General features: G+C 46.6%; 6 protein-coding genes across 9 annotated transcripts; 5 read left to right on the forward strand and 1 right to left on the reverse strand.

The window, feature by feature from the left end:
* Positions 1–1846: 1846 nt before the first annotated feature.
* TEX264 (testis expressed 264, ER-phagy receptor) lies at positions 1847–32038 on the forward strand. 2 transcript variants are annotated; one of them, XM_032411380.1, is made up of 6 exons: positions 1847–1945; positions 2883–2958; positions 5205–5496; positions 14584–14805; positions 27853–28021; positions 31449–32038. In XM_032411380.1, exons 3-6 carry the CDS (start codon positions 5239–5241, stop codon positions 31739–31741), a joined length of 942 nt encoding a protein of 313 aa, XP_032267271.1. In that variant the 5' UTR covers positions 1847–1945; positions 2883–2958; positions 5205–5238; the 3' UTR covers positions 31742–32038. The 2 variants fall into 2 exon arrangements, with proteins under 2 accessions (XP_032267271.1, XP_032267273.1); XM_032411382.1 differs by lacking the exon at positions 1847–1945 and adding an exon at positions 2320–2333.
* Positions 32039–34759: 2721 nt separating this feature from the next.
* Positions 34760–86571, forward strand: GRM2 (glutamate metabotropic receptor 2). 3 transcript variants are annotated; one of them, XR_004300372.1, is made up of 7 exons: positions 34760–34877; positions 36555–37137; positions 39565–40402; positions 42285–43360; positions 45153–45333; positions 45567–45962; positions 86379–86571. XR_004300372.1 is itself a non-coding variant. In XM_032411383.1 (6 exons), exons 2-6 carry the CDS (start codon positions 36691–36693, stop codon positions 45638–45640), a joined length of 2616 nt encoding a protein of 871 aa, XP_032267274.1. In that variant the 5' UTR covers positions 34760–34877; positions 36555–36690; the 3' UTR covers positions 45641–46082. The 3 variants fall into 3 exon arrangements, 2 of the variants coding, with proteins under 2 accessions (XP_032267274.1, XP_032267275.1); XM_032411383.1 differs by lacking the exon at positions 86379–86571 and having other exon boundaries at positions 45567–46082; XM_032411384.1 differs by lacking the exons at positions 45153–45333; positions 45567–45962; positions 86379–86571 and adding an exon at positions 44466–44811.
* IQCF6 (IQ motif containing F6) lies at positions 68264–68857 on the reverse strand. The gene is made up of 2 exons (XM_032411385.1): positions 68843–68857; positions 68264–68632 (listed from the first exon to the last, which is right to left on the reverse strand). Exons 1-2 carry the CDS (start codon positions 68855–68857, stop codon positions 68264–68266), a joined length of 384 nt encoding a protein of 127 aa, XP_032267276.1.
* Positions 86572–92593: 6022 nt separating the features above from the next.
* Positions 92594–95468, forward strand: LOC116636946 (IQ domain-containing protein F5-like). The gene is made up of 3 exons (XM_032412142.1): positions 92594–92653; positions 93872–94012; positions 95021–95468. The coding sequence occupies exons 1-3, from the start codon at positions 92594–92596 to the stop codon at positions 95453–95455; spliced, it is 636 nt and encodes a 211-aa protein (XP_032268033.1). The 3' UTR covers positions 95456–95468.
* Positions 95469–104843: 9375 nt separating this feature from the next.
* IQCF3 (IQ motif containing F3) lies at positions 104844–106318 on the forward strand. Its single transcript, XM_032412619.1, has 3 exons — positions 104844–104900; positions 105067–105111; positions 105869–106318. Exons 1-3 carry the CDS (start codon positions 104883–104885, stop codon positions 106262–106264), a joined length of 459 nt encoding a protein of 152 aa, XP_032268510.1. The 5' UTR covers positions 104844–104882; the 3' UTR covers positions 106265–106318.
* A 15761-nt stretch (positions 106319–122079) lies between these two features.
* LOC116636877 (IQ domain-containing protein F2-like) lies at positions 122080–123542 on the forward strand. Its single transcript, XM_032412091.1, has 3 exons — positions 122080–122097; positions 122274–122357; positions 123159–123542. The coding sequence occupies exons 1-3, from the start codon at positions 122080–122082 to the stop codon at positions 123540–123542; spliced, it is 486 nt and encodes a 161-aa protein (XP_032267982.1).
* Positions 123543–136250: the final 12708 nt, after the last annotated feature.

The raw sequence follows: 136250 nt of genomic DNA on the forward strand, positions 1-136250 counted from the left end.
TTGGGGGAGAGGACTGGGAGTGCAGTGTGTGTAGGGCAGATGGCTAGGTGAACAGGTCTGCTTACTCTCTTCAAGAGGGAAGAGGAACGCTGCCTTTTGGCCGCTTGTCTTGGCTGCTGCCTCCTGGTGGCTAGCAGAGGTCTTGCAGCGATCCCTGCCAAGGGTTGGGCTTGCTCTGTTGGGAGGCGAAAGAGATGAAGGTGAGGAGGGGGGCTTATGGCCAGAAGCCTCAGTCACAGGCTGACTCTCCATTCACAGCAGAGGTGGTGAAGCTCCTAAGGTACACCCTGAATTCTGACGTGGGCCTCTGGAATTCCCCAACCAGCCCGAAGGAAGTGAGCAGAGAGGATGAGATGAGGAAAGGACAGCTCCGTACAATGGTTTCCTGGGAGAAACTCATCAGATTCTGAGAAACAGGAAAAATGATCAGGCAAAAGAACTGTGGGCAAAAGCTCTCTTGTCTCTGAACCATGAACTGGCTCTTATCCCATAGGAAATGCTCCCAAGTGTATAGCCCACTTGCCTGGAGCACCTAAAGGGTTTGATCATGTATTTGATGTTCATAAGCAAAACAGAACTGCCATGACCCTGCCAACCCAGCCCTGAATGCCTGTGAGGGGCCAGCTGGCTCTTTCTGCCAGAGAAAGCTCTCTCCCAGACAGCTGAGGACAGGCTTGGCCCTGTGGGTGAGGGTCATCCTTTCCTGCCTGTGGAAGGAACTGTGTGAAGTAGTAGGAAAGGAAGACAGGATTACGAGGGCCTCTGTGTGCCCAGTCTGCCCTTTGCTAGTGCAGTAGTGGAATCCACGCTAAGATGATTCCCCATCCAAATATCGGTCCTCCCTGTCAGGAGCACCAAGGTAGCTCTTGGCCCAGCCTGTCTTGTAGCCAAGCTTAGGAGCATAGTTGTCCCCTCCCCTACTCCCTCCACTGCAAGACTGGGTCTCTCAGGAGGGCAAAGTTTGATCTTTGGGGCTCTAGGAGAGTACTTTGTAGGTCCTCAGAAATATGAGCGGAAGATTCAACCTATGTTCAAGGAGCTTACACTTGATCCGGGAGTTACCTAGAATACCTTAAGCTGGAAGGGCAGACCAGCCTCACCCAAGCACATCCTGGGCTCTGAGAGAGGAGCCTGGAGGGGGGCGGTTCCTGGTTAGCTCCAAGGGGGCGGGGCCTTGGTTTGTTCACTCAATTTCCCCAGCCCCTAGAACTATCTTGGCATCAGTTATCCCCAGCCTCTAGAACTATCCATCCTAGCCCCTAGAACTATTCAACTATCCTGGGTGGTTGAATGACCACTCCTGTACTCTGGTTGGGGTGGGGTGGGGTGGAGTGGAGTGTTGGAGACGTGACTGACATTTGCGCTGTTCCAGAGGTTGGATCCATTCGCTTCTTCCCTGCGTCCAAGTTGGGCGTCGGTTACCTCAGTTGTAAAAGGGGGACAAGTGGCCCTACCCTGCTGGGTTCACAGGTCTGTCGGGAAGCTTCAGGAAGAGAAAGTGGCAGGACGAAGGGTGGTACAAATAAATGCCAGAGGCTGATACTGCTGTGCTGAACTTCCCAAGCCTCTTCAAACGCTCCGCTCTGGTGAGGGCTTCCTTGGACCCTAGCCTGGCTCTCTACTGTGGGCCACCAGGCTGACTTCCGTCCGCCTCCCACGGCTGGGGCCGGGTAAGTTTGTGGGAGGCAGGAAGATGCTCAGTGGGCTCCGCCCCTGACGGCAGGGGTGTGGGGGGTGGGGAGGGAAATGGGCGCCTCTCGTTGCTATGGAGATCGGGCGGGGCAGGCCTCCGCCCTCCGGGTCCCGCGCGCACGCGCCCACGGCCACGGCCACGTCCCGCCGCGAGAGGGGGCGGAGCGAACGTGCGCGGCGGGCGCGCGTAGGCTCCGCGACCTAGCCTGTAGCCGCCTGCGCGGATCGGCGTCCGCGGCGGGCGGCCGCTGAGGTGAGGGCCGGGCCGGAGGAGAGGCGTCCCGCTGGGGCGGCCCCACGCGCGCTGAGGGCCTGGAACCTCCGACCGCCTGGGAGCGACCTCAGGGGCCCCCGCGTCCCCTCCGTGACCCCCGCGGCCCAGGCCGCACTTTGCATCTTGTCTCGCCCGCAGCTGGCCCCGACCTGGTCCAAGGGCCCGAACGCGACCTTGGACCAGTCTATCACGCTGGGTCGCCTGTGCTTCGGCCTCCGGTGCAGGGCACGCCCCGAGGCAGTGAAGCCCGAGCGGGGGGTGGGGGTGGGGAACTGAGGCAAGAACCGCACTTTAACTCCGCCCCGGCCCCTGGAGGCCGCGCCTCGCAGCGGTGGCTACAAACTTTAGCGTCTCTTAAGTTTCGGAGGTGTGTGAGGCCCGGTGAGGTTGTGGCTGAAAAGAAAGGGGCTGGGTAAATAAGCGAGGTGCGGGTAAGCAGGGCTGGAAGCCCAGAGTGGGAAGCGGCGCACCTCCTTCCCGCGCAGGCCCCTCAGCACCCGGGTCTTTCCGCTCCCCGCTGGCACCGAAGTTTAAGGGCCTGGCCGGCTGCCGCGGCGCAAGTGAGCAGCTCCAGGAAGCCGGCGCGGGACAGCCCGCCCAGACCCTCGCCGGCAGCGGGCCAGAGGGGGCAGCCTGCCAGATGTCAGCGGCAGGGGCTGTTTCAGAGCGAGGTGCGGTGACTGGAACCCTCCAGGAAGAGGGCTCTCCAAAAACAGGGGCATGAGCCTGGCCCCAGTAAGAGTTCACATTATGAGGCCGAGTTTGGCTTCTGATTTCCGGAAGGGGTGTGAGGACGAGGTAGAGGTGCAACCTTGTGAAGACAGAGTTATTGTAGAGGCCCTAGTGGGCTTTCCCTGAAAAGGGGACAGTCAAGGCAGGGTGCCCAGCTCAGTGGTGATTTTCTCTCTGCCCCCAGCACTGGAGCACTTGGAGCACTTGGTCCCTGCGGCGCTGGATGCCATGAGTTGCTAGAAGTGAGCCTGTCTTTTCAGGTGAGCTTCCCCAGCCCTTATCCTGCCTTTTCTCTTGAGTTTGGGGAAATTCACTTTGCCCTGCCTCCCTCCTGTGCAGACCCAAGCTCTGGGGTGCATTTTCCCTCTATTCTGGGTAGTTTAGGAGGTGAGAGAAAGAGGGAGGTGGGAACTAAGTTGCTTTGAGGAGGATGGGGAGTGTGCAGCTGAGAGGGTAGGTCAAAGTGAGGGATGGTCACTCTCAAGGCAACGTGGAGACCTAGCTGCTGAGTGAGAGCTTCCAGCTGAGAGCCTTGGGTTCAGAGATGTCCAAGCATGGATTAGAAAAAAGCTTGAGCTTTTCTGGAAACCCTGTCACCAGGAAGGAGAACGTGGAAATGGGGCCTGGAGTCAGACTACTTGAGTTCCCATTGCCTGCATTTTGGTCTAGGGTTCTATTTAGTACCTGTGTGACCTTGAGTAAGTCTCTTAACCTCCTGATTCACACCTACCTTGTCTTGAGGATTAATAAAGTAGCTGTGTTTCAGCATTTAGATAGTGCCTGGCATATAGTAAGTACTTGGTAAAAGAGTTATCATCATTATCACGAAAGAAAACAGGAATGAAACTAGAGGCAAGATGAGTAGGACAGCGAATGCATCCCAAAAAAAGTACAACTGTGGGGCAGGAACACGTATGGGTAAGAAGACCAGTGTGATGCATCTCAATTTTATGATATCAGAGATGTAGGAGTTTAGTTTGCCTCTTTGTGAGGCAAACACTATGTGTTCATTGACTCCAAAGACAATTTTTCAGTAAAAAAATTTGACACCCAGAACCCATAGGGAACAAATTATTCCATAGAGCTAAGTTTTCCATAGGGCTGAAGTGTTGACTTTCAGCTCCCAGTCTTTTAAATTTTAAATACTTGGGGTGAGACTGTTCCTCCAATGGGTCACATGTTTCCCTTCCTCTTTAAACAGTCTTTGTGCTATGATTTTTTCCGCCCCCCCGGGCGACTCAGGTTAAACCTTCTTATAAGAGGGTTAGATTTCTGGCCCCGTGCTTCATGGAGGTTGAACGGTCTGCCTTGAGTGGCTCACACACCAGCCTCTGTTGTGTGTCTGGGCCTGCTCTTGAATAGCTTCTCTGCTTTTTTTTTTTCCTACATTGAAATGAGTGTCTTTATTGCTTGTACCATACAGAAAGGAGGAATGAGGAAAGGCCAGTGAGGAGGAGGGACAATTGTCAGATAAACGACATAAACACAAAAAGGAAAAAAAAGACTCCCTCACCTCACCCCATGATGCCTTTCTGTGAACTACCTAGTGGAGGAGGTGGGGTGGCAGGATCAAAACCACAAAGAATAATTCTGAACACCTGGAGATGCTGGTGGAGGGGAGGAACAGGGCAGCAAGTAGACCCAGCTGTGACTCTCCCCAAGGCCAGCACCCGTTCCCCATGGGATGAACTGCTTGGGCCAGGGAATAATTGTTCTCCCTGGTGTGTTTCCATTTCTAGCAAACTTTTCTTCCTCCTCCTAGTTTTTAACCTATGAGCTGGAAAAGTGGGATGTAGCTTGTTGGCACCAGTGGTTCAAGTCTGGGAAGCACAGTGCTGGACTTTGTTCTGGCTGCTCAGGCTGATTTGATCTGATCTTTCCTTGGTTCTGGATGGGTGAGCTTGCTGGATACCAAGATTCCGAGGGCCAGATGTGTTTAGAGAAGGAGAGTTTCCTGTGAGAGTCTCTTCCTGTGGCACATTTTCCCCATGGGGTTTTTTTTCCTTATGGTTTACCTATTTGTTAATAAGTGATCGGACCCTGGCGCTTGCCCATCCTCCCCCTGGCAGTAGTCCATGAGGCTTGGGGAGGTCAGGCAGGCAGTGTGGCAGTGTGTGGAAAGGAAGAGGTAATGTAGGGAAAAGGCAGCCTGGCTGACGTCTTGCCCATCTTGGGGGAGGTTGGTCAGGGCTGGGAGTATGTCCCTGGCTGACTCACTCTTGTGCTCCTCTATGACTCAGTTTCCCCAGGTGTGACCAAGGGCTGCCAGCTGACAGGCAGAGCTGTTCTGGGAGCCTCAACAATTGTGATTAAGAAATAAAGAGGCTTGTGGCTTCAGTCATCCTTTGTAGCTCTCTTCTAGGTCACTCTGTGTGTAAACACCATGGCCCCTCCCCCTCCTGGGTCAGAGCACCCAAGGCAGGGCTGAGGTTGGGCCAGAAGTGGCTGGTGGGCAGGTGGGCACATTGGTCAGAGGAGCCTTCTCTCCCTCCTGTCTCTTTTGCAGCTGCCTGGGGGCACAGTGTTGGGGGCACAGAGCCATGTCTGACCTGCTCCTCCTAGGCCTGATTGGGGGCCTGACCCTGCTGCTGCTGCTGACACTGCTGGCCTTTGCCTGGTACTCAGGGCTGCTGGCTGGGGTGGCAGTGAGTGCTGGCTCACCCCCCATCCGCAATGTCACTGTGGCCTACAAGTTCCACATGGGGCCCTACAGCGAGACTGGGCGGCTGTTCACCGAGAGCTGCAGTGTCTCCCCCAAGCTCCGCTCCATCGCCGTCTACTACGACAATCCCCACATGGTAAGGAGCCTCCTGTGCCCTAGCTGGGGTTCCGCCCCATGGATGGACATGGGGCAGAGATGTTGTAGTTTCTGAGGAGGGGTGGGAAAACCTGTGAGCTGGTCCTACATACCACCTCCTCTCTGAGCTTGAAGCTCCTTCCAGATTTAACCTGGACTCCTGCTCCAGGCATCCTTTCTCCTTGCCCAGGTCTGGTTCTCGGCTCATGGCTACCCATGGACTTCTGACTGCAGGGGCCACACCATTGCGTGTCCCTAGTTTCTGCCAGGGATTTGGTCCCCTGCCTCTTCTTGCTGTGCCTCCTTCTTTCATCCCCATTTGAGGCCGTGCTCTAAGGCCGGGCTGTTCAGATTACACCCTCTCTCTGGAGTCATATCTTATTGTTTCTATGCCTTTCCTCTTTCAGCTTTCCTGCTATGGCTACAGCTCCTCAAGGGTTGAGAGAGCAGGTCCTGGGCATGGGGCTTAGAATCCTACCTCTTCAGCCATTCTGGTGGCCCCTGCCTCAGTGATATTGCATTTCTTTGGATGTTAAGCTGCCTGGTTTGGAGAGGATGGGGCGGGGATCAAGTGGAGCCAGGTGAGCTGCCCAGAATATCTAGGATGCTGGGGTCAGAGATGAGCCCAGCATTACTGGCACCCTGTGGGCGTCTGGCTGTACTTAACAGCCTGTAGTGAGTCAGGGCTCACCAATGTGGCCTCTTGCCATGCATGGGGTGGTACTGCACACAGCTGCATGGGCTGGCAGCTCTACCAAGAGTTCTTCAGCCTTCAGCTCTGAGCCTTGGCAAACAGACCATTGGGAATCCCCAGCTCTGGATTCCTTGCCTGTAGAGCTCAAGTAGGCAAGGCCTACAGCCTACCCACTGTCTCCTACCAAGCCTCAGTGGGACACTTATAGAAACAAATGTGTGCTGACTCTCTGTGCCAGGTTCTACTCGACACCTGCACTCCAGAGATGACAAACCTGGCCCTGCCCTCAAAAAAGCTTCACGTGGTTGGCAAGTCAGCACCATACAAATGAATCTCTAATAGGCCCTGTACTTGATGCCTATAGAGCTTTGAGCTGCAGGTTTGGGGAGCGTACTTTAAGTTTGCCTGAGAAGCTCACAGAGGAGGTGGACTTTAGCTGGGACTTCTCCCATGAGTAGAACTTTGCTCTGCCAGGAGGGGCCTTCTGACTGAGAGAAGTACGACAGTAAAGGCTTGCAGACATGGGACGATAGGGAAAGTGTAGCCAGTGGACATGTGGTGGGTGAAGAAAGCAGTAGAAACGTTCGTTGGGCCAGGCAGTGTGAGGAACAGCAGGTTGGGAGGCAAGGGGCAGCACAGTTTGCCCCCTGTGATTTAGGAAGCTAACTGGATGGCAGGTGGAGGAGGGGAGGAGATGAGGCAGGGAGGCCATTGAGGAGATTGGGCTAGGCCCAGGTGAGCGGTGACATTGGCCCGGTTGACGGATGAGTAGACAGGATTTGAGGTCACATGGTTGGGAGATGGCACTAAGTGGGAGTTGAGAGCGCTGGAGCCTAAGTGACCTGGGGCGGGAGCTGGGCTTTGGGAATCTCCTAGACCAGATGCTGGACCCCCACTCCTGTAGGGCTGTGTTCTGTAAACCCCTGCCCCTCCTTCCACACCTGGCCCAGTTGGAGCCCTCTACAAGCCCTCAGTGGGAAGGAGGAGAGTCCTTGCAGTTGCCTCTTTCCTCATCAGCATGTCCTGTTCCTAAAGCAGCACATTGCCTCTTGGGTTGGAAGTGCTAATTCCAGGATAGGAAAGGGCCAAGGCATCAGTGTACCTTGGGGTCAGTGCTAGAGGCTGATCCAGGGAACAGTGAGATAGAAGAATCTTGGCATGGTGTGCTCTCCCCATGGCCAGCCCAGCCACTGCCTCCAGGCAGCCCACCATATAGCTGTCTTGGGGTGGGGGTGGGGGGGCTGGTTGGTTGGGTGCAGCCTGACTTGGGTGCCAGTCTGAGAATACAGCCTCAAGGTTGGCAGTCCTGGGTTCTGATTCTGTTTCATCACTGTCATGCTGTACGATCTTGAGTATATCACATAATCTCTCTGAGCATCTGTTTCTTCATCTATAGAGCTATGTTAAGGTATCTGCTTCATATGTTGTCTGGCAAGAATTAAATTAGGTGGCATAGGTGAGGCATTCATCCTACCACCTGGCCCTCGATAGCTGTTTAACAAAAACAAAAAAGGGTGGACAAGACATTCATGCTAATTAGGTGCGCTTGGGCATTAGGCTGAGCACTCATGACCCAGGCCTAGACCCTTGGCCTGGTTGTGGACATCTGGCTGTCTCAGAGGATGAATGTATAGGTTAAAGTGGTCCCTCTGATCCTGTTCCTCTCAGTCATGGGTCACTCCAGAAGACACCCGTGTCCACATTCAGAGCTAGGTCATACCCTGACACCTGGGATAGCTCAGGGATGCTTAGTCTCCACCTATTCTGGGAGCTGGGTAGTATATTCTCTGCCTAGCAGGGATTCTCACAGAGGGTTTAGGGGACCATGGACCCCCCCAGACTTCAGGTGCTCATGGCTATCACAGACCATCTGGTCTATAAGGACCTGGGGCCTCAGGGTCCACACTGCTGATGTGATAGAGGAGGAGACTGAGGATCAGATAGCAAGAGTTGAGGTATTGATCTCACATAGTTCACTCATACTTTTTGCTTTTATTTAATAAATGTGCCACACTGCTGGGCACTGGGGCACTGTGAAGACCAAAGGGCCCAGCCCTCAGGACCTCTCAGTGTGGGTGTATCAGGGGAGCCTGGGTGAGAGACCCCATCCAGTCCTGGGGAAGGCTAAGAACCCAAGCCTTCTCCCTAGGCTGCCTCCCTAAGCAGTGTCCAGCATGGGGCCCTGCATATTTTGGTTCACAGACGGAGGGGACAGGATGTAGGCTGAGCTGTTGTGTGGCCCATCCCCACACTTTCTCCCTCCCCAGTGAGCACAGTGGGAGCCAGAACCTGCTTCTGTGTGAGAGTAGGGAGGAGTGAGGCTCTTTCAGGTCTGTGAGTGGGCAGGGAGTGACCAGGTGAGAGGTGGCCACCTACTATCTACCAATGCTGCCCTCCCCCCTTAAGGTGTGAACTGACAGCTCTTTAGCCACTCCCCTTCTAGGCCTCAGCTCCTGGCCTCAGCTGGTCAGGGGGAGGCTGATTTCTGAGAAAGGCCTGGGGGAGGCCTCACTTGGTCTGGCTGTGGGCGCAGGAGTGACACAGGAAAGGGCACCACCAAGGCAAGGTCATGGCGATCGCTGTGGACTCTTTCATGTCAGATGCTGTTTGAGCATATATATCTCGTCAGCTCTGTGTCTTGGAGGGTCAGCATATATATGTCAGTCAACTCCAGATCCTGGAGTTCTGTATGGAAGAAGTTGCAGGGTCTGGGCAGCTGGTTCTTGTTGGGCAAGAGAAAAGATTCCATTCTCCATCCCTGAGGGCCTTTGGAGAGGTAGGAGGAGGAATGAGGGAACATGTGACAGGAAGTGGACCGACCCTGGTAGTGGCTCATAGGTGTTCTTCTCCTCTCCAGGGCCCAGCATTCTTGGAGTGCGGCCATTTCCTCTTCTAAGTACCAAGGGAGGGGGTGAGTTCCAGAATCAGTCACTGATCTCTGCCTGCCCCCTCCCCAGTGTACATGCAAACACACATGCACACATACACGTACACATGTGCATGCACACACACACACACACACAGATCCAGTTATGTTCTTATAAAGCTGGAAAAGAGTCAAAATTGCTCTGCCCTCAGCCCTGCTTCTGAGGTGGGGTGTGGGGTCTGCGGCCTGGTCCCTCGGGGAGCCTGGGGTTTTGGAGGGGAGGGAAAGAGCCAGGAGGACCCTGAGTGGCTCACTTGATCCTGGCCAGCTCTGGCCTGCAGATAGGCCCTTCTGGGTCAGCTTCTATCACTGTGCCCATGGACCTGTCCTGTGTGCCATCCTGGCCCTCTACCCCCTGCTCCACCCTCTGCTGCTACCGCCTCCACTGCAATTTGGGCCTTAAGCAACCTGTCTGCCTGCCCTGTGGGGAGCCTGGCTGCGGCAGGTGGGGCGTGGCAGCCGGTTCAGTTTACCTGGCTGAGGCCCAGGTATGGAGCAGATGGGGGAACTGGTGGTGCTTGGGTTCTGCCTTTAGTAAACTAGGCTGTGTTGAAGCTCCCTTTTTCTCCTAGTCCACTGAGAGTCAGCCTGGGACCACCAAGTCTGCAGGGGCTAAGGCTGGTAAGAGTGTTGATTTAGGCCTATGCCACACTTCCCCTTTAGTGTGTGTGGGGATGGGGCCTCCCCTGCGATCCCTGGAGGCACTGAGACCACATGGAGCCTGGGAGGGAATGAGGGTGTAGGATTGCCCAGGGTTGACCCCTCAACAAGGGCAGTGGGAATGTGGGCTATCTGATGTTTCCAAGGGCCCAGGCCATTCCGTACCCCAATTATGTGTGATGGTTTTCATCCAGATGGAGTCCAGGCTTTTGCTCTGAAGCAGGTTAACTGTGGGGGGCAGCCCTGGAAAGCAGAGCTGCCTTTGGTAGGGAGGAGGGCTGGGGTGTAGGAGAAGAGGGCTTTGGACTCTTTCTGGGTTTGAATCAAGGCTCCACTGCTTACTAGAGTGTGATTCTGAGGGAGTCACCTGGTCTTTCTGAGAATCCCTAACTCAGGGGTTTTGTTTTTCTGGGGACTAAATAATGAGGATAAAGCCCAATACTTGGCCCCCGGTAGATGCTTAGTACTCTTGGTACCCCCTCCCCCGGGCCTCATGCCACTAGGACTTTGTACTTTTGGGAACCCTGCTTGCCTGCCTCTGGCCTAGCCTCTTGCAGGATGCCTGGGCCATGAGAGGAGGCTCAGCATAGGGATGCTCCATTATGCAGGCCGTTCCTAGCCAGGGCTTATTTCTTAGGCTCCCGGGTGGCTTTGCGTCCTGTGGTGCAGCTCTGGAGCCAGGTGCCTGGGTTTGAATCTGGACTCCAACACTGCCTTGCCGTGTGGCCCTTTCTGAATAGCTTTGCTGTCTGGGCCTCAGAAACAAAAGAGTTGATAATGGTACCTACTGCACAGTGTTGTTTGGATTGAATGAGCTTATATGTGGAAGGCAGCAACTGGGGCAGATGGTGAGCACCTTGTCAGGTACCAGCTGTTGTTAGGATTATGCTTGGGGGTGAAAAGAAGGCCTTGAAAGACTTCTAAGTGAGAGTTCCCAGAAAGCCCCCAGGCCCCCCTTTGGAGGTTGGCATCCTGCTTACTCACCTCCCCTCCAGCCTGAAATGCGGGTCCTGTTCTCTGGCCCTGCTGTCTGTGTCACCCATAGCCTGACTAGTGCCAGACCAGCTTTTGCCTTTGGATACCACCTGCTTGGGGAAGTTTGTGGGGCTTGGTGTGTTGACCTGCAGCACCCCAAAGGTTAAATGAACCCACTGTTCACCCTCCAGTAATGAACAGCTGCGGCTGCACTGTTCCCCCTTGGGGGTACCAGTGCCAGTGAAGGCACTGTCCCTACTTGTCCCCTTACCTTGGGCAGCTTTGGGCTGGGTATGCTGGCCAGGAGGAGTCGAGGCAGCTCGCTGGGCCTGGGATCAGCAGGCATTGCAGCTGTCTTCATCAGATGTTGCAGGTCCTAGACTGGCCGTTTTTACTGAACCCAACATCTGGGTTTGGTCTGGACCAACTGACACCATTTTTCCTTCCTGGATCCTGGAAGATACCAGTCTTGCCCAGTTTCTAGACTCAGTGAAGTCTTAGCCAGGCAGGGACTCTCTCTTCACTATGGCCTCACCAACAGGGTCAACCTGGCACTATGAGACCTCTCTGGTAGGAGCACTGGGGCCAGCTTGTACCCAGAAGCTTTAGGTTCCAAGCAGACTGCCTTCTTCTCACATGCCAGGACTCCAGAGGCCTCACAGCTCTTGTTCTGGGCACAGGTACCTAGAGAAATGACTGATATAGGGAGGAAAGAGAGCAAGCAGATGGAACTGGGAAGCCCAGGCTGACCTCCTAGGGTCAGGCCCAAATAGAGGCATTGCATTGAACTAAGGTGGATGGAGTTTGTAGCTATGAGGACACTCCTTTGTCTTCTAGGCCCTTGACCTCAGTGGGCCATTCTCCTGGAGGTGGGCATGGGCTCTCCAGGGAGCCCAGGGAAGCCTTCCCCTGCTCCTGACCAGCCTTGCCCCTCCCCAGCTGGTCTTCAGGCCTGTTCCATCTCCTTGCTGGTGCCTGGTTCACCTGCTGAACTCCAGCAGCTCCAGCTGGTACAGGGCTGCCTAGCAGGTGGTGGGCTTGCTGAGTAACTTCCTAGACTGCCCTTTAGCTACTGGCCAGGGCAGAATGGTGCAGGAGGTATCCTCACTCGTGGAATTGAGGGGTTGCTCAGGCAGAAAGGGAGGGCCTGAGGCTGATACACCTCCAGCATCTCAGGAGTCCTCTCCTTATTAGCTTCTTCCCTTCCCTGTGATGGGAGTTCCTCTTTTGAGATAGAGGAAGAAGAGGTTTGCTCATGTGCAGGGCCTATGTGTGCATGTACAGGCATTCATGTGCTGTTGCTAAGCATACCCCAAGAAGTTTATGTGTGCACAGGATCCTGGACCTTTCTGCCCAGAAGCCTGAAGTGGTGGGGAGAGATGGAGGGACCATCAGTTACTGTGCAGCACAAGGCCTGCTCCTTCGGGTCGGCATTTGGGGCCAGAGAGGAAGGGCTGCTTGGCAGGGACCATCAGAAGGCTTTGAGGAGGGTTGAGCTGAGTCTTGATGGATGGGCAGGAGTTTCCCAGGCAGAAGGGACTCTGGAGTAGGGTGAAGAGGGACATTCCAGGCAGAGGAAGTAGCTTACGCAAAGGCAGGAAGCATGGGAGCACGTGGCATGTTTGGGGAGCTGCAAATAGTTCCGTGTGGGTGTGTGCAGGGTTGTGGTGGGAGAGGAGGTTGGCAACGTGGGCTGGGCCCGAGCCTGGATCTGTCCCTCCCTCTGCCACTCAGATACTCAGTGGACACCTGCCCACCTGGGTTCTGGCCCTTGCTGGGGCCTGGGGATGCAAAAAAAGTGCTAGGCGAGTGTGTGGACAAATCCAGGCAGTATTGTACGGACCACTTAAGACAGTGTTGCATGCTGGGCTTGAGAGTTTCATTCTAGAGCAGAATTGGGAGCCACTGAAAAGTTATAAGCAGGGTCGTCACGGGTGTTGTGGTGCTTTTTACGGGTCAGTGAGGATGTTGAGCTTGGGAGCTCCATAAAGGCTGCTGAAGTGATCCCCGAAAAGACCCTGGGACCCAATCCTAGGTAGGCCAGAGATGATCAGTCAGGTGGCTTTCCATCCATTTCTCCATCTAAGCTATATTGAATGTTTCTTTTGTACATCCAAGTTGCTGGGGTCAGGATCACAGTGACTGGCATGGCCGCAGGCACGCTCCCTGCGTCTGTCAGCAGGAGGCCTTGGCAGTGCCTCCTGCCCCAAGCTTTGGGCGTGGATGGAGCAGCTGCACCATCTATAGACGGGAGATGGTACTGCACTTGGCTCCAGTGCCTCTGCCTGGGTGGGGGGCAGCTGTGTCAGGCCAGTGAAGTGACTGCTACCAGGTAGAGTTGATGGAGGCAAGAGTTTACAGCAAGATGTTGGGGGTGGGGGGGTGACACTGAGCTACCCTGAGAGGTTCCCCAGGAGGGTGCTTGAGCCTGAAGAACGGGCAGGGAGGAGCTACATGTTCAGAGGTTTGGGTGACTGGGCATTGCAGGCCAGGGGTCACTTACTGGGCCTGTGTCATAGCTGCTAATAACCAACAACATTTACAGCACTTGCTGAGTTCTGTACCACGCTGAGCTCTCATATGGAGTATCTCATTCAATACGTCAATTCTGTAAGAGACTTGGGCTCCAAGAAATGAAGGGACTTACCCAGAGTTACACGACTCACAATTCACACCCAGTCCTGCCTTTCTCCAGAAGTTGTGGTCCTGACCGCTGCACCATAGTGCCTGCCAGTAAAGCCCTGAGCTAGGCTTAATGACATAGGATTCAAGGGGGCAGCAAGGGGGCCCTAGCTGCAGAGAGCTGGGAGTGACCCCCAGGGACTGCACAGAAGTGAGAACCTGGAGTCGGGGCATGAGTCCCAGGCAAAGTGAGACTCTAAGGACAGAGCTGGGCTGGGCTGAGAAACCCCTAGGGGATTGTTGACAGAGCTTGGAAAGAGAGGACAGAAGCAAGAACAGGTAAAAATGACTCATGGTGCGGGAAGGTATGCCAAGAGAAGCAACTGGAGGTAGAGGGAGTTTGAATTTAAGGGTCAGTGGGCCCCAGGTAGTGGGAGAAAGGGACCTTCAAGTTGAGGGAAATCCAGGATTGATGGCACAAGGTCTGTGATGAGTGTCTTAGATTCAGGATCAGGTACCCCTGGGGGTATCAGGGGCTGGTGTAGATTCAGGTGGCAGGAGATGATACAACTTGGGGCCCCTTGATGCCAGAAGGAGAGGTGAGTGCTGGGCCTTGCAGGCCTGGGGCCAGGCCTAGGAAGTGTTAGAGACTCACATGGAGCCCCGCCTGCCTTGAGTTTATGGGATCCAGGAGGGTGAGGGCAGCTAGGGAGGGGATCAGAGTGCAGTTACATACAGGTACTGGGGGCCCAGGGAGACTTGGAGGGGAACCAGCAGTCTCCACCTGAGCCAGAAGGGACTTGGCAAGTGTGTCAGGGCTTGGGATGGGGCACGGGTTGGAGAGGAGGTCGGGAGGCTCTGGTGATTGTGGCTGGCCCAGCCTGAGGGATTGGGGAAGAGGATCTCAGTTTCATCAGCAATCCACAGTTCAGTGTGGTCCCGCTTCCTGCTCCCCCTCCACAGCACAGGGCCTGGCATATTTGTTGGAGGCATAAAGGAAGGGATGGATGAGTCCTGCAGCAGGATGCCAGAGGCTGGGGCCAAAGATCAGTTCCAGAAAGAAAATACTCTTCTCCATCGTGGTATCTGGGCTGTGGCCTATTGGAGCTGGTGGTTCTGCCAGGCCTGAGCTGGCACAGAACCCAGGTGGCAAGAGTTCTGAGAGCTCCCTTCCTTTGCCCAACCCTGACACCCCTGCTCTTCCTCCCCAGGTACCCCCTGAGAAGTGCCGCTGTGCGGTGGGCAGCATTCTGAGTGAGGGTGAGGAGTCACCCTCCCCTGAGCTCATCCAACTTTACCAGAAATTTGGCTTCAAGGTGTTCTCCTTCCCAGCACCCAGCCATGTGGTGACAACCACCTTCCCCTACACCTCCACCCTGTCCATCTGGCTGGCTACCCGCCGTGTCCATCCTGCCCTGGATGCCTACATCAAGGTGAGAGGCCTAGTGTATGTGTGTGTTGGAGGATAGCCAGTCCTTTGGGTGGGAGACAGGGAGGACTGCCTAGGCTGGGAGGAAAAGCTGCCTTTGGGAGGGCAACACCCTGGGGCCTTCATGGAGCAGGTGCCTATAGAGCTAGGAAGATGGGCAGAGGCTGCTGGCATCTATCGCAAATGCCCAAGACCTTGTGGGTGCCAGAGCATCTATTAGGAGCATAAGGAGCTTGTTCAGAAGCCTAGCCTGGTCAGTTCAACTCTGGCTTGGACCAGAGCCATTTTTAGTTCTCAGCCCCCACTCCAGGCTCAGATGGATGGACAGGTCCACCCTGACCCTTTCCTGCTGGAGGCCCACAAAGCAAGAGCGCTGAGGCTGTGGCTGCCAGGCCCCAGATGTTGATGTGTTGCCCCGGGCCTGGCCCCTGCATGGGCTTGTGCAGCAGCCCTATCTCCTTTAGTTCCTGACCTGGTCACTGGCAGTGCTGGCAGACTGGCCTACCTGGAGGAAGGAAGAGAGCCAACCACCAGGAGATCTGATCGGGGGTCTCTGTGTCCACATAGATTTTTTTTTTTAATTTTCCCTGTTGCACATCCTTCCTCCTCCAGAACATTTTGTAAACTTGGGTTCTAGGAAATGACCCAGTTGGGCTTGAAAGCAATTGTTTATTCATCCATTCAACTTGAATTTATTGAATGTCTATGTGCCACGTACTGTGCTGGACACAGTGTGAAATGTTGGTATATGAGATACACATTTACAGCAAATGGTAGAGACAGGTAGTAAATGTCAGACAAGGGGCACCTGGCTGGCTCAGTCAGTACAGCATGCACCTCTTGATCTCAGGCATGTGAGTTTGAGCCCCATATTGGGTGTAGAGATAACTTAAAAATAAAATCTTTAAAAAAAACGTCAGACAAAAATGGGATACGTGCTAGAAAAGAATGGTGAGGAAGGTCAGGGGACCAACTTGGATAGAGTGGTCAGGGACAGCCTCTTGGAGGAGGTAACCTCTCAGGTGGAATCCTGAAAGAGCCCTTGGAGAAGGGGGTAAGAAGAGTGGAGTGGGAGCATGGGTTTGACCTAAAGATGGTGGAAAGTCAGGTTCCTTTCCAGCCAGGAAAGGAACACGTGATCTGAGCCTCTTAGCCACACGTGTACAAGACAGGTGCTCTCATCCTGCGCAGGGTGGGACCAGATCCCAGATCCCTGGGGCCGGTGGAGGTGCTTAAGAGGCTGTCAGGATTTCTACAAGAATGGTGGTTGCTTGGACTGGGGCAGTGGCTGTAGAGATGCAGAAAAGGTGGAAATTTACAATGTTTTGGAGGCAGAACTGATGGACTGGTGCATGGATTGGATTGGATTGGATTGGGTTGGATGTTGTGGAGGGGCTGGGAGGGCAACCAGCTCTGTAGACTGTGTAGTGGGATGCTGCCTGAGAAACAAACAGGAGAAGAAAGCAGGAATTTGAATTTGGTGGATTCGAAGGAATCTGATGGCTCTCCAGAGCAGCCTGGGGGAAGGGACGAGGCCTTGGTGATAGAAATGGGAGCTCAGACAGGTGTTGGTTAAGGAGGTGAAAAGAGTCTGGTGTCAGGGCTGGGGAATGAATAACTGGGTCACCAGCTGTGGCCTTGGTGGTCAAGGACAGGAAGAGAAGAAACAGGACAGTTGTTGCTGTGGTAGGGCAGGGGCACGGGGAGAATAGAGGTGGAGTTCCTTTGTGAGCTGGACAGTGGCAGCCAGAAGGGTACTGAAGAGGAGGTGCTTGCCTGGGGGTGAGTTGGGCGGAGGCTGAGGGCGGGGTGAGGCAGGAGCTGGGGTAGCTGGCTGGCGGTAAGGGTAGGAAGGCAGACATTGGTGCCTGAGGCCCACTCAGTGTGCGTCCTAAGGGGGCCTCAACTGTTTCACCCAAGAAAGGCTGCTGGGCAGTGTCTCCAGTCCTGTTGGTGCCATCTTCAACCTCAGGATTAGAGGGGCACCCCTGGGAAGAGACTTTCTGGGTTCCAGACCTCAGAACAGGACATGTGGCATGTGGTGTGGTGGCAAGCAGCTCAGCCACCAAAGCCTTTTCCTGGCTTCAGGGGTTTATTTTTAGACACCTTTGTCCAAATTTCCCGGCCCCTGACAGCTTCACAAGTTGCCTGGTTTTGACGTCACTTCTTTGATGAAAGCCCTTCCTCCTTGCTCCTCCTCCCATGGGAGTCTGTCACCTGTGCTCTGGGCTTGATTCTACTGGGGTGGGGGCTGGAGCAGGGGGCTACCATTCTCTTTCCTGCCTTCGATGAGGAAGCCAGGGGTACAAGAGAGAGCAAGGGGCTTTCCAGGGATGTCTGTGAGGCACGCTGCTGTGGGCTCGGCCACCAGCTGGGAGAGTGAGGGAGATGCCAGGCTGCCCACGGTAGAGGCATGGCCCAAGGTGCTCTGAGGTCACCTCTGCCCCTGTGTTTAGCCTGATCTTATGTTCTGGGGAGCATACCACGTGAAACGAGGAAGGGGCTGAGCCTGCAGTGGACAGGGGGGTGTCCCTGTGCCTCTCTCAGCCTGGAAAACACAGAGAAGAGAACATAAAGCGCTCTCCCACACCTGCCCGCTTCCCCACTGCCCTGGGACCAGAGAAAAGGGGCTGCTAATGAGCCTGTGGGCTCTTCTGACTCTCCCAGCTCTGACAGCTGGCTGTGTGTGTGTGTGTGTGTGTGTGTGTGTGTGTGTGTGTGTTCATATGCGCGCCCTTCTTTTTCTCCACCTCTCTGCTTTCTCTCTGGATCTGAGGCTGGGTCTGCTGTGGAGGTGTTTCAGATGGAATGACGGCAACCATCGGCTTTCTGATTCAGGAGGGGTGAGGGGTAAGGGAGACCAGTAGCCCTGCGCCCTTCCTTTTCTCCACCTCTCTGCCTTCTCTCTGGATCTGAGGCTGGGTCTGCTGTGGAGGTGTTTCAGATGGAATGACGGCAACCATCGGCTTTCTGATTCAGGAGGGGTGAGGGGTAAGGGAGACCAGTAGCCCTGCTGCCAGAAGGATGGGAGGGAGGGCTTGGTAGGCTGGGGCAGGGGCCAGGGGTGAATAGTCTCAGAGCTTTGGGTGAGGGAGGTGGAGAGTAGCTGCTGTCCTGGAAGCTGCAAATGTGCCTGAGACTGGGGCAGGATTGACCTCATGGGACAGAAAGGTCCTGGGGGTCACTGTAAGGAACCCAAAGAGAAGCATTTGTCACGTTTCTGTGGGGATTCTAGAATGATGTATAGATCCCAGCTTTGTGATCTGGCCAGCCTTACCCAGCTTGGCAGCCTGGCAAGCTGAGCCATAAGGGCTAGAACTCTGCCTTTCTTCACATAAACCACCAGGGGGCTCCAGGCAGAGCAATCTGGGACAGTTTCTGTGTGAGGGGATGCCTGGGTACCATGTGGCTATCATTTTCTGTGGAAGATGCCCCAGCTTTGTCAGGCTGCTCCACCAGAGTCCAAGGAGGTGGAGTCCTTGGACAGGAGGAGATCACCCCCCTGAGCCCCAGGAAGGAGAGGTCTTCTGGCAGCTGCATTAGGGAACTGAGCTTTCTTCAGATTGTAGGGCCACAAAGGAGATGGGGCCCAGGCAGGTGTCAGCCCAGAGCAATAGGCAAGGGCCCCAGAATTCACTGCAGGATAGAACAGTCTTAATGAGTGTCCAGGGAAGGCTTGGGGCACCTAGAGCAGACTGGGACCGAGTGAGAGGTCTGGGGATCCCTTGTGTGTGAGAGGCCCCTGAGCTCAATTCCTGGCTCACAGCTATCTATAGCACTTGGTGGGGAGGTCATTGAGAGTGTTAGACTGCCCAGCCAAGCCCCCCTGTACCTGACTTCCTCTCAACAGGATCCCTAATCTTGACAAACCCTTTACCCCAGGGTCTCTGCTTTCCAGGAGTTTTCAGGGGAGGGTCCTTGTGATGGTTGGATATCTTCTCCTGAATTTAGGGAGACACAGGGCATTGTCCATGTGGAAGCTGGTTGGCTGGGAAGTGCAGGCAGGCCTTGGGGGTCAGATATTGGCTCTTCCTCCATAGAATTGTGGAGAAGCTGGGGGAAATGGGGGCAGGGTGGATATAGTGAGCTGCTTGATTGGGGCGGGGAGTCTTGGTGGTAAAGTTCTGGGACAGCTGGGTTGATGGGGTTGTCTTACTAGGGGGTTTAAAGTGGGCAAGAACCCCAGATCAAAGTTCTCAGACCTCTCTGGGGCAGGAGCCTAAGGCTATGCTGAGGTGCCCCCGTGGCTTGGCTGCCAGGGGTGAGGGGTTGCACTTGGACCCTTACTTGCTTCAACTGGACTAGCTCTGCCTCTGGGTTTTAGTAAACCAGATGACCTTGTGAGCTTTTGTTTGGAGGAGGACATCTGAGATTTATAGTGGTTTGAGACCTCTGTCCTCAGAGAAGTACACAGCTGGGCAGATGCCCCCTCCAGCCCTGGCCAACTGCATGTCTGTTGCAGATCTTGAGGACACTGTGTGTGGCAGCTGCAGTGTGAGTGGAGCTGGGAGGCACCAGGGCTCATCCCATGTGCAGGCAAGGGGCAGGGCCTGGGGGAGCATGACTAACTGGGAGTTGGACCTGAGGGGAGCCCTGCAGTTCTCCCTGGGGTGGTGGTGACTGAACTCTCGAGTGGTAGATGATCAGATGGTGGTGTCATAGGGCAGCCAGCTGGGGACTAAGGAGCAGGGGCCTCAACAAGGTTCCTCCGGGAGTGAATCAGCCTCTTGAGCTATGGGAGTCTGTTGCTTCCTCCCAGCAGCATGGTCAGAGCCTGGGGTCTTATCCAGTGGCTCAGAATCTTCTGTATGTGTTTCCCCTTAACCTGCCTGGATAACTTTGAGGGAGCCAGTGGGAGAGGGGATTTGAGCTCACTCTGGGTCTAGAACACCAGTGGGGAGCAACATGGTCCTGACAGTGGGATTCCAGGTGAGGACGCTCTGGTGGGATGTGAAATCTGGGGTCATCTCTCTCTCCGTGCCCATCACCTTTGCTGAGTAAACATGGGAGGGTTTGGAACTTTATTTTTCATAAGGAAGGCCCCCTGACAGTACCTCAGCTCAGTTGTTTACTCAGCAGTTATTTACTGAGCCCTCTTTTATGCAGCATTGTTCAGGGGATGGGGGAAGCAGTTAGAAGGCAATCATAGGGTCATAATCAAAGCCCACATTCCCATCATTTTACAAATCGGGAAACGGAGGCCTGGGGATGGGAGGTTACCCAAGGTCAGTGGATGAAGCTGTGGCTGAGTCCAGACTGGGTGCCCTGGGCTGAGGATCATTCTGATGACTATATGCTTTTTGCCACTTTGCACCATCCATGAGTGGGGCTGGGCCCAAGAGGTTCAGGACCTGTCATGAATTTGGAATACACTTGGGATGGTCCCCACGGTGGGCCTGGGATGGCAGCACAGTGGGCCAGCATCTAATTGACCCTCTGTCTATAGGCCTGATGGGCAGAGTCAGGGCTGAAGCTGCTGGTCTGGGATTCAGCTTGGGGAGCCAGAAGCAAAGGGCAGGAAGAGCCTGGCTGTCCCATTTGCTCAGCAGGTGCCCATTAAGGGAGACATTGGCAGTTGCTCTGGGCACAGAGAGCAGCTGCTGCAGGTTCCTTACTGGGGCTCCAGGGCCAGCTCACTTGCCAGTGCTGCCACCTGCCAATTGGCCTGTCCCAGCTCAGAGAGGAGAGCACTCTCAGCAGCGCCGGGACCTGGGGCTGAGTGACAGGCCACCAGAGTTCTTTCCTCACCCATTTCCCCCAGCCACAGGGTCTAGCCATGCCCAGGCAGAGTGGGGTGGGGGGGTGGGTAATGGATTCACCAGGGAAGGCAAAGCAACCTTTGGAAGGTGGTGGCATTTGGGCTTAGCCTTGAAGAAAGGATAGCATTCTCCAGGTGAAAAGGCAGGTCAGGCAGAGTCACTGATTTGGGAGTGGTTTTTATGTACATTGTGGCTCGAGTGCAGGGGAGGAGCAAGAGTTCGGACCCAGGAGATGAAGCCGGGTCCTGCATGCTCTAGGGAGCCACTGATGGCATCTGAGCAGATGAATGATTGCTTCAGGCTGGGCTTTGGAATAGGACTTTAGCACAGGGAGATGGGGAGGGAGAGCTGGAGGCCATGGAGCTGAGCTCTGAATGACTTTCTACTCCCAGATACCCTCAAGCCAAGAGAAGGCCCCCACCTTACCAGGGCTTGGCTTCCCTTACTCCCCTTAGGGAGCTGCCCCTGGATGCTGAGGTGTGGGGATACCCAAAGGAGGCCAGGTCTCTCCCCACTGCCAGCCTAGGCCCTGGAACGTGTTCCTCAGTCTCTCTGGCTTCACCTCTCCCCACTCTTCTACCTCAGGACTGGAAGCACAAAGCCAGCCTTTGCTGGGGCGGGCGTGGGAGCCACCACTCTGGAAATACCAGCTCACATGTGGTAGCTTGGCAGCCCTGCAGGACCCTGGGGGCTGAGGCTTGTCTGGATGGTACTGTGGGGTTGGGCCGTCACCAATCCAGAGGGAGCCTTCTTCCCCAGGCAGATGGGAATTACCGAGGAAGAATTCTGTTGCTCTTCTCTGGAAAGCTTGGGATTCCAGGAACGAGGGAAGGGGAGGGATTTTGAGGAGGGGGCTTTCCCTCCAGAGCAGAAAAACTCTGCCCTTTAGTGGAGCCCTCAGATAAGGAGAAGTTAGCTGTCTGGTTATACAGACCGGAAACCTAAGGCTCCGGGGGAAGGGCTTTCCTGGGCAGGGGGCTGCCTGGGGGGAGGGCAGAACTCAGAGGTACCAGTTGGAGATGAGAAATTCAGGGCCGCTGCCTCCTCACCTACCTCCTCTCCTTCCCCCTCTCCTCTTCCTCCTTACTTGCCCACCTGTCCTTCCCCTCTGGCACTTCCTGATGCCTCTGGCTCCCAGGTGCTAGGCTTCATGGTTCCATCTGCACTGAGCAGCCTTCCTGCTGCTGGATAATCAATCAGTAGCATTTTCATCAGCCTGTGAATGGGACGGGGCTCAAGGTCCTTGACTGCGCAGATGCTGCAGAGAATAGCTGGATGTTGGAGAGAGGTGGGCTGTGGAGCCTGCCATGGTAGCAGCAGCATCTGGGAGTCTGTGGCTCCCCTCCCAGATTTGGAAGGGAGAGTGGGGGATCCCAGGGCTGAGCCCCCAAGTCTCCCATAGGGCACTCACCCTCAGACTCCCCACCCCCTGGTCCTGCTCCACAAGGGCCCAAGAAGGCCAGAGTGGGACTGAGCCAGGGTTGGGCCCTAGCGAGGGGAAAGGCTGGGCTTGGCTGCAAGGTCAGGGGCTTCCTGGTCCAGATAGGTGCCAGGGTGCTTAAGGGCCTGGGTCCCCTGTGCCTGCTTAGAGGGAATCACCCTCCCTTGCTCCTCAGTGCCCCAACCCACCCTGGTCTGATGGCTGCTGAGGCCCCTTCTCGAGCTGCCCAGGAAGCCAGGGCCTGGGTGCACAGGAATATGAGCAGAGGTGTAAATTGCATGGCAAGCTGTCAGCTCTGAAGTGAAAATGAAAAGTCTTGAGGCAGTGGTGCCAGCAGGCACAGCAGGCTGGGGTGCCAGGCACGGCGCCCTGCTTCCCCACCCCCCTCTCCCTCACACCTTCCCCTTTTTGCAGTCTTCCCCAGCCTCCCGCCCAGGCCTGGCTCCTCTGCCATCCCCTCCCCTGCCGTTTGAGGGGCTTCCACATAGACCCGACCCCAAGAGAGCCTTCATCTGTTGCTTCGGTTATATTTCCTAACTGGCTTACTGGTGCACAGAAAACTGGGCTCTGCTTTTTTTGTTAAATTTGCGACTTAACATTCGTGGTAATTTCTCCAACTGATTCCTTTTAGGTTTTTCAAGTATATAATTATCTTTCAGTGATGGTGTTTTTATTCACCTTTTCCAGTTTCTCACTTCTTTTAGGATCATCTGTTCCAATCTCTTTATTTTATAGTTGGGGATATTGAAACCCAAGGAGAAGCTACCTAATTTGTCAACGGCGAGGCTCTGGGCTCCTGCCCGAGCTCTCTCTGCCACTTCTGTGCCCTCACTTCCCTCCGAGGCAGCCCCATCTCTCTTCTTATTTCCTTTGCCCCTCATTTTCATAGCTTTGGCCCTACTGCTACAAGGGGGAGGGTGCTCACCAGCCCTCGCAGGCTCTCCCTGCTGGCATGGCAAGGCCCCCAGAGCTGTCTCCTGCTGTCACCTCCCGCCCCACAGACAGGTTTAGGTTCTGGGCCAGAGGCTGTTGGGAGGCCCAGTGGGGATGAGAGGCAGCCAGGGAGAGGGAAGTTGACGGAAGTTCCTGGGCAGAATAATAACAATGTGCCACCTTCTAGCTGCGGCAGCGCCTGCTGCGCCCTCCCCCATCACTCTGCACGTGTGACGCAGACCAGTCGCCTAAAGGGCCTCCAGGGTCTGAGCCCCCACTTGCAGGGAGTGCTGTGTGCAGGCGGGTGCACGTTGGTGTCTGTGTAATTAAAAATGAGCACGCCTCACTTCACCCAGTGAGGAGACGCCACCACCTCGGGTGGGATGCAACAGCTGTTTGCTGGCTGTGTGGCTGCCCAGCTGTCCAGCCTGGCGTGGAGGGATGGGCAGGACTGGGCAGCCCCGGGTGAACAGGGAGGCCAGGGCCTCTCACGCCAGTAAGGGAGGAGGTTACGGGGCCGTGATTGGGTAGAGACAATAGAGCAGAACTCATCTTTTTCTGGGGCTCAAGTGGAGGTGGGGGATGTGCGACCCAACCCTTGGCCTGCACCCATTGCCTCATCCTTTTGGGGATTTGAGGCCACCTAGCACCAAGCAAACCCAGCCTCTGGGCAGCCTGGGAGTAGGATCCACCCTCAGTCTCCACCTGGACCTGACCTTTTCTGCCCCACAACCCCTCCCCACCCCTAGCCAAAGCCAGGGTATGGGTTGGTTGGTGCCCAAATGGGAGTAGTTCAGGTTTTCTCTCTCCCCCCTCCTCCCTTCCCCTGATGCAGTATGAACTCCCTGGGGAAGCCCTGTGGGTGCTGTGGGGAAACCTTGGCCATCTAAGCCTCTGCAGGAGTCCTGAGCTGTGTGGGCCAAATTTGTGCCCCTCACCCAGGAATGAGCTCAGCCTGAGGTGAGAAGAGAATCTGTGGTGTGTTCCCAAGGTAGCTGAGACAGTGGCCCCATGGTGGCCTGTGTATACCGCTCCTTCCCTGGTGTGCCAGCACTCCCAGTGGGGCGGGGGGAGCCCATGCCAGCACAGTAGGGGTATTGGGGGAAGTGCTGCTGAGGTCCCCTGGAAATCCCTGCATTGTGGGTGGTGTTCCAAGTCCCCTTCTTGTTTCTGCTGTGGAAAGCAAGCCTTGGAGATGTGTTTGAGGGACTAGAACTCCTGAATCCAGTTTCTAGCAGTTCCTGGTGGCACCTTAGCATGGTGACTTCTTCCTATTAAGTGGGGAGGATTGTGGATGTCTGCATTTCTCCTTTCTTGGAGAGAGACCTTGTGGTCCCCTTGATTCTGTGTGGGAGTGAGTTGCTCTGGGTTGTGGCTTCATCAGATGGCCAGTAGCTTCAGTGGCCAGAGTAGGCTCCCCTGTGCTGATGATGCTTCCTGGAGCCTCTGGGCTCTGGGAGGGGGTGTGCCCAGGGCTAGAAGGATGCCAGGCCCATTCAGGCCCCTTTTCCCAGCAGTACCAGCCCAGTGTGGCATTGACTTGGTGTCCTTGGCCCTTGGCAGTCTGTTCTGCCCAGGGCTCCCTGGGGCTAGCTGAGGGAGAAGCAGCTGGTGTTGCCTTCCTCCAATGATTTTCCAATATTTATCAGCTCACTGACATGCGGCCCAGGCCACAGCTCCTGCTGTGTGGTGAGGACCTGAGAGCTGGCCCATGGTTACCCTCTCTTCCGTCAGAGTCTGTACCTGGCTGGGAGGGAAAGGTCTTGTCCTCTGCCTGATCATTTAGGGACAGGGTTTATGGCTAGTCCTGTCCCTCCTCCCCTGCCCCAGTCCCTATTGGGCACATTATTGCTCTGGGGGCAGAACAGGGAAGGGGTCTTGAGGGGCCCCGGGGACAACTATAAACCCCTCTCTTGCCTATCAGCTTGAGTTGGAAGTTTGCGCCTTTGCCTTCTTCCTGCTCCTCTCCTTTGCCCCTGAGTCTGAATTTTGACAGGATCTGGCATGTGTTAAAATGATTTGAGGCTAAGCCATCAATGAGATTTTTAATTAGCTCCATGCTTCCACTGGGGAGAGCCAGGGGCCCGCAGGTGGTAGGGGTAGGACCAGGCTGGGCTTGGGTGGGAGGCTGCCCCTCCAGGGGCCTGGGGGCAGGCTTGGGCAGCTGGCACTCCCTGTGTGGGATGCTGCAAGGAGGGAGAGCTAGGCAGGGAAGGAAGGGCTGTGTAGCCAGGCCAGTTTTCTCTCTCTCCTCTGTCTCCCCTGTTTCTCTGTTCTCCCCGATAGCTTTGAGATGAAGGCGATGGCAAGGATGGAGGATGCAGTTTCCATGGCAACGGGGCTGTCCACAGCCAGGCAACTTCAGAGCCAGGCTCTCTGGAGGAGGCAGATGCGCAGAGCAGCCGCAGAGCTGCCTCCCGCCTGCCAATGAGGGGGCTGGCAGAGCAGGTGGTAAGGGTGGCTGCCTGGTACTGCCCACCCTGATGCCTGGCCTAGAGCAGAGAGTGAAAAGAGGACTACTCCCTCTTATCATCCCTATTACTTCCAGAAGGGAAGCTTCAGGCAGGTGGCTTGAGTGTTGACAAGGGTTGGGGTAGGGTTCCACTGTCCCTGGAATTTCTTGGTGGTCATAGGTTCTGGTTTCTGGGAGCATCCCCCAAAGCCAAATGTCTATAGCCCTTGAGAGATGGGCCACCAGGTTGATGGCCACTTAACAGATTTCCTCTGGACCTTTTGAATGCCCAGAGAGAACATGGGCGTGTTGGTGAAAACCATGCCCTGATTAAGTTTGGAGGCCTTTTTCTTCCCTCTAGCTACCAGGGAGGGACCTGGATCTTCTTCAGGGAGCCCCCTGACCCTGGGCTTGGTGACATGGCTCAGTTCACTGAGTGGGGCTCAGGTTTGGCAGATGCTTGTTCCCAAGAGCTGGCCATAGAGTAGCCCCAGAGCCTGGCAGCTCCTGTTCCCTGACACCGTGTTCTTGTTCCTGAGGACCAGGGCTGGGTGAGTGTGTGGGCAGCTGGAGAAGCAGAGGCAGCTGTCAGTGTGTGCAGAGATGGGAGGGGCTGGGCATGTGGACTCATGAGGTGGCACAAAGAACACCCAGGTTGGCAAAAAAATCCTGGACTCAAGCTATTAAAAATAATGACTTTACTTCACTGACCCTGGGGTGTCAGGGGTGGGGTGTCCTCTCTGTGTTTGAGCACATGAAGCCTTAGGGTGCAGGGCCTTGCTTGGGTTACCCATGCAGTCAGGCTAGCTGAGCTGCAGCTAGACTTTGGCCAGGCCAGCTACCTCCCCTGTGGGCTCCTAGACAAACCCTGTCCCTCAATGGCTGCTGAACACCCTGGCTCATAATACTTCCGGGCTCTCCTTTCTTCTTGTCTTTCCCTGGGCAGGGGGCGGGGGGGTTCATTTTTCACTCCTCTTCACTGCTTTAATTGGAAGGGGTTCCTCAATCCTAATGTTGGCCAGGCAGGTGGACAAGTGGAGTCCTAGAGTGGCTTCTCCCTACCAGGCGATAAGTCTTTCATTACTGCTAAGTGGAAGGCTCATTTCAGAGCTCGTGGTGAGAGCCGGGCGGGTGCTATAAATAGTCGTGTTGTGAAGGTTGGCGGGTGAGCAGTGACAGGGCAGGGGCCTCACAGTCATCTTAGTGGGTAATTGCGCTCCATTGCAGGAAAGGGGGGCAGGCTGGGGAGCAATATGCTCTTGACCCCTGTTCTGATTGTTCCTGCTTGCCTTGGTGCAGCTCTGGCATGCGTCTGTGCACCATTCCACACACACTGGGGGAGGGGAGCTTTGGGCTCTGGGTCCAGGCAGAGGGGAGTGCCTGTCTCAGAACTCGGGGCCCTATAAACTGGTACTTCGGCCCACTGGGGAGTCAGGATAATGTCCAGTGCTAGTTCTACTTGTCCTGCCTACCCCTCTAGCCTAGGGTCTGCCTCTTCCCCCTTGGCCGAAACTGGGCAGGTGCTAAAAGAGGTTGGAACCAACCACATCTGATAGTCCTGGAGGTTGGCATAGACCTGAACTAGGAGGGAATGGGAGTGGAAGAGGGGTTTTGCTGGCCTGGAGCCCCTGTCTAGGGTTTGTCAGTAACATGTCTGCAAGGGCAGGGGCTGGAGGCCTAAGGGTCAGGGGCCCTGGCCTTTCCTGAGATCTTGGGGTCAGTCAACATTGTCCAGGGTGGGAGGAAGTCACAGCCAGGGGATCCTGAGATGGGAAGTCTAGCAGGTCAGAATTTGGCTTGGCTTGGCTTGGCTTGGCTTGGGTGCCTGGGGCCGTAGTCCATGGGGTCCCTGTCCCTGGGGTAGTCGGGTGCTAAGCATCATGGCTCCTTGAGACTAGTGCTTTTTGGAACAGCCTTTTGGTTGCAGACGTATGGATAGGTTGGTTTACTGGTGCCAGGGGCAGTGCCAGTCCCCTGGATTCTTTTTTTTTTTTTAAGATTTTATTAATTAATTAATTAATTAATTAATTAGAGAGAGAGAGAAACAGCATGAGAGGGGAGAGGGTCAGAGGGAGAAGCAGGCTCCCCGCCGAGCCAGGAGCCCGATGTGGGACTCGATCCCAGGACTCCGGGATCATGACCTGAGCCGAAGGCAGTCACTCAACCAACTGAGCCACCCAGGCGCCCCCCCCCCCCGGATTCTTTTATCACCTGTCCTAGGGTGTTGTCTGAAGGACTGCTGTGTCCTTAGATCACTGCCTCCTGGAGTATGGGGCCCTGCCCTTAGGGTGCTCTGTGTGTGCCTCCCTCAGCAAGGGTTTGGTACTTGGGGGAGATTGAGGCAAAAGGTGGAGCCAGTCCTCTGGGAGGGGGTGAGTAATAGATAATAGTTCCTAGGGCCTCTTAGGGACAAGTGGGTCAGAAGCCCTGTAGGGCTCATTCTACCTTCTGCCACTTTCTGACAAGGAGCGGAAGCTGTGTGCCCACCCTCGGCTGGAGATCTACCAGCAAGACCAGATCTATTTCATGTGCCCACTGGCACGGCAGGGAGACTTCTATGTGCCTGAGGTGAAGGAGACAGAGCGGAAAAGCCGGGGGCCTGCGGAGGCCAGTGACACGCAGATGGATGGCACAGGTATGGAGGGTAGGGCCCTGTGTGGAGCCTATCCCTGGACATTGGGGGGCATGGTGGAGGAGGCTCCTCTCTGGCTGGGCTGGCACTGTGGGTATCCAGGCTAAGATTGGCAGAGGTGGAGGAAGGAGACCTGCCTACCCCAGGACCCACATGAGAATTGCCTGTTTCTAGATACGTGGATCCATGCAGATTGGGTTCACATATGTTAGCACTGGCAAAGATACAAAGACACAGATACAAAGACCCTGCCTGAATTCCCTCCAGATGCAACGGGGAGTACCCTTGGAAACAGATGCTCATGGGAGGGGAATGGGGCTGTTCAAGAAGGCATCACTTGGGTGGGGCTCAACAGGAAATAAGATTGGCACTGGATCTGGAAGGTAAAGAGGAGAACAGGGTGTTCCCAGGACGGAGCCCTACCCAGAGGCAGCTGCTTTCTCCCTGCTGAAGAACCAACCAGAGAGCATGCAGGGGGGGCCAGGAGATCAGTGCCCTGCCCCTTCCACCCCAGCCAGCCTTCATCCTCCAGGTCCAGGCCAGCTGGTAATTTGCCTGCTCTCAACCCACCTCCCTGCCGTCACCTCTTGTGACCCTGGGCTGTCCCCAGGAGCAAGGGGGCCTGCTGGTAACATCCCAGGGGGCCCAGCCCTAGTCCCTGCTGCTGGAGCCTTGTGTGACAGTGGCGGTCTATGACCTGTGGGAGTGGTCCACTCCCCCCAGTGGACAGCTGGGAGGAGAGCAGCTGTCCCTCCTTCTTTGGGAGACTTCCTCTGTCCAACCAATCTCCAATAGCCAAGGTCACCCTAGAGAGGCGTATGTTGTGGTGGGGGGTAGGGGTACTGAGAGGCAGTCTCTACTCCCTAGAGGCCGTGTCCAACACAGTTAACTTCATCTGCTGTTTAATTACTTCCATGGGGCACTGTTCCCACCCGCCTGGTAATGCCCGGCAGACATTCCTACTGTGAGCACAAGACATGGCACAAGGTCAGCAAGCCCAGGCAGTCTCCAGGGCAGGAAGGGAGAGTGTCTTGACCTTCCTTCGACCTCCCTCTGCAGCCTACACTCCAGTCCTTGGCCCACCCACCCAGCTTCTCTCCCAAACACCGCCTACCAGGGGTGTTGAAGGACTGCTTGGCACCCGCTACAGCTGGCTTCAGCGGGTGTCCCACGCCCCCAGTGCCTTGGCCTGTGTTCCCCACTAGCCTGCCCGCCCACTCCCTGGGGGGCGGCGGGGGGTTAGGGGTCTGCCCACCTCTGACAGGGTCTGCCCTGACACCCAGGAAGGACTCTGAGTGTGCCTGCCAGGTGCATGCCATTTGCACGGCAGTGTGTACTGGGCGCCTGGCTGCCCAGGGCTTGTCCTGCCCCTGACTGCCTCCCCACTGGGTCCCCCACTTGGGCTAAGAGGTGAAAGGGGGTGATTAGCTGCCTTATGCCTGTTATTACATTGATGTATTATTTAGCTCCAGAGAGGCAATGAATATTTGATCTTGCACTGGCTGTGGGCAGTGGAGGAGGGAGAGATTGGGGTGAAGGTGCCAGCTTCATTCTCTGCCCCAGCAGCTCTGGAGACTTAGGTGCTGCCCTTCCTTGCCTGGCCTTTTCTGCCCTGGGACACATGCCCAAGACTCTGGAACTTCCTCTGGTGCAGACCTTGGTGGGGCTGGAGGGATGCCATTTCCCTGCCTTGGACTCATTTGCCAGAAGTGTCCACATGTCCCCACAGGGGCTGGCCTCATATTAGCATACTGGGTGCCAGCCTGAAGGGGCATCCCTGGGCTCCATCCTCTGATTATTCCTAGCCTAGGAGCTGGGAGAGGAAGGAGTCAGCCTCCTGGCGAGCAGACAGGTTCCCATACCCAGGTCCCAAGAGAGCCATTGGGTAGGTGGGCTGGTGGAACATGACAGTTTAATGGGGCCTAGGAGCCCCATTTCATTTGTTCCTTTCAGGCCTGCAGCCCCTGGGGCACTGATTATCCCCATTTAAGGAGTGAATAAGGGGCTGGAGTCCTGCCCCAGAGTCAGAAGGAACCACCCATAACTCGGTAAAGCTCAGGCTCACTCTTGGCTGCCTCTATTCTGGGAGCCATGACTGGGGCCTCAGCAAGAAGAGGACCCTGGGCCAGTAGGCTGGCACTTCCAGAGCCCATCTCCCCTCTGCCAGTAGACCCAAGGGGCATCTTCTCGGGGCCGAGGGAACTGGAGGAGCAGATCCCAAATGCCCCCCACACTTATTTTAGTCCCCATCTGAGGTGCAGTGGAAGTTCCAGGCCAAGTCCAAATGCCAAGCAGTCCCCAGCTGCTCCTGGCTTGGGGCTGCATCACCATGGAGACAGGATCTGGGCAAATTGGCCCATCCCTCACCTCTGATGTTTGACAGCTGCCCCTCTCCCTCTCACACAGAAGGGAGGCATATCAGCCTTCTCTCAATCTGGATTCCTACACAGTGGGCCTGAGCTCTTTGTCCCTTCCTGTTCCCCCTCCCACCCCCCGCCAACTGTTGTCACTGCCTCTGATCTGGGGAGATGAATTGAGGGGTTGCTCCTGAACAGGGCAAATGAAGTGTCTACTTGCCTGGAGGACGTGTTAGGGTGGAAGGAACAGACTCGGAGGGATCTGGACCCTCAGCCCTGTCTCAGGGCTTTCCAGCTGCCAGCAGAGTGCTCTCATGGTCCCCTTCTGCTGCTTTGTGGCTCAGGAACCACCAGTAATGGTTGGGGATAATTAAGGGCTCCTCTGGGGTGACCCAGGCATAGGGGAAGAAAGCCCTTAAAATGCTTTATCCTAGTACCCTCCTTCCTTGCAACTGGTTTCTCCGGACTTCTCCATCCCACTTCTCCCTGCCCTAGCTGCCTCCTCAAATCAGGGCTCAACGGGGGCCAGAGGCTGAGGCCAGCTGCCTTCCTGGATATGGCTCTTCCTTGGGGAGCCCCACATGGGGGAGGGGACAAGAGAGTAGGCCTCCTGGTCCATTCTCCTGTCCTCATGCCTTATGGGCACTGTCTATAGCTGGCCTTGGACAAACCTCTCTCCAAGCCTGAAATGAGGTGTGGAGGAGGGGACATTACTTGAATCTCTTTGTTCTACCCTCAGCTCCTCACCTCAGGGCTGAGTGGTCCTTAATGGACTGTTGGGGGGTGGGGAGCAGCAGGCTTTGTGGGAGCGCAGGGAGTTGTGAGGCTAACTCAGGGGGAGGGAGAGGAGTGCACAGGCTGCCCTCCTCTCCCTCCCTCTCCCTTTGCCCTGTGCATGCAGCTCTGGTCAGGGCAGAGGGCAGCTAGAATGAGCCTCCTGAGCTAGGGCCCACTTTATTATTCACGAGCACACTGTACATGCTGGTTCCTGAGCAAGTGGTAGGGTGTCTGTCCTCTCCCTGGAAGAGGGGATGGGGGTCCTAGTTAACGTGTGTTCCCTCTTCCTGGCCCAGGAGCTGATACGATGAGTGACACAAGTTCTGTGAGCCTGGAGGTGGGTCCTGGCAGCCGGGAGACTTCAGCTACCACACTGTCCCCTGGGGTGAGCAGCCGTGGCTGGGACGATGGTGACACCCGCAGTGAGCACAGCTATAGCGAGTCAGGCGCCAGTGGCTCTTCCTTTGAGGAGCTGGACCTGGAAGGCGAGGGACCCCTGGGGGAGCCAAGGCTGAGCCCTGAGGCTGAGCCCCTTGGGGCTTCCAAGTGGCCCCGGGAACCTAGTACTCCTGAGAAGGGTGAGGAGTAGCCCTAGGCCCGCACCCTCCTGGGGTGCATTTGCTAAGGAACTGAGAAGACTCTCCAGTCCTCTTCCTCCTTCACCTCTCAGGCCCAGGCTGGGGCCAGGGGTCTCGGGGGGACCTGATTTCCACTGCCCCGGGCCCTAGCTAAGCCTTCTTACTGGCCTCTCGGCTCCCAGGGCCAAAGGAGCCAGGGACTGTATTCTGCACCCAGACCCCGGGGCTACCACCCCCCTGACATGTTTTTTCAGATTCACATTGGAGCTTCCAGGACTCAGAATAAAGCAAAAGATTTTCTCGTTTCACCTGGATTTGGGCTGTGCATTTGTGTGTGTATTTCACCTCAAGGAGCCCTGTGCAGATAGGCTGGGAGTGGGCAGGAGTACCCCCAGCCTGAGGGGAGGAGGAAATATGGCAAGGTACTCTGGGGTGAGAGGAGGAAAGCGGTATTGAAGGCCCTCCACTCCCGGCTTTGTGGCCCCAGGTGACGCCTGCTCGTCCATTGCAGCAGCCCCAGAGGCTCCCCCAGGCTGCTGGGCAACAGGCAGAGCAGGTCAAGGGGAGAGCGAGCCCAGCATGGGGTGCCCTTCAGGGCTCAGGAGTGGGGAGCTCACAGCCTGCCTTTGCTTCCAAGGGATGCCTCTGTGTCTGTGGTTTGAGTGTGGCTGGGCTTATGCTGGTATCTGCTCAGCAGGTGAGGCCGTCCCTGCTTGCCTGCCAGTGTCTGTGTACCTGTGTGTGTACATGCACATACATGCACACATGCGTTTGGTTCTGTGTGTGTAACCATGGATGCGTCTGCTCGTGGTGGCAGGCTGGGCCCAAGCAGGCAGTAGGATATGGTTGGGGCTGGGTACGGCTGTATTTGTGCAGATGGCTATGTGGTTATGTGCACGTGATGCTGTTAACTGTATGTGGCGGTACTAATAGGGGTGTGAGGCTGGCTAGCTAGGAGCATCACTCTGGGGGCTTTGTCCATATACAGCTGTCTGTGTGCGGCTATGTGTCTGTGTACAGCTGTATTGTGTATTCATGTGTAAAGCTGTGTACTTTTCTGTGTGTCCACATGTAAAGCTATAGGTCAGTTCAGCTGTGTCTGTGAGTTTAGCTGTGTGTAGACTCGTATGGCTCTATGTATGTGACTTTGTGTCGATGAATACAGTTGTGTGTCTGCATGCAAAGCTATGTGTTACTGCTGCATCTGTGTGTACAGCTGTGTGTGAGGTTGCACGTACGTCTCTGTGTGGCCATGTCCATATGTGCAGCTCTGTAGTGCTGGGTGGCTGTCTGTGTGTGCACAGCTGGGAGTGGTGGCCGCATAGCTGGGTGCATAACTGCAGCTCTGCGCGCTGCAACAGGACTGTGTAGCCCACTTGCTGGGCCGCATAATGGGCCTCGGGACTGGTGCTGTGTTAAAGCCCTAGGTGTTTTGTGAGGCTGTCTTAGTGAGTGGGCCGGGATTGCTATGCAGCTCCTCTTACCTCAGCACCCTGCTGCTATCAACCCTTCTGCTCCAAGGGCCCAGCTCATTGCTCACCTGCCCCAGGCAGCAGTTGCTTTGAACTAGCCAGAGCTGGAAGACGGTGTATCTGTCTCTCCAGCCTTGTCTGACAACTCTGAACCCTCATCCTGCTGTCACCTCACCTCCCATTAGCAGTGGAGTTTGGGTTTGTTTGGGTTTGATGTGTTTGTTTCACAGCTGTGCTTTTCCCAGCACAGTGGGGCATTGGGTTTCTGTGTCCAGAGAAAAAGCCTGTCCTTCCTTGGTGACACCCCTCCCCCTTAACTGCGACACGCACATGTAGGTGTATGTGCCAGAGGGACCTGGGCTTGGCATGTGCTCATTAGCATGTGTCTGAGCTAGCTTTGTACTGACACCTGTGGAAGAAAGGGCAGTGCCGGGGGAGCATGTGTAGGGATGCTGTGTGCCTTAGCACCTGGTGTGTGTGCAGGCTCTGAGGCTAAACCTGGGTGCGAGCCCCCTCTCCAAACCCTTCAGCACATTTGGGTGCTGCAGTTTATCCACCACCTTCTACCCAGGGGCATCCTCCATTCTGCTGCAGGAGGGAAGAAGAGTCAAGAGCATCTTCTCAGAGCTGTCCTCCCTCTGCTTGGGCTCCAGCTCCCATTCCCTCCTACGCAGCAGCCAGTTTCAGGAGCCTCATCTTCACCCCCCTGCCAGCCCCAGCATGTGCCTTAGGGTTGACCCTAGTCCCTGGCCCTGCAGCACCCCCCCCCCTCACATACACCCCAGGTTGATATCTCTTTGCCATAAATGCCCTTTGTACGTGAGGGTGGGGATCAGTGAGGTTGGTGGAGGAGGAGGTCAGGGCTGAGTGTGTGTGTGGGGTGGGGGGAGGTGGGTAGCAGCTTTAAAGGTCATCTGCAGGAAGAGGAGGCCCCGTCCTCCTCTGACCATCCACCCCCCATCTCTTCCTCCTAGTGACTCAGGCCCCAGCTCTCACATGGGGCCAAAGATACGTGCCCCTACCCCAAGCCTGGCATATGGACTGAGCTGCAGTCTGTGGATTAAGAGAACGGATGTGAGGATGGGGACAGACTTGTCCCAGCAGGCTAAGCTCTCTACCTATTTCCCACGTGCCCCCTTACCTATCTCCAAATGGCACCTTGCAACCCTCAAGCTAGCCCCTCCGCTCTCAAAGATGGGACCCCATAACACTGTGCGCACCTCCTGGGGCTCAGTGACCTTCCTGGCCCCGTGTCCCATGCCCGCTGCTCTGTGGGCTGCAATCTGACCGCGGGGTGGAGGGGGCCGATAGGCACCTGCTCCTGCGCAGAGCGGGAGCGCCCGAGGATTCAGCACCACGCGGTGGACAGCTCCGGGACGGAAGCCCCGCGAAGAACCCGAGCCAGAGGCGCAGGGCGAGGAGCTGTGTGCAGGAGTCTGGAGGGAGGCGGAGGCCGGGTTGGGAGCGGGAGATCCGGAGTGGGGAGGAACGGAGGAGGGGCTGGGGGCGGGCCAGGGCCAGGGGCGGGGCGGGCTGCGATTGAAAGCGGCCGGGCGAGCGGGCGGGCGGAGAGCGCAGAGCTGCTGAGCGAGGGAGCAAGCCTGCGAGCGCGAGCTGGAACCCTGCGCCCCCGGCTCCTCTCCGTTTCTCTCCGCGCCGGAGTCGGGCACGCCAGGTAGGGTAAGCCCGTGGTGCCGCGGCCTCCGCCGACCTTATCAATCCTGACCCCATGTCCCGGAGACCCGCGGGCCCTCGAGTTCTGGGGCTCCCGGCCGAGGCGTCCAGACAGTGCTCGCCAGGAGATCCGGGAAGCGGGAAGACAGCCCCAGGCATCCCGCCTTTCTTCCCCAGAGAACGCACACCCTGCATCACGCTCCTTCGTTCTTCCTCTCCTTCCATCCTTTGGTCTGTCTTTCTGTCTGTGCCTCTTTGTGTCAGCCTCTTGGGCTCAATCACTCCCTGCCCAGATTTCGTGGCCCAGGCCCCCTGGCTGCCCCCCTCTGGGGTTCTGTCTCCCTTCAGGGTATTGTCCCTGTCTGGATTTTGGTCCTGGCTGCCCCTGTGGGAGGCTTGTGGTCTTGACCAGTTTGGACCTCAGCCCCCATCTGGGTCCCTTCACCATCTGTCCTGGTCTTCATGCTTGCCTCTCTCTCCTGGTTGCCTGGTTGAGCTGCTTCTTTCCGAGTACCCACAGGATCCCAGTCCCCCTGCCCTGGCAGCAGGGGGAGATTAACCCTGAGGAGTTGAGGGACAAAGTGAAGAATCCCAATCTCTCTGACCAGGACATGGGGTCCTTGAACTAGTGGCTGTCCTTCTTCAGCCTCAGTTTCCTTCTCCTAGCATTCCCAAGCCTGTATGAATGTGAGAGCCTGTGTGGGGTGGGCATCTGGGAGGGTAGCTGGGGTACAAATGAAGCGCAGAGTGGAAGAGGGAAGGAGGAGTCCCCGAGGGCCAGGGCCAGGGCGGACAGGATGGGGAGAGGATGAGGATAGGGAGATTAGAGATGATGACTTTCTCTGCTTGGATCTGAGCTGAAGAAAAAACAGGGGCATAAAGTCTCAAACAGCATTCTATGCAGAGCTAAGGTGTCCAAAAGTCTCACCTTGAGCACTCTTTTAGAGATTCTGACCAGATGAACTGCCCCTGACCCTGGACACATGTATGTTCACATCTACTTTCCCTATTGATTTAAGACCTGTGGCCACCTCAGTGTCCCTCCCTGGGGCCAACCTCTCCACCTTGCTGTCAAACTCCCAGGGCCTAGAGTCTCTATTACTTCCTCAGTCAGGGGGCTCTGGGATGGATTTTTAAGAACTAGGGGCTAGGACCCTTGGGCGCTCACCTGGGCTCCAGTCTCTCTAGATGTTGGAAACTACCCTTTGGAGGCCTTTCCTTCCCTCTTCCCTGGTGGGTTTCAGTCACAATTGCCCATCTCTGGAAATGCAAGGCTCACGATAGGGACTAGACCCCCAAGTTTATACTCTAACCTGGCCCGTGCTGTAAAGGCATAGACTTTGGGGTCCTTCCTTTGGGGAAGTTAGTGCAAGGTCTTGTACACTCTGATTTACAGCAGGATTGGTGTTGGCTGGGGTCTCCTGACTTCTCTCTGCCTCCCTCCCTCTCTGCTGAGTATTCAATGGGCACAGAGCCCATCTACAGACCCAGATCAGGACAAAGCTGAGAAACAGGCCAAGGGGTGTCCGGGAGCTTCTCAGCCTAGTTTGTGATACTACCTCTCCCTGGCTCCCTAGAAAAGTCCCGAGGGAAGGGAATTGGGGAAGGCAGAGTCAGAGGAGTAGCCACTCTTGGGTTCCACTTCTCCCTGTTTGTCTGTCTGTCTCTTTCTCTGCAGGAGCTGGGCCCCTTCTTATCTTTCTTCCTGCCTGTCCGTTTCTGGTCCCTGTTTCCTCCTTTCTTTGCCTTTGCTGCTTCTACCCTCATTCCCTGGAGACCCAGGTCTGCTGGACCCATCCATCCCCTTTGGGACTATGGGATCACTGCTTGGGCTCCTGGCACTGCTGCTATGGGGCGCTGTGGCTGAGGGCCCTGCCAAGAAGATGCTGACCCTGGAGGGGGACCTGGTCCTGGGTGGGCTGTTCCCGGTACACCAGAAGGGTGGCCCAGCAGAGGAGTGTGGGCCTGTCAATGAGCATCGAGGCATCCAGCGCCTGGAGGCCATGCTTTTTGCACTGGACCGCATCAACCGTGACCCACGCCTGCTGCCGGGTGTGCGCCTGGGCGCGCACATACTCGACAGCTGCTCCAAGGACACACATGCCCTGGAGCAGGCGCTCGACTTCGTGCGTGCCTCGCTTAGCCGTGGCGCCGATGGCTCACGCCACATCTGCCCCGACGGCTCTTACGCCACCCACGGCGATGCTCCCACTGCCATCACTGGTGTCATTGGCGGCTCCTACAGCGATGTCTCCATCCAGGTATGTGGGGGCTGCCCAACTGCGGGCTGGGGAGGGAGTCTGGAGGCGGAGCCCAGAATTCCCTCTGAGCAGGGGCTCCAGGCTACCATGCATTGGAAAAGGGGCTAGGAGCTTCCTTTAAGTAGCTTTTTGTGGAATACTAAGAAAGTGCCCCTGTCACATAATGGGGGTTGATTTTTAGCAATTGTGTAAGGAAAACATCCCGCTTCCAACACACACACACACACACACACACACACACACACACACACACACACACTCCCTCCCTGAGGTTAAACAGCCCTGTGAAGCTTAGTAGCCAGGCCTCTTGAGTCAGAACTCCAGGTTTGAACCCTGGCTCCCCTGTGTACTATGTGACCCTGGGCATTATTTCTCCCTCTGTGCCTCTGTTTCCTCCTTAGAGAATAACAGGACTCAGAACACTTGCCACTCTTAGGGTTGTGTTGGAAATTCAATGGGATAATACATGCAAACCATGTATTGGAGGCATACTCAATATTAGCTGCTGTTATTAGTACCCCATTTTATAGATGGCGGGTGCTGGCAAAGTGAAGACATTCCCCTAGTGCCCTCGCCCAAGGGCCTCCAGCTCTGTCAGATCATCTCTCCATGGGCTGGAAAGAGGTGGAAGATAGAAGCCAAGAGCAGCCCAGAGAAGAGAAACAGGGTTGGGGACCCCAAAGGAAGAGAAGCAGAATGTGTGTGGCAGGGGGAGGGTCTCCTTGGGTCTTCAGGGTGTACAGGATTTGAAGGGATGGCAAGGTGAGGGAACAAGGCCCTCCCTCCTCCTGCTTTCTCACAAGAGCTAAGCAGAGGGTACTGGCCCAGCTGATAACCCTGGGCATGCCTGGCTGCTTTAGCCCAGGTGGGATCCTCCCCTTCCCAGACTGGGTCCCACCTCTTGCCTGGACCCTTACCTGCCTGGTGTCCAGAATAGGCTCCCAGATGAGGCCAGAACTGGGATCAGAGTCGGGATTTGCAAGGAAGGCCTTGGCTGGGGCTTTGGCTTCTTTTAGGAGGCCGGCTGAGGGCACTGGGCTGAGGGCACTGCAATCAGAGGCAGGGCCAGGACCCCTGACCTGGAATGCTTGCTTATTCAGGAGAAATGAAGCAGGAGTCTGAACCATGGAGGCAGCTTCTGGCCTGGGATCAGGCAGGCCTGCTCATCCCTCTACTGCAGGCAGTGAATTACCAGTTCTGCTAGTCCCAGCTACCGGACGTGGCCGGTAGCAGCTTAGGTGTGGCTGTGTAGGCACCTACATCTGCCGCCTCCCACCTGCTGTCGTCTTCAGGGGCCTCTGGGATGCCTTCCTAGCATCCACCCTCTCCACAATTCTCTTCGGGGCTCCATGCATTCACCTCCAGGAGCCCGGTTACCTTCCTCCCACCCCAAGCTGCCTGCCTCCTGTAGCAGGGCCCACACTTCAACATCGGTCTGTTTTTTCCTTGTCTGAGTCAAAACAAGGCCCAGCCCTTCATCCTTAGGCTGCACCTGCCTGTTCATCATTCCTCCTTATTCCTGCCCTTTCTCTCCTGCCCAAATCCCTCTAGTCTTCCATATGCCAGGCACTGTGGCCTCACAGGGATTCTCATTTTTATCTGCTCAGCAGCCTTGTCAGGCAGGAATGAGAAACTGAGGCTCAGGTTTGCTAACTTGCCCAGGGACACAGAGGCAGAAAGTACAAGACGAGAGGGCGTTGAGACTGTCAGAGTAAGAGCCTGTGTCCGAGGTGCAAAGACAGGACCTAGCTCCCTCCTGTGGAAACTGGGCTTTGTCCTGCTCTCACCTAACCATCCCACCAGGTCCTTATCTGGACCCCACTCTTGGGGTCAGGACCCAGGCAGTCAGTGGTAAGCAGGAAGCCATGTTTATTTCAAGCTCAGCCATCCAATGGAGACCAACTCTTGGGCTCTCAGGGCCATAGGTCCCACAGATCTGGGTCTTCTTTCCTGGGGAAGACTTTTCCTTCTTTCTCCATCATTCCATCAGGATGGACTCTGGGAAAAGGATACCTGCTCCACATAGGTAGAGAGCCTAAGAGCCCTGAGCATCCCAGATGCCAGTTAGTGCCCCTACCCCGCCCTGTGCAGCCAAGTACCAGCCTCTTCCCAGTCCTGGATTTGGGCCTTCCTACTTTTGCTACTGCTATGCATCTGAAGGGGGACAATAGAGGGGTTCTGGTGTGGCTCAGGAGCCTGGTGCCTCAGCCCTAGGTCCTCTCTCTCCCAGCCCTTGGGAAGGGGTGGAAAACTCCCTGCCCCCAGAGGCAAGACACATCAAGACAGAATATAGGTCTTTGGGGTGAGGAAGACCTCAAGGCTGACTACACAGACACTTGATCCCAAGGTCGAGTAGCTGTGAGAAACACATCTGTCTTTGGAGTGTGACCTGATCTCTGATCTTTGCCGGCTCCACCTCTCCCCCAGGTGGCCAACCTCCTGCGGCTATTCCAGATCCCACAGATCAGCTATGCCTCCACCAGTGCCAAGCTGAGCGACAAGTCCCGCTATGACTACTTTGCCCGCACAGTGCCCCCCGACTTCTTCCAAGCCAAGGCCATGGCTGAGATCCTCCGCTTCTTCAACTGGACTTACGTGTCCACTGTGGCATCCGAGGGTGACTATGGCGAGACAGGCATCGAAGCCTTTGAGCTAGAGGCCCGCGCCCGCAACATTTGCGTGGCCACCTCGGAGAAGGTGGGCCGTGCCATGAGCCACGCAGCATTTGAGGGGGTGGTGCGAGCCCTGCTGCAGAAGCCCAGTGCCCGTGTGGCTGTCCTGTTCACCCGTTCTGAGGATGCACGCGAGCTCCTCGCGGCCACCCAGCGCCTCAACGCTAGCTTCACCTGGGTGGCTAGCGATGGCTGGGGGGCCCTGGAGAGCGTGGTGGCAGGCAGCGAGGGGGCCGCTGAGGGCGCCATCACTATCGAGCTGGCCTCCTATCCCATCAGCGACTTCGCCTCCTACTTCCAGAGCCTGGACCCCTGGAACAACAGCCGGAACCCTTGGTTCCGCGAGTTCTGGGAGCAGAGGTTCCGCTGTAGCTTCCGTCGGCGAGATTGTGCAGCCCACTCGCTGCGGGCCGTGCCTTTTGAGCAAGAGTCCAAGATCATGTTTGTGGTCAATGCGGTGTATGCCATGGCCCATGCGCTGCACAACATGCACCGAGCCCTCTGCCCCAACACCACCCAACTCTGCGACGCAATGCGGCCTGTCAATGGGCGCCGGCTCTACAAGGACTTCGTGCTCAATGTCAAGTTTGATGGTAATGGGGCTGGCCAGAGGCCACCAGGCTGTTGGCCTTTGGAGGATGAGAGGGAGCGGTCCCCCACATTCCATTACTTGGCTAAGAGAATGTAGCCTACAGCAAGTAGGGGGGCCCCCAAGGGGCTGGCAGAGCCAGGATGAGGATGGCTAGACAGGGAGCACTCCCACTGGAGCCAGGACTGGGCTTCCTCTTTCTGGCCTGGTCCTACACTTTGAGGGTCTCTAGTTCCTGCTTAGGCCTTGCTCTCTCTCTCTCTCCTGCCTCTTTATCATGCAGGGAGTGGGAACTTGGGGCCCTTCAAGCAAAACAGTGAGAGTCAGAATAAGGATGGGTTGAAAGTGAGCATCAGGGGACACTCCATTTTCTGGGAAAATTCTATTCCTAGACCTGATTTTTCATTCAGGATGGCCACAGTCTCTTCATACCAAAATTTATTTTTATAGACATTTGTTTATTAATATTTTATTTATTAGAGAGAGCGCACGTGCATGAGTGGGGGAGGGGCAGAGGGAGAAGCAGCCTTCCCACTGAGCAGGGAGCCTATGATCCGGGGACCCCAGGACATGACCTAAGCCGAAGGCAGATGCTCAACTGACCTAGCCATCCAGGTGCCCCTATAGACTTTTAAAATATATATTTATTTATTTTAGAGAGAGAAAGTGCACATGAGTGGGGGCAGAAGGAGAAGGAGAGACGCAGACTCCCCGCTGAGCATGGAGCCTGATGCAGGGCTGGATCTCATAACCTGAGATCATGACCTGAGCCAAAATCAAGAGTCAGACGCTTAACTGAGCCACACTGGCGACCCCATACCAAAATTTATTTTAATCAGCATTCCAGCTTTACGAACAATGAATGCATCTGAATCATCACTGTGCTGCAGGAAGCATCACTGTAGGAGCAGTGGGAGAGGGCCAGGGCCCCCAAAGCCTAGTGGCCCAGGGTTAAGACGAATAATAATTCCAATGAGATTGACATTCAGAGTTGTGGGAAAATTGGGGGAGAGGTTAGGATTGGATTCAGGTGCATCAGGTTGCTGTTAGAGCAAGGCTCCATTCAGCCCGCTGGGCTGGGTGGGATTTATGGGAGAGCTTGAGTTGGATGCTGAGGACTTTGAGGCTGGCTGGAAGGAGCAGGGCCTGCGGGGGACCTGCAAGTGATTCCAGGCTGCACCATTCACCATGGGGCCTTAAGCACATCATCTGCTAGTGCAAATCCCAACTTCTCACTGGGACCTGGGATGACAGGGGTCCCGCTTCCTCCTGAGCCTGGCTGGGAGATGTGAGGTTCCTGGGCAAGGAGAGACGGGGAGTAGAAGTGTCTTGTGAGCTGCCTGATGAGCACATCCTGGTGAACATCAGTGGTTATAGGTGACCACTGAAGTTGGGGTTCAGCTAGGATTGGGGTCAGTATTAGGACTAGAGGGGCTGGCTTGTCATTGAGAGGATTAAGTGGGACCAGGACTGGACCTGAGGCTGAGTTTAGCTGTGAGGGAGTCCCTGTTAAGTCTGGAGAGAGGGCTGTGGTGTGTGTTCTGATAAGGTTGGGGGCTGGGGTCTGGATTGGAAGGTACTGGAGACTAAGTGTAAAGCTAGGTTTTGGGGAGTGATGGTTGGGGGTTGGTGTGGGCATTAGGTTTGTGGAGCTGCCTGGGCTTTGAGGTTGGGGTTCTATTTGGGGTTTAGAGTTGAGATTTGTTGTAGCTTCTCATCTAGAAAAATGGCTGGTGGGGGGGAAGGCCAGCTTTAGTGTTGGGGTGAGGCTTGGGAAGAACAGGGAGTGGCCTCAGATCTGGGGTTTGGGTTCCATCTAGGGTGACGGTTGAGGTCATATCAAGATTACCCACCAATCCCACCCTTTCTTCCCTCCCCAACTCCAGCCCCCTTCCGCCCGGCTGACACACACAGTGAGGTTCGCTTTGACCGCTTTGGTGATGGCATTGGGCGCTACAACATCTTCACCTATCTGCGGGCAGGCAGTGGGCGCTATCGCTACCAGAAGGTGGGCTACTGGGCAGAAGGCCTGACCCTGGACACCAACCTCATCCCATGGGCCTCACCCTCGGCTGGCCCCCTGCCCACCTCTCGCTGCAGTGAGCCCTGTCTCCAGAATGAGGTGAAGAGTGTGCAGCCAGGGGAGGTCTGCTGCTGGCTCTGCATCCCCTGCCAGCCGTACGAGTACCGGCTGGACGAGTTCACTTGTGCTGACTGTGGCCTGGGCTACTGGCCCAACGCCAGCCTGACTGGCTGCTTTGAGCTGCCCCAGGAGTACATCCGCTGGGGCGATGCCTGGGCCGTGGGACCTGTCACCATCGCCTGCCTGGGTGCCCTGGCCACCCTCTTTGTGCTGGGTGTCTTTGTGCGGCACAATGCCACGCCGGTGGTCAAGGCCTCGGGCCGGGAGCTCTGCTACATCCTGCTGGGCGGTGTCTTCCTCTGCTACTGCATGACCTTCATCTTCATTGCCAAGCCATCCACGGTGGTGTGCACCTTACGGCGCCTCGGTTTGGGGACCGCCTTCTCTGTCTGCTACTCAGCCCTGCTCACCAAGACCAACCGCATTGCGCGCATCTTCGGCGGGGCCCGGGAGGGAGCCCAGCGGCCACGCTTCATCAGTCCTGCCTCGCAGGTGGCCATCTGCCTGGCGCTTATCTCGGGCCAGCTGCTCATTGTGGTCACCTGGCTGGTGGTGGAGGCACCAGGCACGGGCAAGGAGACAGCCCCGGAGCGGCGGGAGGTGGTGACATTGCGCTGCAACCATCGAGATGCGAGCATGCTGGGCTCACTGGCCTACAACGTGCTCCTCATCGCACTCTGCACGCTCTATGCCTTCAAGACCCGCAAGTGCCCCGAGAACTTCAACGAGGCCAAATTCATAGGCTTTACCATGTACACCACTTGCATCATCTGGCTGGCCTTCCTGCCCATCTTCTACGTCACCTCCAGTGATTACCGGGTGAGCTACCTGCTACAGAGTGGCAGTGGGGGTGGGGGCGGACACTGGACCTTCTGTTTCCCGGTGTCTTGTTTACTCTTCCGATCACTCTGAGGCTCCAAGAGGCTGGATGCTCACCCACCCAGGGGCACACAGCTTGCAGTGACCCAGTTGGGACTGGACCCCAGGGGGAGGTGGGAAGGTTGAGTGGGGCCTTAGGCAATGGCCAAGGAGGTGGAGGAGTTAGAGCTAAGATTTCAGGACTTGGATGTCACCCTCGAAGCTCAAGGAGATGCATGTGCTGAAATATGTCCATATGAGCCGCCCTGCTCCACTGAGGTGTTGGCTGCAGAAGGGGAGACCTGGTCTAGTGGGTGGGTGATCAGGGGATCAACTAAAGAACTAAGTCAGGAAATGTTGCTGACTTGTTTCGGTTGACAAAAGGTCCTGGGAAGAGCACAAAAGAGGGAGGTGTGTGTGTGTGTGTGTGTAGAGAGAATCATGGAGGGCTTCTTAGAAGAGGAGTCCTTGAATCGGGCTCTGCAAGATAGGCAGGTTTGAATAGGTTGGGTGGAGAAGATAGTGGGGGGCAGCCAGTACAGAGGCTGACTGGAGCAGAGGGTGGGCACTGGCCTCCCTCGTTGAGGAGGGGAGGCACAAATGGTGGAAGGGAGGCAGAGGTGAGGGTGGACAGTGAGAGTGGGAATGGTGGGGCTATCAGGCTGTGCAGGCCCAGAGGGCACAATGCTCTGATGCCCTGCAGAGCCGTGGAGGGTGGCATGGCGGCCCCTGGAACTGTGCAGCTCTGGGGTTGAGGGATGGAAGCAGGGACGGCAGAGAAGGTGAAGCACAGAGCAGCAACAGATCAGGGATCTAGGGCTGAGGACGGTAAAAGCAGGAGGAAACTGTGCCCCAGTTTGTGGCTTCCAAGCAAAGTTCCAACTGGCACTGAGTGTCTCAGTAGGTCTCCTCAGCTTCAAGGGGGCAATGGCTGCTTCAGATGGGGTGGTCAGGGAAGACCTCTTTGAGGAGGTGAGAGGTGAGCTGAGGTCTGGACAATAAGAGGATCATTTTGGTGAGTCCTCATGACGCTGGAGTAAACTCCATGGCTCTCCCCATTTTACAGACGAAGAAACGGAGACTCAGGGAGGTTCAATCCCTTGCCTAAGGTCACTCAGCTTGGGAGTGTAGAGCAGGGTCTGAACTGACAATCTTAACAATTAAAGGAGCAGGAAAATCAAGACAAGAGCCCCTGCAAAGGCCCTTTCCCCCAGGACAGAGGTATGGTGGGCAGTGCTGGGGGCCAGGGCGGCTGGGCTTGGCTGCTATTGCACCTGCTGGGCCACCTGCCTGGTTGGTGGAGGCCAGCGCTGGGGAGGGAATCTGCTCGGACTCAGCCTGCATTTGCATATGATTTGCATTTGCATGCCAATCCTAGGTGGTTAAGGACTGACCTGGACATGCACAAGTACCTACACATGCACACATGCGCACACGCACACACGCGCGCACACGTACCTGCCCACATATGCATGCAGATACACACTTATACACACACGAGTACGTACACTCCGATGCACACAGATACCCCTGCACCCTGCATGTTCAGCCCCTCAGCTGGAATTTTCATCTCCCTGGGAAGGTGGTCCACGGGCTGACGCTGGGACTGTGCCCACCTTCCTAGAAATCCTTTGGGGCTTGGCAAATGGACCAAGGCCCGGCGTTGGATGCTTACCATCTCCCCCCGCCCCCAACCCCACAGCCTGGGCAGGGGTCCTGGGGCCAGACTCATCCTTGACTTCACCCATTCCAGGTACAGACCACCACCATGTGCGTGTCAGTCAGCCTCAGCGGCTCTGTGGTGCTCGGCTGTCTCTTTGCGCCCAAGCTGCACATCATCCTTTTCCAGCCGCAGAAGAACGTGGTTAGCCACCGTGCGCCCACCAGCCGCTTCAGCAGCACCGCCACCAGGGCCAGCTCCAGCCTCGGCCAAGGTCAGCATTCACCCTAAGCAGCTCTGGCTCCGCCTCAGCTCCTCCACGTGGGGGTCACTGCTTGGGTTGCTGGGATTCCTTGGCTGGAGGTGGAGTGCTCCTTAGATGAGGCTGGACAGGAGAGGGAGTGGTGAAGGGGGGCGGAAGCCTCCCTCCACACTCCTGCCTCCTCTGCAGCCCACTCTCTGGGAGGGACCTCAGGCTTGGCCCCAATCTCTGGCTTCCTTTCCTAGGGTCTGGCTCCCAGTTTGTCCCCACCGTTTGCAACGGCCGTGAGGTGGTAGATTCAACAACATCGTCGCTTTGAGGACCCCACATTCCTGCCCCGACTCAGCTGCTCCCTGGGACCTGGGGCAGACCCGCATCCAGGGCCAGGAGGAAGTCAGCTGGAGCACTGCAATAATGCCAACCCCACGCCCACCCCCAAAGCCACTTACCCACTGACTCCAACCCTTCAGAGTCAGAAGTCAGCGTCCTCGGCCCAGGCGCCTCTGCAATAGCCACCAACTGCCCTTGCAGCGTGTCCCCTCCTTGCTAAGCCTAGGACTCGGAAGGGAGCAAGCCAGGGTCTACTCCGCCCTGGAACGGGAAGGCTGAGGACTGCCGGCTCCAATCCCCGATCAGCAAAGGTGCTTCCAGCCCCACCCCTCCCTCCTTCTAGGGCCTTTTTAATTTTTTACATAAGTTATTCCGGGATGGGGAGGGGGGTTCTTGTGAGGGCCATCCCTCCCCCTGCATAGTAGTTTGTCCTGTGGTTTATTTTGTACTATCTGTAAATAAAGTGTCTTTATTAAAAAAAAAAATCACTCATTACCTTTGACCCAGGGAGACCCCTCGTGCCCTCCAGAGCCTCCCAATCTTCCTTTTGATAGTATTTGTTGACTCTGCTCTGTGCCACATGCTAGGATCTGGCGGCCAGCAAGACAGACCCAGCCTTGCATGATGGGGAGACAGCAAATGAAAAGGAGCCCCTGCAGAGCGGCCGAGGAACCAGTGGGGTGATGGCAGGGGGCTTCGGTGGACACAGGCTCATCTGTGGATGGTGTGGGCAGTGGGGCTGGAGGGACAGCTGACTGTGACCGGTAACTGTGGGCTTTTCCACACTGGCCTGCCTGGCACTTGGAGGAGCCACCAGTTAGCACGGAGGCAGGCTGAGTGTTGGTGTGGAGGGAACCAAGAGGAGACACAGTTGAACATCGCCTGTTCATGTAGCGCGTACAAAGCGGGAAGGAGCTCAGGAGGAGGGAAGAGAGGAAGCAGGAAGAACGGAGGCTGGGCAGCTGGAGAGGCCATCTGCTGTCAGAGTCTGGGAGAGCTGGGAGAAGGGGCCTTTCTCTGGTCTTGGAGGAGCTCTCACCCAATGGGTTGTGGAGCCCAGAGCCCTCGGGCACCCCCGGTTGCAGTCTGGGCTCACCAGCAGAGGGCACAGTGGCACGGCCTCGACCATGGGGCTAAGCCAGGCAACCACTGCCCTCCTGTGGCATAGGGGCCAGTGGGCGCAGAACCCAAACGGGAGCAGATCCCGGCAGCTTCTGGGGACCCCCCCACTGCCACATCGCAGAGGGACAAGTCCTGTGTTGGGAGATGGGCAGGCCAGGGACATTGGTTATTTTGAAGCTAACTCATTTGCATTTACAGGCCCGCAAGTCTGTGGAAATTTGGGTTAACAGTTTTAAAAATGTAAACAAAAAACTGAAAAAGAAAATTGTAGAAATGGCATTTCCTCTCCAGCAGACTCCTAAAGTGTAGGGGTGCCACATAACATGCAGATTGCCTAGTTAAATTTGAATGGCGTGTAAACAACGAATGATTTTTTAGTATAAGTATGCCTCGTGCTACATTTGGGACATACTTATACTAAACATTTTTGTTGTTTATCTGACATTCAAATTTAACTGGGCATCCTGTATTTTCATTTGCTGGTTTTGGCAAGCCTACTGGAGTGTCTCTTTTCCAGCTTTCTGGTCTTGCATGACCCAGGCCTGGGGGTAGCCCTCAGCGTCTGAGCACCGGGGCAGTGTCCCATGGGACCTGCGGTGCTGGTCTCTGCTTCCAGTGTGGCCTTTTCTGGGTCTTCCTGCCAAACTGGACCCAGGAAACATTTGCCCATCTTCCCAGCCCCTGGACAGGCCAAGATGGGCTCTGATGCTTTTGCATGGGGAAAGCAACCCTCCTTTCCATGGCTTCAGCTATTTACCTTAAAATGTAATAATAACAATAACTTTTAAAAGGTAGTAATTAACATGGTTCATGGCTAAAGAGGTATAAGGGATAGTCAGTGAAGAATCTTCTATCTCTGTCACCCATCACCTGCAGCAGGAGGTGGATGAAGAGTTCCTGAGGGTCAGTCCTGACGTCTGTCCACCACACCCCTTTCCTTCCACCGCCACCCGTGCCTTGCCTTGCCCCGCCCCCAGTCCTCCTCCCGGTCCTGACTGGCCTGGGCTTATGTATCTGCTCTCCTCCTCAGTACCACATCCATGTCCCACGAAGCCCTGACACCTCTGTCTGGGAACCCGGTGGGGAATCAGTGGTCCCTGCTAGCTTGGCCCAGCTACTGTGAGACTTGGAGTCCTCCGAGGAGAGCCTGGCCCTTTCTGGGGCCTGACAGCAGAGATGCCAAACATTTGGGGTTCTCTCCACCCAGACGGAGCTGCCCATCATGGTGAATTGACTGTCCTTGAACCAATCAGTCTCTTTGCTTGGGCAGCCGAGTTTACTGTGGGGCATTGTTGTCTCTCCTGTGGCTTGGCTCACAGCCCCTCCCTGCCCCTCTGCCAACACTTCACCCGTACATTGTGGTCCTGGGCAAGCTATAGCAGCTTGTCTGGGTGGGCCTGGCTCTCTCTCTCAGCCAGGAGGTCCTATGGCTTGGGTGAGGCCACTCTGTTCCCTGCTCCCCCAGTCCTGGCACAGAGTAGGGGAGAGTGAGCCCTCTCCAGAGGAGACCCTTGAGATAGGATATTGAAATCTAAGAAGTTGGTGATGTATTGAGCAAAGGTGTTGGAGACAAAAGAATAGAGGTGAGGGGATGATGTGGAGCCTGGGGAAAGATTCAAGCTCTTCCACATCCCCGGGTCCTGTGGAGAAACTTGCCCCAGAGCTACCTTCCTGCCAGGGTTCTCTCTCCATTCCTCCCACCCCACCTGGGCTGTTCTCGCCTCCTCCCCTGGTGTTGGGGGTCATGAGAGGCAGAGGGGAAAGGAAGGGTCACTGAGGGTCTTAAAAAAACCTTCTGAAAATGTCTCCACCCAACCTCCTGCAGAAAAGGAAAGGAGCCTGGCCTCCCTACCCCCAGGGACCAGCAGGCGATTAAGTACTAAAGATGGGGTGTCCTCAGTCTGGGGGAGAGGGGCTAGATCTGGGGAAAGAAGGAGAAAGAGAAAGGTGGGAGTCAAAGGTAGGTGAAAAGCTGGGTGGGTGCAAAGGGAGGGGGGGAGAAATGGGGGGAGCAGTGGCAGCCGGAGAAGAAAGAAAGTAAAATAGAGGCTTTGAACCCCAAGGGCTCTCACCAAGAAGTCAGGTTTGTTTGCTTGTTTAAGAAAAATCACTTTATTCTTTTATCGAAACAATATATACTCCCTATAAACAGTTTAAGCATTGCAGAAAAGTAAAAAAAAAAAAAAAAGTATTAGCTCCAGTTGCATCATTCAAATATAACCATCATTAACATTTCTGGTACAGCATCCCAGACATATTTCCATGCATTTTTACAGATAGGAGGAGGGATAGAAATACTTTCATAAAAATGGGATCATGCCATATGTCTATTTTTTTTGGTGAAGATTTAATTTTACTTGATTCTAATTGAAGAAAATGAATCTGAAGTAAAACTGAAGGAATTCTTGAACTTCACAGACATTTCTTCAACATGCAAGAGATTTTCCCCCTGAAAGATCCCCGTGAGTTGAAGAGAGAGAGTGACATTTAGAGATAAACATTCCGGTAGTCTCAGGGAATCTGAGGAGAGTCTGACCCTGTGGTTAACCTTGCCCCATGAAGGAGAGGAGGGTGGGCCCTTCCCGATGCACACTGCACCTGTCCCGGGGGGGATTGTTCTCTACACGGCCACAATGCACTGTCACACGGAGGCAGACGCCCCCAGGGGCCCGGTGGCTAGCGTGTATTTGTAGTTCAGCCACGCCACGCACTCATGTCGGTTCCCATCCCTCAGGTGTGGTGGCATGAGACACCGTGGATTGGCATCTGAGGGCCCTGGGGTGCGGAACTCCCTGGGGTACATCCTTTCTCCAGGCAAAATAAACCGGGTGCTGGGTCAGCCTCTTGGTCACAACATCTGAAACTCACTCTGGTGGCCTTCCAGCATCATGGTGTTCTTATTAACCACAGTTTCATTGCAGACCATATGGACTGATTCCTTGTTGAGAAATTGAGAACATTAGCATTAGCTAGTAGTTTTACGTTGTTCAGTTTGATCGCGTCCAAATTCTGTTTGGCAAGAGGAGGTCACTTAGTTATTCCGCATTCATTCTTTGTCCAATGTGTTCAAAGGTCGCTTTTGACTTACTTTTAATTGTTGGAATTTTATTAAGCAGTTTTTCTTTTTCATGGAAGGCTTGTGGCCCCCATATTCTGAGTTCTTTTATATTTGACAAGGTCCTTTCCCCCCATGTTCCATGAATGTTATTACAAAGATTTTGTCTTATTAGCTTATTTTACCATTTTTTTAACCAAATTTTAATGTAACTCATCTTAAGAAGATCTCCTTGTCTGTAATGATTACTTCCCCTTTTTGCTATGAAAATTTTATTTACATATAAAAAAGTAGAATGCTTCCATGAACCCGTACCTACCTTTTAGAATTATCAATCTCTGGCTAATATTTTTTCACATAGACGTCCATTTTTTCCTCCCACCACCTCCCGAATTTTTAAACATAAAATTCAGGATGTAATCTTATCCTTTTAATTAAAATAATATACAACATTTATTGAGCATTTACTGTGTTCTGGACACTCTTACTGTATAGATATATGTTATTGCACATATTGTACTTATGTTTTCATTTAATCCAATGTTAGGTGCATTCTTTTAATGTACTCATTTTACAGACATGAAACAAAAGTTTTATTGAAAAATGTACACATTTCGCAGAGGTAAATCTCAAAGAATTTTTTTCACAAAGTGAACACATCTTTTAACTATCACCCAGATTAATGATGGGGGCATTTTCCTCTTAACTTTTTTACTTGAATAAAAACGGGCTGGTTTTAGTATATTGGGGTCCACACTCTTTTTAAAAATTTTTCATGTTATTTTATTTTGATACACTTTACATTTTAAAACAATTTTTTATTTATAAGAAGATTGTAAAGGTAATACAGATAGTTCCTCCATGTCCCACACCCAGATTTAACACAAGTAAATTAGTAACAAATAGTAACATTTCTTACACTTACTGGGCAAATATTGATACCTTCTTATGAACTAAGAATCCATAGTTGATTCAGATTTCCTGGTCTTCCCCTAACACCCATCCTCCACTCCAGGATCCCACCCAGGATACCTTGGAGGCTCTGTTGAGGAGGTCTCGGGGAGCACGTGGCCAGTAGCTGACCCGTGAGCTGGATCCCGGCCTCAGAATGTGCGCAAAGCCCACCATCCCACCATCTGAGCCATTTTCAAGCAGGAACTCTTGAGAGAGCAGCGTGGTGCTGAGAGCTCCGGAACGGGGTTTGTGACTGAGGGCTAAGCCCTCAGATCCCAGTTTTGCAGGGTCCCAGATAAGCCTGGAGCCTGTAAGTGTGCTTGCTTTTTTTTTTTTTTTAAGATTTTATTTATTTATTTGACAGAGAGAGACACAGCGAGAGAGGGAACACAAGCAGGGGGAGCGGGAGAGGGAGAAGCAGGCTTCCCGCCAAGCAGGGAGCCCGATGCGGGGCCTGATCCCAGGACCCTGGGATCATATGACCTGAGCCGAAGGCAGACGCTTAACGACTGAGCCACCCAGGCACCCTGTGTGTGCTTGCTTCTTAAACTTGCCACCTACCGATCTGGAGAGGCCTGCCTCTTCCGTCCCTCTCTCCTTGCCCTTCCCAACCGCCACCAATTTTCCACCCAATAGGCTCCTCTTTTTTTTAATTTGTGATTTTTTTTATATATATCTCCTTCCCCCCCCCCCCCCCAGTTTTATTGATATAATGAACACACATCGCTGTATAAGTCTAAGGTATACAGCGGAGTGGTCTGACTTACAAATATTGTGCAATGATTAGGGCAGTAATTTTCGTTAGCATCCATTACCTCATGGAGATAAAAAGGTAGGTGTCTGGGTGGCACAGTGGGTTAAGCGTGGGGTTCTTGATCTCAGGGTCCTGAGTTCAAGCCCTGCATTGGACTCTGTGCTGGGCACGGAGTCTACTTAAAAAAAAAAAAAGGCAAAACAAGAGAAAGAACTTTTTTCCTTGTAAAAACCTCTTTTCCTTGTGACAAGATCTCTGGGGATCGACTCTCTTAACAGCTTCCCTCTATACCACACAGCAGGTCATGCAGTGCGTGACATCCTAGCACTCCCGTACCTAACTGGAAGCTTGCTCCTTCCACCACCTTCCTCCTGGCCCACACTCTTTCCCTCAGAACTCGGTGGACATTTATCTGTCCTCTTCTAGCCTTGAGTGTTGCTGTAGGGAAGTTTGATGCTTGTCTGATTTTAAAACAAATATTGAGTGGTATTCTACACGCTACAAAATGCACAGATTTTAGGGGTATGATTCTGTGGACTTTGACGAACGTGTACACTCAGGTAAACGTCACCCAAATCTAGACATAGAACTTTCTTGTTACTCCTGAAAGTAACCCCCCTCCCCACCTCTTGGAGACAACCATTGTTTGATTCTCATCAGCATTGTCTAGTTTTGCCTCTTCTAGAGCTTTCTATCAATGGAATCATATATGTACTCTTGTGACTGACTTTTTTCTCAGTCTGTTTATATGATTCATCTGTGTTGCTGTGAGAATCAAATCTTTGTACCTTTTTTATCACTGAGTAGTATTCCAGTGCACAAATACATTGTAGTTCCATTATCTGCTTTCCTGTTGATATATACTGATCCTTTCCAATTTTTAAAGCTCTTATAAATACATCTACTATGTACACTTCTGAGCAACCCTTTTTGTGGACATAGGTTTTCAATGTTCTCTAGTAAATGCCAAAGAGTAGAATGGCTGAGTCATAGAGTCAGTGTTTTTTTAATCTTGATTGGAAATTTCCAAATGGTTTTCTTAAGGGTGCCATTTTACAGCAATATATGAGAATTCCAGATACTCTTTACCACTTGTCAGTCCTTTTAACTGTAGCGGGTATGTAGTAGCATCTTATTTTGGTTTTATTTATTTATTTTTTTTTTAAAGATTTTATTTATTTATTTAATTGACAGAGAGAGAGAGAGAGAGAGGGACAGCTAGAGAGGGAACACAGCAGGGGGAGTGGGAGAGGGAGAAGCAGGCTCTCCACCGAGCAGGGAGCCCGATGCGGGGCTCGATCCCAGGACCCTGGGATCATGACCTGAGCTGAAGGCAGTCGCTTAACCAACTGAGCCACCCAGGTGCCCCTTATTTTGGTTTTAATTTGTGTTTCTCTGGTGATTAATTATACTGAGCATTTTCTCATATTCTTTTAGGCTATTCTGTATCTTCTTTTTTGAAGTACCTCTTCAAATCTTTTGCCATTTTTATTGGGTGATTTATTTTTTAATGTTGTTTTGTAGGAATTCTTTATATATTCAGGATGAGTTCTTTATCAGATAAATGTATCGAGAATCTTTTCTCTACTCTGTAGCTTTGCTTTTAATTATCTCACTCCATTAATGAGCAAAGAAATTTTGCCGAAATACAATTTGTCAATTTTTTATTTGAAACTAATGTAACATTGCGTGTCAACTTTATCATGTTGAGCATCTTCCATTCCTTGGTTTCTGAATATTTTTATCATGAAAGGATGTTGGATTTGGTCAAAATTTTCACTGCATCAGTTGAGATGATCATATGATTTTTCCCCTTTGCTCTATTAATGTGTTGTATTACATTGAATGCTTTTTATATGTTGAACCACCCTTAAGTTCTGGGGCTCACTTGGTCATTATGTACAGTCTTTTTAATATGCTTTTGGATCTACTTTATTAGTATCTTGTTGAGGATTTTTTAAAAGGTTTTTTTATTTATTCGTTTGAGAGAGAGAGAGTGAGCAAGCCAGAGAGCACAAGCAGCAGAGAGAGAGGAAAAGGCAGGCTCTCCGTTGAGCAGGGAGCCAGACGCAGGGCTCAATCCCAGGACCCTGGGATCATGACCTGAGCCGAAGGCAGACGCTTAACCGACTGAGCCAACCAGGCGCCCCTTGTTGAGGATTTTTTCATCTATATTCATAAAGGATATTGATCTGCAGTTTTCTTTTCTTGAGGTACTTGCCTGGCTTTGGTATGAGGGTAATATTGGCCTCATAGAATGAGTTAGGAAGTGTTCTCTCCTCTTCTATTTTCTGGAAGAGTTTGAAAAAGATTGGTGTTAATTCTTTAAATGTCTAGTAGAATTCACCAGTAAAGCCACCTGATCCTGAACTTTTCTTGTTGGGAGGTTTTTGATTACTGATTCAATCTTTTATCAGTCTATTCAAATTTTCTATTTTTTTTCTGGTGTCAATTTTGATGATTTGTGTGTTTCTATGAATTGGTCCATTTCATCTATGTTATCCAATTTGCTGGAGTATAGTTCATAGTATTCTCTTATAATTCTTTTTAAAGCCACTTTATTGAGGCATGATTGACATACAGAAAACTGTACATATTTAATGTATACAATATGATTAATCTGTAGATAAGTATACACCCATGAGACTGTGACCAAAATCAAGGCCATAAACTTACCCATCATCTCCAAAAGATTCCTTCTATTCTCTTTATTTATTTATTAAATTACATTTTTTTGTCTTTTGTGGTAAAAGCACTTAACAAAAAAATCTATCTTCTTAGCTAAGAAGATATTAGTAAGTAAGAATTAGTATTGCTAAATACAGGCTCTGTGTTGTATGGTAGATCTCCGGAATTTACACATCTTGCATAACTGAAACTCTGTACCCTTTGGCTGACACCTCTTTGTTTCCCCCTCCTCCCAGCCCTAGTAACCATTATTCTACTCTCTTTCAGTTTGACTATTTTAGATTTCTCATAAAAGTGGGATCATGCAGCGTTTGTCCTACTGGATCTGGCTTATTTCACTTAGCATAATGCCCTTCAGGTTTATTCATGTTGTTGCAAATGACAAGATTTCCTTCCTTTTTATGGCTAATAATATTCCAGTGTGAGTGTGTGATATGATATATATCACATTTTCTTTCTTTTTTTTTTAAAGATTTTATTCATTTGCCAGAGATAGAGAGCGAGAGAGCACAAGCTGGGGGGAGTGGCAGGCAGAGGGAGAAGCAGACTCCCCGCTGAGCAGGGAGCCCGATGTAGGACTCGACCCCATGACCCTGGGATCACGACCTGAGCTGAAGGCAGACACTTAACTGACTGAGCCACCCAGGCACCCCTTCCTTTCTTTTTCTTAATTGAAGTATAGTTAACATACAGTGTTATATTACTTTTAGGTGTACAATATAATGATTCAACAATTCTGTATTTTCTCACCGCCCCCACAGTGATTCAGCAATTCTCTACCTTACTCAGTGCTCATCATGATAAATGTACTCTTAAACCGCTTTACCTAATTCACCCACCACCACCGCCCCCATCTCCGCTCCCGCAACCACCAGTTTGTTCTCTGTATTTAAGAGTCAGGTTTTCAGTTGGTTTGTCTCTTCTTTTGTTTTTTTGAATTGTTTCTTAAATTCCACATATGAATGAAATCATTCATACTTGTCTTTCTCTGACTGACTTGTTTCACTTAGCATAATACCCCCTAGGTCCAATCATGATGTTGCAAATGGCAAAATCTCATTCTTTTTTATGGCTGAGCAATATTCCATTGTGTATATATACCACATCTTCTTTATCCATTCATCCATTGATGAATACTTGGGTTGCTTCCATATGTAGGCTGTTGTAAATAATGCTGCAACGAACATACAAGTGCATATATCTTTTCGAATTAGTATTTTTCTATTCTTTGGATAAATACCCAGTAGTGGAATTACTGGATCATATGGTAATTCTATTTTAAACTTATTTAGGAACCTCCATACTGTTTTCTACAGTGGCTGTACAAATGGGCATTCCCACCAACAGTACATGAGGGTTCTTTTTCTCTACATCCTCGCCAGCATTTGTTATTTCTTGTCTTTTTGATTCTAGCCATTCTGATGGGTGTGGGGTATGAGGTGATATCTTGTGGTTTTGATTTGCATTTCCCTGATGATGAGTGATGTTAAGCACATTTTCATCTACCTCTTGACCATTTGTATGTCTTATTTGGTGAAATGTCTACACAAGTCCTTTAACTATTTGTTTTTGTTTTTGTTTGTTTGTTGCTATTGAGTTGTAAGAGTTCCTTATGTATTTTGGATATTGACCTCCTATCAGATAGATGGTTTTCAAGTATTTCCTCCCATGCCATAGGTTGCTTTTTCAGTTTGTTGATTGTATCCTTTGTTGTGAAGAAGCTTTTTAGTTTGATGTAATCCCACTTATCGATTTTTTCTTTTAATGCCTGTGCTTTTCATGTCATATCCAAGAAATCATTGCCAAATCCAGTGTCAAGAAACTTTTCCTGATGTTTCCTTCTAAAAGTTTTTTTGTTTCAGCTTTTACATTTAAGTCTTTAATCCATTTTGAGTAGATTTTTATATATAGTGTGTAATAAAGGTATAATACCATTCTTTTGCATGTGGATATCCAATTTTTCCATCACCACTTTTTGAAGAGACTGTCTTTTCCCCATTGTGTATTCTTGGCACCCTTGTCAAAAACCAGTTGATCATATATGTGTGGGTTTATTTCTGGGCTGCCTATTCTGTTTCATTGACTTACATGTCTGTTATTATGCCAGTACCATACTGTTTTGATTACTATAGCTTTCTAATGTAACCTATAAGCAGAGAGTATGATACCTCCAGTTTTGTCCTTTTTCCTCAAAGTTGCTTTGGCTATTTGGGGTCTTTTGTGGTTCCAAATGAATTTTAGGATTGTATTTGCTATTCTTGTAAAAAGAAAATGCCATTAGGATTTTGGTAGGGATTAAATTGAATCTGTAGTTCACTTTGGGTCATATGGACATTTTGACAATATTAATTCTTCTAATCCATTAACATGGGATATTCTTCCATTAACTTATGTCTTTAATTTCTCTCATCAGTGTTTTATAGTTTTAAGTGTACATGTCTTTCACCTCTTTGGCTAAGTTTATTTCCAGGTATTTTATTCTTTTTGATGCTATCGTAAATGGGATTGTTTTCCTAATTTCCTTTTCAGATAGGCCATTGTTAGTGTATAATATTGTTAGTGTAAAAATATTGGCCTGATTTTAAAAATTTATTTATTTATTTATTTATTTATTTATTTATTTACTTGAGAGGGAAAGAGAGCATGTGAGCAAGGGGAGGGGCAGAGAATCTCAAGCAGGCTCCCAGCTGAGCATGGAGCCCAATGCAGGGCTCGATCCCACAACCCTGAGATCATGACCTGAGCCCGAATCAAGATCACGACTAAGCCACCCAGGCACCCTCCCCCCACTTTTAAAAAGGTTTATTTAGAAAGGCAACTGATTTTTATTTGTTGATTTTATATTCTGCAACTTTACTAGAAGTGTTTATTAGTTCTAACAGGCTGTATGTATATATTGCCTCTGTGTGTGTGTGTGTGTGTGTGTGTGTGTGTGTAGTCTTTAGGGTTTTTAACATATAAGATCATGTCATCTGTAAACAGATAATTTTACTTTTTTCTTTTGGATTTAGAGTCCTTTTATTTATTTATTTTTCTTGACTAATTGATCTGTCTAGGACTTCTGGTACTATGTTGAATAGAAGAGAGAAGAGTGGATTTCCATTCCTCGTTCCAAATCTTAAGCGGAAAGGCTTTCACCTTTTCACCACTGAGTATGATGTTAACTGTGGGCTTTTCATAAATGTCCCTTATTGTGTTGAGGTAAGCTCCTTCTATACCTAATTTGTTGGGTTTTTTTAATGATGAAAGGCTGTTGAATTTTGTCTAATGTTTTTCTGCATCTTGAAATGTAATCATGTGACTTTTATTCTTTCTTCTGTTAATGTGGTATCTCACACTGATTGATTCGTGTATGTAGGGATCTTTGTATTTCAGGGATACAGGGATAAATCCTACTTGGCTATGGTGTATGATCCTTTTAATCTACTAAATTTGGCTTGCTAGCATTTCTTTTTAAGGTTTGCTTTTTTTAAAGACTTTATTCATTTGAGAGGTAGAGTGCAAGAGCCAGGGGAAGGGCAGAGGGAGAGGGGAAAGCAGACTTCCCACTGAGCATGAAGCCTGGCGCTGGGCCCAATCCCAAGACCTTGAGATCATGACCGAAGCCAAAGTTAGACGCTAAACCGACTGAACCACCCACGTACCCTGGTTTGCTAGTATTTTTTTTTTTTTTTTTGAGGAGTTTTACATCTATATTCATCAAGAATATTGGCCTGAAGTTCTCTTCTCTTGTGGTGTTTTTGACCTTTGTATCAGGGTAATGTTGATCTCATAAAACAAATTTGTGAGCGTTTAAGGTTTGTTATTAATTTTTCTTTAAGTGTTTGGTAGAATTCACCCATGAAACTATCTGGTTTTGGACTTTTATTTGTGGGAGTGTTTTGATTGCTACTTTTGCCTCCCTATTTGTTACTGGTCTGTCCAGGCTTTCTATTTCTTGGTTCAGTCTTGATAGATTGTATGTTTCTAGGAATTTTTTCATTTCTTCTGCATTGTCCAATCTGTTGGCATATAATTATGCATAATAGTCCCTTATGATTCTTTTTATTTCTATAGCATCAGTTGTAAAATCTCCTCTTTTACTCACAATTTTATTTGAATCTTCTTTTTCTTAATTAGTCCAGCTAAGGGTTTGTTGATTTTGTTTATCTTAAAAAAAAAAAAAACAACCCTTAGTTTCATCAATTTTAAAATTTTTCTATTCTGTTTCATTTATTTCTGCTTTAATCTATTTTCTTCCTTCAACTAATTTTGGGTTTAGTTTGTTCTTTTTCTAGTTCCTTGGGGCATAAAATTAGGTTGTTTGAGATCTTCTATTTTAGGTAGACATTGATTGCTATAAATTTCCTTCGTATAACTGCTTTTGCTACATCTCGTAAAGTATGTGGTATGTGGTCTTTCGACTTTTGTTTGTCTCTCAGCATATTTTCTAATTTCCTTTTTTATTTCTTCTTTGGCCCAATGGTTAAGAGTTTGTTGTTTAATTTCTATGTATTATTGAATTTTCCCCTTTTCTTTCTATTATTGATTTCTGTTTTCGTTGCATTGTGATTGGAAAAGATACTTGGAAGGAGTTCACTCTTCTTCCGTTCATTAAGATTTGTTTTGTGACCTAGCATATGATCTATCCTGGAGAATATTCTGTGTGCACTTGAGGAGAATGAATATGCTGCTGCCGTTGGGGGGAATGTTTTGCATATGCCTATTAGATCCATTTGGTCTATAGCGTTGTTCAGTTCTGCTGTTTCCTTATTGATTTTCTGTCTGGATGATTTACCCATTACTGAGAGTGGGGTATTAACATCTCCTACTACCTTATTGTATTGGCGTGTGGTGGGTCCACTACCAGGGGTGTGAGTAGCGCTCCTGCCAGGTCCACAGGTGGGCTGGACTGCTTTAGGTCTGTGGCAGCAAGCCCACCACTGGGGTATAATTCTTTTATCTTTAGAGTCAGTAGTAATGGACTCATTTTCTTTTTTTTATTTTAGTTATTTATATCTCTCTTTCTCTCTTGGTAAGTCTAGATAAAGGTTTGTCAATTTTGATCTCAAAGAACCAATTTTTTGTTTTATTGATTCTATCATTTTCGTATTCTCTATTTCGTTTATCTCCACTCTAATTTTTATTATTTTCATCCCTCTGCTATCTTTGGGTTTAGTTTACTCTTCTGTTTTTAGTCCTAGAAGATTTAAAGTTAGGTTATTTAATTTGAGATATTTATTTTTAATATAGACATTTTATAATAGTAATAATGCAGCCATTACGGCTCTTTTGTTTACTATTTTTTTAAGATTTTATTTATTTATTTGACAGAAAGAAAGAGAGAGCACAAGCAGGGGGAGTGGGAGAGGGAGAAGCAGGCTCCCCACTGAGCAGGGAGCCCAATGAGGGACTCGATCCCAGGATCCTGGGATCATGACCTGAGCCGAAGGCAGATGCTTAACCAACTGAGCCACCCAGGAGCCCAAATGTTTTTGTGTATTTTTAAAAAGATATTTTCTTAGTGTTTATGAGGGGATTAATATTAACATCCTAAATTTATAACAATCTAATTTGAATTGATACCAACTTAGCTTCAGTAGCATATAAAAATTTTGTCCAAAAAGCTCCATTCCCCCAAAGTTGTTATTGCCACAAATTCTATCATTATGCATTGTGTTCATTTACATTGATATATTATTCTTTCATACATTTGTCTTTTAAATAATATAGGAAATAAAAAGAAGAACTACAAATGAAAAAAAAAAAAAAGGCCCACACAATAATACTAGCTTTTATTTTTATGTGTATAGTCACCTTTACTGGAGTTCTTTATATCCTGATAAGGCTTTAAAATACTGTCTAGTGTCCTTTCATTTCAGTCTGAAGTACACCCTTTAGTATTTCTTATAGGCAGTCTATTTGTGGTGCTCACTTTCAGCTTTCTGGGAAAGTCTTAATTTCTCCTTCATTTTTGAAAGAGAGTTTTGCTGAATATGGAATTTTTGGTTGACAGATTTTTCTTTTAGCTCTTTAAAACTATCATCCTACTCCCTTCTGGTCTCCCTGGTTTCTGATGAGAAATCTGTTGATTTTACTAAGGGTCTTTTATGCATGATGAATTTTTCTTTTGCTAATTTCAAGATTCTCTTTTTGTCATTTGCCTTAGACAATTTAATTATAAAGTGTCTCAGTGTGGGTTTCTTTATGTTTATCTTTCTTGGAGTTTATTGAACTTCTAGGAGATTTAGATTATTTTATTTTATTAAATTTGGGAAGTTTTTAGCCACTGTGTCTTCAGATATTCTGTCTGCCCCCTTTTCTCTCTCCTCTTAATCTGGGCTCCTGTTATGCATATTTTAGACTTTTGATCGTGTCTCATTCTCTTAAGCTCTATTCATTTTTCTCTGTTCTCTTTTTATTTCTTCTCCTCAGACTGGATAATTCAGTTGGCCTATCTTCAAGTTCATGGATTCTTTCTTCTGCCTGCTTAAATCTGCTATTGAAACCCTCTTGTAGTTTTCATATTGGTTATTGTACATTTCAACACCAGAATTTCTATTTGGTGCTTTTTTATAATTTCTTTCTCTTTGTCAGTATTCTCTATTTGTTCATACGTTGTTGTCCCAGTTTCCGTTAGCTCTTTGTCCATAGTTTCCTATAGCTCTTTGAGAATATTTAAGACAGTTGATTTAGAGTCTTTGTCTGGTTGGTTCAATGTCTGTGCTTCCTCAGGGACAATTTATGTTAATTTCTTCTGTGAATGGGTCATACTTCCCTGTTTCTTTGCATGTTTTGTAACTTTTTTGTTGAAAACTGAACGTTTTAATTATAATGTGGTAACTCTGGAAATCAGAATCTTCTCTCTCCCCAAGTTATCTTTTTATGGCTTGCTGTGGGCTATAGTTGTTTGGTTATTGACTTTTCTAAATTATTATTTTAAGTTTGTGTTCTCCTTAATATGTGGTCTCTGAAGTCTGTCTTCCTTTAGCTGTGTTCAGCTAGTGATTTATTGGAAAATTTCTTGAATGCCAGGAGAGAGAAGAAACAAAGAAAAGAAAAAGGACTCCCCGGGTTTTTGCAAAGTGTTTCTGCACTGGGACACTCCTTCAACACTTAGCCAGGCCGTGTAGGACTCTGCCTTAGCCTTCACTTCCTGTTTGCTCTTAGCTTAGAGATCAGAGAGAGGTAAAAGCTTCAGGTCTTTGCAGGGGTTTTCAGGTCTTTGCAGGTGTTTTCTGGGCATAAGTCTTGCCCTGGTCATGAACACAACTTTTTAAAACTCCCAGTATACACAGGCACTTTGAATGCCCTAATTTCTGAAAGAAACTATCCCCAGATTTTCCTGTGAGGCCTTTAGCACTCTACTGTATGCCTCAACTATAATCTTTTTCCCCAGGCAGCTGAGGTTGTTCACCTGCCTTATATTGTTCCAGGAATGCTTACTGCTTTTCCACCCCAAATGAACTCTGAGATAGGCAAACCAAAAGCAAGTGCCTTGCATTAGTCCTTCAGGTAACACCTGGACAAATTAGACCAGCAAACACAATTCCGTGGGAGTATGGTCTGCTTTGCTCTGGAATCAGTAGCCAGTTCCTGCACTGAGGATGTGGGCTGCCATCTTCAAGACAGCCCTCATTCTGTAGACGGGGGGTGGGGGAATGGAACAATGGAAAATAAAAATTCCACAAAATCTTCCTACTGTTTTTAAATTGTATTTTTCTTTGGGGTGCCTGAGTGGCTCAGTTGATTAAGTGTCTGACTCTTGATTTCAGGGTTGTGAGTTCAAGCCCTGTGTTGGGCTCCATGCTGGGCATGGAGCCTACTTTAAAAAAAAAAAAAAAAAGCCTTTTTCTTTAATCAACATTCATTTGGTTGCTGTAAACTTTTGACTGTTTTCCAGAGTGCAGACAAAGTTGATTCTGATAGTTTTTGTTTGACTTTTTGATGTTTCTGTGGAGGAATGGGCCCTTGGACCTACCTGCTTTGCATTTTCACTGATATTGCTCCACTCCTGCTTTTTATCTAGAAACTTTTCTTTTAGCTCTTACATTTAGGACTTAGATCTTTGTTGAATTAATTTTTGCTTGTGATGTGAGATAGGGGCCAATATTAGCTTAATCCTTATGGATATTCAGTTGTTCCAGCATCTTTGTTAAAAAGACTCTATTTTCCTCACTGAATTATATTGGCACCCTTTTTAAAAATTAGTTGACCATAAATGGGTGGGACTATTTCCAGATTCTATTTTGTCTCATTTATTTTGTCTCATGTATTTTTTACCCTAATAAACACCACACTGTCTTAATTACTGAGCTTACGGTAAATCTTGAGGTCAGGTCCGGTAAGCCCTTCATTTTTTTTTATTTTTTTCAAGATTGTCTTGGTTGTTCTAGGTCCTCTTCATTTCAATATAGGTTTTTAGAATCAGCCTTTTGAATTTTACAGAAACAATCTTTTAGAATTTTGTTTGGGATTGCATTGAATATATAGATCAATTTGTGGGAAACTGTAATCTTAACAGTATTGTCATTCAGTTCATGAATAATGGCATATCTTTTTATTTATTTCAGTCTTTAATTTCTCTCAGCAGTGTTGTATAGTTTTCAGTGTAGGAGTCTTCTATTTTTTTTTTTTTTTAAAGATTTTATTTGACAGAGAGAGAGAGACAGCGAGAGAGGGAACACAAGCAGGGGGAGTGGGAGAGGGAGAAGCAGGCTTCTCGCAGAGCGGGGAGCCCGATGCGGGGCTCCATCCCAGGACCCTGGGATCATGACCTGAGCCGAAGGCAGACGCTTTAACAACTGAGCCACCCAGGCACCCCTAGGAGTCTTCTATTTATGCTGTTTCTTAGGCATTTGATTTTTTAAAGATTTTATTTATTAGAGAGAGAGAGCATGAGTGGGGGAAAGGGCAAAGGGAGAGAGACAAGCAGACTCCACTGGCCAGATCCCAGGACTCTGAGATCATGATCTGAGCCAAAGTCAGATGCTTAACTGACTGCGCCACCCAGGTACCCCTGCATTTGATTTTTTTGATGCTATTGGAAATGCTTTTTTAAGTTTAATTTCAGTTTGAAGTTTGTTGTTAGATACAACTTACTTTTTTACTGTGGTAAAATATACATGACATAAAATTTGCTATCTTAACTATTTTTAAGAGTACATTTCTATGGGGTTAAATACATTCACATTGTTATGTAACCATCACTACCATCCAAATCCAAATCTGTTTCATCTTCTCCACCTGACTCTGTACCCATTAAACACTAACTTCCCATTCCCTCCTCCCGCTACCCCTGGCAAACACCATTCTACTTTCTGCTTCTATGAATCTGACTACTCTAGAAGTTTCATATAAGAGGAATCATACAGTGTTTGTTCTTTTGTGACTGGTTTATTTCATTTAGCATTATGTCCTCAGGGTTCATTCATATGGTAAATTATGTCAAAATTTCCTTCTTTTTGAAGGCAGAAAAACATTCCATATGTGCTACATCTATCAATGGACACTTGGGTTGCTTCCACTTTTTGACTATTGCAAATATGTTGCTATGATCATGTGTGTATGAGTATCTGTTGAATTTCTTCTTTCATTTCTTTTGGGTATATACCCAGAATTAGGCTTACTGTGTCATATGGTAATTCCATTTTTAATATTTTGAGAATTGCCATACCATTTTTTACAACAGCTGTACCATTTTGCATTCCCTCCAGCAGTACACAAATGTTCCAGTTTCTCCACATCCTTGCCAACACTTGTTATTTTGGTTTTTTGTTTTTTAATAAAATTCATCCTAATGGGTATGAAGTGGTATCTCATTGTGGTTTTGATTTGCATTTCCCTAATGACCAGTGATGTTGCACATCATTTCATGTGCTTGTTGGCCATTTGTATATCTTCTTTGGACAACTGATTTTTATATCCCATGACTGTTCTAAACTCATGTATTCAAGTAGCTTTTTGGGTAGATTCTTTATGACTTTCTATAGACATAATCAGGCTGTTTAAAAATGCAGACAGCCTTGGCACTTTTGTTCTAATCATTATGCCTTTTATTTTTTATTAACAGATTTTCCTTTTAGAGCATTTTTAGGTTTATGGAAAAATTGAGCAGAAAATAGAGTTCCCATGGCTCCCTGCTCCCCATCCTGCTGCACACAGTTTAACTTATTATTAACATCTTGCATTAGTGTGGTACATTTATTATAATTGACAAACTGATATTGATACATTATTATTAACTAAAGTCCATAATTTATATTAGAGTTCACTTTGTGTATGTAGCTCTATGGTTTTTGTCAAATATATAATTTCATGTATCCGCATTTATAATATCATACAGAATAGTTCTTTTTTTTATTTATTTTTTATTTTTATTTATTTGACAGAGAGAGACACAGCCAGAGAGGGAACACAAGCAGGGGGAGCAGGAGAGGGAGAAGCAGGCTTCCCGCAGAGCGGGGAGCCTGATGCAGGGCTTGATCCCACAATCCTGGGATCATGACCTGAGCCAAAGGCATACGCTTAATGACTGAGCCACCCAGGCGCCCCCAGAATAGTTCTAATACCATAAAACTCTCCTATGCTTCACCTATTTATCCCTCATTTCCTCCACCAAACACCTGCCAATCATTTACCCTCTCTATAGTTTGCCTTTTCCAGAATGTCATATAGTTGGAATCATGAATCATGTAATATGTAGCCTTTCCAGACCACTTTTACTTCACAATATGCATTTAAGTTTCCTCCATGTCTTTTTCGTGGCTTGACAGCTCATTTCTTTTTCTCACTAAATATTCCATTGTGGTGTGGATGTACCACAGTAAGTTTATCAGTTTACCCTTTGGAAGGACTTCTTGGTTGCTTTCAACTTTTGACAATTATGAATACAACTGCTGTAAACATTCATATGCAGATTTTTGTGTAGACATATGTTTTCAACTCACTTGAGTAAATTCAAAGAAGCTCAATTGCTGGATCACATGGGCAGCCTACTTTAGTTTTGTATTAAACTGCCACACTGTCTTCCAGAGTGGCTGTGCCATTTTGCATTCCCACCAGCACTGAATGAGAGTTCCTGTTGCTCCACATCTTAGCCAGCATTTGGTGCTGTCAGTGTTTTGGACTTTAGACTTTCTAATAATAGATGTATAAGGTTATTTCATTTTTAATTTTCAATTCTGTAATAACATATGATGTTGCACATCTTTTAATAGGCCAATTTGCCATCTGTACATCTTTTCAGGTGAAGTATCTGCTCAGGGCTTTTCTTAATTTTTAATGAGTTGTTCATTTTCTTAGTGTTGAGTTTTCAGGGTCCTTTGTCTTTTTTAGATAACAAATCTTTATCAGATGTGTCTTTTGCAAATATTTTCTTCCAGTTTGTGGCTTGTCTTCTCATTCTCTCAGCAGTGTCTTTTGCAGAACAGAAGTTTTTATTTTAATGAAGTCCAGCTTGTGAGTAATTTCTTTCATTTCTCTAGGAGCACTACACTTCTGTGATCCATTCTGAGTTAATTTTTGTGACGGGTGTAAGCTCTATGACTAGCTTCACTTTTTTTTTGAATGTGGATGTCCAGTTTTTTCAACATCATTTGTTGTGAAGACTTTCTCCGTTGGATTGCCTTTGTTCTGTTTTCAAAGTTCAGTTGACTGTATCTGTGTGGACCTATTTCTGGGCTCTCTCTTCCATCCCATTGATCTATTTGTCTGTTCTTTCAACAATACCACACTGTCTTGATTACTGTAGCTTTACTGTAAATCTTGAAATTGCACAGTGCCATCTCATTTTGGGTTTGCCATGTGGGACAGAGAGAAGCAGAAGACAAGGCAGGATGGAGACCCTGAATGGTGGGATTAGAACTGAGGTTGAAGATGTATCGGGTGAGGGGCTTGAGAGCATGGGGTGGGCATCCTGGGAGCAAGGAGATGAAATGCCACCTGGGAATCCTTTTTCAGGGCTGGAAGGGACCAGTAGGGGATGGGCCCACTTGCTGAACTATCTTCTTAGGGGCCCAGTATGCTGGACCAGTCTGAGGGTCAATATATTTCTTTGTTGATCAGGCCTAGGGCACATATCTCTTGGGGACACAGTGTCACCTGGGAGAGGAGCAAGAATGGGGATACAGAGTCCTCCAGAGTGCCCTCAGGCCCCCTCCTGCCCCAAGTCTGCAAGCATCACCCCCCCCAAACCTCAATTCTGTTAGTGTAAGGGAGAGCTCCTTCAGCAGCCCAATTCTCAATGACAGTGGGGAAGAGAAGGGAGGGTCTGTGATGTTCCATGAAGGTGTCTGCCCCTGAAAGCCCCACCTGCAGCCTCACCTCTGCCGAGGATGTATCCGTGGCTCCCCCCACCCAGGCCAACGCTAGCTGACCAGGCCCCTAAGGGGATCCTTTCTGTGGACTCCCATCCTATGTCTCATTCACTTCCTCTGCCTGGGGCTGGGAAGGGCTTAACTCAGCAGTTTCCAAATCGTGGCTGCACACTGAACTCCAGTGTCCAGGCCTCTCCCCAGACTACTTAAAGCAGAATCTCTGGGTGGGCCCAGGCGTTGGTATGTTTTGTGTCCCAGAGGATTCCAATGTCCACTGTAGGTTGAGAATCAGAGACTTAAAGCCTTGCCAACCTTGGATTTAACTACTTCTCACTGCAGGGGTGGCGCCTGCAGGCATAGGCATGCAGAATTCCATCATGTGCAGCACGCAGACCTAACTAGTCTCCTACCACTCACTCCTGCAAGGCGGGCAGATGAGAGCCATGTCCAAAGTTCCTGAAGGGGCTCCTTTGGAAGAGCAAGGTACCTGGCTGCATCATTGCCACCTGCAGCTACTGAAGGCATTGGGTGTCAGACTGATCCCTGAAGCCCCAGACCTGCCACAGTTGTTCTGGAGACACCCTCCCCTGAGCCCCAAACACACACACGCCCGCACACAGGCGCCCCTGAGGGGAGGGAAAGCCTTACCCAGCTGCAAGGCCCATGAGGACCTCTGACATCTGTACACCTCTCCAACTGGTCCTCCCACCCCTCAGGCAAGGCCACCCATCGCAGACCCCTAGGGAGGGTCACGAGCCTCAGGCTTCCAGGAGGCAGGTTCAGAGGCAGAGCCGAGGGACCTGCTTTAATGCTAAAGCAGAGGCTGTGAGAGCCTGGTACACGGAGGGCTGACCCTAGAGGGCTCAGTGTTAGCAGGAGCCTCAGCCCTCGGAGGCCCATTGGCACCCCCTTGAGGCAGGTCTTGCGAGGCTGTAGCCGTCTGTGGGAGGGTTGGGGCCAATACGGGGGACCTTGGGGGGGATGCCAGAACAGCTGCTTCTGAGGATGTGGTAAGATTTAGAGGTTGTATCCCCAAACCAATGACTTCCAGTGACATTGGGACAGTCCTTCCCCCGCCCACCCCTACTCTCCCTCCGCTTGTTTCCTCAGCCCCACCCCCCTGTGCTTTCTCTCCCCCCCCCCCCCCCCCCCCCCCCACCTGGTTCTCTCAGGGAGAGGCCGGCAGAGGGGAGGGAAGCCTTGTCTCAGGCCCTGGGGCCGAACCCTGCCCCGGCCTTCCCCAGGGCTGACTCCGGCAGACTATCCCCCAGTGGGGCACAGCGCCTGGCCTGCTGTTACTCAGCTGGGTGCCCTGTCCTCCTGGCTCCCTGCCAAGCCTGCACCGGCCCTGAGGGCCCTGCCCCGCACAGGGCTGTGGAATCCTGGCCTTCCCAGCCGGCTCTGGCTGCGGCCTGACTGTCTGGTGTCCTCCCCTGAATGGAGAAGCCCAGGGAGGGGCTGCAGAAGGATTCAGCCCAGTGCATAGCCCTGCTTGTGGAGCTGGGATCAGGCTGGCTAAGGTGTCAGAGACTATCCTGGGCCCCTGGGGTCTCTTTTGGGTGCAAGATGGCTCAGGTTTGCAGTAGGTGCAAGGACCTAGGGTGGCATGCCCTGAGACGGGCTCTAGACCATTATTTAGGGGCTGATCCCTCTTTTATGGGTCTGATTTCCAAAGGGCAAGACTGTGGTCAGTAAGTGTCTTTATTGGAAGAGAGATCCAGTCTCCTTGGCTCTGCTAGCTCCCTAGGTCAAGAGGATTTCGATGTCCAGCTCCAGCCGGCTGGCTTTGACCTCATAGCGGCCCCGGATCAGGCCCCGGCTTTGGCTGGTATGGCAGCGCCAGTGAGACTGGATGATGCAGGCTGCCTGGCGTGCCTGGAGAAACCGTCTGCGGGCCTGCCACATTCGAACCTGGGCCTGCACCTTCACCACTGCCCACTCCTGGCAGGTGTAGAGCCTTAGTGCCAGGCGCCGTCTCTGCTCCAGCGTCTTGGCCTGCATCGACCTCCACCAGCACTGGATGACCCAGGCCCTGAGTGCCGCGTGCAGTAACGTCCGGCGCACCATGTTGCCACGCCACCAGGACTGAATCTTTATGGCTGCCTTCTCTGACTGATCAGGGGAGGGAAGAACACGGACATGCTCAGTGGGGTACCCTCCCCTTGCTGTCCCCGTCTGTGGTGCTGGGAACAAAGGGGGCCGGCACAAGTGGCCCTGCCCCCTCGTTTCCGGGCCCATCCACCTTATTTCCAGTCTCCCACTCATCTGTAGTCACTGCTCATCATCCGCCAGGCAGACCCCGGCCATGCGGGCCTTACTCACATTTTGTGTGTCCATGGCCCCGGTCTTCAGAGTCCACTCATCCATCAGTTAGGATACCTTAGTCTTTAGCCCCGCCCTCAACTGTTAGTCACCCCCTCATTAGACTCCGCCCACCTGCGCACAAGGCTCCCCCTCCTCAGGCCTTATCCATACACATTTTGTTCGTGTCTCCTTACGGCCTGACCAGTCCCCTCATTTGTTGGTTCCCGTCATTTGGGGGGCCTGCTGTTATCTCTTGCTTGCAGTATTTTTCTCAGACCCCACTGGCATCTTAAGTCCTGCTCTTTCTACACCTTCCAGTCACTTCTTTCTGCTCCTGCTGGTGGCAGCAAAGAGAGAGGCACACAACTCTCCTTCAAGTAAGGGGTTTTACTTTAGGAATACCCACAGGCAGTTTGGATTTCCGGAAGCTTAAGTGGCAGAGCCCGTGGGAGGGCCCCCAAGCACTGTGTTCACAGGCAAGTATGATTTCATGTAAAATTTGTGAAAGCAAAATCCTTTAGCTGCAATTGGAGAGGGCCTCTGTCTCCGCCTCTCTGACGCCCTTTGTCGCCCTTCTCTTGGGGGGTGTGGGACGGGCTGCAGCCCCTTTGGGGACATGACTAAGGAGAAGCAGAGCTAGGATGTGCGTACTTAGTTTGGGTTAAATGAGGCAGATTTATCTGGTTCACAGGCACGCTTGGAATTAGACATGTCCTTGCTAGCCATTCAGCTAGGAGATGGCTCCTACCAGTTACCGTGCCACGGGATGAATTTGCGGGGACAAAGGCTGCTACGGTGGTGTGAATGATATGAACGTGTCCTCCAGTGCCTGGCACCAGAAGTAGGTGGGCGGGGGAGGGAAAGGGAGGTTTGAAAAGTGTGGAGACAAGTCGGTCTGTAGAAAGTTCTTCCTGTTATCCATTTATGTAAAACCATAAATGGAAGATTCTGTTCTCAACTGATGCCTGATTAAAACTGAAGTTTTGTCTTGTTGGGAATATACTTGATAATGCAGTGAGACAATTATAAAACATACATTCTTATTTTGGCCTGAATTTTATGAAAGAGAATTGATCAGAATTCCTATGATTTCAGGGCAGCAACTAGTGGAACTACTATGAACAGTGCATAAGGCAGCATGAGAAATAACATTTTATGCATCTGGAGCATCCATAATAAACACATTTTTATCAAAAATGATATTGCAGGGGCGCTGAGTGGCTCAGTAGTTAAGTGTCTGCCTTCGGCTCAGGTCATAGTCACAGGGTCCTGGGATCGAGCCCCACATCGGGCTCCCTGCTCAGCGGGAAGCCTGCTTCTCCCTCTCTCACTCCCCCTGCTTGTGTTCCCTCTCTCGCTGTGTCTCTCTGTCAAATAAATAAATAAAATCTTTAAAAAAATGATATTGCAAAATCATACGAAGAAGTAATCGCAGATTATGCTGCAAAAAAATGTTGGAAAAACGTGATAGAGGTGGGACAGTGACTTAATATAAACATTATGTTATGTTTTGGTATTTGCCAAGTTTTGAAAATTTACAATTTGTTGTGATTTCTTTGTTTGTCCTACATACTCACTTGCCTAATTTCAAGCCTGTAATTTTGCATTCTTTTTCTTAAAGTAGGACTTCCAAATTATATAAGCTTCAGGTCCCACAAAACCTGGCTCTGCCCTGCCTTGTGCAGCCAGGTGTCCTGGGAGCTCAGGGAAAGCTGCGTTTCTAGGATTCAGAGTTAGGACCGGAAGTGCAGACGCAGGTGATGCAGAGGTGCTGGGAGTCCTTTGGGATTTGGAAGGCCATTCTGGCTCTGGCTTTAGCATGTGTCCTAGCATTCATTCTTCTGCATGTGGGTTTGCTGGGGGCCCACTGCTTGTTGGGCTATGCTCTGTCTATGGCTCCTGTTTTTGTGTATTTGAGGCACTGGCCATTGGGTGTCTCACAGGTTCTGACCCTGTTGTCAACCACACAACCACTCTTGCCTCATGTTAAAAGTCCTAGGCGGCAGACCCTATTGCTTCCTTTAATGACTGTCAGTGACCAGCGCTGGTATCAGTCTCTCAAGGCCTCCATCGCTGCACTAAGCTGTGCATCAGGGGGCATCAGGGATCCGTCCACTCCCAGCCCGGTCCGCCAGCCTGTGCAGAAGGGATCCACAGGCTAGGGGTGTGGCCGGTGCTCTGAGGCTCAGTCCATCTGGGCCAGGTTGCCATGGTCAAGATGCCAGATCCCACTATTCCTTGTGGATCTCTCCCCTACTCCAACTCTGGCCTGGTTGGGTTGTTGCCAGAATATGCTGGCTTTGTCTCCTTCTTAGAAGTCTCTGGAAAAATCTGCTCGTCCCTTTTATGTTCACTTTTTTGCAGGTATTTACAAAGCGGCAGCAGATGAGGCTGAGGGGTCAGATCACAGTGCACGAGCCTTGGTCTCCGTTTCATCAGTTCTCCCCTCCCCAGCTTCCAGCTCTCTTCTGCTTGATTTCTTGCTCTGATTATAAATATGGTATGCCTGTTGCTAAAATTTCAAATAATGCAGAAATATATAAGGTGGAAAGTGAATTTCCCATGAAATTTGCCCCTGAAGCTCTTCCTCCGGAATTTATACCATGCACAGACTAGCTTAAATTTTCTATTAAAAATTATTTATTTATTTATTTTTAAGATTTTACTTATTTATTTGAGAAAGAGAAAACACAAGTGGGGCGGAGGGGCAGAGGGAGAGGGAGAAGCAGACTCCCCGCTGAGCAGGGAGCTCAATGTGGAGCTGGATCCCAACCAAGACCCTGGGATCATGACTTGAGCCAATGTCAGATGTTTAACCGACTGAGCCTCCCAGGCACCCCCAAAATAATTTATTTTTAATTCATACATTTCATACTGAAATACATACATTTCAAGCTGAAATTTCCCTTGGCAATCCTTTACATTATTACTGTTCCCCGCTAGGAGGGCATCCTGGACAATGAGTTATGCCTTTATATGTACCTAAAGAAATGTAAAACTGTTTTGAGTGTTGTTATGTACCTTTTTAAGTCAATTGGGATAAAAATCATAGAACATAACATTGACCATTTTTAACCATTTTAAAGTATATAATTGAGTGGCTATTAGTACCCACACCGTGTTGTACAACCATCGCCCATATCTACTTCCAGTTTCTGTTTTCAACTTGTTTTAGTTCTACTTTCGTCCCCCCAGACAGAAACCATGTAGCCATTACACAGTCACTTCCCATTACCCTTCTGTCACCCCAGGCCCTGGCAACCGTGAATCTGCTTTTAGTCTCTATGGATGTGCCTATTCCAGATGTTGCATATAAATTGAATCAGAGACCACATGCCTTTTATGACTGGCTTCTTTCACTTAGCTTGTGTTCCAGGTTTGTCCATGGCATGTATAGCACGTGTCAGTCCTTCTTCAATTCCTTTCTATAGCTAAATACTCTTCCACTGCATGGATAGACCACATTTTGTGTATCCATTCATAACTTGCCAGGTATTTGAGTGATTTTCACTCTTTGGTGATTGGAATAGTATTGCCCTGAGCATTTGTGTACAAGTATTGGTTTGAACACCTGTTTTCAGTTCTTTTAGTTATATACCCAGGAGTGGAATTGCTGGGTCATGTGGGAATTCTGTGTTTCACCCTTTGAGGAACCACCAAACTGTTTTCCACAGCAGCCAGACCATTTTACATTCCCACCAGGCTCCACATGCTTGCCAATGTTCATTATTTCCCATTTTTAAATACTATAGCATCTCATGTGGGGTTATGATTTGCATTTCCCTACGATAAATGATGTTGAACATCTTTTCATGTGCTTTTGGGGCATTTGTCTATTTTTCTTTGGAGAAATGTCTGTTCAAGTCCGCTGACCACTTTTTAATTGGCTTCTTTGTCTTTTTGTTGTTGAGTTGTAAGTACTCTTTATATATTCTGGACACTAGGTCCTTATCAGATATATGATTTGAAAATATTTTCTCCCATTTTGCAGGTTGTCTTTTCACTTTCCTCATAATGTCCTCTGATGCACAATAGTTCCTAATTTTGAAGACATCCAGTTTATCTATTTCTTCTGTTGGTTGTGCTTTGGTGTCATAGCTAAGAATCCACTGCCAAATCCAAGGTCATGAAGTATTACTCCTGTGTTTTCTTCCAAGAGTTTTATAGTTTTATTTCTTACCTTTAGGACTTCAATTATGAGGTGTGAGATAAGAATCCAACTCCATGCTTTTGCAGGGGGTTACCCAGTTGTCCTGGCACCATTTGCTGAAGAGATTATTCTTTCCCCTGAGTCTTGGTAGCCTTATTGAAAAGTAATTGAACATAGAGCTATAGGTTTGTTTCTAGTCTTTCAATTCTAATCCATTGATCTACATGTCTGTCTTTATACCAATACCACACCATCCTGATTACTGTAGCTATGCAGTAAGTTTTCAAATTAAGAAGTTTGTGTCCTCCAAATTTATCTTTTTCAAGATTGTTTTAGCTATTCTGAGACCTTTGCAATTCCATATGAACTTGAAGATCAGCTTTCCATTTCTGTAAAAAAAAAAAAAAAAAAAGGCAGTGGAAATGAAAGGGATAATGTTGACTCTGTAAATCAATTTGGGGAATATTAAGTCTTCTGACCCATGAACACAGAATATCTTTCCATGTATTTAGGTCTCCTTTAATTTCTTTAAACAAGGTTTTATAGTTTTAAGTGTACAAGTCCTGCACCTGCTTGGTTAAATTTATTCCTAAGTATTTTTATTCTTTTTGATGCTACTATAAATATAATTATATCCTTAATTTCATTTCTGAATTTTCCATTACTGGTGTATAGAAATACAAATGATTTTTGTGTGTTTATTTTGTATGTTGCAACTTTGCTGAATTAGTTTATTAACTGTAATAATTTTTTGGTGGATTCTTTAGCATTTTCTATATGTAAGATCATGTCATCTGCAAGTGGAGATAGTTTTACCTCTACTTTTCCAGTTTGGATGCATTTTAGTTCTTTTTCTTGCTTAATTGTCTTGGTTAAAACTTCCAGTACTTTGTTGAATAGCAGTGATGAGAGCTGATATCTTTGTCTACTCCTCATCTTAGAGAAAAAACTTTCAGTCTTTCACCATTAAGTATGATGTCAGTTGGGGGTTTTTCGTAGCTGCCCTTTATCGGGTTGAGAAACTTCCTTCTATTCCTAGTTTATTGAATTTTTTTTTTTTTTTTACCATGAAGGGCTATTAGATTTTGTCAAATTCTTTTTCTGTATCAATTGAGATGATCATGTGATTTCCCCCCTTTATTCTATTAACGTAGATTTTCATATGTTGCACCTACCTTGCTTGCATTCCTGCGATAAATCCCATTAAGTCACAGTGTATAATCCTTTAAATATGCTCTTGGATTTAATTTCCTAGTATTTTGCTGAAGTGTTTGCATTGTACTTATAATTGTTGTTGGTCTTTACGTTTTTTTTTTTTCTGATGGTATCTTTGTCTGGCATTGGTATCATGGCAATACTGGCCTCAAAGAATGAATTAGGGAGGGTTCCCTTCTCTTCTGTTTTTGGGAAGCATGTTAGAACGAATGGTATCAGTTCTTTAATGTTTGATAAAATTCACCAATGAAGTCAACTGGTCCAGGACTTCTCTTTATTGGAAATTTTTAAATTACTGCTTCAATCTCTTTCCTTGTTATAGGCCTTTTCAGATTTTCTATTTCTTCTTTAGTCAGTTTTGGTTCTTTGTTTTTGTCCAGGAATTTGCCTATTTCACCTTGGTTATCTAATTTGCTGGCATACAGTTTTTTATAAGACTCTCTTATGATCTTTTTTATTTTATAAGGTCCCCACTTTCTTTTTTTTTAAAAGATTTTATTTATTTATTTGTCAGAAAGAGAGAGCACAAACAGGGGGAGAGGCAGGTAGAGGGAGAAGCAGGCTCCCCGCTGAGCAAGGAGCCCGATGTGGGACTCGATCCCAAGACCCTGGAATCACGACCTGAGTCGAAGGCAGACGATCAACTGACCGAGCCACCCAGGAGCCCCAGGTCCCCACTTTCATTCCTGATTTTAGTAATTCGAGTCCTTTCTCTTTTCACTTGTTCTGTCTAGCAAAATATTTGTAAATTCTCTTAGTCTTTTTAGAGAATCAACTTTTGGTTTTATTGATCTGTTGCTTTTCTTTTTAAAAAAGATTTATTTATTTATTTGAGAGAAAGAGAGAGAACATGAGTGGGAGGGGCAGAGGCTCTCAAGAGGGAGAATCCCAAGCAGACTCCATGCCCAACGCAGAGCCCAATGCAGGGCGTGATCTCATGACCCTGAGATCACAACCCAAGCCAAAACCAAGAGTCAGATGCTTAACCAGCTGAGCCACCAAGCATACCTGTTGTTTTTCTATTTTCTATTTTGTTCATCTCAGCTCTAATCTTTATTTCTGTCCTGCTTCCTTTGCGTTTAGTTTGCTCTTCTTTTTTCTAGTTTTTTGAAGTGGAAGTTTATTAACTTGAAATAGTCTTTTTTAAAAGTTTATTTATTTAAGTAGGGGCCCCTGGGTGGCTCGGTCAGTTGAGTGTCTGCCTTCGGCTCGGGTCACGATCTCAGGGTCCTGGGATGGAGCCCCTCGTTGGGTTCCCTGGTCAGCGGGGAGCCTGCTTCTCCCTCTCCCTCTGCCACTCCCCCTGCTTGTGCTCTCTCTCTCAAATAAATAAATAAAATCTTTAAAAAAATAAAATAAAAAGTTTATTTATTTAAGTAAGCTCTACCCTGAACATGGGGCTTGAACTCATGACCCTGAGATCAAGAGTCACACACTCTTCCAATCGAGCCAGCCAGGTGCCCCGAGATACTTCTTCTTTTTTAATTGAGGCATTTATAGCTATAAATTTCCCTCTGAGCACCACCTCTCATTTGGGGATGTTGTGGGTTTTTTTAAAATCATATAAAGGTATTTTCTAATTTTTCTTGTGATTTCTTTTTGACCCATTAGTCGTTTAAAAGTGTGGTTTGTTTTTGTTTTTTTAAAGATTTTATTTATTTATTTAGAGAGCACGTGCACGTGTGTGAGCTGGGAGAGGGGCAGAGGGAGAGAGAAAGAGAACCTCAAGCAAACTCCGAGCTGAGCACTGAGCCTGTTGTTGGGTTCGATCTCATGACCCTGAGATCATGACCTGAGCCAAAATCAAGAGTCGGATGCGTAACTGACTGAGACACCTAGGTGCCCCTAAAAGTGTGTTTTTGATTTCCACAAAGTGGTGAATTTTCCAGATTCCCTTCTATTTTTTTAAAAAGATTTTATTTATTTCCTTGACAAAGAGAGACACAGCGAGAGAGGGAACACAAGCAGGGGGAGTGGGAGAGGGAGAAGCGGCTTCCCGCGAAGCAAGGAGCCCGATGCGGGGCTCGATCCCAGGATCCTGGGATCATGACCTGACCCCAAGGCAGACACTTAACAACTGAGCCACCCAGACACCCCCAGATTTCCTTCCATTATGAATGATTAATTTTTATTAATATTCTGCTATTCATACATATTTCTATTATCATTCCATTGTGGTCAGAAAAGATACTCTGTATGATTTCAGTCATTTTCAATTTATTGAGACTTGTTTTGTCGTCTAACATATGGTCTGTCCTGAAGAATGTTTAACATGCCCTCCAGGAGAATGGGTGTTCTGCTGTTGTTGGGTGGGGTGTTCTGTAGAGGTCCGTCAGGTCTGGTTGCTATATAGTGATGTCCACATTTTCCATTTCCTTGTCCATCTTTTGTCTAATTGATCTATTGGTTAGTCTCCAACTATTATTGTTGAACTTTCTATTTCTCCCAAGATTTCTGTCAGGTTTTGTTTCCTATATTTTGGAACTCTCGTTATGTGCATATGTGTTTATAATTACTACATATTCTTGATAGATTGACCCTTGTATCACTATATAATGTCTTTTTTATCTCTTATACAATTTTTGTCTTAAAGTCTACTGTGTCTGATGTCAGTATATCTACCCAGATCTCTTTTGGTATATGATTTGCCTGGGATATCTTTTTCCATCCTTCCACTTTCAACATGTGTTTTTGGATGCAAAGAGAGTGTCTCGTAGACAGAATATAGTGGACCATGTGTTTTTTTTTTTTTTTAATTTTAGAGAGGGAGAAAGGGGGAGGGACAGAAGGAGAGGGAGACAATCTTAAGCAGGCTCCATGCCCAGCGCAGAGCCTGACATGGCGTTTGATCTCACAACCCTGAGATCATGACTTGAGCCAAAATCAAGAATTGGACGCTTAACCGAGCCACTCAGGCACACTGTTTTGTTTTTAAATCTATTCTGCCATCCTCTGCTTTTTGATCGGAGAGTTTAATCTGTTTAATGTAATCATTGATATGAAAGAACTTCCTTCTGCCATTTTGTTGTTTGTTTTCTATATGTCATATCCTTGTTTTTTTTTTTAATTCCTCCCTTACTGCCTTCTTTTGTGTTAGATTTTTTTAGTTTACCATTTTGATTCCTTTCTTGTTTCCTTTACTATATATTTTTAAATGTTTTGTTAGTGTCACTCTGAGGATTACAATTAGCATCTTAAATTATAACAACCTAGTCAAATTAGTTCGATTTAATTTCAATAGTAGATAAAAACTTTGGTCCTATATCGCTCCACCCTATTTTATGTTGTTTTTGTCCTTACATTTTAATTTATTCTTAAGTATTTAATAGTTTGTTGTTGTTGTTGTGGATGGAATGTTTTATCCAACCCAATTTCAATTTGGTTACTATTAATACAGAGAAACACCACTGATTTCTATATATTTATTTTATATCAGGCCACACATCAAATGTTCTATTATTTCTCATTGATTGTTTTTTCTCATTAGATTCCCTTGGAATTTCTAGGTATATGATTATATCAGCAGCAGAAAGAAATAATTTTTATTTCCTTTTCAAAATTTATACTGATTTTCCCATTCTATTGCATTTGCTGGAACCAAAACACTGTGTATAATGGGAATGATAGGCATCCCTGTCAGGTTCCTGATTTTATTGGTAATTTTATTGGTAATAGTTTTCTTTCCCACCACCATTTAGAATGCTGTTTGCCTCAAACAAAACAAAATAAGTTTTCATCAATTTTAAGTAGTTTCTTCCTATTCCAGTTTTATCCAGAATGTTATTAAGATTAGCTGCTGAACTTTATAAGCATCCTTTTGGCATATATTGATTTGATCAAGAGGCTATTCATTTTTCCTTTAAATTGTTCACTAAGGACACACGCTAATTCTTCCTGATATCAGGCCATTCCTGGAATAAACTTTGTTTAATCTTATTGTATTATTCTTTTGACATATTGCTGGATTCTATCTGGTAATGTTTTATTTTACATTTTTACATCTACAATGATTAGTGAGAATGGGCTATTACATTGGTCATTGGTCAGCAAACTATTGCCCCCACCCCACCCCACCCTCCACGGCCAGGCCAAGTTTGGCTCAATGCCCATTTTGGTACAACCCACGACCTAAGAATGGTTTTCACATTTTTAAATGGCTGAGGAAAGAAAAAAACAGGAGAAGAATAATATTTTGTGACACTTGAAAATTATATCAAATTTCAGTATCCATAATAAAGATTTATTGGAACACTACCACACTCATCTATTTACGTAATGTCTGTGGCTGTCTTTGTGCTCCAGCACAGAGTTGAGTAGTTGTAACAGACACCGTATGGCCTGCAAACCTTAAATATAGACTATTTGGCTCTTTACAGGAAAAGTTTGCCAACCCCTGGTCTATCTAGCTTTCTTTTTGGGGCCTATCTTTATCAGGTTTGGTGTTAATGTTAAGTTGGCTTCATGAAATGAACTGGAGAGTTTTCCTTCTTTTTTTTTCTATTATGTGGAATCATTTAAATAGATTTGGAATTGTCGCCTCTGTAAATGTTAAATAAGACTCAGCCATGAAACCATCTGGTTCCCAGGCAATATTTAATACATAATAAATATAATCTTCTGTGGTAATTGATCTATTCAAGTTTTCAAATTTTCTTGGGTTGATTTTGATAATATATGTTTTGCTAAGAAATCATCCATTTCCTCAATAGTTTCAAATTTGGTTAGCCATGAAATTGCACAGAATACTCTCTCCAAATAATTTTAATCTTCCCCACATCTGTAGTCATTCCCCAGCTCTCATTTCTTATCTTGTATATTTTTACCCTCTCTCTTTTTTTAAAAAATCTGGCTCATAGAAGTTTATCTATTTTATTAGTCTTTTTCAAATAACAGCTTTTAAGCTCATTTATCTTTCCTGTGTGTTTTTTTTTTTTTTGAAGGGGGAGGGTTTCTGTTTCAGTAATTTGAGCTTTTAAAAATTATTATTATCTCCTTTGTCCTCATTTCTTTTTTTTTTTTAAAGATTTTATTTATTTATTTGACAGATAGAGAGAGAGCACAAGTAGGCAGAGCAGCAGGCATAGGGAGAGGGAGAAGCAGGCTCTCCACTGAGCAGGGAGCCGGACGTGGGGCTCAATCCCAGGACCCCAGGATCATGACCTGAGCTGAAGGCAGCCGCTTAACCAACTGAGCCGGCGCCCCTGTCATTTCTTTTGGATTCTTCTGTTGTTTCTGTTTTTGTTTTCATTTGAGGGATGAGTACTGGGTTTGCACATTTTTGGTCTATCTTTCTTGATAATTGGAGGCATTCGAGACTATGACAGCCCTCCAAGCCCAGGCTTTGTTAGGAAATAGTCTCTTCTCAGAAAAAAAAGAAGTAGTCTTCTTTTTCTTTTTGCTCTTTTGGTAGTTTGCAATTTTATTTTGGTTTTGCCTTCCATCGAAGGTTTTCCTTAATTTCCAATGAGATGAGACTTTTAAAAAATTTTAACTTATTTGTTTCTGACATAACCCTAGACATGATCACTGATTATACTTGTAAATTAAGCTTTTCTTGCTGGTCAAGTATGTGCCACTCCTTTGTAAATATTCTGTGGATGTATGAAATAAATGATTACTCTATTTGAAAAATCTAAAGTTCTGCATGTGTCTCATGAATTTTGTTTATTATTTATTCAGTTCCCCTATGTCCTTAGTTTTGGTTAATGATGTTGAAATCTCTTACAATAATGATCCTATTCTCCCTGCATTTCATACATCTAACAGTTTGTTAGTTAATTCTTTTGTCCTGAGCACTGACAACTAATACAATTTGAGGGGGGTAGAGGTGAGAGATACGTAAATGATAAATAGATGAGGAAATTATATTTTCAAAGTTTTAAGTGTTCAGCTATAAGAGTTTTTGTGAGTGAATTTTTGGCAACAAAATCATGTAAAGGAAATGTTTCAAAACATCCGTTTTCTAAAAGCATTTTCCATGGCATCTTATTTTGGCTGATGAGGAGCTCCCTCCAGAGGCTAGAAAAATTTCATCACCAGGGTTTCGTTGGGTAGCTTGTGCTTGTGAGTTAGTAACACTTCTGTGTAGGATTTTTTTGCAGGAATCTTTGTAACACACTGGCCCTTGTTGGTGAGGGTTAGCATTGTCAAAACTAGACAGTGTGATCCATAAACCCCTTTGTCAGTGCACAGCAATCACAAATGGCCACCTGTCCCAATGCATGGAAAGCACATTTATTTGGTGGTTTGTTTTCCTCCCTGGAATGTGACCTCTGTACAGGTAGGGACTTTCTCCCTGTCTTACTCTTGGCTTTAACAAGTACCTATAATAGTACCTGGCACATAGTAGGGGGTTCAATGATTGTTGCATGGACGAATGAGTGAATCTATGAACAAAAGTTCTTTGCTTAGTGTTGCTTGGAATCCATGACTAGGCCCTGTGGCCCAGGGAAGGCACTTGTCTGTGTCCCAAGGCTGAATGGCCTGTGCTCAGTGGGATTCATTTTACTGGTTTGGACCAAAGGTATTCACTCAACACTTGTTTATTGAGCGTCCACTCTGTGCCACAGTGTTGTAGGGGCTGGGGATCCAACAGTAAAAAAAAGCAGGCAAGATTCCTGTGCTTCTGGAACAGTTATGTAGAGAGTGTTTGGATAGTAATGTTATGAGGAAAAGTCAGGCAGGGGGAGACAGAGCATGCTGGATGGAAAGGAGGTCTCACTTTTATATGGTAGTCAGAGAGTGGGTGAAATCACTTTGAGGTGAAGGAGGCGGGGAGGAAGCTCTGCAGGCATCTCGGGGGTGGAGAGGTGTTAAGACACTGAATCTGGCATGTTTGAGGGACACCAACAAGGCTGGTGTGGCAGAAGCAGAGGAAGAGAGGGGGAGGGGGAGGAGGATGAAGTCAGAGAAATTTAGGAGACGTGCTGCAGAGATGTGAAATGCCTAGAGAGGATGATTGAGATTTTTCCAGCAATGAGGAAGGACCTTGTGAGTCAAGGGCAGAAGCGGGCCTGGGCTCTTCCCACAGACATCTCTACTTCCAAAGGTGGCTTCCAGGCTGCCTTGTCAGAGATCCTTTCCTTCTGATCACGACTATGGAAAGAGTCTGATCACGACTATGAGGTGACAACTCCTGAGGTGGTGATGATATGGCCCACATGTCAGGACACGGGAGGTATGCTGGGATGGCACAAGGTACGTGAGGATGACCGCAGAACCAGATTCTTGCTGAAGGAAGTTGAATTAAGAAGAGAGCACCTTAGGGGTGCCTGGGTGGCTCAGTCAGTTAAGCATCCAACTCTTGATTTCAGCTCAGGTCATGATCTCAGGGTCGTGAAATCAAGCCCCACGTCTAGCTCTGCGATGGTTGTGGAGTCTGCTTAAGATTCTCCCTCTCCCTCTGCCTTCCCCTGCAAAAGAAAACACCTTAGACCCCAAGGGTCAGGGCTGGAGGGACCATTACTCTCTCTCAGCTCTTGTCTACAGGGCATCTGGTCAACATCACCCAGACTGCCACCACCACCCTCACTGACAAATGAGAACCTTGAAATGAAAACTCTCAAAACCCACCAGCATCTGCTGATTCCAGAAAGGAATAGCCTCCATTTGAGATAACAGAACAAGATGGACTTTCTGAACACTGGTATGATTCCCTGCAGCTTCATCCTGTTTTTTTGGACTCTTTTATACCTTTTCACAGACTGCTAATCATGCTAAGCTTTCTAGTGGGATTGGTGATAGACAATGGCATTACTCTGGGCTCTCAGCTGACTAGGGGAGGTTGGGTGTGTGCTTTTGCCAACATCTCTGCCGCATCTGGATGAATGACCTACTCAACTGGCTCGGCTCCAGACTGCAGAGCATGGCTGCAGTCCAGTACTCAGTGGGCCTGATCACCCACCTAGGAGTCATGTTATGGTCATTCATCCAATGCTGCCTTAAGACAAATAAGGCTCAGGCCCCAAACTGCACAACTAATGAGGGTATGGAGTGGCCTGGGCCCCTGAGACATCTTAGTGGACACACGAGAATCAGGGGATAGAGCTATAGAGGAATGCTCTTGCCATGGCAGGCTTGCATATATCCACATAGGTTACGAAGGCAGAAGCTTGAACCACAGGAAATCTGAGTCTTGGCTGGATGCCTTGGGATCCTGCTGGAACAGGAGAAGATGGGGGGCTTATGAGGAGCTGCTGTCTTCCCTGGGAGGCTATCATGAGACAGTTGCCTTCTCCCCCTGGGTTCCAATGAGGAGCAGGGCTCTCTGGCCAGCCTCCCCCAAGTAGGGCTGCAGAAGATAAAACCACTAGGCCACAGCCTAGATCAGGCTCCTCAGTGACAAAATGCATTGCTGTCATCTGGCCCTTTTATTTCATGTCATCCCTGTTGTTCTGTGGGACAAGAACCACAGGGACCTGGCACTTTGGCTAATCTTGCTTTCATTGTCTGTCTGAGTCATAAACTGTCTGAATCTAAGGTGGCCCACTGTATCCTTACCAGTAAGACCAATCAGGCCTTGGCCTCAGGTTTCCCTTGTCATGTGTCTTGAGTGTGCTTGACAGAAAGCCATGAACCAGGGGCGGGTTATCTGTCTTGGTTACTCTGAAACCTCGGGACTGGGAGAGCCGCAAGTTATAATGCTGACCTTGTGACTGTGGGACTGGAATGATGTACAAGACCAGTAGGCAACTAAGAGAGAGTTCTCCATGCCAGGGTGCTCCTTGTGGGTGGACGGTGGGGAGGAGCAAGCACCTGCATGCGTGGACTCCTGAGGAGACTGCCGTTGCCATGCGTGCTGATTTCCTGGCCTGCGTTTTCTGCAGAGCTAAGTAAACTTCGTGCTAGATTAAAGTCCATTGTGTCTTGAGTTTGATGACTAACCTACCTGCCGGGGGTGGGACAGATCTGAACTTTCAGACGGAGGACAGAAAGAAGTCCAAATATATTAGCAATCACTGTAAGTGTAACGCATTCACTCAGCAATTAAAACGCAGGTTCCTAGATGGAATTCAATACGTTAAATGCATCTACGAAATGTGTAGAATAGGGACACCTACGACAAAGTAACACAGAAGCTTGAAAACAAAAGGGTAAAGATTTATCAGGCAAATTCTCAACAAAAGAAAGCTATTGTAACATAGAATAGAATAAATAGGACATAAGATGAAATTTAATCATTAAAAGGAGTAATAGTGTTTTGTGCTAGGGGTCAGCAAACTGAGGCCCACTGGCCAATCCAACCCACTACCTGTTTTTATAGGAAATGTTTTATTTTGTGTGTGGTCGCTGTGGCGTTACAGTGGCGGGTTGAGTAGTTGCCACAGAGCCTGGATGGCTGGCAGAGGCCAGCGTATTACTATCTGGCTCTTTACAGAAGAACTTTGCAGCTCCTGTTTTAAACCAACGAAAGGAACATTATTCTAAGAAACGATAATAACTGGGAGTTTGTATGTATTCAACAAATAACTTCAAAACATAAAGTAAAAAACTGATAGAATTACAGAGACAAGTAGAAAATTCTACACTTCTACCTATCTCGGACACTCATAGAATCAAGCAGACAAAAAAAAAAAAAGCCTTGCTTTCAAGCACACACACAACACTACCAGAAAACATTCGTGGGGCGCCTAGCTGGTTCAGTTGAGAGAGCGTGCGACTCCTGATCTTGGGGTTGTGAGTTTGAGCCCCACATTGGGTGTTGAGATTATTTAAAAATTTTAAAATCTTTAAACAAGAGAGAGAAAACATTCTTGTTCCCTGAAGTTTGAATTGTAAAAAGTAAAGACAGCTGGAAAGGAAGTAGCAGAGCTGAGGATCTCATGCATAGATGCGTGAGGGTCATGAGTGGTCATGGCCAAGCCCAAATTCTGCAGTAATCAATGTTACAAGGCAGAGAAACCAAAGAAAATAAAGATCACAAAGAAATGGTAGTAGCAAGAGAAGTTAGAACATAAAAAGTTACCAAACTGGAATGTGATGAGCAGTGAGTGTTACATGCAACCGATGAATTACTAAACTCTACGTCTGAAATTAATGATGTAATGTATGTTGGCTAATTGAATTTAAATTAAAAAAAAGGGGATGCCTGGGTGGCTCAGTCAGTTAAGCATCTGCCTTCGGCTCAGGTCATGATCCCAGGGTCCTGGGATCGAGCCCCGCATCAGGCTCCCTGGTCAGCGAGGAGCCTGCTTCTCCCTCTGCCTGCCGTTTCCCCTGCTTGTGCTTGCTCTCTCTGACAAGTAAATAAATAAAATCTTTAAAAAAAAATAATAAAAATTTTAAAAAGTTACCAAACTGGAGAATGTAGCCCAGAATGAATGCCACCAACACCCTGAGAGCCCCAGAGCTGCCTTGAATTCCATTCACATCTTCAAGGTGTTCCATTTTATGACTATTTCTTTACCTGCATCTCCAGAACATCCTCTTACTTGTATTTGTCCTCCATCACGTGAGTTAGTCCAAGGGAAGCCATGAGGGAAAACAAAGTAAAATCTCCTCCTGACCCAGTCCCATGGCAGACGTCTAGATGGGTGGGTAAAAGCCCAGGAGAAGCTGGTCTGCCAGGAAGGAAGTCCTGGGGGAGCGTATCCTGGCCCTGGCTGGTGCAGCAAATCTTGAGGCGCTGGCTGCCTATGGAAGAAAATGGCCGTACCAGCCCCGAGATATTAAAACAAACCTGTGGATGCCTGGGTTTCCTGTACCATCTCATGTGTAGTAAGGACCAAGAGTTTTATAAACTTTGCCGCAATGCCTACTTGGTTATTTTGTGTTCTTCATGTACAGTATCTAAAAAATAAAAATAAACAGTGTGTTTGTCTGTGAGGCGCTGAGGAGAGCTTGCGAGATATGTGCTGGGTGGCATCTAGATTTAGCTGAGAGGGACGTCTTCAGGTACCCACAAAAGGACATCATCAAGTACCCAAGGACAAAGGATCAGGCCATGAAAAGCATGTGCAGGGCTGGCTAGAAAGAAAACTTTGAACCAATATCCCTTATGAACATTGATGCAAAAATCCTTAAAAAAAATACCAGCAGGGGCACCTGGGTGGCTCAGTCGTTAAGCGTCTGCCTTCGGCTCAGGTCATGATCCCAGGGTCCTGGGATCGAGCCTCACATCGGGCTCCCTGCTTGGCGGGAAGCCTGCTTCTCCCTCTCCCACTCCCCCTGCTTGTGTTCCCTCTCTCACTATGTCTCTGTCAAATAAATAAATAAAATCTTTAAAAAAAAAACCAAAACAGTGTCATATCCTTTAAAAAAAAAAATACCAGCAAACTGAATTCAGCAGCATATTAAAAGGATTATACACATGACCAAGTGGGGTTTATTCCTGAAACGCAAGGATGGTTCAACATACAGAACCCATCAATATAATATACCACATTAACAGTATGAAGGAAAAACCCACATGATCATTTCAACTGATGCAGAAAAAGCATTTGACAAAATTCAGTACCTTCTCATGATAAAAACACTCGACAAACTAGGAGTTGAAAAAAACTAAGTCAACATAATAAAAGCCACATATGAAAAACCCACAGTGAACATCATACTCAATGGTGAAAGACTAATGGCTTTTCCTCTAAGGTCAGGAACAAGATGAGGATGTCTATTTTCACCACTTCTATTTCAACATAGTGTTAGCCAGAGCAATTAGGCAAGAAAGAGAAATAAAAGGCATCCAAATTGTAAAGGAAAACATAAAATTATCTCAGTTCATAGATGATAGGATCTTATATGTAGAAAACCTTAAAGATTCCACTAAATAACTGTTATAACTAATAAATGAATTCAGCAAAGTAGCAGGATGCAAAGTCAATGATAAAAATCAGTTGTATTCCTATACACTAACAATGAACAATCTGAAAAGGAAATTATAAAAAATTCATTTGCAGTAACATAAAAAAGAATAAAATAGGAACAAACGTAACCAAGAAAATGAAAGACAAGAGTTCAATTAAAACTACAAAACATTGCTGAAAATAATTAAAGAGGACAAAAATAGATGGAAACACATGCCACATTCATGGATTAGAAGACTTAATATTGTAAAGTTGTCAGTACTACCCAAGATAATCTACAGATTCAATGCGATCCCAATCAAAATTCCAAAAACTTTTTTTTTTCAGAAAAAATAGAAAAAAATCCATTCTAAAATCCATATGGAATCTTCTCTTCTTTTCTCCACAGTTGTGGTGTGTGCAGTTGACTGTTCCTTGCCATGTCTTCTCACAAGACTTTCAAGATCAAGCGATTCTTGACCAAGAAACATAAGCAGAATCATCCCATTCCTCTGGGGATTCAGATGAAAACTGGTAATAAAGGCAGGTACAACTCCAAGAGGAGGCACTGGAGAAGAATGAAGCTAGGTCTATACGGGATCAAACATGAGATGGTACATATATATTCATGCTGAATGAAGGTCATGTGTAAACATCACTACTATCTGAACAATAGATGTGCTTTATTGAAGAAATGATTTTTCTCTGTTACTTTGCTTCTGCACTGGTAGGTTGGTTCAGTAATAAATATGTGAGACTTCTTGTTTGAAAAATAAATAAAAATATAAAATTTATATGGGATCTCAAAGAACTCTAAATAGCCAAGACAGTCTTGAAAAAGAACGAAGCTGAGGGACTCACACATCCTTGATTCCTGATTTCAAAAATTACTACAAAAAAATTTTTTTTAAGTTACCACAGTGTTACAGTAATCAAGGCACTGTGGTACTGGCATGAAGACAGACCAACGGAATAGAACAGAGAGCCCCCATATATGGTCCTCACATATATGGTCAAGTGATTTTTGACAAGGATGCCAAGACCACTCAATAGGGAAAGGACAGTGCTTTCAAAAAAATGGTGTTGGGAAAACTGGTTCTCTATATGCAAAAGAAGGACTTTGGACCCTTATCTAACACCATATAAAAAAATTCAAAGTGGATCAAACACATAAATGTAAGACCTAAAACTCTCTTAAACTCTCAGAAGAAAACATAGGGTAAAAATTGCACATTGGACTTGGCAATGGTTTCTTGGATATGGCACCAAAGGCACAGGAAACAAAAGAAAAAAGACAAATTAAACTACAATTTTGTTCATTAAAAGACACTATCATCAGAGTAAAAAGGCACCCCACAGAATGGGAGAAAATATTTGAAATCATGTATCTGGTAAGAGATTAATATCAAGAATATATAGAGAACTCCTAAAATTCAACAACAAGAAACAACCCAATTTAAAAATGAGAGAAGAACCTGAATAAACATTTCTCCAAAGAAGACATACAGATGGCCAATAAGTCCATGTAAAGATGCTCAACATCACTAATCATGGGGGAAGTGCAAATCAAAACTACAGTGAGACACACCTCACACTCATTAGGATGGATATTATTTAAAAAAAAAAAAAACCCAGCAAATAACAAATGTTGGTGAGAATGTGGAGAAATTGGAACCCTCATGCATTGTTGGTGGGAATGTAGAATGGTATAGCCACTGTAGAAAACAGTATGGTGGGCCCTCAAAAAATTAAAAATAGAACTACCATATGATCCAGCAATCCCACTTCTGGGTATATACCCCAAATAATTGAAAACAGGTCTCAATGAGATGTTTATACACCCGTGTTCATAGCAGCATTGTTCATGATAGCTAAAATATGGAAGCAACCCAAGTGGCCATTGACGAATGTATAGATAAACAGAATGTGGTATATACACGCAATGGAACATTATTCAGCCTTTAAAAGGAAAGAAATTCTGGCATACGCTACAGCATGGATAAACCTTGAGAACATTATGCTGAGTGAAATAAGCCAGTCACAGAAAGAAAAATACTGTATGATTCCATGTACATGAGGTACCTAAGGGAGTCAAATTCATAGGACTTAGAAAATTTAACACAAGGGTGCCTGGGTGGCTCAGTTAGTTAAGCGACTGCCTTCAGCTCAGGTCATGATCCGGGGGTCCTGGGATCGAGTCCCACATCGGGCTCCCCCTGCTCTGTGGGGAGCCTGCTTCTCCCTCTCCCTCTGCCTGCCACTCCCCCTGCTTGTGCTCTTTCTCTCAAATAAATAAATAAATAAATAAATAAAATCTTTAAAAAAAAGAAAGAAAATTTAACACAAGAATTAGTAAACTACTGACTCCCACAACAGCATAGGTGAATCTCAAAAATGTTAAGCTAAATTGAAGAAGCCAGACATGAAAGATACCAGACATGAAATCATACTTACAGGATGATTCCACTTACAAAAACTTAGAAAACAGGCAAAACTAAACTATAGGTAAAATAATTCAGAACAGTTTACATCTGGGTGGGGGTGTAAGTGGTATTGCCTACAAACAGCACAAAGAGACAGAAATTTGCTGTGTCTTGTTTTGGGTGGTGGTTACCAGGGAATACAGAATTGTGAAAACTCATCAAACCCCACTAAGAAATAACAAAACCACAAAGAATGAGTTTGTTCTCTATGGACTGACAGGGAAGGTGTAAGTAAAACAAATTTAATTGTATAATATGGTTCCTATCTAGGTACATATTCTATGTATGTGTTATAAAGGCATTATTTTTAAAAGGAGAGGATTAGAGAAATAAACACTATAAAATTTAGCAATCATCTTTGACGAGGATAGTGGAATTGGGGTGACAGTAAACTCCCTCATTGTGGCTGAATCCCCTGTGTCTGGCCCATCTTCCAGGTACCCAGTTATTAGCCTTCTGGGAGAGCAGGACCCACACAGGCCAAAAAACCCATGAAGCCTCAAGGACCAGCCAGGGCACCCATCTCAGGCTCAAGTGGCCTCAAGTAGTCTCCTGTCCTCCTCTTCCCCTGAGGGCCTCAAGGTCACAGTCAGGACATCTACTCTGATACTTGCCAACTCTCAACTCTCTCCAGCTCAGCTGAGCTTCTGAGAGATATCTTTATTCATGGTTGGACATCCCTAATCACAGCTGAGCTTCGACCCCATGGCAGGACCTCTTTCCATGACTGGACATCCTCATTATGGCTAAATGTTCCCACCCATGGCTAGACATTCTTCCAATGTGTAGACATCTCCCTATGGCTGCACCTGCCACCAGTAAGATGTGTAGACATCCCCCCTCATGGCTGGGCATTCCCCGTGGCTGGATCTGCCCTTGCATGTACCAATAAAGGTCTCCTGCACATTTGGCAATTTCGTGGGTTTGAGAAGGGACCACTCCCCCTTCTTTTTCCTTCTCCTTCCTCAGGCAAGTTCTGCTTTTTCTAGCACCTGCCCCCAACCTCGAATTACCTTGACTCCTTCTTAGTATGTGGCCAAGATTTTTATGTCTTTGCATAAAGCAAACAAGGCCCAGTGTTGCTCTATTAGGTAATGGAATTTGGCTTATCCCTATTTGCCACCTTTCCTCTCAAAAAGCTGGTGCTCCATCATTTAGGTTTTCAGGCAGACTTAGATTGGCAGCTTTGGGTTATGTCTCAGATCAGCTTCCTCTCTCTGGCCTCTGTCTCTCTGACACACACATGTGCACACACACACACGCACACACACAGTTGGAGATAATGGCATGGATATTCCTATGTCATAACTGATCATTGTAACAGTCCCATCAATGATTATTACCACCATGTGGCCTGGATAAAATTCCCATTGCTGCGCTGTCTCCACCTGTCCTTTCCTTCCCGGGGCAGTGCCTGCCTAACGGCACCGACGGACCTCGTTACCCCCTCCCCCCCCTTTAGCTCCCCCTCTTCTCTCCTCCATTGTGCTCAGATAACACTCTATTCTTTTGCCTCTCTCTCTTCTCTTAAACTCCTGTCTGAATTAGGACTCTTTCAGTTGCAAATGATAGAAAACCGACTTAGCTTAAGCAAAAAAGAGACTTCACTGCCCTACTTAAATTTAGGGGGTGTATGAGTTTCCGTGGCTGCTGGGACACAGTACCACAAACATGGGAGCTTAAAACAATAGAAATGTGTTCTCTTGACATTCTGTAGGCTGGAGCCTGAAATCGAGGCATCAGGAGAGCCAGATTCCCCCAAGAAGCTCTACAGAATTCCTTCCTCGCCTCTTCCAGCTTCCGCTGTGATCTCTGCCTGCATCTTTACGTCATCTTTCCTTCTGTGTCTCTCTCAAAACTCCCACAGCCTCTCTCTGATGAGGCATGCATGTGATCGCATGTAGGTCTTACCCAGATAATCCGGGATGAGCCCCTCCTCGCAAGACCCTTCACTTAATCCCATCTTTTACTGTAGGAGGTAACCTTCCAGGTTCCAGGGATTTGACATGGTTATCTCTTGGAGGCCCGTTTTTCAAGGGGCAAATATGGATGTAGCTGCCCCTAGATTCAGGCCCCCAGACAATGTTACCAGGTCCCTCCTTGATTCCTGTTACAACTGTATGGTCCGCGAAGCCAGATGGAGCTTGAAATAAAGAAGGCCATGACGTAGGATACCCTAGGCTACCCAACCTGATGACCACTTATGGAAATCTACTACATAGAAGGGGGTGGGGGGCTGGGTCTAGTCCACCCAAGGCAGAGCTGGAAAATCTCCTCTCTAAAATAGACCCTAGGTTTCAGGCTCACTGGGATGCAAATAGGGACAGGGAACATGGTCTAATGCTTGTCCCCAGGGACTATAGGACTTGGGCTTTATTATTCTGCATCCCCGGCCCAGGCATCTCCTCCACTCAGGGTAGGACAACAGAGAGTCTGTCTGTAGCCAGAGCCAGCTGGGAAGGCCAGGCCAGGAGCTGAGGGGCAACACCCTCCCTCCCCGGGGGCTGCGACACAAAGCATTCCTCCCTTCTGTGGCCACTTCCTGGGAAAACCAGGCGTGGAAGCCATAAAACAGTATCACAATAACTCCAGTCATATTAGAAATCATGATAAATGTGAATTTGCAGCATTCATCTATTAAAAATACAGACTTCCTTGCTGAATCAAGAGACACCTTGATTTATTTTATCGCCCCTGCCGCCCACCTCCCGAGCTGTGCCTTAGGTGTTGCGGGCCCCCGCACTCCTCCTGCTCTGCTGACAGCCAGCTCCCCCCCACCCTCCCCTTCTAGGGGGTGAGCCACTGCAGAGGGAGCGCCAGGCTCACACGGTCAAGAAATGAATACGAGTGACCAGAGACCCTGAAAACAGAAACAAAGGGAGACCAAAGAAGTGTTTGCAAAGCTCCTCCCAGACCAGCTTGTCTTGCTTCTGGAGCATCTCGTGAAGCAGAAGACTCTCAACCCCCGAAAAACTCTGCAAAACCTCGACTCCACATACCGCCTCCCCCAGCAGGACGCAGAGGTTCGCCATCGGGGGTATGAACTCATTGTTAAGTACAAATACACAAAAGCGTAGAAAGACGTGGAGAGATTCCTCCAGGAGGATCAGGCCACGGGCATATACCTCTCCAGGAAGCTGACGGTGAGCGAGGAGGCCGGGCAGCCGCAGGTCGCCCGCAGGGGCTCTGAGCTGACCAAGGAGCAGATGCGTAGATCCTCAGCCGAGGTGGTGGTGGCCCAGATGTTATTCTGAAGACGAAAGATCACAGTGAGATTCTTTCATGCATCTCCTCTAGCCCTGGTGCGACCAGGATCGCACTGACCTTGGACATCCAAGGAAGGGCCATCAGTGGGCAGCAGCATCCCTGTCTTGGTGCTTCTCTTTCCAGAGGCTGCTCTCCCTGGAGCTCACTGATTGCTCAGTGCCTTTGTCCCCTGTCCTGACTTTCCACCTCGAGATACTGACTCTGTGTTGGATCTCCTCTGTGAGGCAAAGGCAGTTCTTTCACACAAATGCTGAAAGTCGTCTGAGCTACCTGCTGAACATTTTGCATCCGGTCCGCTCAGCATATGGCTGCACTGGAGATTTCTAGAATTCCAGGAAGTCACAGAGATTCTGTACAATGGGACCCGGGAACACCATTTCACATTCTTCTCTGGGTCATTTCAGCAAGATTCTGCAGAATTATTTTGATTGATAGGTCTCTTGTTTAGATGTTTCCAAAAACGTTAATACCCTTGGTAAAAGAGCAAGGTAAGAATTCAAGATGTGTTCATAATAAAACATAATAGATTACTATTTTTGTGGTTCTGTGTGCATCTGAATTTAATACTGTTTATTTTTTTTATGTTCAGTTAGCCAGCATATTGAATTTAATACTTCTTTTTTTTTTTTAAAGAGAGAGAAATGGTGTTACCCAAAGGGTATTCTCCGCAAGCTGGGACCGTCTCTCCGCCACCCACACGGGTCTTGTCGCTTTGCCTGGGAAGGCGCACTCCCACGCCGATGGTGTGCCTCGGGAGCCTGTGGCGCTGTCACCTTTCCCCACGCACATGCACAGAAACCAAACTTCCCGGCACTGTCCGGAAGGAGGATGGCGTGAAAGCACGAGAAGCTGTTGTGGTGGGGACAGCCCCGAGATGGCGCCACAAACTGAGCTGAACGAGAGTGACCTGGCCCCCAGGCTCCGCATCTGGCCTGTGGGAGGAAGGCTGACTTCAGCACATTCCTTCATTAGCAGCTCTTGGTCTTCAGAATTCTTTCAGGGTGACTGCTATTCTAGAAGGTTTCCCAGGGGGTTTGCTCTTCACTGTTATATGCGCTCTGTATATGATTGTATGTGCTCTGTGTACCCTAGCGGTACGGGAATCAAATTTTGATTTTTGAATTTGAATAAATATAAGAATGCTGAGGGAAAAAAAGACACCTCTATTTTGTTAACAAAATGTGATGAAAAGTTGAAAATAAGGTGGCGGATAAAAATATAGCAGGGGTTAAACGTGTCCAGTCACTGTGTTGTACACCTGAAACTAATGTAACCGGGTGTGTTAACTGTGCTTCAATTTGAAAAAAGCACATATAATCTGGAGAGATTTCCACGTCAGATAATAGTGTGCTGAGTCATTAGGATTATCCTTTTGCTGAGAAGAGGTGAATAAAGAACTGAGTAACTGTGGTTCTGATTTTCCTTTCCCGTGTGACTGATGTTGGGGATCTTTTCATCTGCTTCCTAGCCATTCATAAATCTTTAGTGAAGTGCTTGTTTAAGATTTTGCTGAAAACTCATTCTTTCTAATCATTACTTGGTTCCATTGTTTGATTGAAATGAAATGCATCTAATTGAATGCTCTATTAATGGATGTTTAAATTGTCTCAAATTTATGTTTTTATCGACCAGCCGGAAATGACTGTCTCTATACACTTTTGTGTCCGTGGGCAGTATTTTCTGTGTGCTGCCTTTTTTGCCAAATTTTGGGCACTTATGGTAGGAAAGAGTGGGCAAGGACTTCCATATTTTCACCAAAAAGAACTCAACTGTCTGGAACCATCCTGGTGCCTGAGTCATAGGTGCCCTTATGACATCATATCCCTGTCTCTTCCTGCCAGGCTGCGGCTGGGAGAGTACAGATCTGGGAGCAATGGAACCATTATGCTCTTAACCATGGGAAATTTAAGGGATTACAGACCTGAGGGGCTTTGAACCATCTATAGCCAAGTCATGGGCATTCGGTTTTGTGTAAGAGAGAGCTACCCGGAATTGCAGGCAGGGGAAGGTGGATTCCCACAGTTAACTCAGGATGCAAGTTCTACATCTAGGGACTCTGGGCCAGGCAGGAAGTTGAGTATGAGGCAGATGTGGCACAAAGTTGTACAGAGAACACCTACCCATACCTTTCCCCTCTAAACTCTGATTACAGAAGGATGGCCACTTTTGTGAAATCATAATAGAAGATGTTGATGAAACCACATTGCTGAAAGAGAAAGAAAAACAGAAGAAAAAGAAAAAAGAGCCTCCACCCACACCTCCTCCATCTCCACCCCCACCCCGTCCACCAAAGGTAGGTCACTGAAGGCCCTCAAAGTTGAGGGTGACTCCTATTCTCAAGGACTGATGGGTTGTCTTCTCTGTGCCCCATAGCATGGCTTGATCCTGGAATCTGTCATCTGAACCAGGTTCCATTTGTATGTGACAGGTAGTGCTATGAATGATTCCTCAGGAATAATAAGCATAAACTGAGAATGTCCCAGGCCAACCAGGATGAATGCTTGCCCTATCCAGAGCATTCATTCCAGCTCATCCTTGGTTATCCTCTCCTCCGAATTCCTTCTCGGTCAGAGAAAGGGGGGTGACTGAGGCACAGAGACTTGGTTGGAGGGAGGGGAACCCCTGACGAGTGGGAGCAGACCATGCCAAGCTGGGGCATGGGGCAGTGAGGCTGTGTTTGGGGAGGGCATTGCCACGTGCAGGGAAAGCCGAGTCTAGAACTGTGTGTGTGAGTGCAGACACATATGTGCGTGCATGCGTGCTAACTGAAGTTTAAGATGTGAGAACACAAGTGAAATTGAGAGCTAGATGAGAAAGACTCCACACTGTGTGGAGCAGAGAAACTTCTAATACTGTGACTTGACAGAGGGACACAGCAGGTTGTGGGTTGAGCTGGAGTCAGGCATGAAAGCAAACAAAGGATGCTGCTTCTCCAGCCGTCTCGGTGCGGCGGGGGGAGGGAAGGACTATGCAGCCCAGGTAGGTGGCCAGGCCCAGGTGGAACATGATTCAGGGCATGCTTGTTCCAGACAGGCCAACCAGGTCCATGTAATGGCGGGATAGCTAGTGCCAGAATGCTCCATTTTACAGATGAGGAGCCTGAGCCTCAGGGGACAATGTGATGTGTCCAGGTGCATTAAGAGAGAGGGGCACAGACAGGAAACATATCTGGTCTACTGGGTCCCTGCCCAGTGCTCCTGAACTTCTGAGGAAGCCCTTCTTGGCATGCCCTGGAGCTGAGGTGGGTGGGGAATGTTCCCTGAGAATCCCTTCTTTATCTTTGCAACCTCTCCCCCCAAAGAAAAAGAAGCGCCCTGACCAAGAGCAGAAAGCCGTAAAGATCCAGGCGTGGTGGCGGGGCACTCTGGTGCGCAGGACCTTGCTACACGCAGCCCTCAGAGCATGTATCATTCAGCACTGGTGGAAGGTGACGCTGGCAAAGCTGCTGGAGAAGAGAAAACGAGCAGTCCTCGAGTCCTTCTTGTGGCAAGAATGGGCAGCGGTCAAGCTGCAGTCCTTGGTCCGCATGTGGCGCATCCGCCAGAGATACTGCCGTTTGCTCCACGCAGCCCGCATCATCCAGGTCTATTGGCGCTGGCATAATTACCGTACCCGTGGCTTTTTCCGTGGCAACTACGACCTCACAGCATCCCATCTGGGTCTTGAACTCGAGATTTTTTTGGGGTCACAGATTTGTCGGATTACAGACAACATCCCCTTCCCAATAAAGAACTGATCAGGTCTCCTCCCACTCTGTGTCACCGTGTCTCTGTCAGACCAGCCCCAGGAGGTCCCTGTGTCAGCAAAGGGTCAGGGAAAATGATGGCAGAGACTGGGCCTGGCACGCTCAGCTCTGAGGAAGTGGCTGAGGTCATCTGGGGTCCCTGGTGGAGAAGGATTCTGAGCATCCAGTGCTGGGTGAGTGGGGCCTGTAATTGATGAGCAATGTCTGCCATGGGTAGGAGAGTTGGGGTTGCAGGGCCGCCCACTCAGCCAACTCCAGAGACACTCCTTTACAGTGTGGTCCATGTACATGGCGCCCCCTGTGGTTGTGCCACATGGAGGTTGCGTCACCTGATGCTCTTCATTCTTCAGTGTCTTCCCATTAAATTTAGAACAATTCCAAAAGTCCTCCTGGGTCTTCATAAGCCTGCATGATCTGGCCCTGGCCGTGTCACCCTCTCTATGTCCCTCTTGGCCACCCTGCTCTTCAGATCTCCCCCCACACACACTCTCATCTCAGAACTTTTCACTTGTTGCCTCCTCTCCTTAGATAGCCTTTCCAGATGGAGCTCCCCTCCACTCACGTGTCTCTGCTCCATGCTCCCTCCTCAGGGAGACCTTCTTTGACCACCTTATTGAAATGGCTTCCCCACCCCCTACTGTATGTTCTACTACCTGACTCTGCTTTCCTGTTTTCAAAGTCCCAATCACTACCCAAGCTTATCTTACCTCATTTTCTATTTTCTGTTGCCCCCACTAGCAGGCGAGTTCCAGGAGAGCAAGGACTCTGGGTTCAGTGCTGTTCCCAGAACCTAGGTCAGTAGGTTCTCTTTGCTTCTCCCTCTCTCTCCCTTTCCAATATGTTATTATATATATATATATATTTTAGGTTCTTCGTATTAGGCCATTTTGTCGTCCTTAAAAAAATCCGTTTCTGAGTTGGGAGAGACTGCCCCTCCCAGGGCCAGCCAGTTCTTAGAGATAGCAAAGGACTCATCCCGGAGCATGCCTTTCATCCACAAACGAACCTGTTCAGGGCCATACCTCCTCTCTTTGTCCTGTACACCCCCAGAAGGCCATATTCCTCTGCTTTAATCATCCCAAGCCAGGTACGAAGCATCTGAGGTCCCCCCAACAACTTAGAGACCACAGAAAATACTCAAACCAGCCAATCCTAAACTGTTTACCCTATCCTGCCTTGCCTTTCCCACTCCAACAAAGACCATGGGAAAAGCTGTTTTCTCAGTCCTGCCTTCTGTCACCTGACCATACCTGATGCTGCCCCTGTGACCCTGGGGGACAGGCAGTGACCTCCTCTTTCAGACCTTGGAGTATAATAAATTTTGTGTTCTTGGGCTTCTGTTCTTTTGTGGCCGCACCTGACAGACCATCACATAAAAGAACACAGAACATGAATCTAATTTAAGTAAAATTCACATAACCATTTTTAGATTCACCACATAATAACAAATTCAGTGGCATTTAGTACCTTCACAGTGTTAAGCAACCACTATGATTTGTATCAAGTTCTAAAACATTTTCACTGTCCTAAATGAGAACCCTGTGCCCCTGAAGCAATCCCTTGCCTGCATCCCATCCTCCAGCCAATGCCAACCACCAGTCTGCAGCCTGTCTCCGTAGATTTCCCTCCTGGGGACTCTTCATATAAATGAAATCATAAAATATTCTGTGTTGGTTTTACTTAATATGTTTTTGAGGCTCATTCACACTGTAGCATGCATCAGTCCTTCATTACTTTTTAAAAAAGATTTATTATTTTAGAGAGAGTGCAGGGGTGGGGGAGGGGTAGAGGAAGAGAATCTCGAGCAGACACCCCACTGAGCATGGAGCCCAATGTGGGGCTTGGATCTGAGCCTCTATCAAGTTGGACGCTTAACCAACTGAGCCATCCAGGCACCCCATGTTCTTTGTTACTTTTTAAAAAATATTTTATTTATTTATTTGATAGCACAAGCAGGGGGACCTGCAGGCAGAGGGAGAGGGAGAGGGAGATGCAGGCTCCCCGCCAAGCAAGGAGCCTGACGCAGGGCTCGATCCCAGGAGGCTGGGATCATGACCTGAGCGGAAGGCAGACGCTTAACTGACTGAGCCACCCAGGTGCCCTTCTTTGTTACTTTTTATAGCTGATTGATATGTCATTGTATGGCTATACCAGCTTTTGTTTATCCACTCATCTTTTGATAGACATATGGATTGTGTGCACTTTTTGTGCTACTGTGAATGATACCACTACGAGTATTTAGCATCTACACCATTTTACATTCCCACCAACAATGTACAGGGCTCCAATTTTTCTACATCCTTGCTGACACTTGTTATTTTCATTTTTTCAAATTCTAGCCAACTGGTGGGAAGTGGTACTTCACTGCAGTATGATTTGCATTTCCCTCATGATGAATGATATTGGACATCTTCCTGTGCTTTTTGGCCATTTGCACCCCTTTGGAGGAAAGTCTGTTCAAGTTTTGAAATAAACTTTTCATTAAGTTGTGGCTTTCTTTTGTGGTTTCAGTAAATACATAATGAATGAGTACACGATCCTACCAGGCTTGGATTTGTGGTTACACCATGGTTCACATCCTACTTTCTAGAAACACCTATCCCACCATCCCTGAATGAATCTCTCAGATAACCATCCTAGATCCCTCATACCCAATAGACATGTTATTTTCAGGCTCCTTGAATTATTATTTCTCTGTGGCAATGTTTCCACGTGTGTGTGTGTGTGTGTGTGTGTGTGTGTGTACCGGGTGGTGGAGGGAGGATCTATTGTTGTCTCTCCATTTCAGCTACAGATCCTGCCCTATTGGTTTTCATCTCTCTATGTGTCTCTGTTTACCCCTCATAAATTTGTCTTTCACTATATCTATAATTATCTGTTTATGATCCTCAGTATCTTTCTCCCTCAGTCCAGGCCTTCCTCTCTACCCATTTCATAATGTCATGTCTCCTTGCCTCTGTTTTTTCAATTCACTGGATTTTCTGGATCTGTACATTTTTGGTAAAGATCATTAATAGTTAACCTGCCAATCCTCAGATAAAGTTATGCTCTTCTAGGCCCTGCTTACTCCTTATCCCTAAGAGCCTCACAAAGATAAGTGGGAGAAGTCTCATGGAGGGCACCAACGTGGTTGCTCCTGGATGATGGAGGCACTTACCTAACCCAGACTCAGCCTAGGATGTGCAAGTACTTTACAGGAATGTCAGAATATTTTATGCCTGTGGTTCAGGGATGAGCACATGACACAAACCAGGCCACTGAGTCTCCATTCTGGTGCCGTTTTGGAACTCCTAGGATTGCCAACTATAAAGATTATGAAACCAGAGCTGCGACAGGCACCACATGGAAATAGCTGAGAATGGAGCTGACACAGAGGAAAGTAGATCCAACAGGTGCCGGGAGAGAGATGAAGCCCTAAGGATTCCTTTGGGCCTCTGGATCCAGCCATGCCTGAGGCTACCACTACCTATACTGTAGGAATTCATTTTGTGAGCCAATAAACCCTCATTTTCACTTAAGTCAGTTTGCTGAGACAGATAGCAAGAGAATAGGAGATCTCAATAGATTAATAAACACTTAAAGAGATTGAATTTGATGTGAGCTGGTTTTCAGAAAGTGGTTTTCAAAAATTGGTTTTTGAATTAGAAACTTGGCAGAAGGTGTCCCTAGGGAATTCTTGACAGTAAGTGTGGAATTATCTCTCATTTAATGTGCCCAGAGGACCAGAACATTCTTGTAATGCTGTGTAGTGCAGTGAAAGGGGAAAATGCTGTGGATTAATGGGTAAATGTTCTAATTATCTAGAATCAGAATGGCCTGAATATGAATCTAATAATGGATTAGTGACCTATGAGCCAAATGTGGAGTCTTTAATTAGCCTAGTTCAACAAGTCAGCAGGAAGGAGACATGGGCAACCATCAGCCATTCATGAAACAACTGTATTAGGAATAAATAAAATTGTCACATCCTTCTCTTGCCCTCTACTCAACTTACACAAAGTATATGTGTGGAAGCCTTCACTTCCAGGATAACTTCTGAGCTCTGCCTCCTAAAGAAAGTAGGCAGTCGTCCCATGGACATACTATTGTATGTGTTGGACTTAGGAGAGAAATAGAATAATGCTTTTCAAATGGTAGCACATGTCACAATCACATGGAGGCCTCATTAAAGCAGATTGCTGGGCCCTACCCAGCACTTCTGATTCAGTAGAGGGTCCCAAGAATGGGTATTTCTAATAAGTTCCAGGTGATGCTGTGGCTCCTATTCTAGGGAACCCCATTTTGAGAACCCCTGAGGTAGAACATAACTATGTGGTCACTGTGAAGTAACAGAGGTTCAAATAAATTGGAGTTTTATTTCTCTTTCCCAAAGAAGTTCAGAAATAGGTGTCTAGGCCCAGATGGAACTTCACAGGGGGAGGAATCCTGGCCCCTTCTAACTTGTTACTCGGCTATATATGGTATCGAGCCCAAGGTCACTTCATGATCCCAAATGGCTTCTGAGGTTTCTTTTTGTTGTTATTGTTTTGTTTTTTAAGGAGACTCCACATTGGTGGAGCCCAACCTAGGGCTCGAACTCACGACCCTGAAATCAAGACCTGAGCTGAGATCAAGAGTCAGAGCTTAATCGAATGAGCTGCCCAGGTGCCCCAGCTGCTTCAACTTCAATATTCCTATCCACAGTCTAGCCAGCAAGGAGGAAAGAGGAGGAGAAAGGCATGCTCCTTCTCTTTTAGGGCATATCCTTGAAGGTACACATGCCACTTCTGTCCACAGCTCAAAGGATATACAAGGAGACCAAATAAAAGGAGAAATATACCATATAGTTATTGATAGAATGACTTACCATTGTAAAGTTGTCAGTTATCTCCAAGTTTATCTATAAGTTAAATTCAATTCCTATAAAAATAACATCAGGAGTTTTTGGGAATTTGACAAACTGATACAAAAAAAAAAAAATCACATTGACTAAGTGTCCACAGTTAGTCAAGACAGTTTTGAAAAAAGAGACTAGAAGGTAGGAGTACGATAAGTCACATTAAAATACACCACAAGACTATAATAATAACAACAATATGTAATTGAGGCACCAACTACTAAGAATCTGAGATGAGGAATAAACATTTAAATAAGAATTTGTTGTATTTTTCCTTCACCCCATTCTCCTCCTTCCTGTGTACAGCTGGACAATAACCCTCCTCCACCCTGACAGAAGAGAGGTTTATTTTCTGCATAAGTTGAATGAGAGAGCATCTAGACTCAGGGATTTCAGTCATGGCTAAAGGCAGAGGTGAAGCACCATACCAAAATGGAGGGATTAATTGAAAGTGTGTAGGCTGGACAGTGAGGCCTCCAGCCTTCTGTGCCAGTTCACCTCCCTGAAGCTTGCAGTCAGGTTTCATTCTACTCTCTGACTGGATGTTCTGGGATTCCTCTCTGGGGCATCAGTTAATTATTGCTACACAAATGTTGTTTAGCAAACTGCCACAGCGTCAGTGACCTACAACAGTAAGCATGTTGCCCCAGGCTGTGTTTTGGTGGGAGAGCTTGGTTGGGGAAGCTCTGCTCCACGTGTTTCCCATCCTCCTCTTCATACCAGCAGGCTGCCTGGGCACTTCCTTGTTGGCAATGGCAGAAGTACAAGAGGGCAAATATAAATTGACAAAGACTTTTGAAGCCAAGGCCAAACTTGCCTATCATCATTCCACCTTATTCTGCTGGCCAAAGCATGTGCTGCCAAATGGGAAGAAAATACAAAGTCCCATAGAAAAAAGTATGCATATAGGACCACTAAAATAATCTACCACAAGCTCCAAAGAATAAAAAAATTGAATGCTGATATTTGGGGTCCACCATTGAAACAAAACCCAACTCTGCCTTATTAACCCACACTGAGTGGTACCAGTTAGTAAGTCCTACAGATGCACACGGAGCTTCCCTTTGGCATTCTAGTGCCAAGCTCATACACATGAATAGACAACCAAGGATCATCAACATGAGAGACTGAGATAAAAACAGAAATAGAAATAGAGACAATACGGGGAACAGAAGAAAAAGGTTTAAAAACCCAAACTAACAATCATAACTAATATTCCTAATAAGAGATAACAGATCAATGAAACAAGAATAGTGTGCTATAAAAGGAGAATAGTCTGAGGCCAGGAAAGAGCTCTTGAAAGTTAAAACTCTTAAAAATGGAGAAAATCTTCCAAAAAGTAAAATAAAAAGAGTTAGAAAATAGCATAGGGGTGTCTGGGTGGCTCAGTTGGTTAAATGTCCCACTCTTGATTTCAGCTCAGGTCATGATCTCAGGGTCATTGGGTCAAACCCCACATCGGGCTCCATGCTAAGCGCGGAGTCTGCTTGTCCCTCTCCCTCTGCTCCTCCCCCACTCACGCTCTCTCTCTCAAAAATAATAAATAAATAAATAAATCTTTTAAAAAAAGAAAATAGTGTAGAAAATATTGGAAAATTAGAGGATCAGTCAATGATTTGACTAGTAAGATTTCTATACATATTAAATTGAGAAAATTGAAAGGTAGAAATTATTTCGTTTGTTATTTTTTTAAAGACTTTTATTCATTTATTTGACAGAGAGAAAGAGCAAGATAGCACAAGCAGGGGGAGCAGCAGAGGGAGAGGGAGAAGCAGGCTCCCCATGGGGAGCCTGATGCAGAGCTCAATTCCAGGACCCTGGGATCACGACCTGAGCTGAAGGCAGACACTTAACTGACTGAGCCAACCAGGCGCCCTGGTAGAAATTATTTTTTAAAAAACCCAATAAGGTTTTCCAGAGTTGGATCATACAAATTTTATAAACTAACATGCCCCATACAATGAATGGGGGGGGGGGAACATCTCAGAGAGGCTGAGAACAACATGTCTATTGGGTACGAGGGATCTGGGATGGTTTGGCACAGAGATGTTAGGACAGTTGTTTCTAGGGAGTAGGATTTGAACCTTGATGAAGCCACAAATCTAAGACCTATATGGAATCACGTATTCCTTCATTTCATAATTACTTATTGAAACAACAATAATTTCAGAACATCCTAAAAACTACAGGGATAAAGAGAAGATTCTAAAAGCTTCCAGAGAGGGAAAAATAAGTCACATCACATGGACAAAAGAATCAGAATAACATTAGACTTCTAGAAAAAAAGTAAAACAAATTCCTCAAAATTCTGAAGGAAAACTATTTGCAATCTGGTATTCCATACTAAGCAAAACTATCAATCATATTTGAGGGTAGAAAAAAGTCATTTTCAGGCTTGCAATCTCTACGTATTTATATCCATGCACCTTTCCTTAGGGAACTATCATAGCATGTGCTCTATCCAAATGAGGGACTGAATCCAAGAAAGAGGGAGACACAGTGCGCAGGATCATGTTCCTGTCACTTGCTGAAGACCTCAATGTAAGATGTAAACCAGAATTTAATAAGAAAACATGTGATCCTGGATGGGAAAGCAGCAGTTTAAAAAATTTCAAAAGCACAATTATAAAGGGGGACATGGATGGAATGATATCTGTGCAATGAACGACACCATGAAAAAAGTCAGCTGACAGGTGGTTGTCTGGGAAAAGATATTTGCAACATTTCTATCCAGCAAAGGAAGTCCAGTCCAAGGAAATCCTACAAGAGGATGATGGGATTCCAGTAGAAAAATAGGCCAAGGACTAGATCAGGCAATTGCACAGAGGTGACAGGAGGCCAAGATGAAATAATCCTGAGAACTGAAAGACACAGCTGTTCCAGGACCAGGTGCCATTCCAAGGACTTCACCTGCATGCATTTCCACAACAGCTCCTTAAAGGAGGCGCCATGTTGCTCTCTCCACTTTGCCCAGGAGGAAACAGACACCACTGAAAGACTTGCTCCAGTTCACACAGCCAGAAAGGGTCTGTGTCAAGATTGGAGCCCAGTTAGTCACCCTGAAGACTCATGTTCTGCTCAAGTCCCTACTCAGAAATGCAAATTAAAACAGCAAGGTGACACCACTTCACATCTTTCGGTTCGGCAGAAATTAGGAGATGATTGACAGAGGTTGGACTGGTGCTGCCACTGTGGAGAGCAGTCTGTCAGCATTTAGTAGCGTGGAGGAGCCACCTGTCCCATGATTCAGCAAGCCACACCAGTGTGCATCCCTTGGAGAATGTCTCCCAGGGCTGCACGGAGATGCGCGGGAAGATGCTCCTCCCAGTGCTGTCTGCTGTAGAGAAACACTGGGGTAACTGAACTCAGCAGTGAAGCAGAGAAGAGGAGAACAGGTTATGCCGGGTCATGAGGACATAGGGAGTTCATTATCTGTTGTCAAACCTTGTATATATTGAAACATAATAAAAAGCCTTTAGGAAGTTGTGCAGGAAAGGATAAGGAATCAGAGTAGGTTCTGGAGCACCGTGGTCAGTGGAACTCACAGAGTCACGATGATAATAAACACTAAATTGTGACTAGAGACCTAAATTGCAAGTGCCCTAATTGGGAAGATGAAAGGAGAAACAGTGGGGTTGTTTGGGATGGGGCAGAAAGCCAAATCCTGTCTTTTTTGGTGGGGAGTTGATGCCTTGAAATGAAGAGACCACATCAGCATGTTACTGAGGGCTGGAGGGGGGCTATCTAGAATCAGTTAAGAGAAGTGAGCGTGGCCAAGAGATGGCATTGGGGACAGCCAGAGGGAGCTGGTTTTGGAAGCAAGCCTGAATAACTAAGCGACCCTTTAAAATAGGACCATTGCCACCACCAGAGGAGACTACATTGGGGAACACTCTCTGACATAATAGCTCATGTTTAGAAAATTCCCCCAGCCCACTAAGTTTCAGATGCAAAATGGAAGGGCTTGTTTTGTTTTAAGAAACATATATTGGCTTGCTAGGCACCAAACAGCTGCAGAAGGACAGGGGGTTACGGCAGCTGGAAGGTGTAGAAATTGACTGGGCTACCCCCATCCTGACCCTTCCTTGGCCCCTTCTGCTCACCCTCCATACTCACAGTGATCCTCATTAAAAGGACTTTCCCACACACTCAGGAAGGGCACAGTGGCAGAGAAGGCAGGATACAGGGAGAAGCCTGAGCTCATACACCTTCCTCTGCACTGTATAAGCTGCTCTCCTCAGTGGTTGATGACAGGAGGGTCCTGTGGGTTGGTGGAGTAGAAGTCACCCTTGGGACAGGACAGACTCACAGGGGCTGTGGTTTCACCAAGGACATTAGTCCATCCCTGGCAGGAGGGAAATGGGCAGATGTTTCCTCTTTATCCAACAACTTTGAGCCTGAAGAAGGCAACCTGGTCCCTGGGTCATAGTTGCCCTTGTGACATCATGGCTATCTCCTCCTCTCCCACCCTTCCTGCCTCTGCCAGGACCAATGGAGCAGCAACCAGAGGGGGTGTGAACACCAGAAACACTGCCCCAAACCATGGGCAGTACATGCTGTGTAAGACAATCAGACACCCCCTCCCTGGGGATAGGGAGCTGGCCCACGGCAGAAGGAAGCACCAGATGACTTCAAAGGACTCAGGAAGAATGGGGAGGTAGGGCTGTGAGGACTCTGCATAGAAGCTGGTCCTCACTCATGCTTTCTCCCTATATTCTGATTGCAGAAGTCTGGTCCAGATAAGGATGCACTAGAGAAAGAGAAATTGAAGGTAGGTGGGGCCCAGGAACATGAGAGAACCACAGATCACTGATCGTCTGGCCACAGAGTCACTGTGGAGGATCCATCTCTGGTCCCACAGCTGAGGAGTCAGCTCAGTGTTACTCTCCTGTCCCCATAAATTCCCTTCCTGGTCTGAGTGAGCTGTGTTAAGCATGGAAAAACAACAGTGAGGTGAGGAAGCAGGATGTGGGCAGGTCACTGGAAGTTGGGGCACAGCTGTGGGAACTGGAAAGCTGGAGAAGGAGCGGCCTGGGTTTAGAAGGATATGGGGGTGACTGAGAGGTAGTAGTGGAAATCAAAAAAAGTGAGGTAAGGGCGAGACCTCAAGGGGTCATGGCCTGGCATAGAAGTATCAGGAGGCAACATCACAGGTGGGGATCTGGGCTGAGATGCAGGCCATAAATGCAGAGGTTCATCCTCAGAGGACCCTTTGGTTCCTCAAACCCATGCCAGGGCTTCTGGATCAGAAAGTGTTTCCACTGATTCCACGAACCTGTGAAGACCAGAGAGCAAGCATATCCCCATTTTGTAGGTGAGGACCCTGTGACTCAGAGGATGAGCCCTTGTGTCTATGGCCACAGACAAGACAGTAGAGGCAAAACCCCACCCAGGACTCCTGGGTCCCCAGAACCAGCAGGGGGAAGCCTCGTTGTTAAGAGAGAAGATCAGAGCTCCTTTGTGGCAGACGCCAGGCTTGTGGTTGTCTGTGACAAATTCACGTGGAGTCCTCTGCTTTGCTTGGTTAGTGGCTTCGTGAAAAACGCCTCAGAGCGAGAGTCAAGGCGGCTGGGAAGATCCAGGCCTGGTGGCGGGGCACCCTGGTGCGTCGCGCCCTGCTGGTGGCTGCCCTCACGGCCTGGATGATTCAGATCTGGTGGAGAACACGCCTGTGGAGGCGGGTTCTTAAGCGGCGGCAGGACCTGTTGAAGATCTATGTCATCCAGGAGGAGGCGGCTGTCAAGCTCCAGTCCTGGGTTCGCATGTGGCAGTGCCATCGGCGTTACTGTCACATGTGCAACGCCCTCTGCGTCCTCCAGGTCCCAGGGGGCTGCTTCGCCTTCCAGACCCATGATGTTCTACAGGAACAGTATGAAGTCACTCCCAGCCATCCCGAGTTCCACATTGAAATCCTATCAGTCTAAAAGTGATATAGGGTGGAGAACTGGCTCCACTGCCCCAATAAACGTCTGACCAGGTTTTGTGTGTCTCAGTGACTCCCACACTATGAAGACCCAAGAGCCCTGCTGCCCTCTTCTGCGCAGGGAGACAGCTATCTCTCTCCCCCAACTCCCACCCCTTAGTGCCTATGGCCCCTGCTTTGGACTGACAGTGGCTCAATGCCACTGACTCTGTCCAAATCAGAAGCTGCCACCTGAGGCTGTGGTCACACATCCAGAACCAAGTCTACGGTTCCATAGCCCCGGAACCATCTTTGTCTCCTGAACTTGCAGTTGGCTGGGGGTGGGAGGGGGCGGCTTTATATTCCCCAAGACTCTGGGCACCTCCTCTTATGAGAATTGCCTCTGGATCCATGCTTTGGCAGCCTGCCATTGCGGGCCAGCTGGGGCTCGCAGCCATTTGCTCTCTATTTGGTAAACCCCCAGACCTAAGTCAGACATTTGGTTGGCTCTCTTAGGAGCCGCACAGCCCAGAGAATGCACAGGAGGTTGGCCTTAGTGATGACTGGGCCCGAGGTCCTGCAAGTTTTATGCTAACCTGGATATTGTTTTCTTTGGGAAATAGCATATATCATGATGCTAAGGAACCTCAGCTCTGCCTCCACCCTCAGGACCACTTCTGCAGGGTGCTGAAACACAGATAGGGCTCCCACTGATATCATTGCCACCCTATGTGTGCTACCATTCTTAGTGACTTCAACATTGCTAGATGACAGCCCAAGCCCCTTGCCTCTCACCTCCAGTGATTTTCACTTCCATCCTACCTGAATCACTCACTCCTATAATTGCCTGTAAGGAAGTAGCATTATTTTTTAAATGTCCAATCCATCATAGACCAAATTCTTTTGTAAAACAATAAAAATGAATTATGAGAAAAATAAGTAGAAAAGGTATACAGAGTATAAGGCTTGTTTTGAATGGTTAGACCAAACACACATAAAACTGCTATTTCAATTTGATATACAAGTTTCTAAGTGTTTCATCTCAGTCTTTGTACTTAATCTCAGTAGTAATAAATGCTCACCATACTTTGGGTGGCATTGCCCTGGTTCTTGTCATAACTGACCACAGCGACAATAATACTGATTTCAATCATCTTGGCCTCTAACTTTTGCTTTCTATGCTTTAGGGCAAAGGTCAGAAAACTATGGCCTGCAGTTGAGTGGTTGTGACAAGGACTGTATTGACATCAATCCTGAAATACTATCTGGCCCTTTACAGAAGAAGTTTTCCAACCTCTGTGTTAGAATGACTGATTCTTATGCATCAATACAAATGTTTCTTTAGTTCTAATTAGGACTTCCCAAAGACTGACCTTACCAGCGTTGTACTGCCCTTGTGCCCAGCTCAGATTCCATTCTCTGTTGAGGATTCTTACAGTTTTACCACCGTTGGCCTTCTTTCCACCTCTGTATGAACCCAACCCTTCACCTACTTCATCCTGCACCAGAAGAGTTGAATTTCCTTGAAGAAAAACAAATCACCACATTGCATGGTTTTGGTTCATATTCAGGACCACAGATGGACAGACGTACTTCTCAAAACACACCTCTGTAAATTTGCTTTTTGACCTGAAGACTTCACACTCTTCTCTCCTCAAAGAGGCACTTCATTCTCCTTTCCTTTTGACCTCAAATGATGATGTTACTACACACTGAACTGAGAAAATGGCAGTGGACTGGCCCCCTATCTCCCTACCGTCTCATCCCCCATCTCAGTGCCATTCGTACCACACTTGTTGCCTTCTTTGAGTTGAAATGAGTTGTCTTTGTGCCATCCAAAGCCACCCCCAACACATTGCTCTTCTGGTACTCTTCTTTTTCTTTTGCCCACTATCACCTCTTGCCTTTGCAATGATGTGTTTCTGTAATTTCATTTGTTTCTCTAAATCAGTTTCTACCTTTTCACCAAATCATTTCCATCAGCATACAGTGTTCTCCACCATTAAAAACTCCATTCTTGACTAGGTCCTATTCCAGTTCTTTGCATCTCCTCATAGCAAAACATGTCACTGTCTCTCCTTTCACTCCTCCCATTCTCTTCTAAACTCACTTAATTGGGCAGCCCTTCCCCGCGCCCCCCCCCCCACCCCGCCACAGAAACTTCACAGGTCAAAAGTATTGATCGAGAAAGTTGTTTGCAAAAATGACCAATGTTACTGCCCTCCTTGTATCCATGCCACTTTGCAATGTGATTTTATAAGTTTATCAATTAAGAAACAGAGGTTACTTAACCTCCTTTTGTGTCTAAGCTTCCCTGTGACTTTCTTTGGCCGATAGTATGCAGTGAAAGTGATATTGTGCCAGTTGCAAGCTTAGACTTTAAGAGGTCTTGAACAACCATCCACCATGTGAGCAAGGAGACTACTGCTGTAGCATTAAACACAACATGGGACAGAGATGAGTCCTCTCTGATGAGGCCATCTTACACCACCAGCCTCCATCACACCTGCCAACTGACCACATATTTTTGAGTGGGCCCAGCTGAGAAAAGAATCACCCAGATGAGGCTAGCCCATTGTCACTCCACAGAACTATGAGCTCTGTAAATGGTTATTGTTTTAAGCCTTTATGTTTTGGGTGGTTGGTTAAACAATAAAAACTACACCATCTAAAATCACCAACTAACTTGCTTACATGACGATGGTGAATTCTCTGTCCTCTGCCCTCTCTCTGCATCAGACTACAGGTTGACCACTCTATCTTACTTGAAACACTCTCTATTTGGCTTCAGGAGCATCACACTCTCCTTGAGTTAAAATGAGTTGTCTTTGATGAATGGATAAAGAAGATGTGGTATATATATACAATGGAATATTATGCAGCCATCAAAAAAAGAAATCTTGCTTTTTGCTCTAGAACTAGAACTAGAGGGTATTATGCTAAGCAAAATAAGTCAATCAGAGAAAGACAATTATCATATGATCTCACTGATATGTGGAATTTGAAAAACAAGGCAGAGGATCATAGGGGAAGAGAGGAAAAAATGAAACAAGAAAAAACCAGAGAGGGAGACAAACCATAAGAGACTCTTAATCTCAGGAAACAAAACTGAGGGTTGCTGGAGTGGAGGGGGGTGGGAGGGATGGGGTGGCTGGGTGATGGACATTGGGGAGGGTATGTGTTGTGTTGAGCGCTGTGTATTGTGTAAGACTGATGAATCACAGACATGTACCCCTGAAACAAATACATTATATGTTAATAATAAAAAAAAAGGACAAAAAAATTGCAGTAAGATACACATAACATGAAATTTACCATTGTAACGATGTTTAAGCGTACGGTTCTGTGGTGTAACTAAGTCTATTCAAATTGTTGTGCAATCATCATCACTATCCGTCTCAAGCACTTTTTCATCTCCCCAAACTGACACACTGCACCCACTAAACAGTCTCCCCATACCTCCCCAAATCTCCCCACACCACCCCAGGCAGCCACACTTCTCCTTTCTGTCTCTCTGAATGTGAATACTCTAGGGCTCTCATAGAAGTAGAACCAAAATACAGTATTTTGTAACTGGCTTCTTTCACGGAGCATGTCATGGTTCATCCGTGTTGTAGTATGTGTCAGAATTTCCCTCCTTTTAAAAGCTGACTAATAAGGGCTTTTGAGTGGCTCAGTTGGTTAAGTGTCTGACTCTTGGTTTCGGCTCAGGTCATGATCTCAGGGTCATGATATCGAGCCCCACATTGGGCTCCACACTCAGCATGGACTCTGCTTGAGATTCTCTCCCTCCCTCTCTACCCCCTCCCCCCGCTCGCTCAGGCTCTCTCTCTAAAATAAAATAGGTAAATAAAATCTTTAAAAAAAAATAAAAGAAAAGAAATTACTTGTCTTTGCTCCATCCAAAGCCACCCCCTCCACTTTGCTCTTCTGGCGTTCTTCACTGGCTGCTTTTTCTTAATCTTATCAATGGCTTCTTCATTGATGAGCCTCTAACCTACGAGAGGCTGTCTTAAACTTCTTTTAGTCTCAGGGTGCCTGGGTGGCTCAGTCATTAAGCATCTGCCTTCGGCTCAGGTCATGACCCCAGAGTCCTGGGATCAGGCTCCGCATCAGGCTCCCTGCTTTGCGGGAAGCCTGCTTCTCCCTCTCCCGCTCCCCCTGCTTGTGTTCCCTCTCTTGCTGTGTCCCTCTCTGACAAATAAATGAATAAAATCTTAAAAAAAAAAAAACTTCTTTTAATCTCTCTTAATGTGTATTCTCAGATAACATCATCCAGTCACATAGTCTTAAATATCTGCTATATCCTGATGACACTCAAATCTATATCATTATCCTTGATACCTCCTTTGAATTCCATATGCAAGGTATGGCTTCCTACTTGACATCTTGCTTTGATGTCTAATAGGTTTTTTCTTTCTTTCTTTTTTTTTTTAATTTAAATTCACTTAGCCAACAGATAGTACATCATTAGTTTTTTGATGTAGTGTTTAATGATTCATTAGTAGGGTATAACACCCAGTGCTTTCAAACATAATGTGGCAGAAACAGGATTCTCATTCCCCAATTTCATGATCTTATCCAAAAATTGCTTCTCCTTGTGCCTTGACCATTCACCAAATCTATTTGATTCAAGTTCCTTTCTGAACCCTCTCTTTTACTTATCTCTATCCATCCCCATTCACGTCAGCAAATGCAGTTGACTGCCTCTCTGCAATATGGTAATATCTGAAATATAGCAGATAGTAGGATTGGAGAAACTGGATCTTACACACACCGCTCTTAGGAATGTAAAATGGGATGGCTGATGTGGAAACAGTTTCTTGGTCTCCCAAGAGCTAAATATAGAGTTACCATAAGACCCAGCAATTCTACTCTTAAGTATATATCCAAGAAAACTGAAAACATAAACAAAAACTTCTACAAAAATTTCATAGTAGAATAATAGCCAAAAAAAGTGGACATAACCCAAATGGGTGAATGGTTAATCAAACTGTGGTATATCTACTACTCAGCAGTAAAAAGGAACAAACTACTGATACATGCAACAAATTGTATGGGTCTCAAAGAAGAGAGCAGACCCGAAAGTGATGGGATAATTGAACTCTTAACTATGGGGAATTTAGGGGATTGCAGACCTGAGGGTATTTGAACTATCTATATCCAAGCCATGGGAATTTGATGTTGTATAAGTGAGAGCCACCCAAAGTTGCAGGCAGGGGAAGGTGGATTTCCACAGTTAACTCAGGTTGCACATCCTATATCTAGGATCTCTGGGCAAGGCAGTAGTGTGTGGTGGACTTGGCACACAGTTGTACAGAGAACTCTTACTGATATCATTCCCTTCTAAACTCTAATTACATAAGGATGAAATCATTAAGAAGGATCCAGATGAAACCACAGTGCTGAAAGAAAAAGAGAAGAAAGAGAAAGGGAAAGAAAAAGAAAAAGGGCAAGGGAAAGAGAAAAAGAAAGAGAAAGAGAAAAAGAAAGAAGAGCCTCTACTTCCAATTCCATCCCCTCCACCAAAGGTAGGTCAATGGAGGCCCTCAAAGTTGAGGGTGACTCCTATTTGCAAAGAGTGATAGGTTGTCTTCTCTGTGCCCCATAGCATGGCATGATCCTGGAATCTATCATCTGAACCAGGTTCCATTTGTGAGTAAACGATTGGGCTCTGAGTGATTCCTTAGGAACAATAAGCATAAACCAGAATGTTCCAGGCCAATCAAGATGAATGGTTGCCCTATCCAGAGCAGAGCTGAGTAGGGCAACCATTCATCCTGATTGGCCTGGGACATTCTGGTTTATCCTTAGTTATCCTCTCCCCCGAGTTCCTTCTCAGTCAGAGAAAGGTGGGTAACTGAGGCACAGAGACTTGGTTGGAGGGAGGGGAACCCCTGACAAGGGGAAATCAGACCATGCCAAACTGGGGAGTGGGGCAGTGAGGCTGTGTTTGGGGAGGGCATTGCCACGTGCAGGGAAAGCCGAGTCTAGAACTGTGTGTGTGAGTGCAGACACATATGTGCGTGCATGCGTGCTAACTGAAGTTTAAGATGTGAGAACCCAAAGAAGTGAAAGTGAGAGCTAGATGAGAAGGACTCCACACTGTGTGGAGCAGAGAAACTTCTAATACTGTGACTTGACAGAGGGACACAGCAGGTTGTGGGTTGAGCTGGAGTCAGGCATGAAAGCAAACAAAGGATGCTGCTTCTCCAGCCGTCTCGGTGCGGCGGGGGGAGGGAAGGACTATGCAGCCCAGGTAGGTGGCCAGGCCCAGGTGGAACATGATTCAGGGCATGCTTGTTCCAGACAGGCCAACCAGGTCCATGTAATGGCGGGATAGCTAGTGCCAGAATGCTCCATTTTACAGATGAGGAGCCTGAGCCTCAGGGGACAATGTGATGTGTCCAGGTGCATTAAGAGAGAGGGGCACAGACAGGAAACATATCTGGTCTACAGGGTCCTTGCCCAGTGCTCCTGAACTTCTGAGGAAGCCCTTCTTGGCATGCCCTGGAGCTGAGGTGGGTGGGGAATGTTCCCTGAGAATCCCTTCTTTATCTTTGCAATCTCTCCCCCCAAAGAAAAAGAAGCGCCCTGACCAAGAGCAGAAAGCCGTAAAGATCCAGGCGTGGTGGCGGGGCACTCTGGTGCGCAGGACCTTGCTACACGCAGCCCTCAGAGCATGTATCATTCAGCACTGGTGGAAGGTGACGCTGGCAAAGCTGCTGGAGAAGAGAAAACGAGCAGTCCTCGAGTCCTTCTTGTGGCAAGAATGGGCAGCGGTCAAGCTGCAGTCCTTGGTCCGCATGTGGCGCATCCGCCAGAGATACTGGAATTTGCTCCACGCAGCCCGCATCATCCAGGTCTATTGGCGCTGGCATAATTGCCATTCCCGTGGCTTTTTCCATGGTACCTACGACCTCACAACAACCCATCTGGGACTTGAACTTGAGATCTCTCTGGGGTCACAGTTGTGTCGGATTACAGACAACATCCCCTTCCCAATAAAGAACTAACTGATCAGGTCTGCTCCCACTCTGTGTCACCGTGTCTCTGTCAGACCAGCCCCAGGAGGTCCCTGTGTCAGCAAAGGGTCAGGGAAAATGATGGCAGAGACTGGGCCTGGCACGCTCAGCTCTGAGGAAGTGGCTGAGGTCATCTGGGGTCCCTGGTGGAGAAGGATTCTGAGCATCCAGTGCTGGGTGAGTGGGGCCTGTAATTGATGAGCAATGTCTGCCATGGGTAGGAGAGTTGGGGTTGCAGGGCCGCCCACTCAGCCAACTCCAGAGACACTCCTTTACAGTGTGGTCCATGTACATGGCGCCCCCTGTGGTTGTGCCACATGGAGGTTGCGTCACCTGATGCTCTTCATTCTTCAGTGTCTTCCCATTAAATTTAGAACAATTCCAAAAGTCCTCCTGGGTCTTCATAAGCCTGCATGATCTGGCCCTGGCCGTGTCACCCTCTCTATGTCCCTCTTGGCCACCCTGCTCTTCAGATCTCCCCCCACACACACTCTCATCTCAGAACTTTTCACTTGTTGCCTCCTCTCCTTAGATAGCCTTTCCAGATGGAGCTCCCCTCCACTCACGTGTCTCTGCTCCATGCTCCCTCCTCAGGGAGACCTTCTTTGACCACCTTATTGAAATGGCTTCCCCACCCCCTACTGTATGTTCTACTACCTGACCCTGCTTTCCTGTTTTCAAAGTCCCAATCACTACCCAAGCTTATCTTACCTCATTTTCTATTTTCTGTTGCCCCCACTAGAAGGCGAGTTCCAGGAGAGCAAGGACTCTGGGTTCAGTGTTGTTCCCAGAACCTAGGTCAGTAGGTTCTCTCTGCTTCTCCCTCTCTCTCCCTTTCCAATATGTTATAATATATGTGTATATATTTTAAGTTCTGCATATTAGGCCATTTTGTCATCCTTAAAAAAATCCCTTTCTGAGTTGGGAGAGACTGCCCCTCCCAGGGCCAGCCAGTTCTTAGAGATAGCAAAGGACTCATCCCAGAACATACCTTTCATTGACAAACGAACAGCTCAGGGCCATACTTCCTCTCTCTTTGTCCTGTACACCCCCAGAAGGCCATATTCCTCTGCTTTAATCATCCCAAGCCAAGTACTAGGCATCTGTATAGCTTAGAGACCACAGAAAATATTCAAACCAGCCAAACCTAAACTGTTTACCCTATCCTGGTTTGCCTTTCCCACTCCAACAAAGGCCATGGGAAAAGCTCTTTTCTTACTCTTGCCTTCTGGCACCTGACCGAAACCTATTGCTTCCCCTGTGACCATGTGTGACATGCAGTGACCTCCTTTTTTGGACTTGTAGTATAATAAATTTGGGGCACTAATTAATAACAAGAATATATATGAAAGAATTAATCTCCCTGGAAGAGTCAATGTATAGTAAAGATAGCGGATTAATAGCTTATAAACCTTGTATGTCAAAACTACTATTTGATATCACCTGTCAGAATGGCTAGAATCTAAAAGATGAGAAATAACAAGTGTTAGCATGGATGCAGAGAAAAAGGAACCCTTATGCATTGGTTATAGGAATGTAAATTGGTCCAACCATTGTGGAAAACAATATGGAGGTTACTCAAAAAATAAATAACAATACCATATGATCCAGTAATTTCACTACTGGGTATTTACCAAAAAAACCCAAAAACACTAATTCAAAAAGACATAGTAGCTGCTGGGCGCCTGGGTGGCTCAGTTGGTTAAGCGACTGCCTTCGGCTCAGGTCATGATCCCAGGGTCCTGGGATCGAGTCCCACATCGGGCTCCCGGCTCAGCGGGGAGCCTGCTTCTCCCTCTGACCCTCTCCTCTCTCATGCTGTTTCTCGCTCGCTCGATCTCTAATAAAGAATAAATATAAAAAAAAAATCTTAAAAAAAAAAAAAAAAAAAGACATAGTAGCTGCTCAAGCGTCCATCGATAGTTGAATGGATAAAAAATATGTTATATATATATATACTACTCAGCCATAAAAAGGAATGATATCTGGCCATTTGCAACAACATACATGGACCTAAAGAGTATTAGACTAAAGTGAGATAAGTCAGACTGAGAAAAACAAATTCAATATGGTTTTACTTATATGTGGATAAGAAACAAAACAAATGAATAAAGAAACGCAAAAAGAAGAATCAGACCTATAAATACAGAGAATAAACTGATGGTTGCTAGAGGGGTAGGGGGTGGAGGATACATAAAATCGATGAAGGGGAGTGGGAGATATAGGTTTCCAGTTATAGAATGAGTAAATCAAGGAAAGAAAAAAGAAAAAAGAAAATGACTATAAAATATAGTCAATGGTATTGTAATAGCATTGCACGGTGACAGATGGTACCTATTTTACTGGTGAGCTACTGGTGGTGAGCATAGCATAATGTATAGAATTGTTGAATCACTATGTTGTATGCCTGGAACCAATGTAACATTATGTGTCAACTATACTTAAAAAATAATAAAATAAAATAAAGCTAGTAGAAGGTTAAAAGACAAAAGTAGTAAAACTATGATTATAATAATTAGTTAAGAGATAGACAAAAAGATGTAAGATATAAGATTAAAAGGTGTAAAATGTGACATCAAAAACAAAACATGTTGGGAAGAGTAAAAATACTGAGCTTTAGAATGGGATCAAACTTAAGGTGTTTTTTTTGGTTTTTGGTTTTTTTTCCTTTCAAATTTATTTGAAGGCTGAGGTAAGACAGTGGAATATTTGAATGAACAGACATTTGAAATATGGAGGAAAGTGAAAAGATCTAAAAATCCAGATTTGAATAGTCCCTTCAATTAATAATTACTAGAATATAACTACTTAGTTGATTTTTAAAAAATTTTTTTGTATTTTACATTTTTTTATTTTATTATGTTATGTTAATCACCATACATCATTAGTTTTTGATGTAGTGTTCCATGATTCATTGTTTGCGTATAACACCCAGTGCTCCATTCAGTACGTGCCCTCTTTAATACGCATCACTGGGCTAACCGATCCCCCCACCCCCTCCCCTCTAGAACCTTCAGTTTGTTTCTCAGAGTCCATAGTGTCTCATGGTTCGCCAAACAAGTTTTTTATCAACTTAAAATAGACTTATGGATATAAGTTGTTACATGTATGCCTCATGGTAACCACAAAGCAAAAACCTATAGTAAATACCCAAAAGATAAAAAGTAATATAAGCATACCACTAAAGAAAGTCCTCAAACCACAAAGGAAGAGAGCAAGAAAAGAACAGAGAGGAGCTACAAAAACAGCCAGAAAACAATTAACAGAATAGCAATGAGCACATACATTGCAATAATTACTTTAAATGTAAATGGACTAAATTCTCCTAAATTCTGCCTTCAATGACATCTTAGACCAGATGGAATTAACAAATATACAGAACATGCCATCCAAAAGCAACAGAATACATGTTCTTTTCGAGTGCACATGGAATATTTTCCAAGATAGATCATATGTTAGGCTACAAACAAGTCTTAATAAATTTAAGAGGATTGAAATCATATCAAGCATCTTTTCTGACTCTAATAGAAATTAATTACATGAAGAAAACTGGAAAATTCACAAATATGTGGATATTAAACCCCATGCTACTGTATAACCAATGGACCAAAGAAGAAATCAAAAGAGAAATTTAAAAATGCCTTGAGACAAAAATGAAATATAACATACCAAAATTTATGAGATGCAGCAACAGTAGTTCTAAGAAGGAAGTTCATAGTGGTAAATGCCTACTTCAAGAAACAAGAAAAGTATGAAATAAAGAGATTAACTTTGAACCTCAAGGAACTAGAAATAGAAGAACAAAAGAGGCCAAAGTTAGTAAAAGGAAGGAAATAACAAAGATCAGAGCAGAAATAATGAAATAGAGACTAAAAAGACAATAAAAATATCAATGAAACATGGTTCTTTGAAAAGATAAACAAAATTGATAAGCCTTACCTAGACTCACTGAAGAAAAAAGTGAGAAGGACTCAAAATCAGAAATGAAAGAGATGTTACAACTGATACCACAGAAATACAAACGATCATAAGAAACTACTTTGAACAGTTATACAACCTAGAAGAAATTGATAAATTCCTGGAAACATATAACCTCCCAAGACTGATCATGATGAAATAGAAAATCTGAACAGACTGATTGTTAGCAGAGATTGAATTAGTAATCAAAAACCCATTTGGATGTCTGGGTGGCCCTGTCAGTTGAACAACCGACTCTTTGTTTTGGCTCAGGTCATGATCTGGTCGGGAGATCAAGCTCCATGTCCAGCTCCATGCTCAGCAAGGAGTCTGCTTCCCCTCTCGCTCTCCCTCTGCCTCTCCCCCTACTTGCCCACTCTCTATCTCTCAAATAAATAAATAAACCTTTAAGAAAAACAAACAAAACATCTCTCAACAAATAAAAGTTCAGGACCAGAGAGCTTCACTGGTGAATTCTACCAAACATTCAAAGAAGGATTAATACCAATCCCTCTCAAACTCTTCCAAAAAATAGAAGAGGAAGGAACTCTTTCAAACTCATTTTATAAAGCCAGCATTACCCTGATACCAAAACCAAACAAGGATGCCATAAGAAAAGAAAATTACAGACCAGTATCCCTGATAAACATAAATGCAGAAGTCGTCAACAAAATATTAGCAAACTGAATTCAACAATACATTAAAAGGATCATATATCATGATTGAGTGGGATTTATTCCAGGGATACAAGGATGATTGGATATCCACAAATCAGCCAATGTGATACACCACATTAACAAAATGAAGGATAAAAATCATATCATCTCAACAGATGCAGAAAAAAATTGACAAAATTAAATGTTCATTTATGATAAAAAAAAAAACTCTCAACAAAAGGGTTATAGAGGGAATGTACCTCAATATAATAAAGGCCACATATGCCAAGCACACAGCTAGCATCATACTTAATAGTGAAAAGCTAAAAGCTTTCCTCTAAGGTCAGGAACAAGAGAAGGATGTCCAATCTTGCCACTTTTATTCATCATAATATTGGAAGTCCTAGCCAGAGAAATTAGGCAAGAAAAAGAAATAAAGGGCATCCAAATTGGAAAGGAAGAAGTAAAACTATCACTATATGCAGATAGCATGATATTATATTAAGAAACTCTAAGGATTCCATCAAAAAACTGTTAGAATAAATAAATTCAGTAAAGTTACAGAATACAAAATAAATACACAAAAATCTGTTGCATTTCTTTACACTTATAATGAACTATCAGGGAAATTAAGAAAACAATCCCATTTACAATTGCACCAAAAAGAATAAAATACCTAGGAATAAATTAAACAAAGAGGTGAAAGACCTATAAATCAAAAACTACACAACATTAATGAAAGAAATTGAAGAAGACAAATAAATGGTAATATATTTCATGCTCATGGATTAGAAGAATTAACATTGTTAAAATATCCATACTACCCAAAGCAATTTACAGATTTCAATACAATCCTTATCAAAACTCCAATGGTATTTTTCACAGAAATAGAAAATAACCATCATAAAATTAGTGTAGAATCACAAAAGACCCTGAAAGCCAAAGTAGTCATGAGAAAGAAGAACAAAACTGGAAGCATCACACTCCCTGATTTCAAACTATATTATAAATCTATAGTAATTAAAACAGTATGGTATTGGCATAAAAAGGGACACACAGGTCAAAGTACCATAATAAAAATCTCAGAAATAAACTCATATACACATGGTCAATTAATTTACAACAAAGGAGTCAAGGATATACAATGTGGAAAGGACAGTTTCTTTGAGAAATGATGTTGGGAAAATTAGACAGCCACATGCAAAAGAATGATACTGGCCCACCATCTATATATCATGCACAAAAATTAACTCAAAGTGGATTAAAGGCTTGAAACCTGAAATCATAAAGCTCCTAGAAGAAAACATAGGTGGTAAGCTCCTTAACATAGGTCTTAGTGATGATTTTTTTAATCTGACACCAAAAGTAAAAGCAACAAAAACAAAAATAAACAAGTGAGATTACTTAAAACTAAAGGTCTTCTGCACAGCAAAGGAGACCATCAATAAAATAAAAAGGCAACCTACTGAATGGGAGAAAATAATTACAAATCATAAGGGGTTAATATCCAAAATATATAAAGAACACATACAACTCAATAGAAAAAAAAATCAAACAATCCAACTTAAAAATGGGCAGAAAAGCTAACAGACATTTTTCCAAAGAACACATACAGATGGCCAACAGGTACATGAAAATATGTTCAATATCATTAGTGATCAGGGAAATGCAAATCAAAGCCGCAATAAGAGGGGGGCCTGGGTGGCTCAGTTGGTTAAGCGTCAGACTCTTGGTTTCAGCTCAGGTCATGATCTCAGGGTCCTCCGCAATGCGGAGTCTGCTTGTCCCTCTCCCTCTGCTCCTTCCCACTCACTTGCTCACTTTCTCTCTGGAATAAATAAATAAAATCTTTAAAAAAACACACACACACACAATGAGATATAACCTCACACCTAGCCATAGAATGGCTATGATTTAAAAAAAAAAAAAAAGACAAGAAATAAGTTGGTGAGGATGCAGAGAAAAGGGAACCCTTGTGTACTGCTGGTGGCATGTAAATTGGTGCTGCCATAAGGAAAACAGTATGGTGTTGCCTCAAAAAATTAGAAATAGAACTATCATACTATCTGGCAATTCCACTTCTGGGTTTTTATCTGAAGAAAATAAAAACACTAATTTGAAAAGATATATGCACCCCTATATTCATTGCAGCAATAGCCAAGATATGGAAACAACCTAAGTGTCCATCAATGGATGAATGGATAAAGAAATTGTGGTATGTACAATGGAAAGTTACTTAGCCATAAAAAATAATGAAATCTTGCTATTTGCAACACCATGGATGAACCTCAAGGGTTCACTTATACTAAGTGAAATAAGTCAAAGAAAGACAAATATCATATGATTTCTCTTATATGGAATCTAAAAAAAACCCAAAAACAACAAAAGATAAGCTCATAGATACAGAGAACAGATTGATGGCTGCAAGAGGCAGGTGGGTGAGTGGAGAAATGCATGTGTTTTATTTTGTTTTTAGGGAAAAAATAACCTGCCATATGACCTAACAATTCCACTCCTAAGTACATACCCAAGAGAATTGAAAATATATGCCCATACAAAAACTTGTACATCAATATTTATAACTATATTATTCAAAATTGTCAAAAAGTAGACACAACTCAAATGTCCATTAATTGATGAATGGATTAAAAAAAGTAGCATATACACGCAATGGAATATTATATGGCCATAGAAAGGAATGAAATACTGACATGCTACAACATGAGTGGACCTTGAAAACACTATACTAAGCAAAAGAAGCCAGACACAGAAAGCCATTTATTGTGTGATTCAAATCATATGAAATATCCAAAATAGTCAAATCTATAAGGACATAAAGTAAATCAGTGGTTTTCAGAGATTGGGTTAGGGAAGAATGGAGATTGACTGCTAATGGGTATGAGGCTTATTTGGGGGTTTATGAAAATGTTCTCAAATCAGATAGTAGTGATAGTTGCACAACTTTATGAATATACTAAAAATTATTGGATTGTACAGTTTTAAACAGCTTCATAGAATATAAATTATATCTCAAAAAGACCTTCACAGGGGTGCCTGGCTGGCTCAGTTGGTGGAGCATGTGACTCTCAATCTCAAGGTTGTGAGTTCGAGCTCCACATTGGGTGTAGAGATTACTCAAAAATAAAATCTTTGAAAAGAAGACCTTTATAGAGAAAAATTTTAAAACATTATAGAAAGACATAAAAGAATTCTTAAGCAGAGAGGAATAGTCCATGGTCTTAGAAGGAACTCAGTATCAGAAGATAGCCTTTCTTCCCCAAATCGATGTACTTACAGTGAAAATCCTAGCAGGACTTTTCAGGGAACCAGCACTGACACTATGAAATACTTAATGGAAATCTCTGTCTAATAGGCTTGAATATTTTTCACATTGGATATATCTGAATTTGTAAAGTTTTTTGAGTTTGGATATGAATCTACCTGGTCTTGGTGCCTTATTTATGGTGGATCTTTAATAGCCTTCTCAATTTATCAAGTTTTACATATTTCTTCAATTTTGGTAATTTACATTTTATTAGGAAATCATTTCCTCTTAGCTTTCAAATTTATTACCATGATATTCTTATATTTATTTAAATCTCCTTGTGATTGTTTTGCCTTTCTCATTCCATTTTTGTTCTCTTTCTCCATCACCCAGGTTCATGGAGCATTTATCTTTAATACTGGTCTTTTCAAAAATACCATCTTTTAAATTTTCTATTTAATTTACATTTTTATTTCTATTTTGCTGCCTTCTAGATTCATCTGTTCTCCCTCTTCTAGTTTCCTATGGTGTATTAAGGTACTGAAACCTGAGTCAGGGGAAGACGAGAAATGCTAAGTCTGAGAAGACACTGGAGAACTATAAGGAGATACACTGCCATGGTCCCTCCTACTCTCCTGTGTGACTGATAATGAGGAGCAATGTGGATGGGCTTACTGGAGGAGAGCCCTGGTATTTCAAGTGCCTTATCTTTCCACTCTGAACTCTGGTACATCTCTGACATATCAGGGGGAAGTAGACAGGCAGTAAAAATTCCCATGGAGCTTGTTTCTGAGGAAGACTCAACTCTATGGTAGATATCCCAATCTTTATGTCATAATGCAGTTGTGAACTCATAGCTGTCCCCCTCATTTTACTCATGCCAGACTTTGGGAAGTAGAGAAATCAAGGCTAATGAACCATCTATAGACAAGCCATGGGGATCCGATTTTGTGTAAGAGACATGGCCAGATTTAGTAGGCAAGCTAGGAGTGGGTGGAAATTACCTGGGACTTCACAGGTCTTGGGAAAAGAAGGGATGCTGAAGCAGGGGGTATCTGAGCACAGAGCCTTAAAGAGAAACAGCGGTCTTACCTCATCCATTCATTTCCCATTTAATTCTGATGACAGACTCATGGCAATTTAATTTTAATTGTAACTGAAGATGTTGAGGAAGTAATTGAATTGAAGAAGAGGAAGAAGCAGAAACTCAAGGTGGGTAAAATCTCCATGTAGTTAAGAGATATCCAGAACATTTATGTCTGTGTCATGAGGCTGTAGAATTGTGCTTTTTATGGACCCAGAGTCTAAAATAATCAGGTGTCAACTCAATATTGGCTCATTTTTTCTCCACTCCCTTCTCTACATGGGCTCTCTTGGTCTCAGTTAGACTGTGGCATGAAAAGTGAATGGAGAGAATGAAAGCCATCAAGAAATGAATAGGGTTGGGAGGTGAGAATGTGAGGACTCTGAATTAGAGAGTACAATGTTCAAAATATGGGCTGAGTGGAAAATGGGATGAGGGTGTTGTTCAAAATATGGGCTGGAGTAGAAAATGGGATGAGGGTGCTGAAAACCCACCACAGTATTGAAGTACATTGTTGTGACAGAGAGAAATCAACCAACAATGGTTTGGGACTAGAATTAGCAGAGAATACCAGGCAAAGGCATTATGAGGCCAAACCTCCCAAACCCAATAAGCACTGAAGAGGTAGAGCATGACTAACAAAGTCCTTCACATCCCTAATGCACCCTCCTAGCTACTAAAGGTTTTCCCTTTATCCATACACCTGTGAGATAGTCAGGAGGATGCTGCAACTCTGAGAACAGGGTGATCTGCCCATAGTGACAGAGGAGGGCTCACAACCCAGGTCTTCTGGCTCCTAAGCAGTGTCCTAACTCCCCTGAACTCTCCAAAGAAGTGATAATGGTTAAGAGAATCTGGGCCCCTTCCAGGAAGATCTTGGAAGTTGATGGCAGGAAGTTCCCTGAGTGGTCTCTCTTATCTCCACCCAGAAAAGTTTAGAAACAAAAACAAAAGCAGCCTCAGAGATTCAGGCCTGGTGGCGTGGCACCCTGGTACGCCGAACATTGCTGCATGCAGCCCTCAGGGCCTGGATCATTCAGCGCTGGTGGAGGCAGACCTTGGAGAACCTGCTGCAGAAGAAGCGAAGGGAAGCCCTGGTTACCTACGCAAATACAGTGAGGGCAGTGGTCAAGATCCAGTCTTTGGTCCGTATGTGGCGTATCCACTGGCGATACTGTCAGGTGCTCAACGCCATCCGTGTCATCCAATGCCACTGGGAATGCCACAACTGCTATACCTGTGCTCTCCTTCGGGGCCACTGTGTAGTCACAGCCACTCACCTACAGTTCCACATTGAGATCATCAACTCCTAAGGGCTGGCAAAAAGGGGCACTGTGTCTCCTGTCCCCAGTAAAGATCTAACCTGGTGTGGTATGTCTCATGTTCTCCCCTAGCTAATGGAAATGTTGGGTCTTAGGCCATGCTACCTCCTCTTCTTCCTGGGAAAGAACTTCAGTGAGGTATTCCCCTTGTGCCCATGGACCCCATTCTGAACTCATGATGACCATATGCTATTTACTCAATTGTCAAAACAGAAACTGAGGTCCTAGTCTATCCTGATATATGACAGAGCCAGAAGTCTCAGTTCCCATTCCCAGCCCCATTCCTTTTTTCTTAACTGGGGATCTGAAAATAGGTGGGCTGCATCTTCCTGAAGACTCTGAGCACCTCTGCACATGAGAAGAGATGCTGAGACTGTTCTCTGTCAGCCTGGGGTTGGGGGTTGGTGGGGATACCTCAGACAAGGTATCTTTGACAAGCCCCTAGAGAAAATGCCAACATTTGCCTGACTCTACTGGAAGCAGTGCAATGCAGCTCCAGGTGAAAGACAAGAGGCTGGTTTTAGTGATAGGTACAGCTGGGCATGCTGATAAGCAGGTGATGACCCTGGGAACTAATGGAAAACAGGAGTTCATGGTACTCCAACTCTGTCTCCACAATATCCTTACCCAAACCCTTCTCCCTAAGGGCTGCAATACGAACAGGGTTCCCTCTGATAGTATCCCATCCTTACTCTTATCTCCATTTTTGGTGATTTTATCATTGGCCGGATAGTCCCATCAATCTCCTGGCCTCTAATAAGTTATTTTGGCTCCCATCCTCACTCCCATAGTCATACTAAAGCAATGCGATTCAATAGAACTTTCTGTGATGATAGAAATGTGCTGTATCTGTGCAGTCCAATGTAGTAGTCACTAGCCACATATGGTTGTGAAGCACTTGAAATCTGCCAAGTGCAACTTTAAAGAATTGAATCTTTAATTTAATTTAAGTTTAAATGGGCACACGTGGATAATGGCTATTCCATTAGACAGTGTGGCTGTAGACCTCACCAGTACGAATAATTGTTCTCTTGCCCAGATTGCTTTTCCTACTGTTCCATTTTCTAATTACTTTATTCTCTCCTTCCAGTTCACCTTTTAAATACTCTCAATAGAATGTTTCTTCAGATGAGGTCTTCTAATCTATTGACCTTACCTTTTTAGTTTTTACAGCCACCATCCCTGTCATGTCCTTGCATCTTTCTTTTCCCAGTTTAGATTCTATGGTTAACCGTTGTAATCTCTGCCCTGCACAACTTGACTTCTCTTAGCCCTCTCTGTGCAAACATGCGTGGGGTGAACTCAACCATCTACCTGCTCTGTACCTACAGAAAAATGAGCATGGCTGGAGCAAAATAAACAACCCTGAGGCATGGTCTCAGTTTATATTCATGACTGCAGATCTCTACTGGACAAATTTCCCAATACATTTCTCTGATATGCTTGCATTTCCATTTTCTGAGTTGAATATCCATATCACCTCCTTTCCAAATGTCCAATTTTATTTTTTCTCCCCTTGAAGTTGGTGATGTCACCACACATTTAACTGAAGAAATGGGAGCAGACTGGACCCCCATCTTCCTACCACCACATTATCCAACCCAGCTCCATCTGGACCATAATTGCTGCCTTCCCTTCAGTTTAAATAAATGGTCTTTGATTCCATCAAAGCCCAATCCCTCCACTACCCTGCTACCATCTCAAGGTATTTGATCCTGCATTCAAACCCCACTATCCAAATTATCAGTGTCTACCTCTTCCATCTTTAACAATATATGCCCTTGATCAATTTCTGTTCCAGATTTTTGTTTCTCTTCATAGCAAAACATGTTGTTGCTGTTTCCACTTCTCTTTCTACCATTTTCTCTTCAACCCATTCCAGTCAGGCTCTATCACTCTCACTCCACAGAGACTGCACTGATCAACATTACCAATATTCCAACTGGCCAAATCCAATGACTATTTCTGTTTTTACCTTATGCATCCTCTCTACATCAGGCTACAAAGTTAACTACTTCCTCCTTATTGGAATACATAATTTTGTAAAAAAGGCAAACTACAAAAATCCCACCATTTAATCCATAAATACTTTAATATATATTTAATAAATGAGAACTTTGTAAAAAAATATAACCTCAATATTATTACTTCTTTCAACATTCACAATAATTCTTTAATACCATAGACTATGTATATGCACCCAATAACTGAGCTTCAAAATACATAAAGCATAATTCCCCTGTGCCCTTTTGAAGTCAACCACTACTCCACCACCAGACCCTAGCAACTACTGATCTGTACTCTGTCTCTATTATTTTACCTTTACGAGAATTTCATATAGAATGAATAATAGTTTGTTGCCTTTTGAATCTGGTTTCTTTCACTTAACATAATGCATTTGAGAATTCTATATGGTGTTGTAGGGATTCATTTTTTTTATTGCTGAGTAGCAATCCACTGTATGGATGTTAAAAGGACATCATTGCTAGGTATAGTATTCTTGGTTGGCAGTTGAAGGATCTTGGAGTTGTTTGCAGTTTTTGGTGATTACAAATGACTATGCTATGTATAATTGTGTACTTTTTTGTATGAATCTAAGTTTTGCACTTTATTTTATTTATTTGGTTAAAAACCTAGATCTAGGAGCTTCCCATTCTGGCACAAGATGGTTTCAACTCACTTTTCCCTTCTTCTCCCCTCTACATAGAAACTAAATAGTCTGAAAATAATTCAATAGACAATCATAAAAGGACTCTGGAATGTGGAAAGAAGAAAGTGGATAAGCTAGGAACCTCAAGATTTTAAAATGTACACCATGATGAATTCCCTTGGTTATCTTTTTGTCTATCATATATCTCAGACTGGACACCAGAAATGTCTGCAATCCAGAACCACTTACAGGTATAGGGAAAACAAAACAAAAACAAGAAAACCTACTCTCTATAGCCCAGAAGAAACTATGCAGGGAGACCCATATCTAATGGCAACGACAGGCTAAACTGACTGCAGTAGTGACACTAGTACCCAGATAGGTCAATCCATCCCATGCTCCATAACCACTGGTAGCAGCAGGCATGATCTGCCCATAGCAGTAGTAGTGGAACCCAGGCTTATCTACCCTCTCCACAACCCACATTAGCCAGCAGCAGTGCCCAAGTTGTCCTCAGAAGTGGTAGCAGCAGAACCCACCAATTTCTCATTTGCGGGTGGAAGCAGGCCTGATTCACCTTCCCGATGAAAGAAACCGAAGAAGAGACAAATAAATGGAAACATATGCCATGTTCATGGTTAAGAAGAGTTAATATTGTTAAAATGTCCACACTACACAAAGTGATCTACAGAGTCAATGCAATCCCTATCATAATTCCAATGGCATTTTTCACAGAAATCGAAAAAACAATTTTAAAATTTGTATCTAGCCACAAATGATCCTGAATAGCCAATGTAATCTTGAGGGGAAAAAAAAAGAACAAAACTGGAGGCATCACACTTCCTGGTTTCAACTCATATTACAAAGCTATAGTACTCAGAACAGTATGGTACTGACATAAAAACAGACACATAGACTGATGGGACAGAATAGAGAGCCCAATAATAAACCCACACACGTATGGCCAATGTTTGACAAGGGAGCCAGGAATACACAATGAGTAAAGAATGGTCTCTTCAATAAATGATGGGAAAACTGGATATCCACATGCAAAAGAATGAAATTGGACTTTTATCTTCACCATATACAAAAATAAACTCAAAATAGATTAAAGACCTAAACATAAGACCTGAAACTGTAAACTTCAAGAAGAAAGCATAGGAGAAAAACTCCTTGACATTGGTATTGACAATGATTGGAAACATTTGAGAAGAATTGGCTTTAAATGGTTGGTAGAATTCACCCTTCAAGTATATGATTTCATCAAGTATATGGTTTTGGCTTTTCTTTTTTGGGAGATTTTTTTAAATTACTGCTTCAATCTCTTTACTCATTATTTATCTGTTCAGATTTTCTATGTCATCATGATTCAGTCTAGTAGGTTGTATGTTTCTAGGAACTTACCCATTTCTTCTAGGTTATCCAATTAGTTTGTGTATAACTGTTCATAGTTATCTCTTACAATCCTCTGATTTTCTGTGGTGTCAGTTGTAATATACAATCTTTAATAATTTTATTTATTTGAATCCTCTCTTTTTCTTGGTTAGTCTAGCTAAAGGTGTGTCAAAAATTGTTTATCTTTAAAAAAATAACTCTAGGTTAATTGATTTTTTTCTTTTATCATACTATTCTCTATTTCATTTATTTCTACTCTAATATTTTTTCTCACTCTGGCCTTTGTTCTTCTTTTTCTAGCTCCTTAAGGTATAAAGTTAGGTTGTTTATTTGAGATCTTTCTTTTTTTCTTAATGTAGACATTTCCACTGTAAACTTCCCTCTTAGAACAGCTTTTGTTGCATCCCATAAATTTTGGGATGTTGTATTTTCATTTTTATTTGTCTCAAGATACTTTGATTTCCATTTTTATTCCTTTGACCCATTGATTGTTCAGAAGTGTGTTGTTTAATTTCCAATACTTGTGAATTTTTCAATTTCTTCTTTTTATTGATTTCTAGTTTCATGCCATTGTGGTCAGAAAAGATACTTGGTATGATTTTAATCTTCTTGAATTTTCCAAGACTTTTTTTGAGATCTAACATGTGATCTATCCTGGAGAATGTCCCATGTGTGCTTGAGAAGAATGTTATTCTGGTGTCATTGGATGGAATGTTGTGGATATATCTGTTAAGTCCATTTAGTCTATAGTATTATTCAAGTCCATTATTTCCTTATTGGTTTTCTGTCTAGATGATCTATCTATTGTTGAAAGTGGGGTTTGAAGTCCACTACTTTTATTGTATTGCTATCTGATTCTCCCTTCACTTCTGTTAAGATTTGCTCTAGGGGCTCCTGGGTGGCTCAGTCGGTTGGGCGTCTGCCTTCAGCTTGGGTCATGATCCCGGGGTCCTGGGGTCAAGCCCCATGTCGGGCTCCCTGCTCAGCAGGAGCCTGCTTCTCCCTCTCCTCCCCACTTGTGCTCTCTCTCACTATCTCTGTCACTATCTCTCTCTCTCTCTAAAATAAATAAATAAAATCTTTAAAAAAAAAGATTTGCTCTAAATATTTAGGTGCTCTTGCACATATCTATTTACAACTGTTATATCCTCTTGATGAATTGACTCCCTTACCACTATATAGTGACCTTCTTTATCTTGTGATTTTTTTAAGTAGTCTCCACACTGGACACGGAGCCCAACATGGGGCATGGAGCCCCATTTCAGGATTTGGGTCAGACCAAGTTTAACAGGATTTTCTCCAGGGGCTCCCAGGCTGTGGCTGAGAGGGGCTAGAGCTGGTTCACAGGCCACTTAGGGTCACAACTAGGGCCAGGTCTGTGGGCCTGTTGCCTGAGACATAAACACACACGACTCCTCCTAGGTTCCTGGATGTATGGTGCTGGTTGTAAGGTCGAGGCCAAACAGGGGACACAGAGCTGTTTCTAGGTGTGTAGACAGGACCATGTTTGGTGAGTCAGCCACTGGACATGGGCCAACATTCTCAAAATGGACCTCCTAGGTCTTGACTCCACTGGGGTTTCACAATCTCTTACCTGGATTCCGGAGCTCTCACAAAGTATTTTCATCCATGAGTGGCTGCCAAGTTACTGCTGCTGAAGGGCAATATGAGCAGGTAACCTCCTTTTCCACCATCTTGCTGATGTCATGTGCTAGAATACTTTTTTTTTTTAATTCCCAAAGCAAAACAGTAAAAAAAAAACAACCCAGCTAGAAAATGAGCAAAAAACATTAACAGACATTTCACTGGAGAGTATACAGATGGCAAATAAGTGCTTGAAAATATATTCAACTTAATTAACCACTTGGTAAATGCAAATTAAAACCACAGTGAAGTGTCACTACACACCCATCAGAATAGCTAAAACAAAAAATAGTGACAAAACCAAATGCTGGTGAAAAGATGGAGAAACTGGATCTCTCATACATTGTTGGTGGGAATGTTAAATGGTATGGCAACTCTGGAAAACAGTTTTGAAGTTTCCTAAATAACTAAACATGCAATTCTCATACAATTCAGAAATTGTGCTCTTGGGTATTATTCCCAGAAAAAATGGCAATTTATGTTTACACAAAAGCCTTTATATGAGGTCAAAGCTAGAGAAAACATGGCAGAGGAAGGACCAGGAATCCATTTCCCTCATCTATACAACTATTGCACTGGCAGAATCTGTCTCTGCCATATAGCTGTTTTGGAGCTCTGGACTCTATTTGAAGTATTATAACTTCCAGAAATTTGGATGGTAAATTGTAGTTAATTTTGGTCAATTTCAGCTCTTAACACAGTACTGACTACCCATCCCTGACCCCTCACCCCAATCCACAGCACCATGGTAGGCAACCATGCATGAGTTCCATAAAAATTTGTACTCAGCTTTCAAGAGCCAAGGTGAGCAATAAAAATTCTGTCCTCTAACTATCAGGGATCTGTGCTCAAATTGCTTATTGCTGCTTGTGATCACAGAAGTGCAGAAACAGAAGCAGGCAGCCATTGTTGCAATCCCCACCACAATTGTTGCAATACCCTCCCCCTCCAGCCGAAACTATTTCCAGGGGATTTAAAGATATGGTTCGTTTTTACCCTTCACTTTTCTCTTTATCCCTTTTTCAAAACCAGACATTTAAGACCTAGAACACATGGACAGGGGAATTTAAGGAGTCACCATGTATGCCCAGGGAAAGGTGTGGGCTCAGAAATGACCAGAGAAGATCTTAAATTTACACCTTAGATTAATCCCAAGCACAGAGATGCCCTACAACAAACCAAGAGCAACAACAACAAACCTAGCAAAATCAGAGAAAGGGTGAAAATCTGACCACTAGAATTACCACATTATAAGATTCAAATGTCTAGTATTTGACAACAACAAAAATTACAAGGCATACAAAGAAATGGGAAACTATGGCTTATTCAAAGGGAAAAAATTAGGGGTGCCTGGGTGGCTCAGTCAGTTAAGTGTCAGACTTTTGATCTCAGCTCAGGTCTTGTGAGTTCAAGCCCTGCACTGGGCTCCCCACTGGGCGTGGGCCCTACTTAAAAAACAAAAATCAAACAAACCAAAGGAAAAAAATTAAATCAACAGAAACTCCTTGAGAAAGGTAAGATGGCAGGCTTGCTAGAATTAGACTTTAAAACAACTGTCTAAAATGTGCTCAGAGAGGGGACACCTGGGTGGCTCAGTCGGTTAAGTGCCTGCTTTTGGCTCAGGTCATGATCCCAAGGTCCTGGGATCAAATCCCACATCAGACTCCTTGCTCAGTGGGGAGCCTACTTCCCCCTCTGCCTGCTGCTCCCCCTGCTTGTGCTCTCTCTCTGACAAATAAATAAAATCTTTTAAAAAATGAAAAGAAAAAAAGTGCTCAGAGAGCTAAAAGAAGACATGGACAAAGCCAAGAAAGATATGTAAAACAAAATGGAAATATCAAAAGATAGAAAACATTTTTAAAAAGCAATTCTGGGGGGGAAAGCAATATAGGATTGAAAAGTACAATAACCAAAATGAAAATTTCACTAGAGGGATTAAAGTAGATCTGAGCAGGCAGAAGAATCAGCGAATTTGAAGATAAGACAATTGAAATTATTGAGTCTGAGGAACAGAAAGAAAGATTGAATAAAAGTTAACACAGCCTAAAGACCTGTGGAAGACCACCAAAGCATCCAACATATGCATTGTGGAAGCCCCAGAAAGAAGAGAGAAAGAGAAAAGTACAGAGAGATTACTGAAGAAATAATGACTAATGACTAATGACCTCCCAAATTTGATGAAATACATGAATATAAACACCCAAAAAGCTCAGTGAACCCAAGACAGGATAAACTCAAAGAGACCATGCCAAGGCACACTATAATCAAACTTCCAAAAGACAAAGACAGAGAGAATCTTGAAAGCATCAAGAGAGAAGCAACCCATTACATATAAGGGATTGCCTATAAGTCATCAGCACATCTCTCATTGGAAACCTTGAAGGTCAAAAGGCAATTGTTTGGTATATTCAAAGTGCAGAAGGAAAAAAACTGTCAACCAAGAATCCAATATCCAAATAAACTGTCCTTTAAAAATAAAGCAGAAATTAAGACATTTGCAGATTAAAAAAAAAAAAATGCTGAGGGAGTTTGTTACCACTAGACCTGCCCTGATAATGCTAAAGGGCAAGTTGAAATGAAAGGACAAAAAAAAAAAAAGACAAAAAATAAATAAACACACACACAAAGAAATGAAAGGACATTAGATGTAACTCAGCCATTTAAAGAAATAAAGAAAATACATTGACAATTTTTAAAGCTATTATTTTAAACAATTATTTTTAATACTTCAAATTATTATTTTTCTCAACACCCAAAAACCAAATACTCCAATTTAAAAATGGGCAGAAGAAATGAACAGACATTTCTCCAAAGAAGACATACAGATGGCCAACAGACACATGAAGAGATGCTCAATATCACTCATCATGAGGGAAATGCAAATCAAAACCACAATGAGATATCACCTCACACCTGTCAGAATGACTAAAATAAAAAAACACAAGAAACAAAAAGTGTTGGCAAGCATGTGGAGAAAAAGGAACCCTCATGCCCTATTGGTGGGAATGCAAACTGGTGCAGCCACTGTGGAAAACAGTATGGAGGTTCCTCAAAAAGTTGAAAATAGAACTGCCTTATGATCCAGCAATTACACTACTGGGTATTTACCCAAAGAATACAAAAACTGGAGGAAAAAAAGAATACAAAAACACTGATTCTAAGGGATATATGCACCACTATGTTTATTACAACATTATTTACAATAGCCAAATTATGGAAGCAGCCCAAATGTCCAACGACAGATGAAGAGATAAAGAAGATGTGGTATATATACACAATGGAATATTATTTAGCCATAAAAGGCATGAAATCTCGCCATTTGCAACAACATGGATGGATCTAAAGAGTATAATGCAAAACGAAATGTCAGAGAAAGACAAATACTATATGATTTCACTCAGGTGGAATTTAAGAAACAAAACAAATGAACAAAGAAAAAAAGAGACAAACCAAAAAACAGACTCTTAAATATAGAGAATAAACTGGTGGTTACCAGAGGGGGAGTCAAGGGGTGGGGGATGGGTGAAATAGATGAAGGGGATTAAGAGTATATTTACCATGATAAGCATTGAGTAATGTGTAGAGTTGTTGAATCACTATATTGTACACCTGCAACTAATATAACACTGTATGTTAACTATACTGGAATTTTTTAAATAAATAGATAATTTAATTTTAAGTTACTGTAACTTTGGTTTGTAACTCCACTTTTTTGTTTTCTACATGATTTAAGAGACTAATGCATTAAAAAATTATTAGTCTCGGGGTGCCTGGGTGGTGCAGTCGGTTAAGTGGCTGCCTTTGGCTCAGGTCATGATCCCAGGGTCCTGGGATGGAGCCCCGCATCAGGTTTCCCTGTTCAGCAGGGAGTGTGCTTCTCCCTCTGCCCCTCCCCCTCTTGTGCTCTCTCTCTCTCTCTCTCTCTCTCTCTCTCTCTAAAATAAATAAAATCTTTTTAAAAAAGTTATTAGTCTAGAATTTTAGACACACAATGCATAAAAATGTAATTTGTGACATCGGTAACTGAAAAGGGGAGGACAGAGCAATATAGGAGCAAATTTTGTATGTTCCTGTATTTAACCTGATACAAATTCAGAGTAGAGTATTACAACTTTAGGATGTTAAATGTAATCCCCATGGTAACCACAAATAAAATCACTCTAGAATATACACGAAGGAAACAAGAAAAGTAAAAGTTTCACTACAAAAAATCAAACACAAAGAAGGCAGTAGAGAAGGAAATAAAGGACAAAGAAGCTTTAAGGCATATAGCAAACAAATAGCAAAATGACAGAAGTAAGTCCCTCATTATCTGTAATGACTCTCATGGATTAAACTCCCCAATCAAAAGACAGAGGTTGGCAGAATGGATTTTTAAAAATATGACTCAATATATGTTAATTATATCTCAATAAAACACACAAAAAAGATATGACCCAACTATATGCTGTTTACAAGAGATTCAATTTAGATCAAAAGGCAGAAATAGGTTGAGAGTGAAAGGATGGAAAAGATATTTCATGCACATAGTAACCAAAAGAGAGTAGAGACAGCTATACTAATATCAGACAAAATAGACTTTAAATCAAAAAGGTTATAAGAAATGTAAATGAACATTATGTGTTAAAAGGTTCACTACAGCAAGATAGAATAATAATAAACACTTACACACCTAATAACAAACGGTCAAATACATGAAGTGAAAATTGACAGACTGAAGGAAGAAACAGTTCTTTAAAATAATTGGAGAATTCAATTTCAACAATGGATAGAACAATAATGGATCAAACAAGATGGAAGATATGTAAGGAAATAGACTTGAACAACACAATAAACTAGCTAGATCTAACAAACATATGCAGAACTCTCTGCCCAAACACAAATAGCATACAGATTCTTCTGAAGTGCACATGGGACAGTCTCCAGATTAGACCATATATTAGGCCACAAATCTAGTCTCAATAGATTTATTCTTTTTTAAGATTTTATTTATTTATTTGACAGAGAGAGAGATAGTGAGAGCAGGAACACAAGGCAGGGGGAGTGGGAGAGGGAGAAGCAGGCTTCCCGCAGAGCAGGAGCCCAATGCAGGACTCGATCCCAGGCCCCCGGGATCATGACCTGAGCTGAAGGCAGACGCTTAACAACTGAGCCACCCAGGCACCCCAGTCTCAATAGATTTAAAAGGATATCATGCAAAGCATCTTCTCTGACCACAATAGGATGAAGTTAGAAATCAATAATATAAGAAAAACTGTAAAATTCAAAAATTAATACATCCTTAAACAACCAATGAGTCAAGGAAGAAATTAGAAGGTAAATTAGAAAATACAACCTACCAAAACATGGGATGCAGTGCAAACACTACTAAGAGGGAAATCTGTAATTGTAATTGCCCACATTAAAAAAGAAGAATGATCTCAAATCAATGACCTAATTTTATAACTTAAGGAACTAGAAAAAGAACAAAGAAAACCAAAAGCAAACAGTAGGGAATAATAAAATTAGAGCAGAGATAAAATAGAGAATAGTAAAACATTAGAGAAAATGAAATCAAAAGTAGATTCTCTCAAAAGATTGACAAACCTTTAGCTAGATGGACTGAGGAAAAAAAAATACTCAACTTACTAAAATCAGAAATGAAAGTGGAGACATTACTACCAACTCTACAGAAATAAAGGATTATAAGAGAGTGCTGTGAATAATTGTGTGTCAATGAATTGTATAATCTAGATGAAATAGACAAATTCTTAAAAACACAAAACCTACCAAGATTAAATCATAAGGAAATAGAAAATCTGAGTACATACATAACTAGTGAGGAGATTGATTCAGTAATCAAAAACCTCTTGACAAAGAAAAGCCCTGGGTCCAATGGCTTCATTGCTAAATTCTACCAAACACTTAAAGAATTAATAGTAATCCTTCTCAAACTCTTCCAAAAAAATGAAAAACGAAGGTACATTTTCTAACTCATTTTATAAGTCCAGGATTGCCCTGATACCAAAGCCAGATGAAGAAACTACAAGAAAATGAAACTTCAGACCAATATCCTTGATGAATATTGATGCAAAAATCCTCAACACAATACTAGCATATACAGAATTTTACAGCACACAAAAAGGATTATACATCATGACCAAGTGGGAAATATTCCTAGAATACAAAGATTGTACAACATACAAAAACCAAAGAATGTAACATACCACATTAACAGAATGAAGGAGGAGAAAACCACATGAGCATCCCAGTTGATACAGAAAAAGCATTTGACAAAATCAACCCCTTTTTCATGATAAAAAATACTCAACAAATGAAGAGTAGAAAGAAATCACCTCAGCATCATAAAGTCCACATATGAAAAGTCCAGAGGTAATACAATACTCAATGGGAAAGACTGAAAACTTTTCCTCTAAGATCAGGAACAAGATGAGGATACTCACTTTCACCATTTCTATTCAGCATAGTATTCAAAGTCCTAGCCAGAGCAATTAGGCAACAAAAGGAAATAAAAGGCATCCAAGTTGGAAAGGAAGAAGTAAAATTACCTGTTTTCAGATAAGATGATTTTGTATGTAGAAAACCCTTAAGATTCCATACCAAAAACATACAAAAAAAAAAAAACCTGTTAGAACTAATAAATGAATTCAACAAAGTAGCAGGATACAAAGTCAACACATGAAAATTAGTTGCACTTCTATACACTAACAGAAAAAAAGACCAAAAAAAAAAAAAAAAACTAAGAAAATAATTTTGAGGGACGCATAGGTGGCTCAGTCGGTTAAGCATCTGCCTTCAGCTCAGGTCATGATCCTGGGGTCCTGGGATCAAGCCCCGCATCAGGCTCCCTGTTCAGTGGGGAGTCTGTTTCTCCCTCTCTCTCTGCCCCTCTCCTCTGCTCGTGCTCTCTCTCAAATAAATAAATAAAGATCTAAAAAAAGAAGAAAGAAAGAAAGAAGAAAGAAAGAAAGAAAGAAAGAAAGAAAGAAAGAAAGAAAGAAAGAAAGAAA

Source organism: Phoca vitulina, unplaced genomic scaffold (genome assembly GCF_004348235.1).
Source record: "Phoca vitulina isolate PV1807 unplaced genomic scaffold, GSC_HSeal_1.0 scaffold13, whole genome shotgun sequence".
In the NCBI taxonomy this organism is placed as follows: Eukaryota; Metazoa; Chordata; class Mammalia; order Carnivora; family Phocidae; genus Phoca; species Phoca vitulina.

Excerpts from the sequence above, each read along its gene's own strand:
- LOC116636946 (XM_032412142.1), top strand. The coding sequence starts at position 92,594 with ATGGCGCCACAAACTGAGCTGAACGAGAGTGACCTGGCCCCCAGGCTC. Across the intron at positions 92,654-93,871 it reads CCAGGCTCCGCATCTGGCCT|AAGGATGGCCACTTTTGTGA; the intron begins GTGGGAGGAAGG and ends CTCTGATTACAG. Across the intron at positions 94,013-95,020 it reads CCCCACCCCGTCCACCAAAG|AAAAAGAAGCGCCCTGACCA; the intron begins GTAGGTCACTGA and ends CTCCCCCCAAAG.
- TEX264 (XM_032411380.1), top strand. The coding sequence starts at position 5,239 with ATGTCTGACCTGCTCCTCCTAGGCCTGATTGGGGGCCTGACCCTGCTG. Across the intron at positions 14,806-27,852 it reads CCCTGGATGCCTACATCAAG|GAGCGGAAGCTGTGTGCCCA; the intron begins GTGAGAGGCCTA and ends CTTTCTGACAAG. Across the intron at positions 28,022-31,448 it reads CACGCAGATGGATGGCACAG|GAGCTGATACGATGAGTGAC; the intron begins GTATGGAGGGTA and ends TTCCTGGCCCAG.
- IQCF3 (XM_032412619.1), top strand. Across the intron at positions 105,112-105,868 it reads TAGAGAAAGAGAAATTGAAG|TGGCTTCGTGAAAAACGCCT; the intron begins GTAGGTGGGGCC and ends TTGCTTGGTTAG.
- LOC116636877 (XM_032412091.1), top strand. Across the intron at positions 122,358-123,158 it reads GGAAGAAGCAGAAACTCAAG|AAAAGTTTAGAAACAAAAAC; the intron begins GTGGGTAAAATC and ends ATCTCCACCCAG.
- GRM2 (XM_032411383.1), top strand. The coding sequence starts at position 36,691 with ATGGGATCACTGCTTGGGCTCCTGGCACTGCTGCTATGGGGCGCTGTG. Across the intron at positions 37,138-39,564 it reads ACAGCGATGTCTCCATCCAG|GTGGCCAACCTCCTGCGGCT; the intron begins GTATGTGGGGGC and ends CCTCTCCCCCAG. Across the intron at positions 43,361-45,152 it reads TCACCTCCAGTGATTACCGG|GTACAGACCACCACCATGTG; the intron begins GTGAGCTACCTG and ends CACCCATTCCAG.